Below are 144,179 nucleotides of genomic sequence, written 5' to 3'. Positions count from 1 at the left end.
TCTGTGCGCCTGTGTAGTGGTCTCACGAGCACCAGTGTGCTGGACCCAGCGCGGAGCCCCGCGGTCAGTGGGGCCAGGCTGCGCGGTGGGGGCGGCGCCGGCAGCGGCAGCCTGCTCCGTGGGACGCAGCCGCCTTCGTGACCTTCAGGTGTGAGGGCACGTAGAGCGGGGGGGTTCACCACCAGAAGAGGAGAGGGTCCTTAACACATGTACCTGAAATCACAAGTGACCGGTTCTTGTCAGGCTAACCAGGTTTGGTGTTTGGTGTTTTTTTTCTCCCAAAAATCCATAATCACATCTGGGTCTTCTGACCCATCCGCTTGTGAATTATTGCTAATATATTCCTTTTTTCATTTTTATACCTTTGGGTAGTTGAAGATGGATATCCTATGTCTTTAATCACTTTGCCAAGCTGGAAATATTTATATATTAAAAAAAAAAAAATCTACATTTTATATTTGTGACAAGATGCACGAGCATTACTGAGCAAGCAGCAACTGCCAGAACCCACAAATCTCTGTGTTGGTTTTACATCCACCAAGCAGGGACAATATATTTTATAGTGTGCATTAACAAGACGGTCATCTGGGACTACTCATTTAGATAACAAAATAGCCACCAAGTTACTGTTGCTTTTTTTATTCTTTTTTAATGTGTATTAACTATTGTTTTGAAAGATGCCTGAATACATAGCAGGAGTGGAGTAGGGAAAGGCAAGGAATCTATAGAAAGCTGCTCAGAGTCTGGTTGTAACAGGTAAAACAGAAGGTATTCCATTAAAGGACACTTTAAGATTTATGTAATATGGTTCTGACCTTTAGTAATTGATGACTTTGTAAAACTGTTTGATGTGACACTAAGCCTGGCTCCATCACAGGCTTGTCTATCCATGAAAGCTAATTTGACTGATGAAGACACAGATATAAATCACGACAGCTAGCTTGAGTTTTCCCATGTACAAATGGTCATCTTCGCTATTAAGGACATATTCCTACTTAGTTTAATCTAGGATATGACAAAAATTGAAGAACCTCTTCCACACTGCAAGCAACCCATGCAGAGGACACTGTGTGATTTTGCAAGGAGAGTTGACCTTTCATGTTAGCTGAATTTTCTGCAGGTTTCTCACAACTTCCCAGGCTTCACTTCCAGGTGATCAAGGCCTTTCTGCTTACAAGGTGCTGGTTGAGGGAGAGCACACCTGGATCTCAATAGTTTCTTCATCGGAGGAAGCCATTACAGATACCCATCATTTACTCAGTTACTGGTTAACTGGGGCAGGATGGATGCAGCCTGCCCCTATGTCCTGGTTTCTGCCTTATCCGCTGAAGAATGTTTGTCTTGCCACAGGTGACTGATGAATGAGGATGTGATGGATGTCGTGTTGTGCATAACACAAGCACCCAAATGTCAAAATGCTATATTTATCATGTGCCTTTCCTGGGTGAGAACATGTTTATTCTTCTGTGCAATTCTGAGGTTTCAGATCTCTTTCTACTCTGTGCCAGGACATCTGCCAGCCACTGAGAAAATGTTTTGAGGAAAAAATTGGACTCAAAAGTGTGTTCAGAGCAGTCTTGTGTTTAGACTCCTTGAACACTTACCTAGAAGTGCAGTTTCAAATCTTTGTTTGCCTGCTCCAGACTAGATCACAGGATCATTAAGGTTGGAAAAGACCTTTAAGATCATCAAGTCCAACTGTCAACCCAACACCACCATGCCCACTAAACCATGTCCCAAAGTGCAACGTCTACATGGTTTTTTGAACACTTCCAGTGATGGTGAATCCACCACCTCCCTGGGCAGCCTGTTCCAATGCTTGACCACTCCCTCAGTAAAGAAATTTTTCCCCATGTCCAATCTAAACCTCCTCTGGTGCAAAGTGAGGCCATTTCCTCTCATTCTATTGTTAGTTACTTGGGAGAAGAGACCAACTAGATATTTCATTCCAGGTAAGTATTGGAATTGGAGCGCTCTTACACAAACTTTTCTGGTTGCCATGAAGTGATGCTTTGTCAATTAAAATATAAATAACCAATTCCTTGTATATTATAATTAATTTCTTGTGTCTGGGAATAGGCTTTGTGTATGGTTAAGCCAGGTATTGTCTCTAGGTTCAATGCACTGCTTTCAGGAATGCTTATTTACTTGCCATATGCTGTTAGTTATTCTTAAATTCCATTCTCTTCTTTAAGTTGGTGGTTTGGTTTTTAATTTGCCTTAAACTGGTCCTGATTTTCCAGACAGTGCTCTCTGACAATAGAAAGCACCAAGTACAGGATCTCTGGGGCCCATTTACTTTGTTATTCCTAATGTTTTGGATAAAAGGATTTAGGCTGAAGCAGAGACAACCTAATTGTTGTACTGAGGAAGTAACTGTAGGCATGAAAAATGAATTGGCCCTTGAGTTTTTTACTTGCAGCCAATCCTTAGGTATACTCCATCATAAGACTGCAGGATTTATTCTTTCAAACACTTATTTTTCTCCAAATATATTTATTAAAAGGCCAAGTTCTGTCCAATTTGCACTGACCCCAGAGAATTTATCTCATTTGTTGTCTGTAAATATGGGGGTGCAGTTTACCCAGAGGCTGGGGGAGAGGGGTGGGCGGACAGTGTGATGAGAGGGCTCTCACTGCTGTAGCACCCCGTAAGTGAGGAGAAACACTTTAGCTGGGTGTCAAAAGCAGATCAGAGAAAGCAAGCCTTTCCCACTAATTGGTTTCTAAGCGTTATTCGTTCCTCTTGTCACCGGATTCACTCGCACCTCTGGGAGCAGAGCACGCCGCAGCACTCCTGAACGTGGCTTCGTCGAGTTTCTTCACGCGCTGTCATCATCTGCAGTGCCTGGCAGCTGCTGTAACCTTCGGAGCACCATACGCTGGTAATGCAGCTGCAGGAGGATGTGTGCCATGTCTGCAAGGGAACCACAGCTCCAGGGGAGAGTGGGGGGCTCGGGAGATGCTGAGCCTTGCACTCCTGCAGCAGAGAGTTGCTCAGGAGAAGCAGGGAGCCAAGCTGGGTCTTCCTGTCTGCTCCCAGCAGACAGCCTTCTGTCAAAGCTTGCCATTTCAGTTTTGGGTCCCTGACTATAAAAAGGACATTGAGTTAATGGAGCGTGTCCAGAGAAGGGTAACGAAACTGGTGAGGGGTCTGGAGAACAAGTCTTAGGAGGCATGGCTGAGGGAACTGGAGTGGTTTAGTCTGGAGAAGAGGAGGCTGAGGGGACACCTTGTCACTCTCTGCAACTACCTGAAAGGGGGTAGTGGTGAGGTGGGTGTTGGTCTCTTCTCACAAGTAACTAGTGATAGGATGAGAGGAAATGGCCTTGTGTTGCACCAGGGGAGGTTTAGACTAGATATTAGGAAAAATGTCTTTACCGAGTGGTCAAGCATTGGAACAGGCTGCCCAGTGAGGTGGTGGAGCCACCATCACTGGAAGTGTTCAAAAAAACGTGTAGACTTTACACTTTGGGACATGGTTTGGTGGGCATGGTGGTGTTGGGTTGACAGCTGGACTTGATGATCTTAAAGGTCTTTTCCAACCTTAATGATTCTATGATTTCTGGTACCTTCATCATCAGGAGAGATGGCCAGGGTGACTTGGGCTGTGCGTTCCCGGTCAGTGGCAGTGCCGCTGCAGTCACAGCGCGCAGGGCTGACCCCGCACCCTGCACTGGCGTGCTATTTCTCATGGGGGTGATGCAGTGGGTGAGGAACCCCATCCAGCTGAAAAACAACCTTGGGGACATGGTGGGAAATGGTTGTTTTAAAACCAAATCAGCTCCCCGACCTGGCCAACTGCACAGCCACAGAAACAGCTCTTACGGGCACTGCATGAGGCAGGAGGTGCAGAGTGGCCATGTAGCAGTCCCACTCACTTGCCTCCCGCCTGCCCAAGCGACAGCGCTAGCTCAGGAAAACTTCTTGAGCATCTTCCTCTCTGCATTCAGGAGCCAGACAGGCTGGTGTCCTCCCAGGAGGGGACGGGAGAGGGAGGGGAAGAGTGACAGATTAGCAAAAGAGGCATTATACCTCTGACAGCTTATGGATGTATGGGAAACAAGGTTGGCAAAAGGCAGCATTAGGTGTTCCTGCTGCCAGCTAATGGTGTCTAGTCATGTGAGTTAGTCTAACAAAGACAAATAGTAATGGATTAGCTGTACCAGAGCAAATGTTTTATTGGCAAGTAACCATTTACAGCCCACTGTGCTCTTCCACGCAGAATTTTCCCACTCGGTTTCCTGACAAACCGCTGTCCTAGCACCACCTAGTGTCCAGCCTGCCAACTCCGATGTCGCTAATGTGGGCACACAGCCAGTCGGGGGGGGGGGGAAGGAAAATAAAATTCAGGGGGGGGTCTTTTGGGTTTTTTTTAAGCTACCATAAGCTCCTACAACAGCTTCAGAAAAATCCACAGTTGCGACAGCTCAACTACTGCTTTTATTTCCAAATCCTGACATCTTCTTGGGAAGATCATCTTCTCTCAGATGTCTGAAATCTCTTTGTGTAGAAAAGGGTAGGAAGGAGGGCCCGCACTTTCTTGATAGGGGTGTTCAAATCCTCACTTTTGGTAGGAATATCTTGGCTGAATGAATGAGGAACACAGAGATACCAAGAAGAGACTTCATGAAAAATGCAGGTTCTTAAATGTCGGTGGCAAGGCAAGACAGCAATTAAAATTCTGCTGCTTAAGAGCGCTGGATTATTTCCAAGAGGATGGAGCAATGGAGAGCAGAGCGTGCCGCAAAGAATGGCAAAATGAGACCATGGTGTGCCTGGCAGTACAAGCTGGTGGGTAAAGCTACAGAAATTATTGTGAAGAAGTGTCCTATTTCTCATGAAGTCAGACACACAGCAGGAATGTTGGCACTCCTGAGTCCAGTCTCCAGGCAGCATCTATCTCGTAGCTTATTGCCAAACACCAAGTTTACTAGCATTATAGAGCCAGGAGTGTGCATTTGTATCCCTTCTGTCATATTACATCTATGGGGTTAAGTCTTGCAGTTTGTAAAGTGGGGCAGACTGGTTATCATACATAAGAAATTACTAAAGTCTGACAGTCACGTGTCTCCTGGGAAGGACAGCCCATGAAATAACAACCAGGGGAAAAAATTGCTGCGGGGAAAACTTTCCCAAATTTTTGGTAGTTGTCTGTGGTGTGCTTCCCCCTCGCATCTAACATTAGTCCCAGACAACAGAAATACTTTTGAACGATGCATCTCAACTTCCATTGCGTGTGTGTGGCTGTCAACACCAAAGCTGTCTGCTTATGTTTCTCAGCTGTGGGCAGCCCAGGCTGCTCACACAAAGGTTCATCAAAGCCACCAGTGTCCCCAGTTGGTGCTCTGGAGACACACTGTGTCTTCACTAGAGGGCTCTTTGGCAACATCCATCTTCACTTTTAAAGGGAAGCCCTGCTGGTTGCTGAAATCTGTTCACTCACACCAGTTTGCCCAGAGCTCACCATTCCCCAGTTCTTGTCCTGCAGTGAGAGGGGGATGTGACACAGGAGACACCAGCATGGTTTGCCAAACACTTGGAGGTCATGCTTTAAACAATTGCCACTTTAAAATGGAGGAGCAGAATAAATCATTAGAAGAAGCAGAATTAACTTCTGAAAGGACCCTTCTTTGGCAATGATATACATTGGAGAGGAAGGGTCACATGAATAATGTATATGTGCCCCTTATGAAGAAATGGGCTTTCTGACGTGGGGTTGCCTGAACCCTCAGCAGCTGCTGAGTGCCCCTGTGTGAGCTGACGTGAAGGCACTCCATCTGAAGTTTGTCACTTCACAAGCAAGATGATTGTTAAGATTTCAGGTAGGGATTTTTCCTAGCAGATGTTTTTCTTTACTTACCATTTGTTTTAATTATTCCTGATGTTTTGCCTATCAAATTGCAGACTTCTTCAAAGTAAAAGGAATAAGCAGTTGTCATAACAACAAAGCTCTTCATTACCACAGGAACCTTTGACAGCTTTATTTAAAACATTAAAAAAAAATTAAAAGAAAAATCCCACCAATTATTTTTATCAGTCTGATTCATGTTCTTAAACAGATTACAGTGTGTTCTCTAGCAGTTACACTGTGAAGGGAGTATGGTATGGATATTTATTATAATGTAAACTTCAACAGAAAAATTAAAAAGTGAGTTTGTTGTCTTCATGAGCTTCCTGTGGCAATACCTCGCCTTGACTTTTAATAAGAGTATATGACGTGAAATTTAAAGATGGAATTTTTCTTTTTTTCTAATGTATGTGAAGCAAAATTTTCATTTTATGAAATAAAAATGCTGAGATAGTCATTCATATGCTCTAGACAATTGTCTTCCATTATTCAAGCCAAAAAGAGGATATTCGTGTCCTGAAGATAGAGGATGAGTGATGTGTTTGCTAAGAGGGTAAGGCCCTTTGCAAAGTTTAGAACTGACTCCTGGTTTTAATTTTCAGTTCTCTGAAGCTGAAGGAGAAGAGGGAAAAGATGATCAGCTATTGCTGTGCCACCTTACAGAAGAGAAAGCCGCAGGGAGGTGTTGCTTATTGCTTCCCCAGGCTCTCAAGAAGTAACCAGTTAACTGGGAAGTGCGACCTGCTGGGGCAGGAGGAGGAGGAGGCTGATCCGTGGGCAGAGCGCTGCCTGGCCAAAGGAGGGCCAAAGCTTCCGTGTATTTTTCACACAAAAGAGGTAAATAGCTCCCACTACCTCCTGTTTAACTTGCACACTCGAATTTGAAAGATGCTTTTCTTGATTTCACATTCTAATTTTTTGTATGAAATAAAGGCTAAATGCCTTTCATCTGTTCTAGGCATTTATAGTATCCTTAGCAAAAGGATTTTTTACAGCAAAGTGAAGGATAATACTGGAATTGTAAAACTCATATCCCTTAAAATAAGTTACATTTGTCCTCAGTTTGAGCAGAGATGTTTCTTGCTGGGTGTAATCAACAACTTAATTCTCTCCCTAAGCCAAGGAAAGAATGAATATCTGCAGAGACCTATCATTTTGTCTTCCATCCATAAAGGAATATAAAAAGCAGCTGTTGCATTTATCTTAAGAAGATGATAGCTGTAAATTGCTTTGTCTCACAGGCACTTCTCCTGCAGATGTCCATAATTCCTCTGTCACAACGATGACCATGAAAAAGCAAGGAAAATCCAAAATATATAAGGCCAGACTCTTTTCCCACAGGAACAGATTACTTAACCTCAGGGATGAGAATACATTACATAACCTCCGAGATGTGTTGGGACCCTAGTATCCGACAGTTTTTGGGCAGAGATGTTTTTATTTACTTTTTAAAAAGGACTAGCCACATACAAAGACCTTGTTTTATTTCTGAGAGGAGGTGATGGGGTGCTTTGTGTATTAGTTTCCTTACAGCCTACTTCATCTACCCACAAGCTGGGTTTGACGGCTTCACTCTGATGGGAAATATAGCTGTGGCTCTCCTGTTACATGAGATGGTGTAGGGAATTATTATTTAATTATGACAACTACACACATACAAGACATTGCATTAGGAAACACACATACACCATCTGCTAGATACCGTGATTTAGCTGTAGGCGTACAAGAGCAGAGTCTTATGAGCATTAACTTTATTCTAGGAGGCTATAAATGCAGGTCTCCTTGCACAGCACTGCCAAGGGAGGCATTCAGGGGAAGAACATTCCTCGATGATATAGCCATTACTGTTTCAGCAAGACGTTAATTTTTACAATAAATAAGCTTAATCCTTTTATGCAGATCGTTTTAGAAAATAAACAGGCCATTTTTATGAGCTACTTACAACTGAGGCTGGGGATGGGATTTGCGGTAAGATCCTGCATATGCTACAAATTGTAAGCGATTTTTAATTCCTGGGGAACTATTGCAGATCATTATTTGTTGTTGTTTTTTAAATAACTTATAAATGCAGCATTTTTGTGTGTTTCCAAGCATTTAGAAAGCAGAAACATTGCCTGGTGGAACTAAACTGCTGATTACTAAAGAAAGACGGCGAGTGTAATCCATGCTCTGAGCTCGTAGTTTTAATGTACCGCCTTTCTTTGATGGCTTCCGGAGAACTTGTATGGAAAACAGGGAGTGTGGGAGCTGGCAGGGGAGAGCCTGACCGCTGGCCTTGGAAGTGTGAAACCCCTTGGGCTTCAGGCTGGTCTCCTCTGCTAGCCACCTTTGTAACTCCAGCAGAGGTTAGCACACAGCAGGCAGTTCAATTCTGGTATCTTTAACCACTGACCTGGCTTGTAGAAAGAAAGTAATAATACACCTTTGGACTCCTGAGACTACGACGATCCTGCCTTACATTGGCTGTGAATAATCAATATAATGAATGTATGATTCTGATGTGAACTGTCAATTAGTGTTTGCTGGAGAAATAATGTGGCTGTTATCTAGAGGATAATAGAGACGTTGTCTTTTTGATGAAGTATTAAAGAAAGAAACAATATTACTAGCCATAGTTAGTCGTTTAATGTCTTAGGAGCAAACCTTGAGGGGTTACTGATTTTGCCTTCTGGCCAGCCCTGAGATGAATGCATTTACACATGACAGTCTCTGTTTTGACACTGGGTATGATATCATGGCCTGCCCAGGAGGTTTCAGAGGTTTGGTGAGGTTCCGTGAAGGAGCTGCACCATTCCAGCCCAAACCAGTCTGGCTTTCAGAAGGCAAATGTGGCCTGTGGTTTGGGCGGCTGCTGCTGGCCTCGCGCGACGTGAGCTCGGTTCGCCGATCTGCCCTGCCTTTGCCTGTGAGCCTGGACAAGGCTGCATAGCCTGAGCCTCCGTTCCTCTCTCGTAAACAAGCTAATCTCATTTTCTGAGTCAATCATCTAATCTAATTTTCTCTTTGACTGCAAAAATGACACTCAGGCAGTGTGGAAAAGCAGATCGCTTCACTAGGTTCATTCTGGCTGCGTGCAGCCACGCAGTTGTGTTGCTCCATCCCAGAAGCATCCTCATTTCAACAGCTACAAGTTTGTGTAAAATACTTCCATTCCCCATGGCACAAAAGTTTCAGTAGGATCGTATTCCTTTTCTTGCTCTCTACTGAGCCAAACAGTTGTGTCTCGCAATTACAGAAAGAAAAAAATAATATCAAGTCTGGCTTTATTAGTGGGGCCTAAGGGAACTGCTGTGGCTTCTGAGCCCCACCTTTCCCCTCCATCTCATACTCCTCCTGCAGGATGCGGGATCCTGCGTTACATCAGGCAGCAGCCCTGGCTGGCCTGTCTGGCTCTCCATACAACACCTAACACAAACACGAACATCAGCTGAGGAGCCGTGCTAACAACCCAAGCCACGAAACCAGGGCTTGAATAAACTGGCAGCAAACTGAAGCAGTTTTCATGCCTACTAACCCCAGGGATGTAGCCGGTACGTGCTGAAGGAGCAACACTCCCTCCACAGCCTTGTGCAGAGTGACCCAGGCTTCTTTAAACTCTGCAGTTCTCCAAAACTTACTTATTTTAAAATGTTTCAGTTTAAACAAATCAAATTCCAGGCAAAAGAACAAGCACATGAAAACATCAGTTAGTTTTGTTTGGTAAGGTAGGTAGAAGGTTTCTGTATTGTTTTTTTTTAAAGAGTGTGTTATAAGTATAACCTGGGTGAGAAAGAGAAAAAATGTTTTCATCATGAAAGCGACTGTAATTCCCAATTAAATGGTGCCTAATAAATGTTGGTATTGTTCAGTCGCCGTGGAGGCCACCACTAACATCACACAGTGTGGAGGCCCCCAAAGCTCTTGTTTGTTTCTAAAGCTATCAGGTCACACCACTCAGTTCCCCCCAATTTATTTAAACCTGTTACTTTATTTCAAGTGCTAATTATCTCTCACAACAAACAGAGCCTTGTCAGCTGCAATTACTGGCATTACAATAGATTATCAACAAAAAAGTGTGTCTTGAAGCAAGAAGTGTTGCCTTGGTTACCAACCCAAAATACTCCTGGATTGCATCTGTAACCACAATTTCCTGATTATACCTGAAATATTTAATGAATGAGGCCCCTCTTTTCCTCCTAAATTAATACAGGGAATCATGAGCCAAATTTTACCCTACAGAATTGTGATTTAAATCAACGGATGGTCCAAGTTTGGAGCTGGTGGTAGATTCCTAAAGGCAAAAGACAGGGTTTACATTTTGCATGAATAAAGGGGGTATGTACTGTGCTCTTGGAGACAGCGTGTACAGGAACAATTCCTCCGTCTTCACAAGTGTTATGCCTGACTCGTAAACGAGAATAGGCTCTTGTCCAGTAAACCAAAGCAGGTGTGTTTCATAAGGCCGTTCTCCTTCCTACCAAACCCTCTGAAGCATACGAAGAGCTGGCACCAGCTAGGGAGCCTTGGACTGGTTGTAAATGCGCTTTTCAGGATAGTTGTGAGAGAGGGTTTTGATTTGACTTGGCAGAAGGATAAATGTCAGCCGCGAAGGAAGCGTGAGTTCAGGCGAGAAGTTGGGAGGTTGGGTATGACTCCCATCCTGTGTCACACAGCCAAAAGTTAAATGCCTCTGCCTAAGAACCGTGTGCCTGTCTTTCATTCCACGTACGGTTGCTTAAAATAGGAGGGAATCAAAGCCAGGAGAGATGCAGTGCCGAAACCTAGTGACCTCGTCAGCTGAACAAGGTTTCAGGAGTGCTCAGGGAGGTGTATCGGCCTCTAAAAGGGAAGCTAGAAAAAGGACCAGGGTGCCTAAGTGGTACTGCCATTAAATGTAGTCAGGTATATCCTAAACTGCAGTCCTACAAAGCATCGTTTATTTGGACCCCCAGCTTGTGCCTCATAACCTTGTACAGGCGGTTTTGTCCTTACAGGCTTCCCAAAAACCTCACAACCCACTCCAGTGCAGAGAGGGCAGCTTCCTAGTCTTGAAATGGTTGAACAGCTCATTTCCTATCTTTGTGCCTAAGCCTGATCAAGATCTTCAAACAATATATTCGTACATTTGCTTCTCCCAGAGGAGTCTGAAAACTCTGGGAATGCTGACCAGATTGGGTGAAATGTGCTGGAAGCCTCTGCTTTCATTTAAGTTCTGTCTTAAACTGGAGCTTTTCTGATCCTGTACTGTGGCTCGGTGTTAGGAAGTTTGGCCAGAAAGGAGGGGTCCTGAGTGGGCTACCTCCCCTTCCTCTCATCTTCCTCTGCGCGCCCGCGTTGCCAGGATGGAGCTGCGTTTTCCAGCCTCCCCGTGGGAGCCGTGCCACGGCGCAGGAGAGACTCAGCAGTGGCTTGGGCGGGAGGGAGGAAGGGAGAGAGACCATAACCACCTGTGTGGTTACAACATTTAGTTTAAAAGAGGTAGTCCCGAGTTCCAGTCCCAGCTCTTTCTGCATTTTATCCGTGTAAAATCCATATAATGTAAAATAGATCACTTTTCTAGGAGCGTGCACTGGGACCAAAGACTCCTGCTCTCAGAGGAAAGCTCTCAATAATAATAATAATCTGGAGAGTCGTGGTCCCTCTTGCTTAGGCACACTCTTTCTCCTCTCTCTCTGGCCCAATTAGTGCCGAAGCTCTTCGGCTTTTCAGCAGAGCCGCCACACGCGGGCTCCCGCCGCCGCTCAGGGCCACGTTACGGCACGCGGGCGCGCGGCCCCGCGCCCCCGTAGGCACGGTGCCGGGGCCAGGCTCTTGCCTGGCGGTGAGGGTCTGGCATGTGGATCTGAGCCCCCCTACCCCGCGAAAAGACCTGTGCCGGGACGTGCTGGACCTCGGTTAAGCGCTGCAAGGCTGCCAAACCTGCAGGCGGTGGCGGTGAGGGAGGATCGGCCCCGCCGGCCTCTTCGGGGGGCGAAGCAGAGCTCGGGCGCGCGCTGCGCCGAGGGCAGCGCTCCCCCTTACCGCGGGCCCTCGGCCGCCCAGCTCTTGGTCAGCCGCTCCTCTGGGGCACCGCTGGGTTTTTTGTGGAGGGTGCTTTGGTACCCGCCGCTCCCCCGGCCGTCCGGCAGGGAGGACAGGCACGTAGGTGTCGGGCAGCTGGGGACCCGCGCCACAGCGCCTGTCAGACCCCGCGTACAGCTGCTTGCTTGCACAGGAGCCACGCGAGCCGGGGAACCTAGTCCCGTTTTGCCCAAATCGATTTTTGCGTATGAACCTAAAATTGTTAACGCAGGACTGGCACCGCCTTACAGAGCTGCTTCATTCTGTGCTTATCAGTAAGGTCTCACCTGCCGAAATGGGCATTGAAAAATAACCTTACGTGTTCGTACTCCACGCAGTTCTGCGGTGCCAACACGACGCGAAGAGCGTGAGCATCGTTCAGCGTGTGCCGTCCGCAGAAGCCCTTTGGGATGCTCCGAGTGCGTTGTGCTTGGAGCCATTGGTGGGAGCCGGGATGGCTGGCTGGGCTCCGGTGGTCACACGGACACCCGGCACTGGGACTGGGAAGGCAAAGCTCAGCTGCCGGTCCAAGCCAGGTGAGGAGCTGTGGTCACCGTGGGGGTGTTTTTTGGCTCTGGCTGGCGTTACAGAGAGTATCCATGCTACCTGGCACTTTCCTTGGTAGTATCAGCAGAAATCAGAGGCTACACAGAGGGCAAGGGATGCCGTTTCACAGGGCCATCTGGGTCTCTTTTCTCAAGCTCCACAGAGTTTGGGGGGCTCTGAGAAGGAGTGTGATTTCTCAGGAGGGCTGGATCAGTGGGACTGCTGAGAATAGTAAATCATCACTGATGGAAATATCACCTTTGAACCAATCAAAAACTACTTTGAGGAACACGTTTTTCTTTCAGCTTTGGAATCAGTAGCTAGGAATAAGTAACAGGGTTCGGGGGAGTCCTGCAGATTACTGGGGACCATATTCCAGAGTCCCCTCTTTGTTCATTCTTTTCATCCCCCAATTTTTACAGCGTGAGCACTGATCTGTACTCATGGCATGAGTAACTGGTTTCTGTTTATCCAAAAGCGAATGTAAATATCTCCATAAAGATAAAATTTTAATGTAGTGCTTTATGACAAAGGCTGTTATTTCCAGGCTGCCATTAACAAATCCATGCTGCTGTGGTTTAAATGGAAAATTTTAGAGATGATTATAAAATGTTGAAATCAGACACAGCTATGAAGACCTGATAATACCTGAACTGGAGAGAGAAGATCCTGTCAGGGACAAAAGAGCAGAGTGAAGCACTGGAAACCAAACATAAAAGTGCACAGCCGGTGTCAAGCACGGCAGCACCACCAGAACATCCTTACTGGCAGCGTAACGAGGCTTTCCCCCAGTATACCTTTCTTTGGGTTAGCCCAGGAAATGAATGGTCCTGTGATACAGCTCCTTCACAGATACGTTCTGGCTCCTTCAAAATTTAATTCTAAATAAACAGAAGTTTAAATAAAAGTAGACTGCCCAGGGAGGTGGTGGAGTCGCCATCCCTGGAAGTGTTCAAAAAACGTGTGGATGTGGCGCTTCAGGACATGGTTTAGGGGACATGGTGGTTCTGGATTAATGGTTGGACTTGATGATCTTAAAGGTCCTTTCCAACCTAGTGATTCTGTGATTCTGTGATTCTGTGAATAGGAATTAACTAGGACGGAGGGGGAGTGCTGGGGAGGAACAGTAGCACTGAGAGAAATCTGGGCATCCAGAGAGGGACAGGTTTAAGCTTAGTTCATTATGCTCTTACTAAAATTAGATTCTTCCCATTTTTTTCCTAACTTGGGCTTTTGCATTGTTTTTGATACACACCGCCCCCCCCGATATCCTAAATACATGCTTAGGAAGTAATATAAATTAATTTCTACCAGCTGTTGATAGGTTCTGTGCCTGGCAGTGCTCCACACCGCAGAGGGGGAGGATAGCTGACCTCTGCGTGTGGTTTACAGGACTGCTCGCCGATGAAGTGAGCATAAGCAGGTTTGTGTGGTTGTTTAGATGTGGTGTTTGAGTGGCCTCTAATGCATTTTGTCTGCACGGAGCCAGCCCTGGAAAATGTCTAAAAGGCTCCCCTACTAGAGTGCAACAGGTTTTGACAGCCACCAGTGCTTGAAGGAAGAGCAAATGTGTGATTTAGACCATTGTCAGGGACTTTTTTTTTCACAAAGAGAGTTGTCACATTGCAAAATTGTGAAGCTGCATGGAATAGGATGCTGATGGCAAGACATGTTACAGTCATGCTCTCCTATTATTTAACAAGTAACTGTAGCTATTTACCAATCCTAGATTGCCAAACCAGAGAGGAGCAAAACTACATGAAAAACTTAGCATGTCTAAACCAAAAATTTGTTCTGTCTGAGGTTGTGTTACAGTATTTTAAAATTTTATTAAAAAATAAGTTTATTGTGCATTGTTTGCCGTAGAGGTGAGTGGTTCTGAAACTCTGTTTCTTGTTTCCACGTAACCATGCTTCAGTGAATTTTGAAGTTTTAACAGGAGTTAGGGGTCAGTTTCCTTAGGCAAGGTGAAGAAATTACTTCTGATGATTTAGTAGCAGCAGTGTCATCGTCTTGTCATCATACACCTAGCACCTAGAATGAGGTGGGGAAATTAATCTGTGCTGCACCTTTAAAATAGATGGATAAATAAACGCCCAAGAAACGAAAAGGAAACCACAACTTTAGGCTGATTCTAGAACTGCTTTTGTTTTCTGCCAACAATGGAAGTTTAAATGAAGAAGAGAGCGAGCAAGAGACACCGGAAAAGTAAAAAAGAAACTATTTCAATGGACAGTTTTCCTGTCATAGACTAAAATTAACAACATGGCACTGTACAAGCACAGAACAGAGCTACTTTGCCCCATAGCCTCTGCAATAAGAAAAATGCAATTAAAAAATGCAGCTGGGTCCTTTGATTTTCTTATTTTACTACCCTTCTCTGAATGTCCTTTATTTGTAATTCTTGCCTCTGCATTCCTTACAGCCCCCAGATTCCTCAGCTTCAGGATTTGGGGGCACATGAGAGCTGTCAGATCAGGCCTTCGCTCTACTTCCTATGGAATATGCTCCCTCCTCAGATGGGGAGCTTCTCCAGAATAGAAATAACTAATGATAGTGTGACTACTTGAAAGTCACATCGAGCGAGGGAGGAAAGAGATGCTATTCACTTCGGCAGCACAAATAAAAGTGAGAGCTTTCTTTCTACAGGCATGTGTGGGAAGGGCAACAACAGAGCAATTACATGGTGGGTGGGAAAGGGGATTTTGTCACTTTGGCAGTGCTGACAGACAGAAATAAACTGCTTCCAGGGGGATAGTAGGGTAAGAACTTGCACATCAAGAGCATAAGCAGAATTAAAATGGGCCCTTAAGGGGATTTATTGAGGGCTCTTTTTTTTTTTTTTAACGTGCCAAAGGCCCCTACTATTTCATTGTGTGCAAGCCAAGAATCAGGAGCCGGGAGAGGGAGCGAGCAAGTTGCATCCAAACTAATAAGAAACAGTCTGACTGCGAGAATATGATTACAACCCTTATGCAGCTGTTACAGATGTGGGGGAATGGCACGTTCAGTGAGTCAGGCTGGTGAGGGAAGGAGTCGTGGTCAAGAAGGCAGCATGGAAGAAACCCTCTCTCTTTTTCAAACTAATAATTGAGTCCCTTTCCTCTTTTCCGTGTGTAAAACAACGCCGCGTATTGGCCATGGTGTCCAGAGAGGTATAATACTGCCTTAGGGCACATGACACAGGATGAGGCAGTAAATGATTTGAACCAGTCTGAATTTAAATACATGGGCACTTGAATTCCCTCTATCTGTGACAGATCTTTTCAGCGGGTGTGACTCTGCTACTCTCAATTTTTCTTGGTTTCCCTGGAACTCCATATTACTCACATGAAGGCAGAAGGCGAAGTCTGCCCCAGTTCGACTGGAGGAGGGGAACAAAAGCATAGCTGTTCTGTACCCACAACTGCAGGGTGCTGTTGGCCTTCTGCAGGAAATAAGTAATATTACTGACATGGATTAAAATAACAATGGATTGTTGATATACACATTCTGTTCATGGAGCTGGTTTTGCTTCTTTTTCATGGTTTTTCCTCTCAAAAAAAACCCCCACCTCAGCTAGCAATACCCACCAATGTAGATTGACGTGGACAGTTGCAATGCAATCATTCTGAATTGGAAATAGCAGATTGCTGCAAAAGAAATGCAAGAAATACGATTTATGGAATACACAGGGATATGTTCACACACCACAGGTTCATTCCACCCATCTCTATCCCTTACGCCCATCTCAGGGGGAGCCCTCTGATATACGAATCCAGCAACTTCCCCCTCCCTTTCCTTTCCAGAAGAAGTGATGAAGGGGATGTCAACCTTCTGAGTGCTGTGAAGGGCTGGGTAGTGGAGCTTCCCTTCACACATAAAACATGTACCGCTCTTTCACGGAGCCTAGGTTTCACCTGAGATGCCCACAACCAAATCTGAGTGGCTCATCGTTTAGTGGTGCCAAGACCAGGCAACTCATTACGCTCATTTGGTGCAACGTTGCTTGTAACAGCAGGCTGGGCTGCCGTGCAGTGCGCTACAGCTGAAGGAGAATAAGCCTGCTTTCAGCAAGACAGCCTAGAGATTTTTTAGATGGCAGATGACTGGTGATGTCACATAAAATTGACAGCTCTTCAGACAAAAGGAAGACTCTTGACTTAATGAGTGCTATAGGTGGGTGTATAAGCAAAGAATTTTCTAAGAATTATCATTAACTGGGAAAGGCAATTTTCAGCTGAATTGACATTCCAGTAATTAAGGGCCAACGTAGAGAATCTTGGTCATTATAACTATTTAAATTTCCAAATTGCTTAGTTTAGAATTGCTTATGGTTGAACTGCTACTGACAGCTCCATCACTTTCTATTCGCAGCCGGTTTGATTGGCAAATTGATGAGATCTGTACTACGCAGCCACGGTTCCATCTTGGTGCCAAAAATCACTAGAACAATGAGTAGCACCTATGGTCAGATCAAATCACAATAAATTCAAGTTTTACTTTCACTTCTTGATAGTGTATATGCATGTTAAAGTGGTCACTGGGTGGCAGATTCTTGAAAAGCATGGTGTAGGATGTCATTGTATTCTAGTTATTTAAATTTACCTTATCGGTATATGCTTTTTAGCACACTAGCTGGAATCCACATTGCTGGCCTAATACTTAATATTTTTTCTGGCTTTTTTCCTCTGTGTCGAAAGCTTCAGGTGGAGAATGCTTTTCAAATGGCGAACGCTATTTTGTGGTCATAGGAACTTTTTTCAGAGATGAGTAAAAGAAACATCTGGACCTTCTGAGGAGATTGTATTATGTCTTGAAGCAGCTTTCCAAATTTTGAAAGTGAACCATTATATGTTCCATCTGGCAGTTGTTTTAATTCTCTTGTCATACCGAAGTCAAAGAGACTGTCAGAGAGAAACCATATTTTAATTTTAACAATTTAGAAGACTTTGTGCATTATTCCACAAGAATGGAGGCACTGAATCTCTTCTAGCTTTAGCATGTTGGTCTCTTTTTCCCCCTTGTAAAAATGTATTAACTTACCATGTACTTTGTTCTACTGACTTAGAGAGTGAATTTTTTTTTTTAGTCCCTCTTCCTCTGTACTGTCACTTTTGATTCACAGTTGCTAAGCGTTGCAAAAGCTCACCAGAGGGACACTCTCATAGTGTGATTTGCAAACTTTGAAATAACACCCACCAGCAGAAGCACCATATGCTACGAAGTTGCACAGTAAACTGACAGCAGTATTTCATTTATAATTTGAATTTCCAAAAATGTCAGCATTTTTCACATCAAATGCCTCTCAGCTTGCAGTGCATGACTCTATCCTTTGAGTGGACATTAAATTATGTTAACTCTGCTTAAATTTCTACAGACTTTATTAATGATAGCCACATTAAAATAAATTCATTTTAATTATGGTAACCTGTGGCATTGAGACGAAATATATCTGTGAATTTTCTGAATGCGTAGTTAAGTCATTGGCCTTATGTACTATACAAATGCGTGTCTAGTTTATGGCATGTGGACTTTGTGGCTCTCTGTAACATTGATAATCCAGTGCACCCTTTTTGGTAGTAAAATAAAGTACCAAGGAATATTTTTTTAATCAATCAAAGGCAAACTTCTCATAAAACACAAGCTGTTCCCTTTGTGGTTAATTTTCATCCAGCTGCACTTAAGTACAACAGAGCCAGCAGAGAAAACTACTTGGCAACACTTCCTAATTAGGGGACGTTAATTACAGCTAAATACTATACAATTTCTATGTTATAAGAGTTCATCTAAATCAATGTTATTATGGTACTAAAGGAATTAATAATGATTTCATACTTAGAAGCTGTTGCCAAACTACCCATTAGTTCAGAGTTTAAAATGACTTTACAATGAAATCTCTGAATCTGCGTTACATAAAGCACTGGAGCCTTCACAGACAGTCACACACGGCACTTCTATTGTGAGTTAATAACTGCGCCTGGTAGCATCCCCTTTTCGTGCTGGAGCGCCGATGGGCTGGGTGAGAGAGAGGGAGGAGAAGGCCCCCGGGACAAGGCGTCCCACATCCTCACAAACTGCGAAAGCCAGACCTCTCTCCGAGAACGGAGATAGGTCTCTCCGCTGGGAGATTTGACGCCGACTTTGCGGCGGGAGCGACCGGCAGACCCGTTAACAAAACCAAAACCATGGGTACTTCGCACACCAGCAGTTCGGATTCTAATGCCGAAATACCAAACCGGGGGGTGCGTAGGGTTTTGTGGTGGGATCACAGCCCCTCGGTTCATTGAGGAATGTGGCTGGCTCCCAGGCCACTGTTTCAGACGTGCCCCTCCACTTAGGGTGGAGAACTTGTTACGGAGCTGATACACATGCTAAAATGTCCTTCACCGCATCGACTCATATTCTTGTTTCAAATACAACTTTTTGTTGCGTCTCGCATTTCTAGCAGCATCCGCCTTGTTAAAATTATGGTTTGGCATTTCTAAATCAATCCAGATTAGAAAGAAAGGAGGAATATTAACCTACTATGCAGATGGAGAATTTCTCTCAGGTTATTTTTTATCAAATAGGGACCCGCAGGTGCCTATTACTGTCATAGCAGCCGCTGCTCCGCAGCCCTGGCAGGGACACAGGAAGAGATCAAGACCGGACTAGCTGCCCAGAGCAAGCTAACACCTGGGCTCTACAGAGCCGGGGAAGCTGCTGAGCTACCAGCCTCCAGTGCCCCAGCACGGGCTTCGCAGGGGGGAAGCCTGAATGGCTTAAAGCCCTCTCTGCGCTCGCTCGATTCGGGGCACCTCCGGTCCCTCCAGCTCCCCCGAGCACAGTTGGTACCGCCTGGAGTACTCTGCCTCTGCTGCCAGGGCTCGTTGGGCTTCTCCCCCAGCCAGAGCTGTTGCTACCCCAGGAAACACTTCGCTGCACCCTCCACCTCCAGGGCCGTGGGGAACTTCTCCCTCAGTGTCCAGCTCTTTTTTATCTCATTCTGCCCCTTTTGTTCAGCGTGGTGGACGAGGTCTGGTACATGCAAAGAGATACTTGCAGGGGTGAGGGGGATGTCCTGCTTTACAACTTCAATGGTGTATTTCTGAGAAATGGACAGAGAAAGATTAGTGTTGTTGCAGGGAAAAGCTGCTCAATTCATATGTTTTAAAGCAAATCAGGATCAAAGGAGGTTATTGATTTATTAATGACATGTAATTAACTGGCAATCAGGGAACTATACATCCAGGCTCAGTATCAGCGGCACAACAGATTAAACCACAGCACAAGATGCCTGCAAAATGTAAACAAACGCTTGCAAATTCAAGAAAGGCCTTCCGTAAGCAATCCCCAAAAGTTTTAACCCCACGCCCTCCCACCACGTCCGCCCCACCTAAGGGTGAGGGGGGACCCCACAAGGCCACATACGCCCGCCTGCGGTGCAGCTCCCCACGCGTTGTGCCCTGTACCGTCCCTGCGCTCACAGCATCCCCGGGCAGGACGCACTGCCTAGCCTTGATGCAGGTGGGGGTGTGAATGGGTCTAAGTGAGTGTGGGCCCCCCCAAAAGGGTGAAAACTTGCAGGACTTTAAAGCCCAGTAAAGGAAAAGTCACGCTCAGCAAACACAGGCAGAGTTTTATAAGACAACTCCCGAGCTGCTGGCTCTGAAGAGCAGACCTCGAACCAAGTTATAAAAGTTGTTTTGCTGTGCGGCTCCAGGATGGGAACATCAGAACGATCAGTGGACAGATGCAAAATTAACCCTTTCTAAGAAGTCCGCTGCAGGAACATGCGGAGGAAATATTTTTAGATCGATACAGGCATCCACAATCACCTAAAGAAGACAGGCAGCACTGGGAGGTGTGTAAGCCTTTAACGCAACCAGTCGCCCATGCAGACTATATTTTTTAAAGTTTTATTCCGGAAGGAATAAATGATCAGACAGGCTTGCTAATCCAAATGTACCCGAACCCCCTGGCCCTGCTGGGTGCATGTGCGTGGCACCCCGGGCGGGACACCCCAGTGCCGCCCCAGGAGAACACGGGGCAGGCTCGTGTCCGTGACCCAAGGTATCCCTGGCTCGGGGCAGGATTAGCCGTCGTGCCCGTATCTTGGTTATAGAAGAAAAGCCAGGCTTTCACTCACATCGGCTCTGCTACCCTTTAGCCAGGCGAGAGGGTACTCTGCCTGCAAACCACAATCTTTTGCCATTCAGTTTATAGTGAAAGCGCTTGTTGTTTAAGGAAAGTATTAGTACTAAAACTGTATTTTAGTGAAACATTTAGTAATATTTATGCTAGAAGTACACTGACAGATAGTGCTGTGTCTCTCTACGTATGGAGCAAAGGGTTGACTTGCAACAGACTGCTATTTTGATATGAATACCTTCTGCTTAGGAACTATTCTTAAGTTTATTTTTCAAGCGTTATTCCAAATCCATGTTATAAAATGTTTATACGTGCACTTAGGAGCATGGTTATGGCATAGCTGTAAAAGAAAAAAAAAAACCCACCACCACCCCACAACTGGTCTTTTCGCATACTTAGAATGTCAGAACGGATCCGCAGTTCTCTCACCCTCGGGCCATGCAAAGCTAACCCTCACAGCTGGGGAGGTGCTGCTAAAATACCCATATGCCCCCCGTCACCCAGCGCACTCCCGTGGTGCTCGCCTCTGCACCACGCGCGGTCGCAGGGTGGCCCCAGAAATCCGGAGGGAAGCGGAGTGGGTCTGTCACCTTAAGGATGTGAAAGGAGACATTCGCGTGACAATAAAAGCATTCGTAAGTGCAGCTCCAATCATAAATAATTTTAAAAATTGCTCCTGGCTTTTTAATTTCTTTCATTTGGAGGATTTATAGTGCACTGATGTGCCCGAATGTTTATTCCGTGGGCTGCCCGTCACGTGGTGCCCCATTGGCAAGGCACCAGGCTCCCGTCCGCGTTAATCTAAACCTCTGCGATTGATCATCCGCGGTTTCCAATAAATGACTGACAGCTCTGTGTGTAACTCTTGCGGTGATTAAAGTTAACATCGGTACAGAGTGCAGGCTGTTTCAGCCGTTTTTTGACGGCTATTTGCCATTCTTCCTTTTTAGTATTGCCATCACTGAAACAAAAAGCTTCTTGTTTGAAAATTATTTATGGAGTGTTGCAGAGCTTTATAAGATTTTCATACACCACTCCGCGAGCTGGTATCCTTTTGGATCAGAGCGTACTCTCAATTTTAGTCCATGGATGAGAATGACTTGATTTCTTTTCATAGTTTGCAGCTCCAGAAATGTCCATGAATATGTATTGCATCTTTTGACACTCCTTTGTGCTCACTTTTGGGGAAGGCTGTGCAGAATCAGGGAAGTTAAAGACAGAGTGGACCCATTAGACCATCCAGCCCATCTGCCTCCCCACGCAGGCTTGCACTTTTGGAACGTAGCTATCTCGTATTCGGTCGGGTCCCAGCTGAGGGGCTTCTGCTGCTTCCCCGGTGGGCTGCCAAACAGCCTCACCTAACTACTTACAGAAAGACTTGTTGGTTCTCACCCTAGATTTTCCACTTTTTTTTTTTTTTTCCCAGTGCACCTGATGTAATCCCAGTATTTCATATCAAACCATTCTCCTCCATTGCTGGAATTCACATTTACCTCCATCAACATGCTATTGCCTGTTTGCATTAGTGACACGTAAGGGCACTAGCCAGGAACCAAGCCAGCACAATACATTGCAGCAAGCGCTGTACGGAAACAGAACAAAAAAATCAATCCCTGCCTCAATGAGTTAATTGCTCAGATGAATTAAATTTACCACTTGCACGACAAGAAACAAGGGATAAACACTGAGGTCTGGAGGGCGAAGCATTTCAAAGTTACAACACACTAAGTACTAAGGTTGCCCATGCCACCTCGTCTCAACCTTTGTAAATGCTGCTTTCAGGGACAATGTTGTTCCCTGGTCCATCTGTCTGTCTCTCTTCCAACCATTCCCAAAATTAAATTTGTGGACGGGCGATTAGGTCTGTGAACCATTTTCTTTTGGTCTCAGTTTTCCTCCTCTCCTGATGAGGCACTGTGTTTCTGGCAGGTTCTCTCCCACTCTTCTTGTCCGGATCACCTCGCTCTTGCTGTGCCACTGCCAGTTCTTGCTTCTGGTCTTCTGAGGCATCTCCCCCACCCGCCTGCCCTTCCACTTTCCCTGCTCACACTGGCATCGCCATTTCCTTTATTTCTCTAACCCATGCCAGCGTCTTTCTCTCCCTCTAATCCAGCTTTTGCCTGCCAACTCTTCCTGTTGGCAACACGCGCCGTACCAACACCACGAAAGGCAGGTGCCAAGGATCGGGACCATTCTCGCCCTTGCCACAGGTTCATGTTCTGAAATGTGGGAATGTCACAGAGCTCACTTGCCAAAGTTTCTAGGTGTGGGCTGAAAATCACCAGCCCACTCCATATTTTTATTCAGCTTTATTTTCTGACTCTTTTTTAGAAGAAAGTTCAGCCAAGAAAGACGTCTACATAGAAGATTTCAGTCCAAGCAATTAACTCGCCAACGCCACAATTGGAGCATAATGGAGAATATAACATTTATGACTCTCATAAGTGTTACGAGACTTTAACTTCTGCCTAGAATAAGTTTCTAAGGAAAGATTTAAAGCTCTACTTGTGCTTTGCTCATGCACTTCACTACTCTTCTCTGGAAACATACCCTATTGACCAATTACGCTGTGTTCAAACACACAAGCAGCAATTAACTTAGTTACTCATCTGCCTCACCTGTCACACGTGTATTTAAAATTCTGTCTGAGCATCTCAGCATTTCTTAATCTCGTCAGCAAAACCCAAAGCACTGATGTATTCTGAGGCGCTGCACTTTTTTTTTTTTCTCTCTCCGCGTGTTGCACCAGTTTTACACTCCATTGAGTTCAGGAGAGGTATACAGCAGGAAATTAGGCCCAAATTACATATAGAGGTTTAAATCCGTGTCTGAAACACTGTAACACACTGCTCTGCAGCCCTCTAATGGAGAAAATGGCAGACACGTTCAGCAGAAGCAAATGGAGTTAACGCTTAACAAAGAGATTTCCCCTGGAGGAGGCAGCTCTGAAAACACGTACTCGATTAAGAGTGGACAGATATTTTCCTGCAGTTGAAGTGACTTTTATTTATGCATGTATTTGTTTTTTCAGAGCAGAAGGCGATGAGTCCTCTTTTTAGTGAGAGGCAAGGGGCGAGGGGGAGAATGAAACCAGATTAGCGGGAAGAGCGCGGGTGAAACCAGCTGGAGCCCTCAGCCTCCTCCCCTTCGCTACTGGGGACGTCCCCGCTGCCCCGCTGCCCCTCCGAGGGGCCGCCCGTGGCAGCCCAGCACGTGCGTCCAGCGAGCGGCCGTGAACACCGAGCCGTCCTCTCCGAAAACCTTACACGTCGCTAACACCGTCTCATCCGACTGTAGTCCAAGGCAACAGCTTTAAGAAGCAGTGTGCTCTCCCGCGCTGCTGACGTTCCCATTTCACCCTGACTGGCTGGCTGGAGTTGCTTCGGGCTGCGTCTGCTCCTTCCTCTCTGGCAAATCCTAGGCCAGCGTAATGCCAAGATGCTCCGGCTCATCAGCGGCTCTCCTTAGGAGGACTCGGCGGTGGGGTCTTACCTGGTGTTTTCAGCACAAGCTTAAGAAAAGTTTCGGAAATCGTGAAGCAGCTTTGCCTTCAGTCTGCTGGGGATGTCTTTTAGGATGCCTTTTACTTCTGCCTCAGCTGCCCCCTCCTTAGCATAAGTGTCTTAAAGACATAGGACTTGTGGGAATTCACTCAAGACAATGGTAGGGAAAAGTGGATATTTTTCTCAAACACTGCAGGAATATACCTGCTCTGGATCCCATCAAGTTGCCCGAGTACGTTGGACACTCACGCTGTAATGGTAGCCAAAGATATCTGTCATTTCTGACTCTTCCTGTAAGCTGAGGCATTAGTCACAGAGCTCTGTCTTTTTTTTTAAAACCTGCATCCCGTACTCAGGAATAAAGGAGAAAACCACATAAAGATTATCCTCATTTCGTTAGCGAAGCTGAACAAGCCAAACAACCCCTGCTAGCTCTCCAAGAAATGCTCTCATTTCTCCAAGAAATGCTTTCTCATTTCTCCAAGAAATGCTTTCTCATTTGTCCAAGGAATGCTTTCTCATTTCAAGTCCAGCCTCAGCACATCTTCAAGGTATTTATTTAAAGCTCCTTGAGCGTTAAACAGGTGCAGGGCAGGCCACTTGTCAGACCATGAATCCTTAGGAGACATTCTGAAGCACGTTTAACAGAAGAGACCCAGGATTTACAGAGTGGCACCGGTATTTTTGTGAGTACTTGCCATCTCCGAGGATGGGTGTGGTCTGGCTGCCACGTGGGGAAAAATATATGTTTGTGTAGCTGTTCTCCGCTCCGCTGTCGTCAAACACCGAAATAGCCCGTTTCTGAAGCGCTGAAGAAACTAGAATGAAGTCCCTGGTGCCTGGGTCTATAGTTAGAGGGGCATTACTGGATGACAAGATCCTACCAGATTGCAGGGTTTTTTTACAACATTAGAGGACTCGTCAACCCTGAAGGGACTAAGGGAGGGAGGATGGAGAGGATGAAACCACCTGCATGTGCAGCGCTGCTGGCTTAAAGCTCCACGTCCCAGGGCTCGGCGCACACAGTGCATCTGTTTAACGTCCTTGCTGCTTCTGGGCTTCGCCCTGAGGATTGCGCCAGCACCACGCGCCGCAGAGCACCCCCCTGCGCTCGCATTAGGCTTCTCTTAGCGTTGAGGGAAATAACAAAAGTTCCCCTTTTCCTTTACAGCTCTTTCACTTTCTGCCTAATGAAGGTGGAATATAAAATGTTGAAGGAAAAAGCATTTTTTCCCCTACAGTAGAATTTCCTTTTCAGTTATTTTTAATCTGACATCTGTTTTAACATGCGCTCACACACTACATTTATTTAAATTTTTTCCCTCCCTTGTGTTTTATTATTTACCTCCTGTTCCAAAGAGATCACAAAAGATTACGCTTCTGTGAAGCAGTAACAGCGGTGGCGATGATGTCTCTTACTTCTCACAACTTCCCTTTTTACCCCTCTGTTTCTCCTTTATCTACATCTTCCTGTCACTGCCCTCCCAGAGGCCTCGTTACCGTCGCTATCAGATGGGGTGATGGCATCCACAGGGCTTTTTTTGGAATTGAACAGATTTGTGCTAACTAGAACACAAAGCACTTCTTGTTCAGAGCCCGGATAGTCGTTTTTCGCCCTGGTTCCATTCAGGCCTTTAAACAAGCTAGAGCAAGAAACCACGCTCTGGGTCAGATGGTGCCTGTACTTTGAAGAAAGCGACTCTCCTGAAGGCAGCGGAAAGCAGCCGACGCTGAGACGTGCCAGCCTTCAGCCTCTGACACGATGCAAATGTTTCATTTCCCCTGGAAATGAAGATAACGTCCTTAATCAACTTACGTGTAATTAAATTAAATCACGGAGAATACTCATTCTCCAGCTTCTCCTCGGAAGCTCAGGTCCAAGCATCAGGGTGGAAAAAACCAAAAGTTCTCAACGGACCAGTAATCACTAGTTTTAGCACCTTCCACCCCCGGGGGAGCCTGGCAGGCAGTGAGAGCATGGGCTGGTTCGTGCTCCTCCATCAGCCACTTGCTCTCTGGGCTGTGACAGCGATGGGAACCCCTAACCCGTGGGATTACCAAACCAGCCTTGTCACTGGCCTGGGCCAAGACCTAGGAAGTGAACTGGCCGGCTGGTTTCCTTCTTCGCTTGTTTGTTACGACTAGTAAATAGGTGAGAACTCATGTCAGTCTGTGAATAAAAACGGAGCTCGTGCTATTACTGAAATGGAAGAATCAGCTTATAAAGCTTTCCCTTGTTTTTCCAGGCAAACCATCATCCATTTTGTTTTTTTTTTAATACGACACTGTACTGTACAGAGATGATGCTAATTTCCACTAGCTGAGCCTGCAAAGCTCCTTCCTCTACTCCTCCCATAGAGAAAGCAAGACTTGAAAAAACAAGTGTAGTCAACTCCAGTATCGCGTCCCCAGTTTGTTAACTTTCTTTAAAAAATCCTTTGTTTTCATCTCAGCTAAGGAAGCAATTCTACACTGATGCTTTTACAATTCAGTGTTTTCAAACACTCCCTGTGATGTCAGAGATCTGAAACTGTTATGCCTCGAGAAAGCTTTGCTTCTAGACGACCAAATTTTCTGCAATTTCGAAGAATTAGTAATCCACAAGATGTCCCCAGTGCTCAAAACAGAGCCATTTAAAATCACTAGACTCATTAGGAATGGCTAGAGCGTCTTGTTGGCACTCCTTCGTTGCATCAATGTTAAATTTCATTAAAGGATATTAAAACAACTTTGTCACATCTTATCTTGGTAAGTGGTTACCGTCGGTCCTCACAGAAGGTGAAGGATTTGTAAATTGTCTAGAACAGAGGAAGGGTCACAGAATCACAGAATCACAGAATCACTAAGGTTGGAAAGGACCTTCAAGATCATCAAGTCCAACTGTTAACCCAACACCACCATGCCCACTAAACCATGTCCTGAAGTGCCACATCCACACGTTTTTTGAACACTTCCAGAGATGGTGACTCCACCACCTCCCTGGGCAGCCTGTTCCAATGCTTGACCACCCTCTCAGTGAAGAAATTTTTCCTAATAGCCAATCTAAATCTCCCCTGGTGCAACTTGAGGCCATTTCCTCTTGTCCTATCACAAGTTACTTGGGAGAAGAGACCAACACCCACATCGCCACAACCCCCTTTCAGGTAGTTGTAGAGAGCGATAAGATGTCCCCTCAGCCTCCTCTTCTCCAGACTGAACAAGCCCAGTTCCCTCAGCCGCTCCTGGGTCTCTACAATATAGATGGGTGGGACCTGATAGTCACCCATCACTTGCTTACTCTTGCTTTTAGGGAGTGCAAGGACTACAACCTTTCTTGACGCTTCTTTCTAAGTCTTACTGCCTCTTAATTTAGCACAGTTCTGGCTTTCTGGGATTTTAATAAAAATGGTCAATCAGTAATTTTACCTATGGTATCTTTGCATATTAAGAATACTTTTATCCTTGGTTGTCCTATTAAATAAGGACTGACCAGATGGACAATTATCTGTATATCTCTCCTGGGCAGGTTACATCTAATTAAAAGCAGTTTCCTCCTCCTACTCCTACTGCACACTATACATATCATCCAGATGTCAGCACTGGTAATTTCAGCAAAGGCTCACCAAGATTTGGATAAAACTTGCTGTTGTTGTTTTGTGGTTTTTTCCCCCCAGGGGAGGCAGGAGCCAAAGTTCCAACTGAGCAAAATAAAATTAAAAGTAGATCTTTTTTTTCTGTCTCAGTAGCACGTGCTATGGTATATAATGTATGTTCCTTGCTTCACAAAGGAAATGAAGGTATGAACTTCTAGGACTGATGAAATAAAGATATCAAAGTATTACTTGCCCCAGCTGATATGTACACTTCACATATAATTACTATTTAATATCTTTGATTCCTACAAACTAGGAAAAAAGCTTACCCTCTCTCCCAATTCCCTCTTCTTGTAAATAAGCTGATGCAGAATCTTCTAGATTTGCAGTTTTCACTTGTCTTTCTTCTCGAATTTATTCTCTTCTTTGCAAAGTAATGTGGTCTACAAAATGAAGCTATTTAAAATCCTAAATGAATAAGTGTTATAAAAATAATAAATTAGTATACAAGACTGACTTGCACAAAACATATGTTATACTCTGAAATCTATTTAGACAGGAGCGCATAATTGCCTGTTCCTTTTCTAATGGCCTGAAGCACGGCACTAAATCTGAACTTTTCCCAAACTCTATGCAGCCACGGAGTGACGTCCCCTCCCTGGTTCCCAACAGAGTTCAGGTCCTCATTGCCTTTCACGTGCTGTCAGCAGGAGCGACGACCGGCTGCAGCAGCCTCGATAAATCTCAGTCGACCCTGACCACGGGAACTAAATAGCAGCAAACGGCCGGCAGCGATGGAAAAGATGGCAGTGGAGGTGCCGGTTGGGGCAAAGGGCAGCAAGCCCAGGAGACCATACTGTGAGTGCTGCCAGTTCCCCATGGCGGGGAACATAGGTCCTGCCACGCCACCCTCCGACCTGAGCTCAAAATGTGTGTTAGTCCCTGTATCCCCTGCGTTTGGCTTCCTCGGGAGCTCAGTACTGGAGTAAGCCCAGGGACACTTCTGGCCATGCCCAGCCTCCCCCCACCTGCAGCAGGGGCCCAGAAGCCCCACGTGCCCCACGTCAGCTCAGCCCATGGCCCTCAGCACCTCCCTGAGCTACGCTGCGGGAGAGTCGGTCTCCAGTCCTGCCTCCGCCTCCGGGATGGACCTCAGAGCTGGGCTGTTGGCAGCTGTCTCCTGGATGGGTCCCTTGGACATGCCTTGTCCTGTGTCTCCAGCCCAGTCCTCTGCTGCTCCTGATGGGACGCCCAGCCCGGGCTCATCCCCTCGCATCGCCTAGGGCTGTCAACAGACCAATTCCTGGTTGGTACCAGCAGCTGTCGTAGGAGGAGTGAGAGACGAGGCTGTGGGTCATGCTGGGGGTCCACAACCACAGGCAATAGGAATACAACTCACCTGAGTCACAGAGAAGTTGACAAAGACGACCAGTCACTCTGCAACACTGAGCCTTCTGCTTATTCCTCAAAAAAACCCCACTCCAAACCCAGAATCATCTCTATTTGAATGTGTTTACAGATTCTGTTACTTTTATATTTTTTCTTTTTTTTTCCCCCCCAAAATTACAGGTTTCAACAGAAAAAAATGCTTAAATTACTTTCCAATCCAGTTTCTCCCAAAACACTGGCTGCCTTGGAGTTGCACAGTATTTCACATCAGCGTGTTTGTAATGTTCATAGAAAAGGGAAGTGGCTGTCTTCAACTTTTCAGGAGGCCGAACCTCTCCCTCACCAAACGGAGCCTGTTCCCTCTGAAGCAAAGTAACCAGCAGCAGCCCATGTGCACATCAAAATGAAGGGGCATGTCAACAGAAATACAAACAATTCTTCCTGGAAAGTTCATTAATCGACACGTAGCTCCCTCAAACAGTGAGGTTGTTCTCAGAGGTACTCGCATTAAACAGTAAGGTGGACCTAACCTAGGTTGGCTGGACCTTCATTAATTTTAAGGAACTACGCAGAGTCCTTCATCTAGAAACTAAAGCACCTCCAAAACCCAGCTTCTATCTTCACCCTAAATGTCCAAAAGACAACTAACAACAAAAAAAGTGTACTTTGCAAGTGAGGTGAACCTTTCTGTTACGAAAGTATTGAAGCACACTCTTAACATTTGTACGGCTAATGCTAAACAGCGGCGAAATACGGAGTGCGGCTGCTGGGAGGGCATGGCCGAGGGTCCGCCTGGCAAGCGCCTGCTGGGAGCTGACTTCATATAGCAGGCTCTGTATTTCTGAAAGCTCAGCCAATAAATACACAAACAGGCACTGGATTTTTCCTTCGAGAAACTGGCAGTGAAATCAGAAGGAAAACTCATGGCAAAAAAGGCCACTTTCCAGGAAAACAAACGTGTGAAAGTATAGTCACGTCAGCCTCATTTTCTGTGTTGAGACCTAAACCAGAAAAAGGCTGAGAGCCTTGGATAAACTACATCCTAGGAAATTAAGGCCTATTTTTAGTACTGAGCACTGCATATAGGATTTTGCTTTCTGTATACGTTGTTTCTCCAGTATTTTTTTTTCCTACTCAGCTCTCCTATCCGTCCAAGGTGTTTTGTAGAGCACTAGTGATTCAGGTGGTTTAACCAGATAAATGAACTGAGTTATTATCTTTACGAAGCACAGATCTCTTTGTAATAAATGTACCTTGTAGCTTGATTTACAGCAAAATCCTCCTCCTCTTACTTCCCTGATGAGACCTACTTAAGTCAGTGAGACTAGTCATGACGATAAGATAATTAAGTTTTTAGTACAACTCTGGTTAGTGAGCAGAATGCAGTTCTGAAATAATGAATCTAGTAGCTCCAGTCTGATATTCAAAAGGTGTTGATGATTTCAGTATTATTCTTAATGTGCTCTAAGAAAAGTACTTTTCACATTAAAGCTGTAAACCCTGTATAGGACACAAGTCAAATCACCATTTAGATTAAAGAATTGTTTTTAGAATGGCAAAGTTGAAGTTCAGGCAGCACAGCAGTGATGCCTGCAAACTGACAGTCAACCCCCTCTACGTTAAAATGGAAAGATTTGCATGAATGTGTTTTAAAATGACAGGAGACAGGAATGGGAGCTTCTAAGCAAGTTAGACTAAAATTTTAAGACTGACATGCCTAAAAATAGGCCCCTGAATGCATAGTTAGGCACCTATATAGAGGCTGCTTGATTTTCAGTTGTTCTGATCACCCAGAGCTCCCATTAACTTCAGGAGCAACTGTGGATACTCAGCTGTTCTAGAAATCAAGCCACCTTTATTCAAGGGTCTAAATATGGATGTCTGTGCCCAAGTTTGGGGGAAAAAATACAAAAAAAAAAGGGTTTTTTTGCTACAGAGACATTTTATAAAAGAAAGTAATAGCCAAGTTTCATTTTCTGAGGTTACAATGCTGGAAACTGAATCAACATAACAATTAATAGTACAACACATCTGTGGAAGAAGATTTTGTCTGAGGTGAAGGGAAAGCTATTCCAAGATCTGTAGCTTTTAATTAGCAATCTGAAACATTCCACAGATATTTAATATGCTGTGACTGCAAAGAGTTACCAGGCCACCTAAATCTTTTTCATGGTATTTCAGTGTTGCCATTAATAAGCTTTTCAGGCTGGTCTGAGGAAGACTTGGCAAGATTAACTTTGCAAATCTGTAAGTATTAACTATTTAACTATTTCAGAATTACCATTTTTTCTGCTTTTGGATCAAGTACAACCAGCAGACTTGAGCATATTTTTAAATACTATAAAATATGAAGAAGGGAGAATTAGGCCTTTAATTCCATCATATGTGCTTGGTTGTCAGAAGACTTCTGAATGCTGTTTGCTTAAAGATCTCTTTTGTAAAAGTAATCCTGAGTTGATTTTTTTTCTAAGCCATTGCCAGGTCATGCTGAAGTGCATAAGAGCCAGTCACATGATAGAAAATCTGCAAGGAAAAAGAAAATTTATGATGGAATTATATATGACTATAAATCTGAAAACGTCAAGGAAGTAACAAATTAAAGCATGCCAGATGAAGATGATGAATATTTGTTTGTGTGTGTGTGTGTGTGTGCATAAATTATGATGTAATATACCTTTATATACTTGCTTATCGGATCTGAACTAAGGGCTTTTGCTGCTTTGCTTGGAAAAAAAGAAAAAAAGACTCTTGTTGCTTTTAACTGAGCTTTCAAAAAGAGCCAGGTAGAAGAAAATGCTTTACTCTCACTGTAATCTGATTTTGATGATTTCAGTGTTATTTGTTAATATTCAAAGTACCCAGAATTGCTTATGGTTTTATATGACTCATTTCAAACTATTCTTTTAACTGTACTGTCTTGGGGATGGGGGATTGTTCTCCCCATTTTCCATGTTTGATTCTTTCTTTTTAAATACCTGTTTGTTTTATTGAATATAACAGTTGGGACATTTTATCTCACATGTTTTTCGACGGCACAGTATAGCAGAGTTTTGCTCATGACTGGGACCCTTGTGCAATCCCTCGCAGATAAAAGGATGCCAGCCTTAAGAAATGGGAACAAATCATGCCACACAATCACTGGCTGTGTTGTGAGACTCAGCAGTGATGGCAGTGGCAACAAGAAATCTCAAGTTGCTTTATCATAACCAGTGACATGATTTTAGGTCAAGAGTGAGGCAGAGGCAGTCTGGCAGTGAAGCAAGCCAATATTATTCTCATTGCAGGAGGGAGCCAGGGGTTTTCAACAGTCATGACTATTCACCCGACATCTCTCAGCTGTTCTGTATTTCATCTTATGTTCTCAGCAGCAACAGCACAAGGACTCTCAAACTTTTTTCTTGGTTAAGGCTAATGTCACCTCATCTCCTGGGTTTAATGAACCCGGGAGTGAAGCTCAGCAGCCCTAATGGTTTAGTAGTTCCTGTGACACTACACCGTTCTCAACTCTGCTGTATCCTTTGGGGTTGCTCCCCTGCACCAGTGAGGTAGGTTGTGGGTAGATAGGTCAGAACCCTTCTTCCCACCAGGAATACACATTGCCACTGAACCTCACACACTATTTGTCTGCCAGGAAACACAGTGACCAGCCTGCACAAAAATAAAAGCAATTAGAAAAAGGAGGCTTTGTAGGAGGTAATTGCTTTTCTTCCCCAGGAAGTAATCAATATGTAAAAACTTCTCTATCAGCAGTACCAGATGCAGGATGAAACACGCCTTTCTCCACAGCATGGAAATATATCGTGAACAGTTGCGGCACAGTGACACAAGGGGTCTGTGAGGGTCAAGTGAACTGGCAACAGATAAGAGTGCAGGGGAGTGGACTACCATGCATTTGCAAAAGACCCTCTATACGTACAGCCTGAGCCGGTTTGCTCACTGGGTTGCAAACCTGGCCCAGGCAATTGCCAGCTGATGGAATACCAGAGTTCCAGATGCCTGTAATGACAGGCCAAATTTAAAGGAATACTAGGCTGGAATTGAACCTGTTGTTAATAATGAATCAGATGTATGTTCTGTTATCTTTTAAACAGCATCAAAAAGCATATTCTGCAGAATCAGTAAGTCAGCCATTTAGAAAGTTAATTTTTTCTCCCCACCGAGCCGACAACTGTTAATAACGAACCTGTTTCTCAATGTCTTCCAACAAACTACTGGCACCCAGGCGGAAGAGCTCTGGTGTTAGCCATTCCACTCCCAGTTCCTCCTTCACCAGCATAAGCCAAGTAATAGCTTCTCTTGCTGTCCGAATGCCCCCGGCAGGTTTAAATCCAACCTTTATATAGAAAAAGAAGCGCAATACACATTTCCATCCATCAGCAACCCTAGAAGAGCAATCAGCATTAGCACACCTGCAGTCTCAAAGTGCCTGTGGTGTATGGAACAATCTACTCTGGTTCGTACCTGACTGCAAACAGTATAAACTCTGGGCTAGTGCTGAGAGCTGTCAAACCTCAGGCATCACTGCAAAAGACATTTTCATCCTGAGGGACAGCAAGTGAGGGAGTGATACTTTTGACAGCAGTGCACTTTCTCAGGAGCTGGGTTTGAGGTCCAGCAGGAGTTCTGCCCTTAGTACATATTAGGCCAAGGGATTTAGGCAGGCCTGGGATACCTGCATAACACCTATTGCTCCTGACACAATCTAATTCCAAATACCTAACAAAAAATACACATGCGATAACACAACAGCAAAGATGCTGAAATAAAGCACATGATGCATCTGACTCGTGGAGACCAATGAGAGATGGCTGTGCTTTATAAAAGCCTGTGCACCACAGTTATACATGATGGGGCTGAACATTCAAACCTATCAGAGGTTTACTTTTCACTAAAGTTTTCCAAATGGGAGTTAAATTAGGCCTGTCGTTACCAAAAATTGGAAACGCTGTGCTTCACAGGAACCACAAAACTTCTCTCTCAACACATGCTGGATATGCTTTCAGTCACTTGATGTGAGATATGTGTCATATTTGGTCGGGTAAACTGCCAAGTCTGTAGAGGCACACACATCAGGAAAAACCTACCTTTGAGGTAAAGCATGTCTTGAATTCCATGATCAACCTGCAGTGCAGAGCCAGGACTGAGGTGACTTGGCATGCACCCCCAGTGCCAGTCTTTCATTTATGTGCCATTTAAACGCATCTTATTCTGAGATAGAGTTTGGGACACACAGCTATCAAATCCCTCATCAAAAATTTTGTCACCTGCATTAGCCAAAACGTTGGCCAGCAGCAGCTTACTAAATTAAAAAACAAGGAGAATTAGGAAAACCTGTTTCTGCATTTAAAAAAAAAATCGGAACAATCTGTACAGCGATTCTTCTACATTTCCCTCTGCCATAAACCTTTACCTTGGGTACTCCTTCCCATCAGCCTCCTTCGGAAAGAATTACCGTTCTGATTTCTGTATATACGTTCCTGAACCCTCACTGCATTTAAGGATTTCTGCATTATGGATATAATAGTGGAATCAAAAATATCTGTTTTGAAATGTTTGGTAATTTTTTTTAGAGAGATTTCAGGACTAACAAACACAGAATAAATCCTTCTGCCACACTGAAGCATTCTGATAACAGCATATTTCCAGTAAGATTATAAAGAACAATAACAGGAAAAAGCTTGATAAATCCAAAACACGAAGACTGTGTTTTTGTGGATGGATGGATGGATGGATGAATGAGCGTATGCATACATCTGTTAACATTAGATTTCCAAAAGGAATTTAAACTAGAGCAACTGGAAAACCATCTTCTAGACAATACATTAAAATAATGAGAATGTGTTTTCCCTCAGGAAGAGAAATTCTAATCAAATTAAAATTTAGATTTCTTCCTAGAAATATTATAACTCTGAGAAAATCTGTGTCAAAACCAAATAAAATTTAGTTAATTTTAATAAAGTTAATAACAGAATTAAAAACACCATGCAGAATTCCTTGTTCTTTTAGCAAATTCTGAAAGCTCTTCTCTTTGCAAAAAAAGCTAACAAAGCCAAGCCTGTCCTCTCCTCCATTTACCAGCTTTCAGAATGGCACATCTGACTGCCATAAAAACAGAAAAGGGGCGGGAGGGTTAAATCAAGAGCATTACAAAGTCCAGCTACCACTTTCCTGCTATTTCACAGCATTTCATTATTTTGCTTAATAAGTTCATCTCCTCGAGAATTTTCTCTTCACCTTATATTATTAAAAGTAATAAGTTTTTCTGGATTGGGAGTTTTCCCAACAGAAAAACCAATTTATGTATGTCCTTCAATAATGACAGGAGAAGATTATTTCCCATTATATTGCACACTTTTCATATCACCACCACAGCTTATCATTCAATAAATGTTACTCTGCAACTTGTTCCTTTCCTCGAAGAAGTTTAATTTCTGTATTAACCTGTTTTTCCCAGCCAACGCCTTGCTAGAAAGCATCCCTACAGCAGCAAAATTAGTTTGTTAAAGAAACCATTTAGAAATCTCTTGTCACTGATAATATTGTCTTCAGTTAAGAAAAGCACATAGACAGTTTACATCTAATTCACTGACACACACACGCACACAGACATAGGCACTCATTCTTAATAACACATTTTATATCAAGAATGCATCCTCTTAAAGCAAAAGGTGAATTCAACGTTTATATCCAATTATTGGTACAAAGCTGCGTTAATGCAACAGAGCCCAAGCTCTGGCACGCGGCTCATGCAAGCAGCACCGGTGCTGAGGTGAGTGACCTGGCCCCAGGGATCTGCTCCAGGGTGGCAGCAGCGAGGTTGCTGCCGCAGAAGCACGGCTGTTGGAGCTGCTAGAGTTGTTGCGTGGCAGAGGGAGACGCAGGCTGGGGAAGGGAGAAGTGAGGACAGCCCAAGGATCCACGCTGGCCTCGTCTAGATGACTATGGAGAGCAGACAGACACATGTCTAACCTGCTGTCATGCGCTCCTCAAGCTCCAACAGCCACTGAAGCCATCTCAGCCCCTATCCCACTGCTCGCCCCGTGTCCTAACATCACACTTCAAAAGGCCACCTGCAGAAGGGACAAAAGTGAGCTGGAGAGGATGGAAAGGTGACCCAGAAACAGGGAGAGAGTCTTAGCTAAAGACACAGGCTCCCTGAGGCTGCAGGTGAGGACAAAACACACTGCCAAACACCAGCACCAGATCTAACTGGCAGCACCCGCTTGCCTGTGGCTAAAGGAGGCAAGAGGTGGTTTAAGCCTTCCTGGATAACCTCCTCCGTTCTCACTGCTCCAGTGCAAGGATGAACGCACAGAGAGTTCATCACTGGCTCTGTCATATGCTCCCTACTGCTCTTCGCCTCCACTGACCTCACTTGACAGTGACTTGACAGATAAATAGTGTGTCCCAGGATGTAGCGTTCTCCTGGGCCCTGTCCCTCCCTCCCTCCATCCCAGACAACAGGATCCAACTGGATCTGCCTTCTTGTCCCCTTGGTAAGTCCCCCTGGCACGGGAGGAAAGAGCAGAATTTATCCCTTGGGTTGCCAGAACAAAGTCAAAAAATACAGGTGTGTACACTGGATAAACTCTCAATGGCTATAAAGTTGTGTAGCTCCACCAAGGTTTATGGGAGTATTCCAGTCACTGTCAGCTTGAGATTTGCCCAGCTATTAACTGAGATGACCATTTAAATACCTTAAATGGTGAAACAAAACTCAAAACCAAATGCAGCAGGGGAGGCAAGATCACATGAGCTTGTAGGGAATGAAGTGACAGTTATTCAAGGGATGAAAGTAAAAAATGTTTGCTTTTTTTTTGTGGTTGTTGTTGTTTGTATTTTTATGTATACAATTATTAGCAAATCAAGCAAGGAGTACAAGAGAGAAGTTCCGTTACCTATTGCTCATATAGCCACAGAAGCTAATGTATGTGGATTTATATGTTCTGCATTTTGGAACTATTACAGTCTTATTTCTTTCTGAGTGATCCTGTTTGGTTAATTTTTATAAAGGTAATGAGAATTACCTTGTTGCCAGTTTGCCAGTAGAACTCTCTAATGGCTCGCATCATGACTACTCCGACCGGAAAGGTTGCGTTTTCCACTTCCTTTCCTGTAGACGTCTTTATAAAATCAGAACCTGAAAGGAAGTAAAAAGCTTTACGGTAGTTTTAGAAGAAGAGACACTCTGCACATATATAGTTCGTGCCCTCCAAGGATGCCTTCATGCTTCATAGCAATTATGAAGCATTCCTTTACACGTATGTCCCCGTGGTGTTGGTGCTGACCTTCCTCTGGTCAAGGCTAGAGCAGGAGGGTGAGATACCCATCCGGTTTCAGAGCAAGTCAGACATCCCAGGAGCTAAATGAACACCCCAGCTCTTAATTCTTTGCTCTAGCTATCAGACCAACAATCTCCTCTGGAGAGTCCAATATATGTTCCTGTATGGACACTCAATATATGTGTATAAATACATTAATAGGAATGTGTCTATCTACAAAATATCTACAAAATATCTACAAAACCAGCTGTGTAATACTCTAACCAGGGGAAAAACTCCCTTCTTACGCATTTTGCAATTGTAACATTGCAAATTATTATACTTAAAGCCATGGTCTGATACAATGCAGTATCAAGCTCAAAACATCTGTGTTATTTAAAGAAAGAGAGTTAGCCTTGGCTTATTTTTTTCTGGTTTCTCACTTGTAAATAATATTCTTCACCGCCTATCCTGAATACTTGCGGAGTGTTCTTGCGCATTCTTGCTCTTCTGGGTTCACTTAAAACGAATCCCGCAGCACAATATAACAAAAAGCTAAGAAACTAACCAAAAAATTTGCCTTGCAGTGTCTGATCCTGCATTAACACCATACAATGACAAAACTTACTTAATTGCATTAGGGCACACTTCATCCCTGGGAACCTACTTCTTAGAAAAGGTGTACTGTGGGATCATTAATTATCAAACGTAATTGGGAGAAGAAGAGGGATAATTCAAACATCGTGTAATAGTGCATCATCCACTTAAGTCAATTGGAACTGCATCTGCTTCCACTTCAAATTTGGCTTAGGGTCCATTTTGTCTCTCACTTGAATGATGATGCCTCTACAACATCCCCTAGAGCAAGCAAGGGAAGTTTCACCACTGGCTCAAACTAAAGAGTTGCCTAGACTACATTTTGACGGTGTGCTGCGGCACACTCCAGAGACCCGCCTTCCTGATGAAGGTTGGCACACAGCTAGGTCTCAGCCTGAAGGGAAGTTAAGACAAAGCCAGGCATGTTTCTGCATCCTGTAATTTAAACATAATCGAACGGTATCACTAACACTGTGCCTTCTAAGACCACAGCTTTCTCTGTAGGCTTCCTGTCCAGGCACTAACTGAGCCCATTTGTGATTAAATTGCATCATCCTATGACAATTCCCATTCTAAATAGAAACACTTATTCAGGCAAAAAAGTTCCAACTCCAGAGAAGGTGCAATGTGAAAAAGAGGCAATTAATAGTTGATTGAGCTTTGCAAAGAATGGAGTACATATACGAGACAATTGAGTTACATATTTCAGAGCTACTCCCTTCCAGAGAGACACTATGGACATCCGATAGTCACATTAAAACAAATAGCAGCGGAAGTGAAACTTCAACATTGCCAAATTATATTTTTAATTTCCCTTTTGAAATGCAGCACTTAAAGTCCTTCAGCGCAACACTTCTCATTTTTTCTAGTATAAGGTAAGTCAAAGCTTTTATAAGTCTTATAATTACAAGTCTCTATGGTACAGTTTCATTAAAAACTTTCATTAAACAACAGCTGCCCTTGTATATGGTCTTCTAATCAATTTGGTCAAACAGAATGACTTCTAATCAGCTGTTGATAAAAATAGAAGATGAAATTTTAATTCTAATAGATTAACCACAAACTCAAGATAGTCTTCAAAATCCATCTAGCTCTATTCTCCAGTGGATTTAACGACTATTCAGCAACTCATTACTAAATAGAACAAGATGAACATTTTCCAGTTCATTAAAGAAATGTACTATGTATTTTTGCATTGTCCTCATGATTCGTTACAGGGAGTCTTAATTACAAGATAATGGATAATGGTTATTAAATGCAGACTCCAGTAATGAAGCTCTATTCATTTGTGAGCCTCAGAGACTGCAAAGAGGGGAAAATAAAATTACTAGCTTCAAAAGATTAACGGATCAAATTATTATTCAATTTTGAAAATCTCATTCAGACTTCATAGAAACAAGAAGAGATTAAAAACTAGTATTAGTACAAAAGTAGTGCATTTATATATTTATTTTTAAATAATATCTTAAGGCTATTACCAGAATAATCAGCTTTAGATGTGATTATTAGACAAACATACAGCCAATTTAGTAGCATCCTCTAACAATAAAAACAATACATTTTTATTTCCTGAACAAATTCTATTTATGACACAAGAGCTTGCTAGCAGGATTGCATGCAGCCTCCCGCCGAAGAAGAAGATGCACGCTAGCAGAGAGCACCACAATGGAAGGTACTATTAACGTTTGGATTTCAGGAATGAAAAGGGAGATTTAAAAATCAAGCGCTGCCATAAAAAGCACCTCATTAAGTAGACTTTATGCCAACCTTGTAATAAGAAGGGAGTTTCACCAAGTCTATTTCTTATTTACTTTTTGAAAATCAAGTCTAAGAAATTAAGTTCAGCAGGAGTATAATCTGGAAATTTAGGTGATGATTTAGAAACTTAGATATACCATCCATAGTCCCATCTTCTTATGAACGTATACACTCCAAAAAATCGGGGCTAGTGTTGAATACATCCTGGGTGGCTTTCCCCTTCCTTAGGGTAGGTTACACAATTCAATGAAACATTAAGTCAAACACTTAAAAAAATGAGTTTGTCAGGGTAGATGCCTAGGCCCAGTGAGCCTGAAAAAGGCCACACTACTCTTTTCCGACGTGTAACCACAACGGTACCTTGCCTTTCAAGGCAGCGAGTCATGGAAGACTCACTGAGTCAGTACAGAGTGGAGACACCACAGACTTTTTGAAAGACAGCAGCATTAGAAGCCTCTTTCAGGTGGGCTTGCTGCCAGCCTAGTCACCCGCCAAGGCCTAGCAAGCACAAACTGCATCATCTTACTTCAAACAGAGGTGGAAAGCTGAATAAACCCTAAGAAATGTGAACAGTGCCGCAGCCCGTCGAGAGCAAACGCGCCCTCGGCGCCGCTGGGAGCCAGAGCGCTGGGGCCGCAGCCACACGCCTTGCGCAATCAGGAGGAGTATTTTAAGAGACTAAATCCCCCTTCCCTTGGTCTCTCGCCCCCCATACACACACAGCCGCAGCCACTGCGCCACACCAAGGACGACTCGAAGTAAGCCAGCTGAATGTGCACATGCTAAAAAGAAAAGCGGCGTCTTCATAGCGTGTTGCCCGAGTCCATACCTAGAAGTTAAGATCAAGTCCATTAAATTACTTCCTTTCTAGATACTCACGCAGCCCTATTTACTGCGGCGCCTGAGCAGAGGTGTAGAGCTGAGGCACGCAGAAGCCGAGTGACTTGCCCAAAGGCTCAGCAAGCATTTAGCAGGGCAGGAACTGAATGTTCTGGTCTCCTGAAGGGCAGAAGAGCTGCCATGACTGGCCCACCCTATTGTTTTCCCCCACATCATCTCGAAACGCTACAAAGCTTCCCAGTCCATTTAACATCAAAGCAGCACATGAGAACTGTGATGATAGCATCCAGGAAACACACTCTGGTTCCATAATTAAGTAATAAGGAATAATAATCAGTATAGCAACCGTGGAGTAATCACAACCTTTTGGTAGCGAACTGCTTCAAATGCCCTTGGGGAATGATCATCTCCTGATAACTACAGACTCTGTTGTTGCCTTACTCTTAATAAAGAACAAAGGTGCATCTGGCAGTTTTAAGAATAGTTTAGAGAGAGATGCTTGCAGAGGGACGATTACCCCGTGCTACTTTGTAAGTACTTGCAATGAGCACAAATATATCTTGGTTGCTGCAAGTCAGATATAACAATATGTGGCAACACAGGGCGAATACATACCCTTACAAGACTTCTAGGACTGGTGGCAAAAAAAGGCACGCTGCTGAGGGGACCTGCATAAGCCCCTGCTGTTTGTGCTCACAAGGTAGCAATGATAAAATAGTATATTATCAAATGTGCACAAAGTTCCATGAGCAAGTCATCTTTCTATTTTATGAGTACCTAAAATAAGGGTCTTAAGATGCACATACAATTAGTCTGACTAGGGGTGGCCAGGCCATCAACCCTCTGAAAATGAGAGGCGCGGCAAGATCATAGAATCATAGAATACCAGGTTGGAAGGGACCTCAAGGATCATCTGGTCCAACCTTTCTTGGCAAAAGCACGCTCTAGACAAGATGGCCCAGCACCCTGTCCCTGTCTTAAAAGTGTCCAGCGTTGGGGAATCCACCACTTCCCTGGGGAGATTATTCCATTGGCTGATTGTTCTCATTATGAACAATTTTCCTCTTGTGTCCAGCTGGAATCTCCCCAGGGGTAGCTTGTATCCATTATCCCTCGTCTTTTCCATGTGACTGCTTGTAAAAAGGGAGTCTCCATCTTCTTTGTAGCCACCCTTTAAATACTGGAACATGGTGATAAGGTCTTGTGTAAGCCTTCTTTTCTCAAGGCTGAACAAACCCAGTTCTCTCAGCCTTTCCTCATACGGCAGGCTTCCCAGTCCTTTGATCGTCTTTGGGCCTTTCTCTGGATCCCCTCCAGCCTGTCCACAACTGTTTTGCATAGCGGGGACCAAAACTGAACACAGTATTCCAGGTGTGGCTTGACAAGTGCTGAGTAGAGTGGGGTAACAACTTCTTTATCTCTGCTGGTGATGTATTTGTTGATGCAACCCAGCATCATGTTGGCTTTCTTTGCTGCAGCAGCTCACTGTTCACTTATATTGAGCTTGTTGTCCACCAGGACGCCCAGGTCCTTTTCCACAGAGCTGCTCCCCGGACGGTTTGATCCCAGCCTGTGTTGCACTCCTGGATTATGTTTTCCCAGGTGCAAGACCCTACACTTAGGCGTAAGGTTCTTTTGAGCCCACTCTTCCAGCCTATCCAGGTCTTCCTGCAGGGTGGCTCTGTCTTCCGAAGTGCCCACTTCCCCACTCAGTTTGGTATCACCAGCAAACTTTCCCAGGGACTGAAGTAAGACTGATGGGCCTATAATTTCCTGGATCCTCCCTTAAGCCCTTTTTGTAGAGGGGGGTGACATTAGCCTTCTTCTAGTATTCTGGGACATCCCGCAATCTCCATGACTTCTCAAAGATTATGGACAGCAGCCTTGCAATAATGTCAGACAGCTCTCTTAACACCCTCGAGTGGATAACATGAGGGCCCATCAATTTGATGTAACAGTTCACATACCAATTTCTCCTTCACTGATGGTAGGTTTGTGTTTGCATCAACCCGGATTTTTGTTCCCAAGGCCTGGGGCCCAACAGTGCTGGTAAAGACAGAGGTAAAGAAAGTATTGAGAAACTCTGCCTGTTCAGTGTTGTTGGTGACTATTTCACCTCTCCTGTTTAACAGTGGGACAATATTTTCCTTCTGTTTCTGCTTGTTGTTTATGTACCTGAAGAACCCTTTCTTGTAGTTTTTGGCATCTCTGGACAACTTCAATTCAAGCTGAGCTTTTGCTTTTCTAACTGCATCTCTGCGTACCCTGGCAATGCCCTTGTAGTTCTCAATGGGTATTCGTCCGCTTTTCCATCTCTAGTATGCTTCTCTTTTGGTTTTGAGCAGATTCAGATGCTTGCAGTTAAGCCAAGGGGAATCTCTTGCTCTGCCTACTTCCCTTATCTTTAAAGGGGAGGAACTGTTTTTGTGCTTTGAGGAGAGTGTTCTTGAAAATCTTCCAGCACTTGCTAGCTCCTTTATCCTCCATTGAAGCTTCCCATGGAATCCCTCCCAACTGAGCTCCGAGTGACTTGAAGTCTGGTCTTCTAAAATCTACAACCCTTGACATAGTACTAACCTTCACCGTGCTCAGCAGGATCCCACACTCCACAATATTGTGATCATTGCAGCCAAGGCCATCACTAACTAAGATATTACAAAGCAGGTTTTCTTGGTTTGTGAGTAGCAAGTCCGGCAGTGCCTCGTTCCTGGTTGGCACATCTAACACTTGTATGAGGAAGCAGTCCTCTATGCATTCCAGGAACTTGATGGATGACACATGAGCTGCTGTATTGTTCTTCCAACAAATGTCTCGCTAATGTAGTAGCTAATTCTTGCCAGTTGAATCATCGTAACTGTCCACTTACATGTCCTTAACCTACTCCAGTTGCAAGATAAAATATATTTCCTGAAATTTAAATTTACAATAGAGAAGGAGAAAAGAATATGCAGCTGTGACAACTCACTTTAGCAATAGCTCACTGAGCTGCTTTAACTCCATCCCACATGGCTATGCTGCCAGACCACTTGGTTATGTGCCTATGCATGTCTTCATACACCTGTGTCTGTCTGAAAAACACTGACTTATAACTTTGTCTTTTGTGATCTGCCTATTTTTTGCAATTCTTTCCAGAAAAGTGCCTGCATGGAGGAAAAAAAATAACTACATCATAAGGCTCCATGTTTACTGTCTTACAAATAAGACAACCTTTCTTGTTGTCTTATAGGTCTTAATAAGACCCATCCTATCATCTCAGCTTGGTTTTCAAGACTCAAAATGGATGCTTCCTCTCTTGTACACCATCTCCAGTAATAGGCGTTCTGCGGGCCAAATGATGCCCTTAGGAACACTTATGCATGCACATGAAGGGACAAATTATTAAGTTCATACTTATGCAAAATTCCCCATAGATGATGTTTGAAAGAATTCAGCATTGCTGAATTATGCATAGCTCGCTAATGCACTATTATGTGTGTCTACCACAGGTCTCCACAGGATACTATTACCTAATTAGTATTAGTTTCTTGTGTGTTCATTTAAAATGTGTTTCTTGAGAAGGTTCAGCAGAAAGATCCAAATCACCTTTTGTTTCTCTCCTCTATAGCATGGGCTCTTGCTATTTTTGGAGCATTCTTTCCAATCCAATCCCTATTTGGTATGGTGAAAGACAAGATAAATAATTGACACATGCTCCAGGCTCAAAGGCCACATCTGTAATCCCTGTCAATGGTGGCTCTTGGCTTTAGGCTTCAAACCACACTGAAGTGCAGGAGGAAACATGCTGCCAGTCCCCTCCCGTATTGCCAAGCAGAAGCAGTGTTGGGAGATGCATGGGTGCAGGAGCAGTTCAGGCAATTACGTGCTCCTGGAACAGCCGTTCCTCTTCCTCTTTGAAGAGGAGGCAGCAGCATATTCTCCCTTGTGGGAGGACCACAAGGAAGCTTAAGGAATCTGTGTATTGTTACCTGCTTGTTAAATTTCATGTTTCTTTACCGAGATCTCATTTTTCTTCTTTAAAACTGTGTACCATGTATTACACTCAAGGGCTTTACAGTGTATGACCTATATTAACCTTATTTAATTTTGCAGATGGCATTACTGAAACTGGTTAAGTAGTTTGCCTAATGACACATGACAAGCCAAAGGTAGAAAAAAGAAATAAATCAATGCATCCCAACACCTAATACTAACCTTACTATAATCACTGAGAAAAAAATACACCTTTTCTCTCAGCTTATCCATTCACAATGCTGTTTTTCCTTTACAGACTGTTCTGCGGGCTACTTTTTGCCACTCTCCTCTTGATTTTGAGCAAGATACAAAATACAAGAGACATCAGTGCAAATCTCTTCTCTACTCTAGCACAGACTCAGTTTGAGAGCACACCCCAGCGCACCCAGGGCAGGAGGCAATGCTGGTGGCACGGCTCTGGCCCCAGGTGCCGGAACCCATGGCCTCCTCCAGCACAACACCCATGACAAAACAGAAGCAGGCAGCTGTGGTGCATTTTATCCAGTAGAGAGAAGAGTGAACAGGGTCAAAGGAGTAGCAGAAGCGGTACATGGAGATAGAAGTGTGTCAGTTATTAGCTTTAAGATGGGGCTGTTCCATCAGCTACCAAAATACCTGAAGAGTAAGGGGGAAGGGAGTAGAAGAACCTCAGACAACTGAAAAAAACATGAATAGTGTGCTAGTGGTAAGAATAGCCACAGCACCTGCATAAAATCTAGTGGAAGTGCTCCACAGCATGCATGGATGCACAGAGCAGCAGACCTGCTTCCTCTGGTCACCACCACCACCATCTCCACAATTACAGAGCGGTTACCTACAGAAAAGGCAGTCACATCTTTCAACACCTCGTTCCCACTCTTTGCTGCAAAGATAGTGATGGCTGAACTCTGCAGATTGCCCTAATGTCCAAAAGTCATCATTTGCATAAAAAAAGCTAAAGGTTACAAAATAACACATTGTCTCTGTACAGGGATATGGAAGTGGCCAGGGGCTAAGAGTGGGATGGTGACTTTCCCTGCTTTGGCAGAGTGTTAGTGTGCAACATACAGCAGCTAAAGGCATGCTGGGTGTTTGAGAAGGAACCACAACACCCATTCTTGTCTTTCTTACTTTACCAGTAACACACAGGTTGCTGCTAAAACATGTTGTTGCTCCTTTATGGAGCAACATAAAGGTTGGCCTCTCCTTTCAGAGTAGATGCAGGAACTCAGGTTCTCAGCACTGAGCCATGTGCTCCTGCTGGGCTGGGTGAAAAAGCAAAAAGCTGTGGGACAAACTAGACTTGATTTGAAAATCTCACCCATTAAGCTTCCTTTCCAAATACTGAATTGCATTGCGTCATTTACTTGTTCACACTTAAACTAATCTAAGCAATGATAAACTATCCTAAATTGCAATATTATTAAAACAGCACTGATCTAGGTCAGGCTTTTTCCCTCTTGGCATTCTTGGTTTTGGATCAATACATCTCAGTCTCTCAAAATGTTGTCCAGCACATGACATATTACAGACTGAGGCTAAAACCCTGACATATCTACCAGTAATAGCACTGCAGTTTGGAAGAAAATAATAAATATACATGGCTGCTTAGAATCACAGCACTACATGACATATTGCATACCATGTTTTAGCAACCACATACAGCTTTGTGCTTTTTAATGTTGATAGCAACTTTGAAACAAATACGTTAACATTAAAACTGAGGTATGCCTACGTATTGTCTATTAGCTTGTAACAAAATTACTCAGACTGAAGAAATAGCTGTTTAAAATCCATTTGGAAATACTCCACACTGAACAAAGCAAGTAGAAAATCAGTCTTACTTTATCAGGAAGGTGCTATGAATTTTAAAGATTTTTTTTTTTTAAAACATACATAATACAGCCAAAATCATGACACTTCAATGTCATTTTGAGTGTTTTTCAACACCTCATGATAAAAGCAGTTTAAAATTCTGTTCTGACTCTAACCCAGAGAAAAGCAGGATTGATTTTTGAGATTTAAAACTCATGTCTTAATGCCACAGCCAGAACCTGCCCAGCATCCAGCCTCTTTGTCATGCAGAGGACAACCAGCCAGCATCAGCCCCTCTTCCACACTGTTCCCTACACACGAAAAGGCACAGGGGGAGGCTTCAGCACAGGGGGGATTTCCAGTATCAAAGGCATTTCCCAAAAGCACTTCATGGCCAATGTCAAGCTTTTGGCTTTGCCTGAAAAAAAAAAATATATAAGGTGCTAGATCTCACCAGACTCATCTGTGATGTGTTTGTTTCCTTCTGGCTTTTAGAAATTAGGTAGAACAGGTTATTTAGGGGCTTGCACAGAGGGCTGAATATTCCACTTCCAGTAATCATGCAATGACTAGGAACATGTGAAGCACTTTTACTTTAATTTTTATGATACTTGAAAGTGTTCAGTACAATCAGCTTGCAAACACATAGATTCTATCATGGACTTCCTGGGTGCAGGTGTTGGGCATTCTCCTGACACAACAAATATCCAAAGGGTAGCACCCTGGAAGGCCTCACCTACACATAAGGCAGCACAGTAAAATGGCAAGCTATGGTTGCTTTTAAAAGGTACTGGTCTTACTTCCCAGAGGTTTTTGCCTCTCAGAGCGTTCCCTCCTTCCTTCCCCACCTTGATGACACCTAGCAAAACTGCACAAGCCCACGTGTGCAGGCTGCAGTGGGGGTGAGAACTTCCAGGTACTGACAGATGTTTTCACCCCTGTCAGTAGGGTTGTTTTACAAGGTTTCTAGCTCTTCAGGTAGCCTGAATACCAAAAAGCCTTCCAGCCCCCTCCAATAAAAAAAAAAAAAACCAAACCAAAAGCCCTGACTGTGCAGCCACACTCTGAGCAGGAGGCACCTCTCTGCTGGGGGTCAGGGAAAGACATACTTCTGGGGGGTTTTTTAATCTTTTTCCCCCTGCTCTATTATTGATGGCGCTTACATGGCAAAACTAACAATTTTATTTCAAAGGGATGCTTTACAAAGACAGGATGCTGATAAATTCAGCCAGACTTTTCTGGCATAACAATCTACTGAGCACTACTTTAAAAAATGAAGGAAATCAAAAAGAACCTAAAGTCCCATCAGAAACAGGCAGCAACTCATAAAAAAGTATATAATATGCCGGGGCATTGTTTCTCCACCTCCATCTGTCAACAGCCTGTGTGCTGATCTGGTCACAGACTGCAACCATGGTGAGCACCTCAAACCAAAAGTACCAACAATCTGATTAAACAACTGCTTGGTTTTTAGTTAAAAATAATTGAAACTGATACAGAAATGCACATTTCGTTAGTCCGCTGGCAAAATGAAGGTGATATAGCAATCTTCAAATCTACATTTTATATATAGGTTTTACATTTTTGAAAACCTACACTAAATATAAATTATCATTTTGCATTTTGGCATTTCACTCTTTTTACTGAAATACCATGAATGAAAGAATTTGAGTATTAAACTCTCTTTGTTTTAGATGTATATATCCTCAGAGGTATTTAGTGGCAAGTTATTAAATATCACTGTTCATTGAGACAGTGCTTTTTATGTCTTTCTTACAGGAAAAAAACCCCAATTCTGTCTAAAGTTTGTAGCTTTGCATAGCAATATTTCAAAGCCTGACTTTGATATCAACGGCTTCTTCATCCACACTTACAGACTGAGAAATAGAAGTGGTCAAGCAAAACATTGCCCGTGTTTTAGTGAGTTGTCTCTTGGCAAACTGCAGCGGCAGTGATGGTGTCAACATCACACCTGGAAGCACAACTGCCTGGTCTACACCTTCTCTTCTGTCATTCTAAGCTTCTGACTTAAAGAGCAAAAAGTTGCAGTACTGTCTCTCCGTTTGAGTTTGGTCCAAAGTTTGGGTCATACAGAGCATAAGCAAAGATACTCAAGGCTGCACTCCAAAGAAACAGATATGTGATGTGAACAGACTGGCACTAAACTGATAAAAGTAAAGCCTTGCAGGATCATTCTTTCAGCTATGACTTCTAACGATATCTAAATTGGTATTAATATTTTCTGTAGTCAATCAAATTATTCAGGAGTCGGATCATGAGACATACTACCATGTTTTGTGTTTCATACAGAATCTGAAAGAAAACTATGAAAATTTAAACATGATCTGTGGTTGTGGTTTTTTTTAATAGCAGTCCCTTTTAATTAAGTAAATCCTGACCATGCCATGAGACTAAAAACCAGTAAGTTTAAAAACCTGTCACTTGGTTTTTCTCCCCCTGATCCCGAAAGAGATGCACACTGCTTTTAATAAAGCAGCTGCTTTTCACAGATACTGAATCACAGCTTGAAGTCATGGGGAATTATGTGTTCAGCATTTCTCTACAACAAATTGCATACATAGATATCTAACAATTATTTACATGGGAAAACACTGGTCTGAAGGTGAGTACAGTAGTGTTGCATATCCCTTATCTATCAACTAGCACAGTATTCACTTTGCTACTCATCTTCTGTAGAGTGTTTTAAGGTCCCCAGACATCAGCCCAAAGCAAGACCTCATTGTCTCCATTTAATTACCTATCTTTTCAAACTTAAAGTGATCAAAATGACTGAGTTAAACAAAATGGTTACTAGTAACAGTTGCTAACCAGCAAGCTAAGGCAGGTGTATGTGCATAGAGTTCAGAAGAAAGATGCCACTACATGCGGTTTGCTTCTCCAATATGAATTTATAAAAGGGAGTGAAAGTGCAATATCAACTGAATTAGCCAGAATTAAAAGGATTGAAAACCCAGGACCCAATGAAGTCAAAGACAAATGGAAAATGGATTCAGCCCTAAAAAGATAAAATTATTTAACAACTTATTAATACAGTTCATCATCGTAATTAAAATCCAAGTGCCTGAAAAAAGTGGCACAAGAAAGGTAATTATTTATAAGGAGACTTTAAAAAGCCATTTATTGTGAATTTGGGAGAGAATCAGTCTGAAAAAGTTAGTAGTAAAAAGAAATTGTTTGTTTATTCACAAAATTAATTTTGGTATAGCATACCACTAAGAATCCCCGACATCTGCTCAGGGCAGCTGTAAGTAAAATTATATATCAGCCAATTATATATCTTTCCTTTTTATTGAAAAATAAACAGGTCTTTTTAAATTATTTGCTAGTAAATTAACATAAAAATCAGTGCTGTAGCAACTCACAATTTGTGGAAAGGCATCTGCAAGCTTTGCATGATCATGATGATGTAAACTTTTCTACGTTTCACTGACTACTTTAGTCTTCATGTGATGTTCCACCTAATTTAGCAAATGAAAACGTAGAAAACCTACAAGCCATACTGGAGTCACAGCCATGAATAATACAGAGTGCATCACTGATACCTCAAATGTCATATTAGTTGCCTCCTTCCAACTTGAACAAATTCTGTTCTTACCTTCCCTTTGCCTTCTGCCGTTTAAAAATTCCAAATAATCTCAGCTCCTCTCTTGCTTCTGTCTTTCAAGAACCAGACATTAGACAATAACCTCAACTGCAGAACCCTTCTCTGAATTATTTCTGAGTAAGAAAATGCAGTGGCATTAGTAACTAATCATTATTTGTTCTCATCTGCAGCTTTTTCATACCTAGATTGCAAAGTGCTCTTCATGTTCCTGTGTTTCGCTCCAAAATTTTGTTCTTAAGACAGTAAAAAAGGCACAGGAACCCTTCAAATCTAAAGGCTTCTCATTACCCCTCACTTAACACTTTTTTTTTTACTTAATCTCTTCTTCCTAGGTTTCTCTCCTGCCTTCAGTTCTTACTTCCTACTACAAGCAAGTCCCTGCAAACGAAATCTCCAGGAAGTTCTTCAAAGGCATGGTGTAGCTCTATCTATTTTACTAGGATTTCTTTGTTTTACTTCCAAGCAACAAACCAGCATTTCTGCAGTACACTCTGAAGACAGTTAGTTTAAAGCTAAATGAGCTGTAATTCCAAACCAGGCGCTGGAAATCGCTGGAAATGGCATCGCTACAACAGCACGGCGTCCATCCACATGAAGTTCCCGGAGGAGCCTGCCTTGAAGCTGCAACCGTGCTGCAACTGGCAACCAAGCAAACTGCTGTGAAGCTAAATTTGCTGACATCCAGAAGAGCTGCAAACACAGTACCTGATACATCATAAATGTAACCAGTTAGCTATCAACAGCATGTATATACTATCTTGTTATCAGGGCACCACCTGAAAATGCTACCCCTCCTTTCACTGGGGACCAGAAGTCATGAGAAATGTGGCATCTCCGTCCATCACACCCCACCCACTAAGCTGCTTTCTCATCCTGGGGCTTGGGTTCATTTCATTTCACATTCCATTTATGTGTAAGGCTTTGTGTTTCCTTTGAGCTCTCTACACGTCTATTTTCCAGGACCAGTGGGAAGGAGGCATTTGAAGATATATGATTCGTAATTTTGCATTGCATAATTTAAGTTTAACGTGCTGCACAGAATATGGAACATTGTCATCTGATTCCTTTTTGGTCCATTAGAGATAAATTAACAAATCTTCTTGATAAACTACAAGACTTCACCTCTTAGATGTTTGGGATATGCTGGTAAGTTGGACATTGAATTGGCAGTGTAACTGCACAGGTGATTGAAGGAAGAATTTTTGCTTAAGAAAAAGTCCTGCCATCAGCAAGGAGGAAGTTTTTCTACATCTTAGATTTAGGGAGAACTCAACTTGAGAAATCAGCTGCAGTTGTACACTGCAGGGACATCACTTTATAGCACAAATGCTAGAGGGGAAGAAACATCAAAGGTGCAAATGACAATTAGATGTCAGATCCCTGTTGACTTGCCATGAAGACTACGGACTTTGCTGTCATCTTTGTCTTTGAAAAAATCCTCTCAGAAGCAGGACTATTAAAGGCAGCTCTGGGAAAGCTATTGTCTCTGGCAACTATAAAGTAAGCATAGTCAGAAACTAGAAATTGTCTTATCTGAGAGATGCTGAAATTAATTTCAGAAAATGAATTTAAAAATATATAAATCAGGAGCATTTCCCAGGAGTTGAAATTCCAAAATAGAGTATCAAAGAAGGGAACATCGTCCATTCTTTTCAACATCTTCCCAACACGGTTTTGCACTTTGGCAACACTAATCAAAGGAGTGCAGAAAGCCTGGAAGATGAGCTCCAAGTAACCCAGGTACCTACCAAGGAAGTTCAAGTGCAACTCCCCAAAAATACTGCAAGCAACCACAGAGGCAAGCTGGAAAAAGCCATGGAGCTCTCCTCCCAACCACCACTGAAATGTGTACATTCCTGAAGAATATTGCTGTATCCTATGGTAATATTCTGATAGAAATATTTTCCTTTGAGAAAAGATTGATAAAATCTATTAGGAAGATCTTTTAAATTCTGATGAAAACCTTACATTTATAAGGAAGGAAAAACGTTAAACACAAGTTTAAATGTTTGCATTTGAGCAATCAGTCCTGTTTCTCCCCGCTTAATGAAGTAACACTTTGAAATACAGCATCAGCACCATTAGGATATGAGCTGTTAGAAGCTAGTGGATGTCTTTATATTGATCTCTCTGTGTTTTAAGATTCAGTTTATTGGCAAGAAAATTATCCATAACCTCCTTATGACTAACTTTTTGTTTCATATGACCAATTTTTGTCCCACCTTTATGTCTCAATACGTATTTCACTTATGTTTGTGTCCATCTCTTGTTATGCTTCTTTGTAGGAATCCATTGCATTCCTGTTCCTTATGATTAAATGGGTTTATTCAAATGAGTGCCCACAGTGTTCCAAAATAACCTATTGATGTTCAAGATCACATATTCCTAGTGTATTTTTCTATTTAACATCTTTCTCTTTAGAAGTCTAATTTCACGTTTCTGCTGTCATGAGCATATACTTTCAAATTAGATAGGCATGATCACTAGGCTTTGCCACCTTAAAAAGCAACAAAACAATCCCAGGAGCTACAACCCTAAAATCATGCTTAGTTTATCTTCACATCTATATTAAGTTTCTGTTAAGGGATTGGATTTTATAACTAGTGTTCCTACTTGCACTCTCTTAAAAGATACTTTAATATTTCATAAGCCAATTTTGTATAATTGATAGATATAGTAAATTAAATATTTAGTTCTATTTTTCACTGGTTTAGTAGAATTTAACACCTGCTGCTAACACAATAAAAAAACAACCTGAAATAGCAGAGAAATAAATAGCACCCTGTACATCTATTGATTTTACATAATATTTCCATGTTTTAAAATTGCATTCTCTCAAACTATTACCTTCAATACCACAGTTTCACAGATGCAAAGTTTTTTGCTATGAAGCTGTGTTATTTTGATGGCATGTTTGACTAGAACTATTCACTGTGCAACAATTTCTGAGTCTGAGTTGATATGAAACTTCGGAAGTTTTAACTCAAATTCTAACAAATTATTTAACATAGAAACAAGGTTTCATTCATGGGGAAAATTAACGCAACAAGGGTGCTTTCTCACCTCTCTGCATCAGTTGTTATAAATTGAAAGTATACCATTTAGATATTCCTTAATTAACATGCTTTCCAAAGATCTTGAATACCAGCAAAAGAAAAATGCTATTCAGGCATTTAGGATAGTTTGTCAATAGAAGGTTGACTCCTCTCAACAGTATGTTATACTGTCAGTACGTGCCTACTCACTGTAACCTACTATTTCACAACCAGTTGCAAAGGTTGAAGCATAAAGAATAACCACTTTCTTACAGGTCAAGAGGCAGAAATTTGTAGATCCAGGTTCAAACCCTCCTCTGAGATCCAACAACAAGCCCTGGAATTTCTGGGTTTATCAAGCTCCTGTTCCTCCACAGTTTCTTGTAGGGGCATACTGCTCATTCCGTTTTGCTCAGCGCAGGGAGAACACCAAAGCACAGCGTACAGGAGGCACGGCAAAACTCATTTAAAAGAACATTTTGGGTGGAGTACTATGAAAACAGCTGAAGGGAAGTGAGTTCGCTGCTGCTATGGGCATTGCTGGTCAATCGTGCAGTGCACACCTTCATCCTAGAGTACCACAGCAAGCTGTGCCAGCACCCCCCGCCACTGTTGCTCCCAGGCTTGGTTGTACTAGTGAATCAGAGTCAGCAGCTCCCACCAGAAGATTTCCAGACTTTCTCTTGCTCCGGTTCCCAATTTCAGCTGTGACCGAGGGTGTTCCATATTCATGCACAGGCATGGAAAATTTCTGCCTTCTAATGAGAGGAACATATTTCTGCTTATACCTTAATTTACTAGACCTCACAGAGGTCCTATAAAATGTGCAATGCTAATTTTACATATAGAAAAACAGAGAAGCTAACAGAGTTGTCAAATGTGGTGACAGGTTAGGAGTCATTCTGCTACCTCAAACAATCCTACCAATCTTCTGTACTCCTGACTTGACTTGGTATGCTGGTAAGAAGTGCTTGGAAATAGCACTGTTTCTATTTGTAAATGGGGATGCTGGAGGTAGAAAGTCAAGAGGCGCTGTGGATAACACAAAATCAAACAGGTACAGAGCTGACAAATGTCATCTGTTTTACACTGGTATTTCTTCTTTGACTTCAGTAGAGGTTCTATATTACTATTTTCTGATTACAGTAGAAAACCATTCATAGAATAGACCTTTCACAAACTCAGCAAACCGAGTTGCCAGGCATACTGGTATGACAAATATGAATGGCCCCAGATAACCATCTCCCCCCAGACATGGCTGTATAGGCCAGCACACAGTTCAGTAAGCGCATAAATAAAGCATAACAAAACGCAGCATCGCCTGCACGTCTGGGTTTCTAGCTTAACAAACTGCAAACAAATAAGGTTTTACTGTACGCACTCTGACTCTGTTCTCCCTTCACAGACTCCTTGTATCTTTTCTCCCCCTCTCAACATCTCTGTTTCTCTCACATATTACTTCTGTTTTCTACTTACCCATACAGGGTTCTGTTGCTCTTTTGACTCTACTGAAAAGACTGTTCATTAGAGCCTGCCCGAGTGTTTCTCAACCATTTTCTGTCCTTCACTTCTGATTCCCTATACACACATTATTGAGTTCCAGGCAGATTTTTAAGTCTCATTTTGCATTCCTTCAAGTTGTGCTTTACTCAAGCTCAACTTTTTTTTTTTTTGTGTTACTAGTCTTTGTATGGACTCCTATCAGTAATTCGAACCTGAGGATATTGTGACTGCATTGTTAAAACTTTTCAACTCCAAGCTTATCTATCACATCTACATTATTTCTAGTGATTAGCTACAGTATCCCTGTTAAGCTTGTAGACAATTACATCATTTAAGTGAGCAACCTTACACTGCCTTACTGAACATGCATCTATCTGCATTTTTATACTACTGTCTTTTTCATTTCCCCCCACTCTGTACCAGAATAAATGAAGTCATTTGTTCCTGTAGGGACCCAATTGTGTTTAAAGACCATCCATCTTTTGATCTAACGCCTAACTAGAAAACTTTTTTAGTCTGTAATATCATTAAAAATTTTGAGACAGACTGTGTCACCCTGACCTGCTCTGTATCTTGGTTTTCCACAGCATGTTTTGTGCTCATTCATGCACTAAACTTTCAGCAGTGTTAACCAGAGCTCTGAACAGGCAGAACAACCGCAGACTATGCAGAATGCAGGACATCTGCTGGAGCAAACAGACAGGAAAGTTATCAACCACTAATACAATTCCATAGCATTCATTACTGTTCGGATGAGCCTCTTACAGCATCTAACTGCAACCACTTCTACATATTCAAGACAGTAACCAAGGCTATGTTCCTAAAATGACATACAACACTGCATCTGCAGGATGCAAAGTGCTGAAGTAGTACAAACTCTGCAAGTTCAAATTTATACAAACATTCTGAAGGAATGGGCAGATCTTTGGGCAAATGAGGTATTGTCTGCATGCATGCAGACAGAAGAGAGCTGACATAAACATCATTTTATATGCTCCCAGTAAACTGACAGAAATTCAGAAATGTGCTCATGCCCACGCTAGATCTAATCTGTACTGCCAGAAGATCACAGCCAAAGAAAACTGGGATTATTCTCCACTGTTTGACAACACAGGTGGAAGAAGTCTATGCACTGCGCTTTGTTCTCTGAAGACAAGCAATCAGAGGCAAGAATATGCTGCATTTCAACATCCACCTTCCCCAGCCAGTGAGCACAGCTCAGCCAAGCTGGAAGAGCAAGCAATCCCCATCACACCTTGGACTCACTCTGACTCCTGCTTGGTTGGAGGGAGAGAGGAAACGGACACCAGATTGTGACCGAGAAAGCCTTAGCCACCAGCCAGGTGGTAAGTCCTCTTCCCACATGTTCAGAAGAGTAAGGACTAACTAGTTTGTCCCCAGCCCTATACTGGACCTCCAGACCAGAGCTTAACATCACCTGTCACACCGGACAGCACTCAGAGACAGAGACAGTGCACATCTGTAGAAGCTGCCAATTTTGACCTGGACTGCTTTTAGAAGATGACAGCCACACATTTCCCCTGATTTCTGACAGACCTTTTAGAGGGCAAAGTGTACCCTTTACAGATACACTGTAAACTCAATCTAGTTGTTAGCATTTCAGATGCATAAAATGAGACACAAATTGAAATCTTGTTTTATATGTGTTACCAAGCCTCTTCCCTTGGTTTGCCTTTCATTTGGAAATGCTCTGGGCTCTGATAACTGACTTAGTAACAAATTACAGCTGAAGTTGTAGACACATAATTAAATAAATATATAAAACAACTCACATGCTGTTGAAGGGACCCTCAACTTCTGGGTTGAGAGTGGGATTTAAAGCCAGGAACTCACAACTGATCTCAGCTTTGAGATCTTTGACTTGTCTGTTATTATCTTTGTCTCATACCTCACAGGGTGACTGTAAGATTTCTTCTGCTAACGTCAGTGTGTGCTTTGAAGATGGGAAGTGCTAAGTGCCAAGTACTATTACTTATTCAGTAGCCTTGTTTCCTATGTTGGTCGCATTTGTGCAAGGCATGCTTAGCTTTTCCATCAGATTTTGCTTGTTTGGTTTTCTTTCTTCTCTTTCATTTTCATGAAGCATTTGCTTGGTAGAAGTTTTGGATCATGGCAGTCCACACTCTGCAGTAGGAAAGTTACCCCTTCCACTTAGACAGCTGCATGTTTACAGCCACACCACCTAACCCTGCTCAAAAGAAATCTTTGCAAGACAGTGCTCAAAACAACAACAGCTATAGAACAACAACAGCAGCCTTGGAATTTGTCTTCCCATTATTCATACTAAAAATGGATCTGCACCAATACTAACTACCATATAAAAACCTTACTTACAGCTGAGGTGAAAGTTTTGTGTAGCCAGGCATTATTTTGCGATGTTCCAAACCACATTTCTTGGACTCTCTCCTTATAATCGTTACACTGTCATATCTTTTCTTAATTCAGCACTAGGCTTTCGTGCAGTGGGATGTTCCAGTCTTGAGGATTTCTGAGGAGACCTCTTCATGCAGTACTGCCGTGTCCTCAGTTTTCTTTGAGGGATCCTTGTGGCACTGTTGTCTGCTTTTAGAGACAAAGACTGGATACTGCAGCCATCAGCCAGTCTCTCTCTGGATCCAGCACAAGGCCAGCCTATTTTGCCTTTAAGTTTTGGCAAGGTTTGCTGTGAAAATGGTAAGCGTGTATTAACTGGAACCACTCCTGTGAAGCAGGATGAAGCCTGGAAGGATTGATAGTGGGCTCCCCTGAGAAGTGTAAGACACAGCTTTTCTTCACTGTTTGGCTATGTTATTTCTGTTCACTTTGGAATGAACAGTATCAAAGCATCTAAAAAATTTTTTTCTTCTCATACATTTGATGTGTTTTAATTTTCTTCTTCTAGACTATCAGCATCAGAGACCTTATTGCCTCAGCCATCTTCTGCTACTTTTTGCAGGTTTTTTTGTGCTAGAGACTTTAGAAGTTAGCTTGTTTTAGTACTAACTCATTCCCTTTCTAAATTAAATTTTTACATTAGTCAGTATCTCAACTTACAATTCATTTGACTAACTGATTAATGACATACGAAAACATTGTTTTAAACCCATACATTTACCAGAGCTGCAGAAGGACATACATCACTCCTTCCTGATCTTTCCACAGGTACTTGCTTAGATATATATAATGACAACAAGTATCTTTCACATGTCACTGCTGTGTTTCCTTTACCTTCCCAAAGTGTGGCGTAAAAGGAGCTATACTATCAAGGCCACCTTTCCCAGTCAAAATGAGACAAGACGAAGTTTTCACTTTTAAAGTAAAGTACATTTACTTAATGACTTCCTCCACCTCTCCCCCAGTCTGCATATCTTAATTAATATGAACTGTTACCCAGAACAATAAAGATTTTGTAATTAGGTGAAATGGTTAAAATGTGATTTTCCAAATTAAAAACCTTACATACGACTGAAATATGCAATTAAGTCACCCACACTTTACTGAAGCATTCCTTTCCCACTGCAAGTTCATCATCCTTCCTTTCCTTGTCTGGCTGCTTTGGCAGCTTCTGAGGTTTGTGTCAAAAAATAAAGGTTTAAAAATGGCCTACCTCTCGTAAGAGAACTGTGTACAAGACCTGTATTTTTTAAAGACACCACAATGAAGAAACATAGAATAGCTACCACTGGTGTGGGGGAGTCTGGCACTCCCATTTGTGCTACTTAGGAGTGTTTATTCCAGTAAGCTATGAAGCCACAGATTTGAGTGTCTCATGTAGAAATGGATGTGACTCACACAAGTATACACCAGACAGTGAAAACCACTACTTAGTTTGCTCTACTCATTGTCTGGAAGCTGTCTGGTAGAGTCAATGTTGTAGTCAGTTCCCCTTGAGGAGCTCATGTACTGAAACCACCACCAAGACTTCAAGAAGCTCAAGAAATGGCTGTGGACTTTATATACCAATGACCAAAAATTCCCTGATTCAATGCTGAGATTTTCTCTTGGTCAGCTTTCTGAAAACAATGTGCTCCTTTGGTAGTGACACAGAGCCACTGATGTGCAATCCTACCTGCCATCATGTCCTCCTTAGTAGCACTGCAAAGATTATTCTTGCCAGGTGAGTCACTGTCCTTAGAGGGCTGACAGCCTCTTTCACTCAGAAATAGGTTCTTAAATATTCCAGAAGCATTTATTGCATGTCAGTCAAGTCTGTAAAGGTATGGTTAAAAGAATTTAAGAGAACTGGGTGCCTGCTCCCACTCTGATGTCTTTCCCCTTAGGTACTGTGCTAGAGAAGGAAGAAAGAGCCGTCATGGTACTTTGGAGATACGATTTCAGCCACAGGAGGAGGCAAGAACAACTGCTTCAAATAGAGCCATATTATTCACATACCTCACGGTGAAGCAACACTTCTTCCCAAGTTCTTGCAGGTGCAAGCATTAACATCTCGTACACAGGCATGTTGTGCGAAGCACCATTTCTACAGCTGGCTGCTACCTCCAGCGCACTGCTGGGATCTGCACACCTTACTGGGCTCAGCCTCACTTGCTGGCGTACAGTGAGTCCTGCAAGGGCTGTGATTCAGAGTACAGATGTTTGCCTACAGAAGCGGCCAACGCAATCTGCTTTGCATATAAAAGTGCACAGGCACACCACCCCAGCCTGAGCACGGCCCTTACTGTTCTATTAAGGTCCCTGTCCATGCAGAGGTGCACATTTTTTGGCCTTTTACCACCCCTTTTCAAGTCAGCGATCTGTGCAGCTGGCCTCACATCCAGTGGCTGAGTCCCCACCTGACAGCTGAATCAGACTAAGTGTAGCATGCTGTGGTTCCCAGCATACACCAGTAATTCCTCAAGCCAGCACAAGGAAGACTATACGTTTGGAAAGTTATTTGGGAGAGGAGACATCTGGGTTCTATTCCCTGCTCGCTTAACCGCTTTGTGTAAAAGCAGAGCAACTTCACCGGGAGGGACTGAGATCCTTAATGGGAAATACACAGTAAAATTGACCCTTGTGTGGGAGAAGAACCTCAGTCAGAGAGACCAAATCCCAGACACCTCAAGCAAGCTTTTTAACCACGGAGCTACTGAGAGTAACACAACAGCATTGTGTTACTCTCTCAACCTTCTGAGTCTCACAAATGAGACACACGGGAAATAATACATGTATTTCATATGCATGTTGCAACATGCCTAGTGGTTCGGTGCTTCAGGACCGAGGTCAAATGTGTGAATGCTCAGCAATGGCAACGGAAACATCTGTAAGACCAGGATTTTGTGCTCCCTACATAACAGGCTTACAACATGCACTGTGAAGTGAAAACAGTTTAAGAACTGCACACCGTGTCCTCAGTTGCACTGACAGCATCACATGCAAGGCGGGGCTGTAAACCAGATTGCTGAAGTGGTGACCACTTAAAAAAATATTGCCAACCAATCAAAAAAAAACCAAACAACCAAACCCATAACAAACTAGTTACTCCTTTTCTTGAGTAATTGTCAACTGCATTACTTTGAAAATTCAGTTTAGGATGCAGCATGATGAGCACTTCTAATAGCACAGCTGAAGGAGCAGCGAATGTTTGTGTAAAGAACAGGAGCAATCGGCCAGCAGCAGCAAAGACTTCTAAAGCCAGTTTTGCAGTTCAATTCAATACACTGTGTAACTAATCTCCCCGTACAAAGCTAGAGCTTGACCAGAGTCAAGTTTAATCAGAGCTGTTGCTTTTTAATCTTCAAATAAAAGTTGCCAGGGCCTGCCATACCCAGAGGATCATCTGGGTTTTTTTCTTTCTTTCTTTTAAATCATGGCACCAGTTGAAAAAATATATGGATACTAAAGCTAAAATTTAAACCTCCTGTGGCAAATTACTTTCTCCTCACAATGCTACAGATATGCAGATCAACCAAAATTCAACTGGAATTTGAGGTTCTCAGCATTTCTGACAAGTCAGAGTCTGAAAATCTGGCCCTCAATACTTGTACATAGGGCACCAATAAATTTTTATTTTTACACCTACCCACAAAGAAAAAGCAAGAGACTGAAATAAGGAAATTGCTGGACACATTCAGATGGATAAGTATCTTGTAAAATGAATAACTATGCAAGGAAAATCATTAACAATAGAGCCATCTGCTGTATTTCAAAAAAACTACAGCAGCAAAAACTCTGAAAATGTTAAAATGCTTTACAACCTGAATTTTTCACTTCTCCATGTTACAAATAGTGATCATAATGATTCGTACATCAGTTTAAATGACAAGAAATGTGTATTTCTTACATCTCTTCTAATTAAAACCAGTATTTACTGGCATAATACTAATCCTCTGCATCTAATGACACTAATTGGCATTGTAACTGAGCATGTAAAAAGCCTGAAATGCTTCCCATTCTATTTGAAGTAGATAAGCAGTGTTTTGTAAGGAGACAATGAGGTCAGCAGCAAGCTGAATATTTATTTAAATACTAACAAGACACTTGGATTACTTTTTGCTTGCTCTAAAATAAGAAGAAATTTCAAGTCTGAAGAGCTTATAGGAGAAAAAAATCAACACAAAAATGGGGGAAAGTTTAGAAGACAAACTCAAGTGGTTCTTCTTTCTATCAATACACTTGAAGAGCCCTCTTTCAAGCATGGTGGAAGAAGCAGGTGGCTAGAACAGAGTTCAAAAAATATAACCTTTTTGCATCTTAAAGATGGTATTAAATTGCAGCCCTAAAATCTTGGTTAAAATAGGGAAAATTGTACCAGAGCAGGCCCAAAGCTGCAGAGAGAACACACTGCTGTAAGTCTGGTCTCAAATGGGTGCTTTGTTACATTTAGGGTCTGCAATGGCTATAGCTATGCAAAAAAATAATACCTACAAACTATACGCAGCCCCTAAAAACCCTACTCATGGGAATGCGTTTCTTAGCTGAAAGGTTCGGAACAAAAGACAGACAGACTCCTAAACATCAGGTCAGATGTAATCGAGCTTTCAAAGACAGGGAAGACCAAACTCCTTTTGAAGTACCCATTAATTGCTGGTAGTGAGTGCCATTGCTTTCGGGTATGCCAATTAAAGCCAGTTATAACCCACCCCACCCCAGCGCCTGCTGGAGCGCACGGTGCTCTTCCCCTTCCTGCATTTCCAATACAGTTGGTTTCCTAAATCGCGCTCTCATACAGATAGTTAGAAGAAGTGATTGCAAACCAGAAACAAGAGCTGTCAGCATGAATCTTCACAGGGAAGTTCCCCCTGCATTTAAAATAGGCTTAGGAGCCATCTACCTACACGACATCTGTAGCTCATCGCAATTGCCTGGATAATGTGTACCTGACCCAAACGTATCTGGTCCTTCTTACATATACCAAGGAGTAGATGTTTGACAAAAATATTATTTGTTCCTGCAAATTTTGTCATTTAGCAGTTTTAAGTGTTATTTAACATGCCACATTGCTTTTGGAGGTTATACAAAACAAGTGACAGCATTACTACGCCTGCAACTTCAGTAACTGCTGCGTAACAGTTTTTGCCTATTATTGGTGAAACAACTTTTGCAACTAGAATTTTTTAGGCTTCATAAATAATATAGCAAAGACATTCTTAGCTGAAAAAGAAAACCATGTATATTTACCTGCCATCATAGCTATCATACTGGCTTTGTAGACATTAGCAAGGGACCCCAGTTCACCCGTTGCCAAGATTGTTTTCATATGAGCTTCTCCACAGGCCTCACGGCACTGACGGATCTCCTTGTAGAGACCTGTGGATAAAAGCATGTAAAAATGATCAAAGTTGCCTGAGAGACATTTTCAAGTATGGCTGTAATTTCCACTTCTGGATTAACTTCCAATCTTACAATTAGTCATAGCACTCAAGAACTTAAGTTTTGTAAGTTCAATAAATTACATGACTGGAGGTAATTAACAATGCCACACAGTTTCAGACGTAATAGCTATTAATGTTAGTTCTCTCAAAACTAAGAATGTGCACAGTATACCAAACACTCAAGAATACATCAGGAGTAAAAAATGCTATGACAAGATTGATTTTACAGCAGCTTTTTCAGCAATAAATATGGTAGTACATTGAATCAGTACCCAGGAACAGTTGTTTTCCTGTCCACACCACGTCATCACCCTCTCTGTCCCCTTTAGCCTGCCTGTGGAATGATTGCTGGGGGTGGCTTAGAAATCAACCTTATATTCACGCTCTAAGAGCAGCACTGAAGCAGGGTGGAATGCAGCTAATGTGCGACGAGTCTGTACCATGGCAATTCCCTAGGCAACCCCAGAGGTTGGCAACATCAGGGGAACTTGGTGTGCTGACTCTTAGAGAAATTGCCTGGAGGGCGGAGCGGAGTGGAGACACCGCGGCCATGCTGTGATAACGAGGGAATCTAAAGGTAGACGGTATAAATCAATAAGCTGGACATTTGATGCCCTGGGACAACAGTCTGTCAACTTTTGACGAAATGCTGCACTCAGAGTGAACTTTGCCTATTATGATCTCATTATAATACCAAAACACACCTCCATCCCAAAAGTTACCCGCCTCCCAAGGTGCCACCACCCCTCAATGAACTTGCGCAACTGAGTTTTTCCTACTCTGTGCCTTTAAATGCGAAGCGAGAGAATTTTGGACCAATCTTGATAAAAGGAAGTAAAACTATAAAACAGTTTGAGAGGGGGTGGATGTCAGGGAAGATACCATCGATGCCAGGGAAGATACCATCGCAGGAACGACCCCGTTCTCCTGACCTTTAGGATCCGCCGACAGGCTGACCCTCTCTTCTCCCCATTGGGATGCCTTTGGGTAAGATTCGAACACTCGGCTATCCCGAGTGAATCCCCGGGAATCTCAGGAATCTCTTAGAGTTGCTTTGTTACCGCACGCACGTGTAACCCGGCTGTAGTTAATCTATTTGCACGTGCTTTGCAGACAGTGAATTTATCACCGGCAATCTACGAGAATTTGTGCATCTGTTGCTTCAATCAATCGCACTATTGATTGACTCAGCCACGTGTGCTGTCCCCGAATGTGATCGTACCTTTGAGTGTGGCCGTGCTAGTTCAGGTGGTACCCGGCTGAGCAGGTAGTGTGATGTTAGTAGTGCATCCGGACCCACGGTAGTCCAATGGAGGTGTTGGGTGCGACCAGACTACTAACGCTGACTTGGGCATCACTCAGAAACTAAGGCCAGCCGCCCTCAGTCCCTCTGATACCTGAGGATCGCAAGGGGGTTCAGTTTCTGCCAAATTGCTCTGCCTCTTAATGCAACAGAAAAATTGGTGTAACTGACAGGACTGTCATGGATAAACTGCTGCAAAAATATAACTGTGCCCCTTCCAAGGCTGGGAAGGAGTGGGCCCAACAATTTTGGAAGGATGAAGAAAAAGTGATAGAGTGCACTGAGCAGTGTCAAGCTGCACAAAAGGGTAGAGTGAGAAAAAGCAAAGGTGCCATCTGTGCGGTTTCAGGAGCTTGTTTATCTTGTGCTCAAGAAGAAGCTAAGGAAGCCCTTGCTCCCACGCCAGTTTCTAATGTGGAATGTACAACTCCGAAATCAGAAAATGAGGTGTTGAAGTCGTCATTAGCTTTTGAAAGGGAGACAGGAGAAAAATTAGGACTCCAAGTTGATAAACTTTTGAGTGAAAAGGATAGGCTTTTGAGAGAAAAGGGTAAACTTATAAAGGAACATGAAGACCCTGTGTGCCAAAATAGAAATCTTAATCAGCTATTAGACAAGGTGTGTCAGCTGTTAGATAAAATACCATCTTTTGCTCCAGTTACACAGATTCGCAGGTTAATGCTTAAATCAGACCCTGAGACTGGAAGCAGATCTGTGTGATTTTGTAGTAGTGATGAGGACACTAGAGAAACCTCTGATTCCGACTCTCAACTGGTTCCCTTACGACCCTTGCTTAAAACTGAGACTATTGTTGATGACGATGATGAGGTCCGCATTACTGTGCGTACAATTCCATGGTCACCAGCAGAGTCAATAAAAATACAGGAAAAATTCTCAAGGTGACCAGGAGAGCCAGAGGTTGAGTATTTGTGGTGAGTTTCTCTTGAGGGAGGAGACCGGATTATGTTGAATGAGGAAGAAGCAGGAGGCTTTTGGGAGTCAAGAGTGTTTTTAACCACCAACCCAAGGAAGCATAGACATTCCTTGACCTCCCAGGTTGCGTTTTGGGCAGGTGGCATAGATCCCCAGCTGGGGGGAGAACCAATGGAAATTAAAGTCACAGGCTATTCTGATCTAGCCGAGGCAGTACAGAAAGCAGCCTGCATACAAGCGACGTATGACAGGAATCAGTTTTTTAAATCACCAATGTTGGCCCCAGTGGACCCAGCGCGATTAACCCTTCTCATTCATGGTCTCCCCAATTGTCTCAAGATGTGTGTAGCAAACACCCAGGATCATATACAAACCACTATCAATGATGCTGGTCGCAGTCCAGTCGAACCGGGGTCGAATTGCTAATGTACACACCTGGAGCGACTTTGGACAAGACCTAGATAAATACGGACGCTGAATGGGTTGGATCGGATCGTCCGGTGGAAAGCCCCCAGAATATGCCTGGTGAGTTCACCAAGTACACACCCCCAAACATAAATCAGATTGGAAGTTTAAACCTGACAGGCAACGGGGTGAATTGTGGCGTAAAGCCCTGGATTTGGGGGTATTCCGATTTTTTTGCGTGGTGCCTCTACAGAGGATCTCCGTACATTAATCCAATCTCTGGGCAAAAAGAATGAATTGGCTGTGGAAAATCCTACAGCTCAGTCACCCCCAACCCACAAGGGAAGTGTGCCTTCTGCACCAGAATGTGATCCAACTGGTACGGCAGAAGTCCAGCAAAAAAACTTCTACCCCCGGGGAGGGCAGTGAGCCACCCAGCTCTGCGGGTATTAGCAATTCAGTGGCTCTCCGTTAAAAACTCTGAACGTACCATTGCCATCCCCGTGGGACCCCAGAAAATACTGGTAAATTTTCTCACTGATACCGGGGCCCAGACGTCAGTAGTCACCCAAGAAAGAGCTCAAACCCTGGGCATCAGCCCCGGTCGACACAGGGTTAAATTTAGAGGAACAGACAGTGTGGTAAAGGAGGGTCCCACCGCCAAGGTTTCCCTCTGCTTGCCCGGGGAACAGAGGTGAACCAGGGCGGAGGTACTGGCAGGTGCTGCACACACTGACATCCTAGCATTTGACATGCTGCGCGAGCGTATGTGGAAACTCCCGGATGGGGCTGTGTGGAGTTTTGCAGGAACGGAAAAGGAATTCGGCACCATGAGACTGAGTCTGTTGGACACATCTATTCCCTTACCCCTCTCTAAAGTCACCGATGTTCGGCAATACCTGCTGCCAGCAGCAGCGCTGGCGGGGATTGACGGGGTGGTAACAGAATTGGAAAAAAGGAGATGTCATTAAGAGGACTCATTCGCCTTACAATTCGCCAGTGTGACCAGTAAAGAAACCAGCCGGGCAGTGGAGTTTTACAGTAGGGTGACGCTGCACCCCTAACTGCCGCCGTTCCAGACATCGCAGAGATAGTGACTCTGATACAGGGAGCCGCTCACCCCTGGGTGGCTGCTTTAGATGTTAAAGATATGTTTTTCATGATTCCCCTCCTGGAGCAGGATAAAGAACAATTTGCTTTCACATGGAAAGGGACCCAGTATACCTTTAACCGGCTTCCGCAGGGATATAACCACTCCCCCACTATAGCTCATAATGCTTTGGCTAAGGTCCTAGCAGGAGTTTCTGTTTCATCTGGCTGTACGGTTTATCAGTATATCGATGATATCCTGGTAGGAAGAGAAAGTCAAGAGAGTGTAAATAACACCACGGAAACTATCCGGGGAACTTTACTTGAATTAGGACTGGAAATTCCAGACTCAAAGTGTCGGTGACCAGCACAGGAAGTTAAATTCCTGGGAGTCTGGTGGATTAAAGGAGCAGCTTCAGTTCCTCAGGACACCCTGGAAAAAATAGAACAGGGACAAAATCCATCAAGTGCAAAGGAATTACAGCAAATTCTGGGAGCCTTAGGTTATTGGCATAAACATATTCCTGTTTTTTCCATTATTGCTTATCCCTTATATAACTTGCTCAGAAAGCGAAAATCATGGGAATGGACTGAGGAGCATACAAATGCCTTACAATTGTTGAAAAAAGAGCTGAGAGTATTCCAACAGCTTGGTCCTATACATCCAACTGATCCTATCCATGTAGAATGTGGGTTCAGTGAACACGGTTCTCATTGCAACTTATGGCAAAGGGGGCCAGAGGGCCCAGAGAGACCACTGGAATTTAGCTCCCACTCTTTCAACAATACCAAGAGCAGGTATTCAGATCGTGAGAAGGGTCTGCTATCCCTAGAACGGGCAGTGAAACAAGCTGAACAAATAAGGAGAGAACATAGTGTGATCATTAGGGGACCTTTCTGTCTCCTAGACATAGTCCTTAAAGGAACAGCACCACTCACCGGTATCGCCCAGAAACCCGCGGTTCGTAAGTGGTATGCCTACCTGGAGGACATTAACGAAAGTATGCCAGTTACTGAGGGGAGTATCAAGACATCTAAACTACAGAAGGATATAGAAGGTACCCTGTTGTTCCAACCTGTACCTAACAAACCTTCTCCAATTCAAGAGGCACCCCCTCTGAAGGAAGACAGTGATCTTACCAGAGTGTGCTTTACTGATGCATCATCTCACAGGGAGAATAGTAAGTGGAAATACAAAGCTGTAGCACTGGAAGTGGAAACTGGAGAAAGAGTGATGGAAACAGGTGAAGGTAATGCACAGGCAGAAGAACTTAGAGCAGTCCTTTTAGCTGCACAACATGGTGCTAGCCATATCTACACTGATTCATATGCTGCTAAAAACATGAGTGGATTGGTCATCGGGCAGCTAATGGGTGGCAGGTGAACAGGGTCTCAGCCTGGCCAACCGATAGTTGGAAACAACTGCTGGAGATAGGAACACAAAGGGTGTTACACATTGGTTGGGTGAAAGGACATGACCATTCAAATTCTATCACTGCTCAGTTCAACCAACAGGTAGACAGACTGACCTGGCTGCAACAAATTGAGGTTGTGAATGAGGACCAGCAAAGGGAACACCTACTCGAATGGTTACACCACAAGCGTGGTCACACCGGACGGGCAGATTTGTATTGAGAAGGCATAGCCTGAGGATGGCCTGTGTCACTTAAGCTATGGGAGCAAGTAGTGACTGCCTGTTCACAATGTCATTCACAACTTAACAGAGACCACCCGAGTAAGGCGCCTCCCCTGCACATTCGGGACAAAAAGACATTGTGGAAATCCTGGCAGATTGTATCAGTCCATTGCAACCATCAGAAGTGAAAAAATATATTCTGGTGGGAGTGGAAGTTATATCTGGCCTCACCTTAGCTGCTGACTTTACATCAGCTACTGGGAAAAACACATTGAAGGGCGTTAAAAGATGGTTCAGCACACTTCCCATTCCAGAAGAAATTCAGAGTGATAATGCTTCACACTTTTCTGCTACAGTGGTACAAGACTGGGCCAAAGAAGAAGGGATTCGGCGGGTGTTCCACACTCCCTACTATCCTCAGGCTAATGGCATTGTTGAACACACCAATGGACTGGTTAAGCATTTTGCCAAAACTCATGAACGACGGTGGCACTTGCGATTATACAATGTCATCTACCAACTGAATAACAGATGGAGTGGCAATAGCTGCCCCAAAATAAAAGCCTTCTGCACAACTGCCAATACAATTGCCCCAAAGGTTCATGTCAAATTCGAAGAACATTCTACAGGATTCTACACTGGACAACCTGTATTGGTGAAAATGCCTCAAATTGGACCAGTATGAATGGTACTGACCACCCCCAAAAACCCCTATGCATGGGAAGCCAAAGATTGTTCAGGAAAAGTACACCGGATCAGCACTCGGTGGACTTCACCCTCTTTTTAACCCTGCCGGTTAAGTAAGACCGAGTATATTTTCTTTCTTTTGTGTTCACAGGAATTCTGAATGAACAACATGGGACCCTAACCCAACGGACGGAATTAGTGATGTGGCATCTTGCCTTAATTTTAATACAATTTCTCTTAACTTGTAGTTCGAAAGACCCGAAATGGCCATGGTCCCAAGCTTATGTCAAGTATAATGAAATTGTGGGAACACAGATCATCCAGGAAAACTTAACTTTAGCTACTGTAGTCACGCATGGGGCCAAGGTGTTTCAAAAACATGAGTGGAGCCAGGGCAGAGAACTCCCATCCCGGAGGGGAAAAACAGGAGAGGAAATCCAAGTAGGGTGCAGAATGATCAATGGATCCACACATGAAAAGGGCACCTGTATCTTTTCAACCTCCTCAAACCCAACAACCACAGGGTATTGTGCCACCACCAAATGGGATTGTTGGCACAACTTCACTCCGGTTAAACCTGTTATCGTGGTTTGTTTCTGGTGGCAGCACAATATGGGACTGAACCTGACCCCACCACACCAGCCAACCTAGTTCTATATACTCTACCTGAATCACTTGTCAGTGACCCCACAGAAAACACTTTATTATATGGAGTTAGGGACATATCTGGTGATAATCCCTGAGACCACGCCTTGTTAAGAAACACTTCAAGCACTGGAACACCACAAAACAAAAAGGATTTAGATCTCTCTATCGTAGTTATACATGATGATGAAACATACTTGAGAGAAGAATGGGGTTGGAATAACTCCCTCCAGATGGCTATACTCCAAGCCACTCCAGGACAATAAATACAGATTGGCTGCCAAGTGATTACTGGGTCTATTTACCATAGGCCAACCGAAATTAAAGCATATCATACTGACTCTACTAGATCACAGAACTGTAACACTGAGTGTTACAAAATAACTGAACCAAATTCAGACTGTTGGTACAACTTTACCTTTACCAAACCTGTAATTGTGTACTGTATATATGGGGTTACAGAGGTACAAACTTGTTGTTTGAATTTATGATTGATAAAACATCTGTGCCAATTGAATGGACATGAAACCTCTGCCCATATCAGATCTGGAAAATGTAACACCTCGACCTCCTATTAGCCTAACTCCCTACATCTTCAACATTGGTCCTTACATAATTAAAAACACAGGTCAATAACAAGTGTTGTTTAATCCATCATATTCCCTCAAGCGGGTGGAATTATCAATGCAAACAAGTATCTCCACAATTAAACCTACCTGCTCACCATTCTTGAGTCCATCTTACGCAGGATAGTCAGTATGGTTATGTGGACGGACTCTCGTTTCTCCAAGACGATCAAAGAGAGATGCAACTGGTATCTTGGGAACGGGATTAGGTGTCTTAAACAGTATAGATGCTGAGGTACTTGCCAATAAATTGACTGCAGTAACCAGTGATTTAAACAAATTGAAACACCCCTTACAATCTTCTTTTTGAACCCTGGGAGGTAACCAATGGCTTCTGTCAAATCTGTTGCCTCAGTGGGGAAAAGTGAATGAGAAGGACCACCAGTCGATTGTGGATGCACTTGATCAAACCCAAAGTAATATTCTCTAGCCCTTAGTTGCATCCAAGCTCAGCTGTGGATGCAATCAATGGCAGCTGCAATTAACGGCAGCTGCAATTATACGAGAAGGTGAAGAAAGCATCTTGCCCGCCGAAATTCAGAAAGTAATTTGGGACAACGCTACTGAATTCAAGAAAGAATTCCAGTCCTGGTGGTACCTAGTTAACTTCACCTACAGCCCTACCGACAACAAAGCCACAGCTTTTGTGCTGACAATATGCAATGCTTTGGTATATACCATATACCCGATCATCGTGCTGGAAATCGACCTTATATTCACATTCTAAGAGCAGCACTGAAGCAGGGTGGAATGCAGCTAATGTGCAACGAGTCTGTACCATGGCAATTCCCTAGGCAACCCCAGAGGTTGGCAACATCAGGGGAACTTGGTGTGCTGACTGGACCCTTGCTTCTGGTGCCCATGCTCACTGAGGAAGCCGGCTTGGAGTTCAGGAAGGAGGTTTGTCATGAGCCACTGTTAGATACACAGGCACTGCCGCTCACACTGCCACACACAGCAGGACCGACCTACATAAAGCCTTTTAGAAGGGAGATAAAGCAGAACGTTATCTCTGTATCTTCACACCACTGGGAAAACAAAAAGCAAACCTTGCCCTGGAGTTGCCCCCTCCTCCCAACAGAGAAGTCCACTGCCTTTGGAGGGCCTCTTGCTATCAGTCTGTCTTCTGACCTACAGCTCTCCTTAGCTCTCATCTCCAAGCAGTCAGCGTGTCCCCAAAGACAAACCAGCACACATCCCACCTGCTGACTGCTTCTCAGTGAACTGCCACTCAACCAGCCGGCCACCAGCTGCAGTCAGGGAGAAGCAAGGACAAGGAGGACAGGCCAGCATCTGGCTGCTCGTGGACATTGTCCAGAGCAGAACAGCCCCTCACAAACTCCTGCTTTTGGATTTATGACGTGTCATGGCCAGAGGCATGCTTAACATTCTAACAGTTTTATATTTTCAGACTCAGTAAGGACTGGAATAAATTTGGACATAACCGACTGTAGAAAGGCTAGAACTTGTGGACCTGGTCAGGTAACACAACATGGGGAGCACAGGAAAATCCTCCCACCCTTTTTGGTAAAATTCAGCAGTCCTCCCACAAAATTTTAAACTTAGGGAGACTAAAAGAGCTATAAATTATCAAAACATAGCTGTTAGAAGCTGGCCACTTGGGGATATTTAAGACTCCTCCAGTGTGGAGAGAAAAGCAGCTCTTACAGTGTACAGCCACCATTTCTGGAATTTGAATTTAAAAAAAAAAAGACACAAAATAAGCAAAGAGGATCCTTTGCAAGAGAGTCCTTTTCACAAATTGTACTCAATTTTCAAACACATAATCGAAAAGTTCTTTTATGGAAGGCTAAAATACAGCTTTTAACTGATCTTTCTTGCTAAAAAAGTTCAGGATATGTCTATGAAGACTAAATTTTTTCAGCAATACTAGCTTTCTTTTCCCCTCAGCCCTCAAGCGAGACCTGGAAACATACAGTAGAGTTTGCCAGCTGCTGTACAGCTGGACCTCCTTTCCACCCGCGATGCCGCCACATTCTATTGATGCCATCGGCACACCAGGCGAGGGGGGCTGCGATCGCTGGGGTGGTCCTCTGAGATGTGCTACACACATTAGTTGATAACTGGCTAATGCACTTAGCAAGTCCCTTTTATAGACACCAGGCTTCACCTTGTTTCTTACTGTGTACCAAAGATGTGAATTAATCAGTACTAGCATGCAGCCTAACATGTTTTATTGATCAATTGATGATACTCCAGAAACCTACATCAAATTGAGACTCAAAAAGGAAATACAAAGAACCTGTGCTATCTTCTTGTGCATTTGATAACACTGCTCATGTTACATCCAAACACAGTCTCTTTTTGTGGAGTGACTCTTTCCTGAAGCTTTTGGAAAGCCAGAGAAAGCAGCTTTCATGTTCTTCTAGTTTCGGTAACAAGAAGAAAAGACTCGAGTTTCCTCTGCCTTTAGGATATGCCACCAAAAATGTCAAAATAAAATCAACAAAATGTACATTTAGGTCGGATTCCATGAAAAGAAATTATATGTTCATAGCTGTTGTTCACTGGAGTTAGTAGCACAGCTACAGCATCCTCCCTATTGTTGGAAGGTACTTTTATATGCAATTAGTGCCAAAATCATTTGAACAGCCTCACTGTCTGACAGCACGCATCAACCCACGGACAGGAACAACTGAGCATCTTCAATGATCGTGCCTGTCAGGTTAGCTGAGGTGGTGGAAAAATGGGCATACTTTAATGGGGCAGGTGTGTAGGTAATAAATACCGCTCTTTATTCAGAGACAAATTATTGCAGACAATAGCTGGCATTCATAGGACATTCTCAACTCTACAGTAAAAGCACAAATAGAAATGCAACTACCCCTGGGACAGGGAAAATTAACCAGAGCACTCCAGTCCCAGTGCAAGAAGGGACTGCTTTGATACAGAACAAGTGCAAAAACTCCTACTCCTTTCAAAAACAAAAAAGAAGTTTCAGTCGGATTTAAATCAAGGCACAAATAACTCGATTGTCCTGAAACTTCCTGGCAAATGGCTAAAGTATGGGTGGAGTTAATCACACTTGAAAATGCACTCAGTGTTTCAGGGGCCCTGGGCTGCTTCTGGGACAGCCTGTGTTGCCAAAAAGCCCATCGCTTAACTACTCAGTTCTACCAAGCCGATCAGTAGCAGGAGCAGAGCTGGAAGCTGTGGTTCTGGAAATATCTGTAACCTGTGCAGAACACCAGTAACTGACACAGCAGGCAGAGCTTCTCTGGCTAGCAGGAGTGGCACAAAGATTTTGGGAAAATCTTCTATCACAGAAAACCCTGCAGGTGTATTTTCAACTGTGAGCTAAGACCACCATGAGGAGGTTGCAAAAGACTCTCCTTCTGACTGCTAAAAACAAGGAAAAGAAAATCAAGAGCTCTCAAAGGAAAGAGCCAGTACTGTGTAGCATCTTGAACACAGCACCAAGAGTATCCATTCTAAAAGAAGTCGGAGGGAAAAAAAGAAAAAAAAAAACACCAAAAAAAACCCCAAAGCAAGTCAATCTATATAGAATATATTTGGAGCCAGATGTTCACTGATATCATCTGTATTAGCTCCACTGACTTAGCTGTTAAAATGATGTGACATAAGAAGTCTTCTGCTTTGCACCCACTTCAGATACCCTATTGCTTTCATGTACTTTAGATCTGCTTTTATTGGATGCATTTATAGAAGTCAGAAAAATTTGGATTTTATAGGAAAAAAAAAACCTTTCATAGCTGTAGTTTTAATTTCACTGTTGTAAAAGACAAGTGCTGGACAGTGTCTTTTTTTGTAGTTTTCCTAAAATTCTAACTATTCACTACATTACATTGGATTTTTAGCAGCTATTAAATACACCAAAGAAAATGTTCCTCCCTCTACACATTTCTCAAGCAAACATCGCTGACAATTACTGCTGGCTATAATCCTCCCTAGATTGTCTAGATGATCTTTTGCTTTGGTCTAATACATTTGTCCTGAAAATCATAAAATAAAAGGGATAATCCATATCTCCTACACAGGAAATGAAAATATTAAGGGGAAAAAAACACAGTTTAAATTTTTATGAAACAGCTCTTCTCCAAAAATGTGGTGATAAAAACACTTTTTCTTCTTTTTTTTTTTTTTTTAAATTCAGCTTATTTGTTGTTTTTATCCAATCAGTCACATTGACTGATGTTAAGGGTAGAAACTGAGACAAGGAGGGAAGATGTTTCAATTTCTGTTAGACCAAAAGATCAAGGTAATCATGATGGGAAACTGGAAAATGAGCTGGAATCCCTTCTGTCTTGCACATTAATGGCAGTTTGTTAACAAAATGACATGCACAAGGCTATCAGCACAACGCAACTGTTTCAGTTCTGCTCTAGCCACATATGTGCAACTCCAGGCTCCACTGATTCACACGAAACTCAAAACAGAGCTTGGCTTCAGGAGTCTGAGCTGCTGCTGACAATATAAGACAGAAATTGTGCAACTAGACTTTGAGATCCTAAGTAAGCTCGCAAATCTAGAAAATGATAAATCCAATTACAATATTTCTGAACAACATGCGGAGTCTTTTCCAAGCCTCTGGAGTGGGGATTGTATTTTCTCTGCGCTGTTTTGTATGTAGCACAAAAGGGGGCCCCAATCCCTGAACAAAGTCTCTAAACTCACAGTTGAATATTTGTTAACAGAATCGAAAGGCAGCTTTCATAATGAGGTTATACCTAATGTATTTCATGGATGCAGCCATATTCAAGCTTCTTGGGGCATACTTGTTTTTTTTGCTTTTCTTGTAGGAAAATTCAACTGACATAGAGATATTGTTAACTCATCGTCTGCTCTGAAGCCGCTGACAGTGTAGTATATCCAGGTGTCTGCTAAAAGCTGTGGAATGAGAAGTAACATTACAACACCCCAAACAGCTTCAGAAGGTATAGCATCTCCAACATATTCATTGATAACAGGAAAGAAAAAAAAAGAAAAATAAATCAATCCAGTTTCTTTCAACAATTTGTTGGTCAACTTCATCACTTTCTACATATAGGCTCCACATTCTGTGCCTAAAGACAGTATCTAAATTGTGATTTTTAAGCTTAATCCATACTTTGTCAAGTGATACAAGACAATGGTTAAGTAAACTATTGTAAAGTAGTCTTGCTTTAAAAGCCAATAGGTTGTAAAAGGTATATGAGTTCATAAACTGAAGTCTCATTTAATGTTATCTTCCAACGTAAATGAGCTGTCCAATAAAGCTGCTTTCATGTTCACTGCTATTAAAAAGATCTTAACAATTACATCATAAAGATCTAGAAAACATAGTCTGAGTGTCATAAAGAGCTCCAACAATATTTAAGAACTGCTTTAAAAGAACTTGACGTAATTGGACATACACTAAAATATTTAATAACCAAACAAGCCTTTGAAACAAATCACAAAGCAACACTATTCTATCATGGTGGTTGCAGTTATTGCACAGACTAGAAGCTAAAAATATATGAACGGTAAGAAAAAAGCACTCTACCACATACATATTTTTGTCAATAACTCCTGAAGTTATGAACACAGGCAGCATGAGAAAATAACGATAAAAATGTATTAGTGTTATAAGCATAAGCAGAGGTTCTGTCATAACTGCAAGGCAGCTTTAGTTGATGAAGCACCTTGAACACAGGCATAGTTACTGCACTAGACTTTTCAATTTCATGTAATATAGGGATCCATCCTAAATAAGACTTCATCCCTTCTTCTAGCTTCCTTAAACATACTTTGTACATTGTTGTGTATCGCATCTAATCATTAGATAGAGGTGGAAACCTGCCCGTTCACACAGGTAACACACATCTATTGAAAGCTGACTAGGAAGTCAGAACACTAGATTTTCACCAAAATATTCAGATCACCTATTGAAGTATTTTTTTTTTTAGTCAGGAAAGTTAAATATTATAATTTTTCACCCTGTAGCATCATTATCTGGATGGCAAGTAAATTCTGCTCCTGAGACCTTCAAGACCATGTAAATATGTGCCATACACAGATTCATGTTCATGAATAAACCTTCAGGAAATATTTGGAAATAATTTCAATTCTGCCCTCTGTAAAAAAAAAAGTAAACTAACCAGTTCCAAAAAAAGGATGGCTTTCAACCTTGTCATGACTTCATCTCTGGATAAAAGAATATGCATACCAAATCAAAAGTCATCCCTAATTTACTTATTTAGTAAACTGACAGCTTTATACTACATCCATCATTGCTGTGTCTGTGTGCTCCTCCCCTGTAACTTGTGATCACAAAATCCAATTCTTTTCCCATATAGAAAAACCTAACAATGTATGTCCAGTTCATTTCAATCACCGATACAAACTTTCTCTCTGAAACTATCCCTGTATTTCTCCTCTGAGTTCTCCTTCATGTAATCCCAGGCAACATAACCTCGAGCCTGCATTTGCAATTGCCTACATGCACTAACTTTCTGATCTCTGCTCTACGCAACTTGCACTTGACAGTGGCTTGTACCATGTAGTCTGACGCACAGTTGCCACAGTTATGTCAGAAATTGCTACAAGACAGACTCAATTTTCACAAGTTGCTGCTCAAGCCCAGTTTAGTGGTGTATTTTTAGTCTTAGTGACAGATCCCTGAGTCAGCTCACTTTGTATCCAAGACCAGTACATCTTCCCAGCAGAAGCACAGGTCCTGGAGGGGGTACCTGCTTTGTAGATCATAGTGTAGACCCTAACAAAGATACAGCATAGGAAGGTGTGCGTATAGTCTTGCTGCCTGCCTGGTATAGAACTTGATCCATCATTGAGCCTTATTTAAAACTCTCAATCTCCCAGTCTCCATGCATGTTCCAGCAATTTCTGAGGCCATACCTGAACTTAAAATAGACACTTTGAAAGAAACAAATGTCTGCAACAATTCCCATCCTCAACAAGTCAAACATTTGTAAAGCTGCATATATTTAAGAGCAAAAGGATGGAGATGGTAAATACTACAAAAGAGGCCAAGACGTTACAGCAAGTGGAAACCAGGATCTCAGTCCTGAAGACACAGATGCAGAAGCATGTGGGCTTCTGGTTCAATTCTAACTGCTAACTGAAGGAAGGCCAAAATCAGAAAATATGATCTATTACCATGATGATTGTTTTCCTTAACCAAACAAAGCAAACAGGCTATTATGGCATTGCATTATACAACTAAATGGAAAATTCATTCCAAGACAATGATGTGTTTACCTTCACACACAGATCAGTTATAGGAGCATTGTCAGCACTTAAGGCAAACCATTCACAGTACATTAAGGAGGCAATTAGAGCAAAAAAACATCTTCAGCATTATTGTTCTTACTAATTAGTAGTAGTCTACAGACACAACTTCATCAATAATAATATGAACAGTCAATTTGTACCCTCAACTTTCAGGAAAAAGAAAACAATTTAAAACACATATTTTTGTCAAGAATTGAAACATGTATATTTAACAAGGTATCATCTACATTAGCAACCCCTCGGGGCTTTTAACAAAACTGTTCAAATAATTAAGCATTCACTTCCATTTCACTTGCTACTTTCTTAATCCCATACACAAAATCCTCTAAAGGCAATGAAGGAATAGACCTGAACTTTCAAAACACAAAGTCATTTTGCATGCCCAGCCTGACAGGACTTGTAACAGCATTCTTTTCAAAAAATGCAACCATTTGTCATAAATTAGTTAGAATCATAGAATCACAGAGTCATCAAGGTTGGAAAAGACCTTCAAGATCATCAAGTCCAACCGTTAACCCAACGCCACCATGCCACTAAACCATGTCCTGAAGTGCCACATCCACACGTTCTTTGAACGCCTCCAGAGATGGTGACTCCACCACCTCCCTGGGCAGCCTGTTCCAATGCTTGACCACTCTCTCAGTAAATAAGTTTTTCCTAATATCCAATCTAAACCTACCCTGGCGCAACTTGAGGCCATTTCCTCTCGTTCTATCACTAGTTACTTGGGAGAAGAGACCAACACCCACCTCACCACAACCCCCTTTCAGGTGGTTGTAGAGAACGATGAGGTCTCCCCTCAGCCTCCTCTTCTCCAGACTAAACAACCCCAGTTCCCTCAGCCGCTCCTCATAAGACATGTGCTCCAGACCCCTCACCAGCTTCGTTGCTCTTCTCTGGACACGCTCCAGCACCTCAACATCCTTCTTGTAGTGAGGGGCCCAAAACTGAACACAGTATTCAAGGTGCGGCCTCACCAGTGCCGAGTACAGGGGCACGATCACTTCCCTGCTCCTGCTGGCCACACTATTTCTGACACAGGCCAGGATGCTGTTGGCTTTCTTGGCCACCTGGGCACACTGCTGGCTCATGTTCAGCCGGCTGTCAACCAGCACCCCCAGGTCCCTTTCCGCCGGGCAGCTCTCCAGCCACTCCTCCCCAAGCCTGTAATGTTGCATGGGGTTGTTGTGGCCGAAGTGCAGGACCCAACACTTGGCCGTATTAAACCTCATACAGTTGACTTCGGCCCATCGATCCAGCCTGTCCAGATCCCTCTGCAGAGCCCTCCTACCCTCAAGCAAATCAGTACTCTGGCCCAACTTGGTGTCATCTGCAAACTTACTGAGGGAGCACTCAATCTCCTCAACCAGATCATCAATGAAGTTATTGAATAAAACTGGCCCCAACACTGAGCCCTGGGGAACACCACTTGTGACTGGCCACCAACTGGATTTAACTCCGTTCACCACAATGCTCTGGGCTCGGCTGTCCAGGCAGTTTTTTACCCACTGAAGGGTACACCTGTGTAAGCCATGAGCTGCCAGCTTCTCTAGGAGGATGTTGTGGGAATAATTAAATAGTTAAATAGTTTTTATTTAGTTCAGTGCTCCAGATTATCAGTTTACTTTTAGGGAAGGGACGAAATTCTTCACAGACTGATGTGGAGACTTGGAGAAGAGAAAAAGACAGAGCATACACATGCATATACAGAGGTTTAGGTTCCTTGCCAAAGTGTGGGTACTTACCTTCCCACTGGCCAGTCAGCACCAGACTCCTGCTAATGACAATGTCAATCTCTCTGGCACCATATTCCACAGCTAGCTTTATTTCGGCCAGTTTGGTTTCTAGAGGAGTTTGTCCAGAAGGAAACCCAGCAGCCACTAGCAAGAAGGGGGATGCGGGTAGAGGGAAAAAAATGTTTTATAAATTGACCATAAAATTGCATATACCTCTAATACACCCAAGAGTTTGAAAGTTATTATTTTTTTATCCCTACCATGATGCAAAAAAATCTAAAGGTAACTCATCCTACCCTGTCTTCATCCACAAGAAGCATTAGATCTTCCCTCAAGAACCAATGTCCACCAAGATACTAAGTGCATCTTGTGAAAAGGTGTCTTTCACAGGACTTAAATTTTTCCAAAGCAGCCTACATAGGAAAGCACAATATCTATTGCTTCCACCACAATTGGGCAAAGAAGGAGTGAACTCATATATGAAGCAATAAACACACTTTTAATACTCCCCAGTTCTTTTAAGTAGTGTTTCAAGTGAAATCCTAGTAATATGTTTAACAGCTAAATCACAATATAGTAGAAATTGCTTTCAATGAGGTCTACTTAAGATTACATTTATGATGTTTAAGTACAAAGCCCAAAGATAATTTTTGAAATGGAAAAAATAATGTCTTTCTCAGAGATCCTTTTTCTCTCTGACATATAAATGCATTTATTATGTATTTTTTCCCCTACACAACAATGAAACAACAACAAAAAACAACAGAAAAATTGATCTTAGCATTAAACACCAGATCTAACTTCAAAGTTAGCCCCTGCTTTGAGCAGAAGGATGGACCAGATGACATCCAGAGCTCCCTTCCAACCTGCATAATTCTTTGATTCTCTCTGTTGCTTATTGTAGATTCAAGACTTGTCTCTCATGTGTGGTGACTGGAGAAGAGCTGGCACTATTAGACTTGTAAGTACAAGTCCTGAACCTGCAGGCTGCTCAGCAGGCAATAACCCTTCCCTCTGCACACAGCTTCGTTGAATTCAGCTTGTAGGATTATACATAAAAGCCAAAGAACTGATAGGGGAAAAAAAATTGTATTAGAACTCCTAAAGCTCATATTGCAGTATTATTATCATTATAATTATTATTATTGTTGTTGTTGCTGCTGCTGTTATCATTATTATCATTATCATCATCATCATCTACTTAGTGTCTACTGAAACTTTGTCCAGCACACTATCTAAATTTCTTCTATTCGGGTGAGGAAAACACTGATACATCTTAAGGACTTCTTTGAAGAGATTCCAGTAAAACAGACTTGGCATTCCTTATAAACTTGAAGTTGAAAGAAAACAAAAGATTATATCAGAAGGAAGTCCTCCCCTCCATTCCCTTCCTTTCACCTGCTACCTTTTCACCTTACTCTCTGAAATAAAAGCAATTCCAAACTTCTATATTTTTCTACATATTTCATAGCATCAAAATGTTTAATTAAATATTTTTGAATAAAGGTTACCTGAAGCTACTGGTATGTTACAACCAGCAGCCTTTAGGGCATTAACAGCATCGGTGACTCTTGCAGGATATACACAAACCGCTCCGACAGTAATACCTGCAAAAGCCACAGTTCACTTTTCCATATGTAGATTCCATATATAGATTTCCACCTTCTCGAGTGCAATCCATATTATGAGCATGTGTGCATTTTCTCACCTCCCACTTCTGCATTCTCACAAAGATCTTAAGCACCTACACTAGCAATGTCTGTTATATTGCTCAAACGGTTCAGGTAATTCTCCATACTGTTACCTCCCTCATGTTCCTTCACCTGAACCTGGGAGCAAGTTTGCATTAGCAGGAGCTAAAATGCCAAGATTTTTATTGACAGATTCACTGTTTAATGCCAACACGTACAGTTAAGACATGCTTAGTCAGCAAATTACTGCAAGACAAACCGCACTGCCAAGCTCTCTCCTTACTTGTTGAGCCAGACTGAGGCCAGCAGCAACTGAGCAGTCTTTATGTTAATGCAGTCCTACTGCATTTCTAGTCAAAATGCTATCCTCTCAAAGTCTCAGATAAATGACCACACATTCAATACTTTAACTGTCTGAAGAGTCCATAAATCTAAGTTTTAAAAAGATGACTAATTTTTGATATGTTATGTGTATGGCATAAAACCAGAGGCCTGATTCCCCTTCGGTTCTATATCATATGACTTCAATTAGTGGACGAATGCCTGTGTAAAACTGAAATATTTCAATAGTAAAAGCATGCCCCAAACGTCACTGGGATTTTCTTTTTATTAGATCATCATAAGGCCAACATGAGAGAACAAAAGTCAAATGGTATTCACTGACACATCAGTGATGTCATCTGGAAAAATTCAGAAACGCTGCTCAGATATAAAGAGGTTTTATTGATAGTTATATTGACAGTCTCAATTTGCTCTAAAGTTTTATTGTGTTCAGTCTTGCGTGTAACATTGGGACTTCAGACGGAGCCTGCTTGAGCCACGTCAATGAATGTATTACCACTAGTTCTTAAGGGCTGCCTTCCACCTCTTCAACTCTGTTGACTTAGCTAGGAATGCTGTGTGTGTGCGTGTGTGTGTATACGTCACATGTACCTAGCTGCATATACTCACTACAGGACTGATTCCTTAAAGTAGACTGGGCTGCAAAAAGATTTCCTGTCTTCCTGACTTCCATTTCCTATCTTAACTACTGAAACAAGCAGGTAACACATGTTTTCTGAAGGAAAAATAACATGCTTAGGACTGTGGAATGCATCTTTTCTGACAGGCAAAGTGGCAGGCTCGGTAGTTATATACAGAAACAGCAGCTAAGCATGAAATCCAAAGGAGTCACATGAACACTCCCCCCCTCTCCAATTTACTAAGGACATCAGCAGATTAACAGAATACTCAATTAGTTTCACCTTAGTGCACTGTTATTAAAAGACATATACTGATGTCACACACTTGTGGCTTCCACATCGAATTTGCTCACACGTATCATAACTTACAGTGTCGCCTGAGACCGTGGTTCACTTTAATTGCCAAACTGAGAATGGATTTTTTTCTCCCTGTGTTCTTATATTAACTCAAAGGAATAGGTATTTTGCAGTTAGAACTTAAGACAGTTGCTTTGAATACCACCATATAGGACCTAGTTTGTTCTCTCACAACTATTAGTTCTGCAGCACTGCCTACTATAGCTGCTTCCATTATAGAAAGAAGAGGCAATTTTTACACCTTTCTGAAAATTGAAAAAATAATGAGGAAATGTAGACATTTGCTCTACAAAATATGCACAACAAAAACTATCATACCTTTATCATGCATGTCCAAGGCTTTCAGCAGATCCTCTCTGATGGGATGCTTTGCTTTAAAACACAGTCTGTGAACATTTGAAGGAGTATCATCGCCTGAAAGAGTGGTAAGGTCTATGCAGGTGACAGCTTTCAGCAGCCAAGCAGCCTACAAAGGGAGTGAACCAAGGAATATAGTATTTCAGTTTACATTTCCAAAGCCAAAATGAGTTAGAAGATGCAGGAATGAGAAGCCTGGCTCTTACTCTAAGAATGAGGAAACGTATGGGATGTAACATAGAGGACATGCAAAGAGTGGTTTATGACAGACAGGGCTGGCAGATATTTGTTCACGTCTTGAGCAGTATATAATGGTACAGAAAGGATTTCAATCGAAAGTCCGCCCTCTCAGAATCAAAGGATCAAATTCCAATTTTAGGCACAAAAACTAACTACCAAATGGGACTCTGAAAGAATCGGACATTTTTACCTGGACAAAAAGTATCCTGTTTCAAATTTAATTCTGTAAGACAAAGATAAAAACATCACCTATGTGAGGCACATCGCTGTTATAATATGCTCCATTCTGTAGGGTATGTCTGTATGTTTAAGGCTTGTACGCACAAGAAATTATACGCATGCTTCAAGAGGAGCACAGGCTTGCGGTTGCCAGTAACCAGATGAGTCTACACATCAGCCATTTGCACACTTGCACATTTGCATGCTCCTCCTGCTGTGAGAGTGAAAGGTGGAATCAGTGGGGGGCAAGAACCTAGACTTCTTAAAACTTAGGGTCTAGACTCCAGATGTTTCCACTTTCTTTTGTGTGAATTGGGAATAAAAAACATCTGTAATTATTTGGTGCAAAAAACAAAAGCAAGAGCTAAGTGACAAGGCTAAAGCATTCTTTAGATGAAAATGCTACAGAATTTTAAGACTTATGAATCGGAGAATGGAACAGAAGCACAACTAAAAATTTTTTGAGCTTTTTTGTTGAGCAAAAATTGAGCTTAAGACATTATTTTGAAATATTTGTTGAATGTCTTCCAGCAAATTCTCATTTACAGAGATGGCTTCACTAAAAGATAACATCTCTTAGCGGGCACTTGTTCAACAAGGGGAGAGTTTGCAATGGCAACGTCCGTTTGAGTCCATAAAGTTCCCCTCTGACTGCTCTGTGACACTATTTGTCACTATAGGCAGCAAAACTTGTTGTTTCTGCATGGAGGTATTACTTTGCAAATCTTAAGTGGCGTGGCCAGCCTACAAACCTTTCACACTTCGCTGATGGGAGTCTCCTTTCTGAACTTGCAGTCAATGTTACACTGAAAGCTGCTTTGGGGTGACTGAACAGAGTAATGAACTGTTACTGGCCTCTGTTAGTCTAAGCTTGGCTGCTTGTTTCTAATTGATTTCTACTTTCACCCTATAATACTTCAAAAGGGCTTTTCACTTTAAGTGGGTTTAAGTTTCTTTTACTCGGAGCTTTTTATCCTTCGTTCGAGCGAATTTTTGTCTCATCTCTTACGACATGAATCATAAAGTCATCAAGATAGACGTAGTCAGGGAGTTCCAAGAACTGGTATGAACTTCACTTTTTTTGAAAGGATTTTTTGAATGTGTATTTTAGGAAACAGGCTTCAAAATTTGAATCTGTGGTGCTACATTCAAACATGTAAAGATTCAAAATCATCCTTGTGAAATAAACAGCACATGACTATCCTACAATGACAGTGTTCAAATCCAGGAGAGATGCTTCTGGCATTCTTCAAAGTAAAACCTCACTCAAGTAACTCAGTACAGCGTTATTATACACAAGACTGGAGAAGTGCTGATAAAAATTAAACATTCGTCCTACAGCCACATTGAAGGAATGACACTAAATCCCTTTCTTCCCAATGATTCTTTGTAATCAAAGCCTGTGACTCCTTTACTCCTTTGTTTTTTATATAGTAACTTCTGTCAAATCAGAAGACTTACTTTTTACATTACTGCACCTGCAGTATAGCCAAGGTGACGGAATACCCTCTGGATTTTCTCACCAACACTACTTCCCAACCCAGAGCCACTGGACTGCTAAACTTGGTATCAAGTGACTTTTTATGCGTAAGAAAGTCCTGATAAATGCTGAGCTGGTGTCTAACTTTCCTCAGATTATGTCCATTTTTTATTTAATCATAACATTCAAAGCACAAACTTTCAGGTTCACATAGCAGGCAGGAAGTTGGTTTCTATCACCTTCCAGTAGGATCTTACACAGTTACATCAAATTATCCCCAAACTGTCATCTGCAAGATCTGTGCTCATCATGAACGCAGCTTCAGCCACCCCAGAATGGCTGCCTGACATGCTAAGCTCAGGGTGCCAGCTATTTTTAACACTTTTTTTTAAGAATTAAGTATAATTGATTCTTGCTTTGTTCTGCTATGTTGCACTGTTAAGATTGAGCCTTCATTGTCTCCTTCCTCCCGCTTCCAGGTTTTCAGTTATTGTTACAAGTAAATTTCTAGTTTAGCGTGCAGAGGGGAGGAATCGCACGCATTGGCTTGCAGAACAGCCGTTTGGTGAGCGAAGAATCGATTTGTCCTTTGGACACCAGTTACAACCCCACGGCTGAGGGCTCACGAGGAGCTCCTGGTCTGCTCCACGGCATTTCTCAGACCTTGCCCTTGGCTGAGTGTCGGCAAAGCACTTGCGGCACCCTGCAGCCAGCTCTGCCTGCCGTTCCCCTCTCGGCGCTTCCCATCCTGCCGCCGCGGCGGCGGAAGACAGCACGTGGCCGTGCCTCACCTGCCCAGCTTTGCAGAACGTATTGGCTTACGCTGCTGACCTGACGGCTTTGCGTTACGACTCTCGCCTGCAAACTGGAGAAGCCAAAGCGTACACTGGGCCAGTATCTGCCAGTTCTGCCAGGGGGGCAATAACAGCAGAGGTTGAGGGTAACTGCTAAGACACTCTAAACATGTGTGTTCAATGAATACAAGTCAGCCTTGAAGGAAAGTTCATTTGTGCCACTGGCTTTAGCAGTGGCTTACGTGAACCTGTTTTATACCAAGATGGGCAATAACCAATCATTCATCTTACCTCAGAAGTTGAGAAATCAGTCCCCTTAACATTCGTGGGCTTGCTCTTTTTTTTTTTTAATTATTTTTTTTTATTTTTCCTTTCTGCCTTCCAGTCCCATAACCAGTCAGGATTTCTGAATTTTAGGTAAGAACTAGTTAAGCAAAGAAATCACACATGTTGGGGATGTTTAAGTAAAGAAAAATTATCCAGGTAGGTCAAACTTGACAGGGACCATGATCGTATCTTACAGCTTTAAAATTAAAAAATAAGAAGGCAGCGTGCAGAGAAGTCTGTCTGGGAAACAGAATAAATGTGGTGGGATAGTAATATACAATTTAATCCACTCATGAATAAAGATGACTTAAATTCATTTGCGGTTTTGCCACTCATGAGTTATAAGGTTTTTAACTTGTTTGGATAAATGCGTCACCTTATTCCATCCCATCATCATCAAATACAAATTATTAAAATAAGACACGGACAAGCACATCTTTTAAGTTTACATGCATCTTGAAAAAAATTCAATATTGCAGCCTGGAGAGGGAGAGTGACTGCTTTAAAAATACAGGAACAGAATGCATAAAAAGAGCACTTACTTGCCAATTACCTTTCACAGTTTTCCATTTTTTAATTCGTTCTGCATGCCTCACAACTGCGGGTCGATTCACATGCACTTTTGAGATCCAGCCAAGCTCTGGGGTGGGGAAAAAAAGAAATAAAGTCTCATCTATTTCAGTGTTCTTTTAATATATGGTGTGGGACTTCAGAAGAAAGTTGTAGCTTCGTTTGGGACCTCTGAAGAGCATCTTGTGCTTTTATGTCCTTTTAACGGCTTGCGTGTTTATCACCAGTACAAATTTTCGTAATAGCATGAACTTCTGTTAGGGTATTACCTGTGAACTGGATGTTTCACACAGCATGCTTTGTTTGCCATTACAACTGAATTCACTTACTGCTGATGAGAGACACTATGTTGCCAGTCCTGGAGTATGAAGTTTATTATACATGTAGCATATAAAAAAAAAACCCCAAAACACAAACCAGCCTTCTGCCATTGCTTGCTGATTTACTTCTTGATTCCAGAATATGGTAACATTTATTCAGTCTTTTGCTTGTCTGCTGGTACCCAGGATACAACACGATTGTTCCTGCGCGTGAACCTTTGTTTACAGGAACCATACCCCACACAGCCACCAAAACCTCCGGACAGACCCTTGCATAACAAAGCATTTGAGTTGTTATTGTCTAGAGCTAATTTTACTGATTTTGGTACCAGGGCTTGACTAACTGCAAGTTTCCAAAAGCACTGAATTCCTGGGCAACATATCTGCCTGGAAGCTGCTGAGATACATGCTTGCCTCAGAAGTGCTCACCTTGCCAAGCTCCCTGGAGGACTCAGGGCAACATCATCGACATGTGAACTCCTTCACATGCCTGCTGCAGACAGCCTGGCTCACAATTTCAATGAGTTTCAGTATCCACAAACAACAACCAGACCCAAAGAAAAGCAGATACACAACATTTACTAAAATAATGTAACTGTCTAAAAATGGAAGCACCAAAAATTGGACAGTTTTATGAAGGGTAACTGACTGATAAAGGAGAACTGAGGGTTCAGGCCCTTGAATCTTGAAATTTCTGCCTAGCATGATAAACCAAAAGTGTAATTTTGAATGTTAATAAACACAAACTGCTTAGAGAAGTACACAGGAAAAAGAAATCAGAACATCTTTAAAATCTCCATATCCCAAAACATAAATAATTCTTCTAAATACTAACCATATAAGCAATCCACGCAAATACTCTGAAGACAACATCAGCAATCATTAACTACCAATAATCATCAAATCAACATCTTCAATCATCAAATATCATTGTCAGTTAAGGTCAGTAAATGGACCCAGGCTCAGATACTATGAGATAATAATTCTGGGTGACTTAATTTATTAAGAGCATCTCTTCTCTACAAGTCATCTTCACTACTGTATTAAACTTGCATTTCCCCTGAGTACATTCATTAAAAAATTTAAAATTAAAAAAAAAAAAAGCCAATAACCAAAATCACTAATTTTGTACAGAAATCTTATCCTCAACTTTTTTCTTCCTACTTTTTAGATTTAATAGCAAAAAAACCCTGCAGAACTAACATATTAGCTATCGTATGTGTAAATACCACCTTGTTTTCCTAATTAGACTTACAAAAAGCTCTGGAGAAACCAATTTAGGGTAAAGATGATTCAGTGGAAATGTAGGACAAAGGCATGAAACACAGCTACACAGAATCTTGTTCTGAGCACAGTAAGCCACCTTGCTACCACTTTCCTATACCACATACAAGTAATTAAATGAGCAGTACCTGCAAGGTCAAAATGTTGGCCAAAAGCAACAAAACTTAAACCAAAGAAGGAGTTTCAAAGGAATCCTAAGCAATTTAAGGATTTCTTTAAGACTTTAGCATCAGTCTCACTGTATGGCAAAAAAGAAAAGGAGGAGCTTGCAAAGTTGCAAGCCAGCTGAACAACAAACCCTCGTTACTTCTCTCCACTTCCAAAGCCACAGGCTTATTCATTCTGCCCCAAAAGCAAGAAGCTCAACTGACATCTAGAAAGCAGGTGAGAAAAGTTACTGCTACAAAACCCACGGCAAGAATGTTCTTTCTTTTTGAATATCAATAAATGTAAACCATATAAGCACAGACAGCTGAAATATAAGCTAGTGAAACCTCTACATCCTCTGCAGTTGCTTTAAAGATGAGGCTCCTATGTGATCAGCAGAGAGCATACATCACTTCCCATGGGGCCATTATAGGCAATATTTGACAAAGTCCAAGGGGGAGGAAAATACAAACAAACAGCTAAATAAATAAATAAGTGAAACACAAACTCCACATTGTAACTCTCCTACTATATGCCAAGTGCTCAGGTGGAATCATTTAATCGTAGTCCAATTTATCAAGATAACTTTTGAACCCTACTGTGTGCATGTGACCTTTTGAGCCCCTTTGGAGAACGTGATAAAATCAAAGCAAACAGTTTACATGAAGTACTCCACTCTCTCTAATACGGATCCAGAAGCGTCAGTTACTCTACCCTAACCTACTCTTTCTACATTATGGAAAACAACCAAGAAATCCAACTAACTAACTAATTTATAAAAACTACCACCTTCTATAGAAAATTTAGGAAGACTGTGGAGACAGCATCCAGTTTGTCAAACATGGAAAATTTTTATCTTCTTGGCTTTTGGTGCATAAACTTGAATTTAAGTGAAAGAACCAAAATTTCTCCCATGAGTAGGTTAAGCCTTTGTTACTTATTACTTGGAGCAGATTCAGCCTGACTCATCTTCTGCTGGACTTTGGTAGGAACATACTGTTACTGTATCTGCCCCTACCTGACTTTTGAGCATAGCTACTCAGAAGGTCTGATTAATCTCTGCAGGAAACAGAGCACTGCACACTAGGTGAGCTTAAAAGAAATAGTCAAGTCTAATACCCTTTGTGGAGGAAGTGGAAAAAAGCTACTACTTTTGCTAACTCATCTTTGCCCAAAGTCACCTGTGAAAGTTACCATATTATCCGCAATACCCGATTGCATGTTCTTAGTTCTTTGCAAAAAGGATGAAATTCATTGGCTTAAGCCCTTTTCACTATGTAACACATTTTACCTTCTGTTTTAAATAACTCAAGACTAGTCATGAAGGTAGCTGACACATGACAACTCAATAAGGTGCAATATCTAACTTTTGTGCCTGAGACACAAGTTGACTTAAAAGACCATAAAATTTGGATCTCCAAGTATATTTTTGAATGTGGGATGTTGAAGCACTGTGCACAGCAAAGGCAGAAAACTTTAAAATAAATTAAAAATAATTAAAAAGAAATCAGAACTCCATCCTGTCTGTACAACTTAATGTGAGACATTATGCAGCTTACTAAAGGAAATAAAATGGTGTAATAAAAAAAACGCACGGCAAGGAAGGACAAAGGTTCTGGTGATACGCAGCAGCAGATGGAGACTTCTATCTAACACAGACCTTTTATTCAAGCCCACTTCTCCATTAATTAAAGCAGTGGGCAATTGAAAACAAGTATGTCTCAGCATAATTGTCTCTAAATAGACTTCCAAAGTTTGCCATGTGAGTTCTCACCAAATCTTTAAATGTAAGTGTCTCTATTCAGAAAAATCACTCACAATTCCAGCTTTTTTTTTTATTAAAAAGCAGAATAAAACCATTATTTGAAATAGAACTGAGTGCCTTTGGATTCTCCCCCTCCCCCACGCTTTATGATTTAGTATCTGGCTAAGTAAAACTATATTTAATTAGGCTCATTAACCTTGCAGTGTGAACACGTCTTTTTTTTTTTTTTAAATAAGTCATCTGCTAGTCATCTGCACAGTCATGTGGCTTCAGGGATAAAAGTAATTAAAGCAGTTACACTATAGCTAATTAGCCAATATTCTGTAATCACTCTTCAAGTTTACTCTTTCCTCTGAAGACATTTGAAAAAATCATATTCAAAATCTTAACAGGAAATTTATCTCCTCTTTTTGAAGAACATAAATCCAAAAATACCAAGCATCTCCTCAGAAAACAATAAATAAAACCACTTTGTCAGTATAATTACATAAATATCAAAGATACCTAACACATTCCTCATAAAACAGACTACGCTTTTCAGAAGATTTAAAAAAACGTGTAGATGGCATCCCTTCAGATGGTGAAACAGAAAGCTCAAGATATGCCTGAGGCTGTGGTTTCACAAGCATTTTAAGGCAGCACTGTCCCCAAAAGAAGCTGCCCCCCCAACTGGTTATTTTCTCCTCTGTGCCAGAAACAGCATGTGTGCTCCTGTTCTTACCATGAAGACATGATAAAGTGGATAAGGGAAGTGATGAAAGCTGTTATTTCTGGAGAAGCGAGTGAAATTGTGTACTGTACCTTTAGTGGAGAAATGAGGTATTCAGCTGGACACAGGCTGACCCCAGCTGGCCACGCACAGCCGAGCAAAGTCACTGAAGACAGAGAACAGGCTTCTGGATCACGTCTCTTTACAGTTATCATACCATGTAAGCTGTTTAGAGGTTTGGGGGTTATTCAGTTTCTTTGAGACAGAAGCTGTAGTTATTTTCCGATAGTGACTCTTGCTATGGACATATTTTATTTTCAGAGGAGTTCTCCTTATATGAGAGAAGTTCAGTGTCCAAGTTATCAGCGTTCAGATACTCAAAGCAGGACATCAAAGCATGAGCCCTGAAGTAGAAATCAGCTCTACTGTCTTGTGACATTAGTGAAATCACCCAACGTTGACCATGGATCTCATAAAATGGATTATGGTATCCTCCCGAGCACTTTGAAGATCACTGACAAGTCTTTCCTCAGAAAGCTGCAGAACAATGGGAGCTTCGTTTCCTGCAGGTCCAAGTCCCCTGCTGCTCCCTCGGGCTCCAGAGACCTCCCCTCAGCCCAGTAACCCAGTTGTCCAGTTATGGTCCTTACAACCATGGAGCAAAACAGGATGTTGTTACTTGCATTAAGCCACCAAAAAAGATGTAATAAAAAGTCATGTAATTGGTGAGCTGTGCCTGCCTTTCCCCCACCAGAGGGACTAATTTGGTCACCCCACCCAGTGACTTACTTATTTCTGAGACATCTACCTGTCCTTCAAATTTGATTAAAATTATCCAGCAGAGTCACAAGGTATTAGAAGGAACAGTGAAGAAACAGAGACACAGTACAGGCTAAAAGCAGCTATTAACATATTAGAACAGAATTACGCTGTCTTGAAAAGGGATGCAACACTTCATTATCTAAATGCCACTTACCAACAGGCTAGCTCTCACATGTAAATGGCACAGAAATACCAACTATAATTAAAAATACCAATTGAAGTATAATGAATGTATTTCTGGCCCTTCAACTAGAAGGGCTGAGCAACACAGATAGATTTTTTTTTTAGAATCCAAGAACATAATTTGCAAAACAACTGTCACTAATTATTCATTAGTCGATAAGACAAAGGGTACAGTTTTAAACTAAAGGAGGGTAAATTTAGACTAGATATAAGGAAGAATTTTTTTACAGTGAGGGTGGTAAAACCCTGGCATAGGTTGCCCAGAGAGGTGGTAGATGCCTCATCTCTGGAAACATTCAAAGTCAGGTTGGACGGGGCTCTGAGCAACCTGATCTAGTTGAAGATGTCCCTGCTCACTAGGGGGACTAGATAGCCTTGAAAGGTCCCTTCCAACCCAAACTATTCTATGATTCTATGATTCATCACTCAGAATACATACATATACATACATACATGCACAAACATACAAAAAACATATAGTCATAGAATAATTTGGGTTGGAAGGACTCTGAAGGTCTTTTGTCCAAACACCTGCACAAAGTAGGGTCAGCTCTGAGCTCAAACCAGGCTGCTGAGGGCTTTATCCAGCTGGGTCTTGAGAGGTCCCAAGGATGGAGACTGCACAGCCTCTGTGGACAACCTGTCCCACCATCTGACTGTCCTGGAGGAAGACATTTTTACTTATATCCAGTATGTACTTCTTTGTTTCAAGACCAGCCTGTTGTCTTCTTCATCCCATCGTGCAATGCTATGAAGAGCCTGGCTCTGCTTTCTTGATACAAACCCCATAGGAATGAGCAGGCTGCTGTTAGAACCCTCAAAGCCATCACTTCCCCAGGCTGAACCAGCCCAGCTCCCTCAGTGTCTCCTCACAGGGCAAGTACTCCAGCCCATCACCATCTTGGTGGTCCTCTGCTGCATTTGTGACAGTTTATCAACCTCTTCTATTGGGGGGCAACAAAACTGGACACAGTCTTCTGGACATGGTCTAACAAATGCTGATCCCTCTCTTCCCATGAGCTACTGGCCATGCCCCCACGGGTACGGCCCGGGCGGCCGCTGGCCGTCTCTGCTGCCAGGGCATTGCTGGCTCGTGCCCAGCTCGCTGCCCACCAGGCCCCGGGGCCTTTTGGCAGAGCTGCTCCCCGGGCAGGCAGGCCCCAGCCTGTGGCTGCCGGGGCTCGTCCTCCCCGGGGCAGGGCTCTGCCTTCGGCCCTGCTGAATGTCACTGGGCTCCTGCTGGCCCCCTCCTCTGGCCTGTCTGGGTCCCTCTGATCTGGCTAATTCAGTGTCATCTGCAAGCTTTATAAGCAAGGAGTCTATAGCCTCCTCCAGGACGTTGAAAAAAAAGCTAAGTAGGATGGGTCCCAAGCTAGACCCCTGCATTACTCTACTTGGTACCAGCTTCAAAGTCGAGTACTATCGACTGTCTTATGTGCTGGGTTTTAAATATCCTACTTGCCATTTTCTGGGTCTACCCAAGGTTACTGAATGCCTGTCTTTCTCCATGACTTCTGAAGTCGTTGCACCAAATCAATCTGCAGGGAGCAAAAAACCCATGTGGCAGATGTCTGCAACCCCACAGTTAAACCAAAGGAGTATGCTACTAGCTTAAACTACAAAACAGATGCTCATTGATGTGTTTCACTGTTTTGTTGTGACGTGGCATCTGATGCTTTTCTAAAAAGTGACAAAACATGAAGGACCTGGTCCATTATACTCCAGGGTCCTTGGGAGCAGAGCAGGAGAGACAGACTCCTTTCAGCCCCTGCAGTCACTCTGGTGAACCCAAGTACCCAAGAATGACTTCTGCAAACAATCCCTGTGGAATGACAAACTTGTAAAATTCTTATCCACCTTCCTTACAGGACTCTCTGATGGAAAATGTATCAGCGTATTACATTGGTGACCCTCATGCCAATCAGTGTCATCTTATCTGTGTTACACGTATCTGTTCTTTATTCCAAGTAAACACCTTGTTCTTCTACTAAGGAACAGTGATAAGAAGAAAGAAAGAAAGGAAGGAAGGATGAATTAAGGGCTTTTACAAAAAATTATTTATTAAAAAAAAAAAAAATCACATGGGAAAGCATTATATGCCATGATTTCAGAAGAGTTTGGCTTGTCATTGATAAACAAATAGATGCTCTCTAATGGCAGCATCAGAAATTTACGGATTAAATGATGACATTAGGTAGCAAGCACAGAAATAGCAGACACGGGGAAAAGGACTCAAACAATATATTTTTAAGCAAAAGGTATTTTACCACTAGGTGTCCCTATCAGCAAACTATAATTCTACAGAACGCTCTGTAAGATACAGGGCAAATAATTTGAATTACTGTTAAAACTGCTGGCACAAGCTGACAAAACCTTCAGAAGCCAAAGTGCCTAAGTCACAGAAACAGTGCCTATTGTTAGCAACCATGAAAGATAAAGACAAGGGTTTAATATGACCTTTTTTAGTACTGCTACCAGCTAAGATACAGCAACTTACTTAAACATAGCATTTACTGTATTTCAGACGTGTATTTACTGGGAGAGCGAATGGCAGGGAGATTTCAGTTCTCCCTTTAAAGCAGACAGTATAAGGCAGTTGTTAGAAACAGCCACAGCAGGTATGTTGCCAAATGTGGTCGTGGCCACACCATTCCCCTACTACGCCTGCCCTGCACATCTAACCCAGCTCATTTTGACAGCAACTGATTTATTAAACAAAGATCACTGGGAACTGATGGCAACAAGTACCTGTGGGTAAGCTGTGAGCAGTGGCCTTTCCAGGTGAATCAGTTGCAGACGGAAGAGGCCACATGGTGCAGCCCTGAAGACATCCATCCCTCTGTGCTCTCTGTTAATAATCTTGAGCATTAGTTGACTCTGCCTCTTGGGCAGGGGAGGGCGACTTAAGGGAAGAGAAAGAGTTAGAGAAAGTATTTGGATCATACTCAAAGATTGGTTTAGTGGGTGCAAAAAAACCCAACAACTATGTTGTGCTAGTCAGCTGCACACTGAATACTTTTCCCTTGACTATAGTTGTACAGCAACATCTGGCCAAATGTTGGTGAGGTCACCTGTCTCTTCCACTGATTTCCCACTCCCAGCATGGTCTTCCTTACATGTAAGCCTGTCTGTCAGAAGATGACTGTTTGATAGGAACTGAACTGACTTCACACTGAAGTTTCTGGACTCCCCACACATACCAACAATTAATTGTAATATTAAATCCACAGTAAGAAAAAGCACAACCAGCACCTAGTTTAAAGTAACCAGAGTGCATCTGTAAACTTCTGTGCTAGCTTTCTTCCTCACAGATACTGAAGTTTTGCCACTATATTATTAACATGTCTGTTGCAGCAAAAGATGATGTTCAGGTGGCTACAGTTGAAGATCACCTGTCCCTGCAAGCAGTCCATGGGTAAGCACATCGGAGGGCAGCTTGGCAGCTCACTTTTAGGAGTTACAACACATCAGTCATTTCAGAGAATGAAAACAGACTCACCTTTCAGATGTCCACAGGTTAATGATTTAAACTGCATGTTATCTCTGTGAAAATGCCCGTGCTTGTGCTAGAGACAGGAGCATAGCCACGTGACATCGTGCAGCGCGGCCTCCTGAACTCTGCTCATGCTAACTTTGAGACACCTTCCTGTTCCACACCAGCTGTCCTTTGGCTCCTGTCTAAAATGTATCATTTCCTTCACTTAACTATCCATCTGCTCGTATTGACCAAATTTTCATACCTTAGAGACAGACTGTAGGAAGGCTAATGACCTTAATTCATTCTACCGCTGCAGCTGGGGTTTGCTGGGCAGAGAAGTCAGAAAGCTGCAGTCATTTCTCCTTCCCCACACCCAGCAACTAGCAGAAGAGGAGCTCGAGCTGAGAAATGGCGGAGAAACCCTTTTCCTGGCAGCTCTCTGCCTTACCTCAGGCACAGCCAGCTTTCAGGCTTAGAGACCACCTACAAACACCTGGAAAAGCTTTATCAGTCTTCAGAGAGGAAGCAGCAAGGAGAACAGTTTAAGTCCCGAGTTTACAAATCAGAATGCCACTAATAAAATGTATTTTGAACCTCTTGGGGAAAAGCGGGGGGAGGTTTATTCAGTAAGAACCAGAAAGGTGTGGAAGAGGGGGCCAGGCCCCGCTTCGTGACAGGACTACCGCCCTGCGAGCTGTCACCCTGTTCGGAGGTATGGCCTCTCCAGCCGAGGCCATACCTGATGGGCAAACCTCAACTTCCGTTTAACCTGGAGTACCAACAGCAAAGTAAGCCGCCTACAGGCCTCCCGGTTGAAGAGGCAGCCCGAACACTATGTCACGAGTATGTGTTAAAGGATCTAAAGGAATCGTAAGGCTGTTTCTATTTCGGCTTTTCAGAAAAAGAAGGAGCTGCAGCAGCTTGGCTCGTCCGCGCTCAGGCGGGTCCGCCGGCGCTGGGGGGGAGGCGCAGCCGGGCGGGCGGGAAGCCGGACCGGACGGAGGCCGGACCCGCAGCCAGGAGCCGCCAGGAGCCAGCCGGCGTCTCAGCCGCCTGGCCGCTCGCAGGGCGGCCCTGCCCGAGCAGCGCTCCCCGGTTTGCCGCGTCGGGAACCCCGCATGCCACGGCTCCGCAGCTAACAGCTCTCGGCGGAGAGACGGGGGCCAGGCCCGCCTCCGCGGTCTCCCCTGCGGTGGGGGCGCCGCAGCGGGCGGGCGCCCCGGCTCCCCCCGCAGGCCGCCGCCCTTACCCAGCTCGGTGCCCGGGTTTCGTCCCGCCATGGCCCGCGCTGCCGGCGGCTCCGAGGACCCGGGCGGGGCGGGCAGGCTGCGGCCTTGCCGGGCCCGCCCCGCGCGGGCAGGAAGCGGTGGCGGGCGGGCTCGGCAGGTCGGCCCCAGCCAACGGGGCACCGCGTTCCCCCGCCGCCATCGAGTTGGTGCCGAGCCCACCGCACCGGAGCTGTAGGTAAGGAGGCAATCAAGGCCTACCGCCGCCCCTCAGCCTCCGCCGGGTAAGAGACGGCTGCCGTTCTGTGACAGGTATTACTCGAATATTCCGTTCCCCCAGCAGTAACTAACACCAACTTGCCGTCTTGATGATGGCGAGTACAGGCAACTCCCGATTTCTGCGAGCTGAACCTTCAGGCAGAAGCTGGTATCATACATACACAATGGGCTCTATGAAACTTGCCAACCATACAAAGCTTTCTAGTAAGACCTGCAAAATGAAAGCGTGGTAGGCAAACCCACAGACAACTTCATGGCCTTTACAGTTTTCCAGAGTTGTAATGACACAAATGACTTGCATGAAAAAAGTATTAAACATTGTTAATATTCTCATTTAGATAAAACATCTTGCAACTTTAGCCCTACTTGCTAAGAGCTAGCAAAGAAAGCACAAGCTCAGCAGCAAACTGTTGTAGCTCTGAAATCAGAGGCCACTGAAACTTCTCTACGAAACACTATGCAGCCTACGTGCCCTTGAATAGGGCACGGAGACCACAGTCTGCAGGAAGTTTCACCGTAAGGTGGGATGTGCGAGTTTCTTGTTTTAAACACATTCTTCAGCTTGTAAATGAACAGCTGCTAGGCTGAAGTACAAGATTTGGAGACCTCATGAGCCTTAACAGATTTAGTAAGAAGTCTGAAACCATTAGCTGTAAATCAGAGGGTTGCCAGTTACTTGTTTTTAGAGTGAAATTTGGGTAACTGTAGAAACTAAATTTTGGGATAGAGTCTGTGAAATAACATATCCCTAATATTACTATTGCACTACAAAACCCATGATTCATGGTACCATTCTTTGTTTTCCTTACTTCCCTCCCCCTGCCCCCCAAGAGCTGAAGCTGGAAGGGAGCTCTGTCAACCAGCTGAGCCCAAGCACCTGCTCAAGCAGGCTCAGCTACAGCAGGTTCCCCAAGGCCATGTCCAGTTGGGTTTTAAGTATCTTCAAGAACAGAGAGTTCACAACCTTGCCAGGGAACCTGCTCCAGTCTTTGATTGACCTTCACAAAGGAAAAGTATCTTCTTACATTCAGACAGAATTGTCTCGTTTTCAAACACTAAGCTTCAATTTTCCAAGATGATAGCATTACTATACTCCTGGGAAAAAATCCAAAAGAACAGTAAGGACAAGTGTGAATATGAAAAAACTAAAGAGGTGTATGAATAAATATACCTCTGTATAACTTTTCTCTTTTCCATACACAATACATTATGTAAACCTTTCAGCATAACATTAAAGGAAGTGACAAGTAGAAGAATGGCAATATTTTCTTTAATGAAGAAAATACGATTTGTAACCTTGAAAGAGTTACGTTTTTTTATCCAGTCTGGAGGACTAAACCCAAGCTTTATACAGATTCATAGCCAACCTCTGAGGTTTTCATGTACAACCAAATATTTCAGGCAGCATATTTAATTTAGGAGTTTTCACTATTTTTGATTTTCACGTTTACATTCAAACTTTAAAGAATAAAGACACAAAGCTTACAGACCAAAGAACTTACCACCCTCTGTACCAACACTAAAACATTCTTATTGCTGTCCCTCTGTATAGTACAAAACCAAGATGACAGAAAGGATTATGTAAACTTGGTTGCTTTTCCATTCCATGAACCCAACGCTCAACAGTAAGATACAACTTGAGAGGCATTTTATTTAGACAACTGAAAACAGTTAAACATTCAGAAGCAGCGTACAATGAAACAAAACCCAAACCAAATACTTTTAGTACATAATCCCTTCTTTTCAACTAAAGCCAAATTTTCCAACTTTCAAGAAAAAAAAAAAGGGTAAAAGCCATTTTATCTCTTCTCTGTAACAAGAAAACACACTACAATGAGTCTAACTGAAATTTGAGAGACTGGACCTTGGCTTGCACACTTCTTTGAAGAGACAGTAGGCAGTTATGCTAAAAAGATAGCAAAACTCTACTACTTGTCTTTTTTTTTTTTTTTGGATGCTCAGTTCTCTTACAAACAACACCTAGCCAGTTCCACTGCATTCTCATCAATTACTGCCCATCTTTGCCTTATGTAGAGCACGCACTCTGGAAGGCTGCTGTTCATCACTGTTCACTTGATTTAGTCTCGTATGTCCATATGCTGCATAACAGTTGCAATAATCAGGCCTTAACTTCAGGAGTTGAGCTGTACACTGAATCTGAGTTTTCAGTGGCAAGATCTTCTGCAATTAAATAAAAAGGATATTATTTAACTTCACCTTAGATACATCAATGAAAGAAACGTTGCAGGGATCGCTTAAAGACCAGTTCAGTCTGTTTTCCCATTTAACCTGATGCAGTTATTCAATGCCATCTGTTCAGTCTGCACACCTCTAGTCACTAGTCTGATACTTATCACATGGTCCTTTTCAGGAAAATGCATTCAAAGATCTTTTGAGAAAAGTGAAAAATACCAGAAGGTACCTGGGCAAAACTACCTCTTCCGTACTAAAGACTGCTACCATCTTGACTGATCTTTTAACACTTAGCTGAGTTGACGCTGGCAGTTCAGTACATTACCTATTTCCTCCTCTGCAGTTCCTGGAAGGGTGGTCCTTGCTTTTGCTGCTTCTGCATTCTCCTCTTCTGTAGAGAGGAAGAAGAAAAAACACAGTCAATACCTGCAGGTTCCCTTCTGCCCCCTTAACAAAAAAAAAAAAAATTTCCACTTAAGGTAGCATTGAGGAGAAAGAGTTGGGTAAGCAATCCCATTAATGGATACTCACTTGTAGTCTTCCAGGCATTGCTTCCCCCCCTACATTTACAGAACTGAAGTACAATATAAAATAAACCTATCATTCACACTTCTTTCTAGAGATTCTTATATCCTTAAGATTTGTAAAAGTGGTATTTCTTATTTCCCGCTCTGTAATATAAAAATACATCAGACTATTTGCTTAACTATCCAGAAAGTGTCTATATTCAATAAGCTTACAGGTTTGAAGTTAATTGCCTAAGTGACAGCTACGAAAGTACATACTTAAATCTAACGGCCTTGAGTGGATATAGACCCTAAAAAAGACAGTACAGTTACTGTATCAAATTCAGATGATGTTTACCACTTACAATAGATATTACTTGAAAAGTGCACATGAAGCAGTCAAGTTTCACCAAGAACAAGCGCATACTTACCAGGAACTACACACTTCCAAAGACCATAGGTTTTCCCTACTGTTGTCTGCCACAGCCTTAGTGTACCGTCCTCAGAGCCACTTGCATATAACTCTCCATCAGGGCTAAACCTCACACAGTGAATTGGACCAAAGTGTCCTTTGTAAGATTCTATAAGAGAACATATCAAGACCATTCATTTCAAATTTCAATCAACAACTGAAATTAATTATTAAAAACTGATCAGAAGATAGAAAAAAAAATACTGATGGAGGGCACTTTCTCTGCATCACTTCTGATGCAAAACAAAGTTTCTGTTGCTATCTTGGCAATCTCAAATTTAGGTCATATTAATTTTCTTAACTGCAAGAAAACAGGTGCTTATTTATTTGTTCAAGACAGAACTACAAAGCAAGCCAGTAGCATGGAGTACACAGACTCTGTTCCTTCAACCACTCACTCTACACACATAGAATTTTAAACAAGGACAGGATAAAGAGACAAACTTCGAAATACACTTCTAAAATATATTTGGCCAACATTAACAAGAACACAAACATATCACCTTTTTCACTTTTTTTATCTGCTTTTAGCAGATAGTTGCAACTCATTACACCTATCTAATTAACGCTATAGTATGACACTCAAGTTAACATACAGCTTGCTATTGCAGCAATACAGATGACAACTTTTTTTAAAAAAGGTGCAAAGTGCTGTTTAATGAAGGCTTTAATTAGTTCTAGAATTGGGTATACTGAAACAGGAAAAAATGCTTAACTGATAATATACCTTTTCATCCTCTTGCACAGCATGCTATGCTCAGGCCTTAGAGTACAACAGTTTCATTTATTAGTCATTATTTCATTAATCTAATACCCATTTCAGAACTCATTTTTATTACAGAAGACAGACATACCTAATTCTTCTCCTGTATTATAGTCATATTTATAGAGTTTAAAATCTTCACCACCTGCAACCAAACATTCTTTCGCAGGGTGAAGTGATGCAGAATTGATTGTAGCAGGTGCTTCAAATGATTTAATCTGTTCTAGACTGAGAGGGAAAAGTTTGTTAATAAAGTTCATTAAATAAACCAAAAAAAAAGATCCTCAGAGCAAAGAAACTGTGATTCTACTAATCACAGCTACTTTCAAGAAAACAAAACACACTCACACAGTTTCTGAACCAAGTTTTAATACTTGCAAGTCGTACTCATCAACTCAGAAATGAGTTCAGAATAAGCAAAACAGAAGGCTCGCACATTCAGAACTACTTTCTGGAATATGTTTAAGTGTGTAACTTGCTTTCTTAAAACATCAGAGAGATGTATAAATAATTAGTTCTCTGAAAAGCACTGAACTGAACCCCTGCTGAAACTTATTTAACCACAATTACAATTAGTGTGAAATATGAAAACGGCACTGAACCTTTACAGTCTAGCATCTTATACACAGTTAGGGCTCACCGTTTTAGAAAAGGGAAGTTGTTTCACACTATCTCGCAAAGCAAAGATGTCCACTAATGCCAGTTCGGACAACATGGTGATTTTGGCCTCAGACAGTCAGTTCTTACCCACAAACAAGCCCATTACTCAACCTGTGAAAATTTTGTGTTTTGTACTCACGTTTCTGCACTATGAAAAGCAATAGTCTTCCCATAGGTTATCACAAGTATCTGTCCTTCTGGAACATACTCCATGCTGCTCACTGACATTGCAACATTTAGTGCCTTCACTTCTGTCATGGTACTCCGGTCCCAGAGGCTTAAGAGGAAACAAAAAGGAAAAAAAAAACCCTGTAATTACTTCAGCAAATTAAACAATTTTCACCTCCCACCCATGGCAAGATTTGGACCAAAAAAGCCACCTAACAAAGAACCTGGTTTGATTTCACAGGTACTTCGATTTTCAGTGGCATCCTTATCTTAGAACTTTGCCTAGGTGAGAAAGAAGACATGCTTACCTCAAAATACTGCTACTTTTGAAGCTTAATGCAACACCATTAAACAGTACACATACCATTTAACTACTCACGGACTCTGTTAGCGATTAAAAACCTTGTAATAAGCCTCCTGAGCAACAGAGCTTTCTAGAAGCAAGGTTTAAAGTTTCCATTCTGTCTTTTCACCTCACAAGGCAATGAGGTGCTAATGCCAATTTATACAAAGACCAAAGATTCATTTAAGGTAATACAGTTTTCTGTCTAGGGGTGCAAGAGCTATCTAAACAGAAAAGAAATGAAATTGTTTTGCTATGACAGCTAAGAATCTTTGTTCACTAGCTGACTGCTGCATTTCCATTTCTACAATTCAGAGGCAAATAAACAAGATTATGCTCTTACCTATCTTGAACACTAGGAAACTGAAAAGAACTGGAGCTAAAAGGGAGACTACAGAGAAACTGCACCAGCGACTTCACCCTCCCATCCTTCCTTCCACAAAGTAGAAAAGACCGCTCTGTTTCTCTCTCCTTTGTGCCATAAATGTAAGAATGGTGAGACAGCTTAGGCATGAGATGACACTGGTCATATCAGCCAGAAAGCTGAGGAAGCAGTAAGGCACATTGCCCATCTTTTCTGGACAGCTTGGTTTGAGGAAGGGTCTTTGTCAATTCACCTTCCCAGCAGCTAGGTTTGTCTAGGTTTCAAGGACATCTCCTACCAATTGGGCGGAAAGTAAACAAAACACTGAACTGTAGCTGGATGAGCCATCTTATAAAACCACTAAAGCCTACTTAACTTATCGTCATGACAGAGAAAGAGGGCTATGTCTATCAACAGTGCACTGTTTCCACATATTCTTCCCAGTCTTTCATCCCAGTGCCTGGCTAGTCCATGCCTTGTCCATCTTTCAAGGCTGGATGGCAGAAGATAAGGCAGCAATACCTCAGCACAATATGTACCCACAAGACCTCATCTATAAACTCATCTTCTCTAGGATTCTGAAAGGCGCAAATTTATTCTGCTAAGCTGTTCTCAAAGACCAACTGTTCTTATCAGGGAGGACATGTTTATGGGGTATATTAGAATTATTACAAAATTTATGTCTCTAACAGCAGAAGGAAACTGTATTAGGCATGCAGTTATAATAATCTAAGATCAAATAATCTGTGCTACTTATATCCTTTATCAAAAAACATAACTGTCTTCTCACATAGGTTATGACAATAAATAAAAGTGAGCTGCTTAGAAAACTGAAAGTTATTTTTTCTTACCGGACAGTTTTATCATCAGCTGAAAGAATCTGTTTGTCATCACTGCTCCATAAAGCCTTTTTAATGCCAGAAGTATGTCCACTGACGACATCAGGTTCTTAAAATAAAGCCAAATATTTTAATATAGGTAAAAAAATTACATAATGTCATGCAGCAGTTTGGCAGCTTTCTTAAGCTATACAGATTTCCATTTACTAGAAACTGTAAAATTACTTCAAGCACTTAAGACTTTATTTGTAGATCTTATTCCAGGAGCAGGGTAAATGTAAACTGAGTATCTGATTGCCTAAACTTAAAAAGCTTCACTGGTTTAACATCAGAATTCTCTAGCTTCATATCAATCACTAGTAGTTCAGCATCAACATGAATCTAAACACACTTAAATATGTGGAGTCTTTTTTTCTTTCAGATGACTAAAATTTAATTAATTAGACCTATTCTTAGTGAGTCGGCATTGAACTGAAACATACTATCCTTGAAGTCCATTATAGATAAACTCTAATTCACTTATAAAAGCGTAAACTTAAAACATACAGATTATCTTAAAACATACATATAGCAAAAGGTTATAGACACCTCATTTGTAAAACAATCCTCAACTTTGTCTTTTGTGATTTGTAACAGAAAGTAGCTCTTAATTTCAGAACTTCTATTTAACTCCAGAAAACAAGAATCAGTTCTAAAAGCACACTCACCTGCTTCTGGCTTGCTCAAGTCATAGATACGCAACAGTTTATCTTGTCCACCTGTTAACAGATAATTGCTATCCTGAAACAGAAGTTATAAAGGGTCAACTCTATGTTGAATCAAAATACCGGCCTTCATCTGTGAGTCTTAAAATAACAGTTCTTTCTTTCGGACAGATTCTAACACACTTAATACGTTTAAGCTACAGTCTTAAAAACTAGAAGTGGTATGCTATATTACTTGCCTGTTAAGACACACACATAAAAAGCAGAAAAACAACTAACAGCAAAACATACTCAAGAGCTTACTTCCCTGGTGAATAAGTTATAAAGGTTTTTCATACCTGTGTAAAATCCACGCTTTTGACAATGTGTTTGTGAGCCAACGTGATTAGTTCATCACCTGACACAGCATCCCACACTTTGCTGTTGCAAGAGAAAACATTTATATTTTAGTAGCACCAGGACAAACCAACCTGGACAGTCAGATTAGTTTGTAAGCAATCTTTCCTGACACCACCAAACATTTTATCATAAATGCTACACTGTTACACAAGTTATAACCTAGGCAGTCAATGAGAATACTTTATATGTTTTTACTAAAGCTTTTTTTGTACTATCCCACCATTTTCCTTTATCCTCTTCTTCAAGACGATGCAGACTAATTAGCATTTTACTTTTAAGACAGTCTTTTCTGCAACTTCATTAATAGAGATTGCCCTCTACTAACAGGTTTCAACTTGCTAAATATTAATATATGCTGCAAAGAGCACAAACAACAACAACAACAAAAAACATCAAAGAAATAATTCACTAGAATTTTCACAAGATTTTTTTTGTGATAAAAAGAAGCTAACTGGTAGAAGCAAAATAAAAATCACTCTTTCAACTCTGTTATAACTACAGTGCCAGAGATTAGAGCCGCACAGAAACATTATTTGAGCAAACTGGTATGGTAATTAAGTATATTTATCAAGAAGCAATCATAGTTGTTCATTGCAACAGAATTAACTGTAGCTGCTTTCAAGAACCTAAAAGTCTAGGTTTTAATTTGGCTAGCCATAAATAAGCTAATAATTACTAGAGAAGCAAATGAATCAGTAATTTACTACAGCTATATGTCACCTAAGAGCACTATAGAATAAAATCAAAATACAGAGTTCTAAGGGAGTTAATCACTTACGCTGTAAAATCTGCTGCTGCTGTAGCTGCTTTAGTGGCATCTGTGTTCAAAGTGGCACCCCAAACAGCACCTTTATGACCTAGAAATGTGCCAATCCAGTCTCCTGTATCACCCTGACGCAGCATAGGCTTACCATCTTCACAAAAACAAAACCAATATTCAGGTAACATGATAAAACACGGAAGCTGCTTTAAAAAAAGATCCCCTTGGACCAGCATGATGAAATACCACATACTTTATGTAGCTATTCTTTGTAAAAGAGTTTAGCTTAAGAGCTTAGATATGCAGCTGTACTTGCTGCATGCATCTAAAATTGTACAGACATTAAAATTTTGCTCCAAATGAGAAAAGACTTTTATTTAGGTTTGTGCTAAGGTAGAAGGGAGATAGAAAGGAGTACTTTGTTTAGGTTTCATTTTTACTCAAGTTTTCCTCAGGCAGAAGAGGTTTGGTTTTTTACTTTAGAACAACATTTTCAGACTAATAGTACTCAGAAAAAAGTCTTGTGTTTGTAAGCAGATATGTTTAAAACACATATAAAGATGTTGTAAAAGCAAAACAGAAATAGAAAGCCTTTCCTGTGATGATTTTTTCTGTGAGGCTATCAAAAAGTTGTTCACATAAGAAGATGCACAGCTGAACTGAAGCGCTCCAAGGCAGAAAGGAAGGTCCGTTTAAACTTATGACTACATACAGAAGATTAACATATGCATGTATGAAGCACAAATACTATTCGCATAATGAGAAGAGAGTTCTTATGGGAAAGGAGGCGGACTCCATCATTCTATGCATGTCCAGCAAGGCAGCTGTCCTGGTTAAAGGAGAGCTCACTTTAAAAGCTACAGCCTATGGGCACAGACAGCAAAAAGAGGTAGTTTTAGAAATAAATCTTTTTGAAGCTCCTCCCTTACCCAGTTCGGATCCAAACTGGGCGAATGCGGCCTTTGAAAGCCCCCCCCAGGCTAACCCAGTAATTAAACACCACGAAAATGGGCCGTCAGCCCCCCTTTTCGTTCGGTAACACCGCCAGACGGCACCACCCTGCAAGTACCGGCGTTTCGCCGGGAGAACAGGGCACCTCGCCGCTCGTCCCCGCCCGCCACAGCAACCCCCCCTCAGGAAGGCGATGCGCGGCCCGCGAGCGGCGGGACGGAGGCGCGGCCCAGCCCCCGCTCCCCAGGCACACCCCACCCCGCGGGGGCGAGGGCGGCCCGCCCGGCCGGAGCAGAACAAAGGGGCCGGCAGCACGGCCGCCGCCGCCCCCGTCCCCGCTCACCCTTGCAAGCGCTGATGAGGAAGTAGCCGAAGGGGGTGACGCCGCTGAAGGCCAGATCCACCACGGGCCGCGTGTGCCCGGAGCACGTCAGAGGGGTCTGCCTCATGGCCATGGCGGCGGCCGCGGAGGAGGAAGAAGGGGAAGGGGGCGGCGGGGAGGAAGGGGGTGGCGGGGCTGGAGGGGACGCGGGGCGGCGTTGGGGGGAAGGGGGAGGAGGGCGCGCACGCGCGGACACGAGTCCCCTCCGGCCGGGCAGGAAACGGCGATCGCGGCGGCGGGGAAGGAAGTGACGGCACGGAAACGCTTGGAAGCGGAAGCTGCGTCAGCCGGCGGGTGCGCAACCGGAAGCGCTGCCAGGTGCAGGCGCAGGGCAGGGGTAGCGGGGGCCCTCGCGCGGCGGGGCCTTGAGGGGGCCCCTCAGCTCCCGCCCCGCTGCGGGGCTGAGCCTCTGCCCGGCCCGCGGGCCAGGCGGCGGGGCGCCCGGCGCTGGCCGTCCCCCCGAAGGGCGTAACGGCGCTCTCTCTCCCCTCGTCCCCGTTCCTGCAGGAGTGGTACTTCGATGACCCCAGGGCGGGGCCCAAGGCTCTCAGTGCTGCCTTGTTCCGGCCGGGCGCTCCTCTGCAGCGGTTCGCAGCACGCCCTGGCCTTGCACCTGCTTTTCAGTAGTTGGGGCTTCGCATGAATCGGTGCCCGTGCTGGCATGGCCCGTCTCAGCTCCGGCCCCCAGCCAGTTCTTTGTGTCCCCGCGGTGGCTGCCCTACTCCCCTCAGGCTCCTAAGCCGGCAGCGAATGAATACCCTGCCAAAAGGAATAAAGTTTTTTTCTGTAGGGCCTGCTGCCCGCGTGGCTCGCTGCAGGTCCGGCAGGCCTCTCTGAGCGGGGAGGCGGTGGGGAGGCAGCCTGAGAGGGACTTAGGGGTCTCGGGATAGTAAAAAAGCAGCAACCACCTGGGTTTGTGGAAAAGACAAGGGAGCCATGCTGATGGTAGTGTCTAGGCTTGCCCACAGAAGTATCTAAAGACGTTGTTTGAAGATGTGTCAACAGCCCTATGAAAAATTAGGGAAGTGGTGTTTCACTTCTTTGAACAGGCTAAAAGGTCAGAATGGTTGGCAGTTGCTCATCTCCTTTTTCAAGTCTTGGAACTAGAAAAAACATTTAAGTCATCAACAGATAATTTAAGGTAACTGCACTCTTCCACAGCTTCTCTTCAAAGCATAGGCACCATATTTCCTTTTCTAACCTTCTGGTGTTTCATCTATCATCCCAGAGTTCTCAAAAGTAACTCCTAATGGTTTTGTAATTTCATGACCAATTTTTGTGCATACTACCACTGTAGCTGATGCTTCCAGTTTTTCCACACACAGCCACAGACTACCACATAGACCATTTCAGTATCTTCAGTATTTTCTGGACTTTCTTCCTAACAGTGATACCAGCCTCTCACTGTGCTTTGCCATAGGCCTATAGCTGAATCTAGCAAGTCTCAGACTACAGATGATTACGGGGAATTTACACAGAATCACAGAATCACTAAGGTTGGAAAGGACCTTCAAGATCATGAAGTCCAACCATTAATCCAGCGCCACCATGCCCCCTAAACCATGTCCTGAAGCGACACATCCACACGTTTTTTGAACACTTCCAGAGATGGTGACTCCACCACCTCCCTGGGCAGCCTGTTCCAATGCTTGACCACCCTCTCGGTGAAGAAATTTTTCCTAATATCCAGTCTAAATCTCCCCTGACGTAACTTGAGGCCATTTCCTCTCGTCCTATCACTAGTTAGTTGGGAGAAGAGACCAACACCCACCTCACCACAACCTCCTTTCAGGTAGTTGTAGAGAGCGATAAGATCTCCCCTCAGCCTCCTCTTCTCCAGACTGAACAACCCCAGTTCCCTCAGCCACTCCTCATAAGATTTGTGCTCCAGACCCCTCACCAGGTTTGTTGCCCAAATGCATCTCTGAAAGCTTTTAGAGTAACATGAAAAGTCATACTTAAATAGAATGCCCAAAACGTGTGTTTCCCTTGATAAAACTGTTGGTGACTGAAGAATTTTCTGTATTTTATCCCATTCATAGGAATACTGTGAGAGCTTAATGCATAAAATATTTTTATTAGTGGCTAAAGCTTCAAAATGCAAAAGTCAAATGCAATTTTATTATACTTTATATGATAGCAGTGTTTCCAAGTGTTATGGTATATTAGTCTTAGTGTTCTAAAGCTTACACTGATGTTCTCTATTTGTTCTATTCCTTGTAATTTTTTTTCTTCATTCCTAACTGTATGTCTGGTTTTGTCCTCAGTAGAGCCGTTGCACACCAAAAGGTACGTTCATAGGAATGGGGCAGAGACTAGGTGAAAAGACAGATGGAGAGCCCTTATCTAAGTTTATATTTAAAATGGGACTATACAAAGGATTTATCACTTGTACATTTACTTTTTTTCAAAGCCTAATATAAATGTAGAGTTATGTCTTCTAGTTAGCAATGCTGCTTGGGTTTACATTTTAAAACCCTGTTCTGGTAACTGATTTTTTGAGTGAAAAAAAAACCCTAGGGGTCAGTAAAGAAAAAAAAATTAGCATTAAATTTAAGTTACTTACTTAAAATTCAGGAATGGAAAGAAAGAGAAGATTGTGTTTAGGGAAGTTTATTTTTAATGATTTCATAGCTTTTGATTGATTTTGTCTTCTATTAAATTGGAGCATGATTTTCCACCTGCACAAAGCAAGAATATGACATCCACTTAGGAAGACACAAAATCTATAATAGGCAGACAAAGGCAAAAATATTTCCAATTTGCCGGCAGGTAGTTGAAAATCAGAAAAAGGAGCAAAACCATGGTGATGTGAAACCTATAAAAACTAGACTATATTAAAAATCCCACTGGGCCCAGCAAAACTGTAGGGTAGTGTTATGAATTAAGGTTTTCAAATGCTGCATGAACATGAAAAGTCTAGTAAGGACCATGCTGGGTGTCACTAAAGCGAGATCCTTCAAAAGAGACTTTGATGCCTATTGTGAGACCTAGGCAGACATTAGGCATCGTGCTGCTAACTGCTGTGTTTCATCTCCTGAAGAAAATAATTGTACTTGCGTAGAAACCTGTGCATTGATTGTTATCAGCTACTGCCCAGTTTTATAAAAGTTAGATGGACTCAGTATAAGTATGTAGATGATTACATGAGCGCTGATCCCACGCGGTGAGTGTATCTGCTTCTAGCAGTAGGTACTGGAGCAGTTCCCAGTTAGAGCCTGGCACTTCCCCACTGGCCCCAGCCGCTGCCTCACTGGCCTCATCTCCCACCCACTAGCTCTCCTGTACTGTACCAGACAGCGGCTTCCAGAAACTAACTGATTTTTCCTTTCCACACTGAAGATGTTTCCGTTCCTACATGCAGTAATAGTACAGCCACGTGGCTGGACAAGAAGTACAGGAATTAGGCCTTTAGAGTCTAGATTTAACAATGACACAGAAGGATATGACTTCTTAAAATGGCAATTCTGCAAAGCAGGGGGGACCTTTATTATCTTTGGGGAACTTGATTAAAGACATACAGAAATCATACTGAATATAAAGCTATCTACATTTTTTCTTAAATCTTTAATACCAAGATAGAACGTAGTAACTGAGTCTCCGAAGTTTGTCCTAGGCCTAACTCGGGTTGTATCATGCATAATTCAGTCAGCCAGTTTGTTTAGCGGCAGCCTCAGACTTTTTTCCTTCTACATTCCAGGGTACATTCTGCATCTCTAGCCCAACTCCAACTAGAAGTATCTAATGCAGCATTTCTTAAACTGAGCTGGGAGTTCTTAAACTGGGGAGGGGAAATACTACCAGGAAGCACGTTTGTGGCTGGGGAGGATTTCTCCACTTTGCCGTGGAGCCACTACAAGTGGAACGAGAAGTGTGTTTCGGGAGGAACTGTTTCAAACAGAAGCAAGGGCAAGGATGAGAGGGGAAGGGGCCAAATACACACAGAGCGGGAGCAAAAGGAGGTGCTGAACTGGTCTAGCATTGTCAGCAAGCTCTTGCTGAGGAGCAACATCCTAATGCTGTCACTTCTATCAGGCGTGCTTCCTCTGCTTGTGTTCAGAGCTGTTGTTTTCTTCTGTTGCAGCCTGACAGCCTTTGGCCCTAGCTGCAACTCCTCCAGCATTTCCTCTCCCATTGCCCTCCTCTTAGCTCCCTAGTAGCATCGCCATTTAAATATGCTTATTCTTCCCAGTTTGAGAATCTTTGATTTAGAAAGACACTAATTCTGTGCACTGAGGCTAGACTACTTTTAATACAGAGATAGTCAGAGAAGCAGGGAACTGTGAAACAAGCCTCAGTTTTTCAAGAAGGTCTAGAGAAGGTATGAGAAAAAGGAGGAAAGATGGAAAAAACAGTTACTTACAAATGAAAGCCTATCAAACTGAAAATAAAAATACTGACTTTTTTCTTTTAGCCAAGGTGATTATATATCAGACTCCAATAACGTTACAAAGAAAAGAAGACATTTTTATTCAAAGTTTTGTATTTATCTATTTACTATCAAAATAACCGTCTTGTAGTGTTAAATAAATATTCGTCAACCCCAACTTGTCAGGAAGTAATCAGGGCCTTGTAATCATACAGAGTAATTCACCCTGTTGCTGCACAGAATGGCAAGTATGCCAATCATAGGTTATAAAGCACCTGGGCAAGACTCTCTTCTACTTAACATTTGTAATTAAGAGTGTCTGCTTGATTAAACAACATCTTTCTACACACAGTGATTGAATTTTCTCAGAAATTGTTGCTGAAGATGAATAAAGCTATCCTAGTGAAAGGTCATGATTCTAACGCTTTGATTAAAATAAATCAAGCAGAGATTGAATTAAGTAGAGTATGTTGAGTATACATATTTACATTTCCAAAGACTCCTTTCTTCTCGTGTTGTGTTAGATGTCATAGTTGGAAACACATTCTCTTGCCACTGAGTGGAGCTCCTTACGTATGTATTAGTACATTAACGATCTAGCTGAGAGCTTCGACTGTGAGATCGCTTACTGATGGTTATTTCAGCTTGTACCCGGCAGCTTTGTGGATGTAGTGCTCAGGAAGCTACCAGATGCTTAGTTCTCTAAAATGAGTTGGCTAAATAGGTAAATGGAAATCTCTGGTTGCTACAAGAGACAGCAGCAGGACAGACCCTTTGTTAGCGGACTTTAAATATAAGTTATTTTAATGTATTGCAGGTTTGAAACATTCAGGGTAATCTGTAGGCACTTTGATGCTCTTTACCACTGTTAAGTTTTTCATTGGAGCAATGTCCTCTGCTAATTTGTACAGCTAATTTAGAAAAAAAAAAAAAAGAAATAGCTGTTTGCTGAAGGATGATGTGTTACAGATACTGTGTGCAAATGTGTGGGAGCGACCGCAGAGCATGTTGCTGTGTTTTCACTGGGGGAATAATTACAACTGAGTGCCAGCCTCGAGCAGTCAATTATCACTAGTAACAAGATGAAAGATAAAAGGCAGATGTACTCATATTTCACAGATAATAGAACACTATGCTTCGAGTCAAGGAGTCCTTTCTAGATCAGCCTTTCATAGCAAGTGACCATATTTTTTTCTCGTTTCATGCAACTTCTTGTAATGTAGATCTAGGGAATGTGAGGGCTGGACCACAGGCACTCTTCAGCTGGGTGTGCATGGTGGTATAGTTTGTGTGTGTGAACAGAGGCCAAGGGGGTTAGACAAGGAAATGGGCTGTGGAGGAATCAGGAAGAGTGCGAAGAGGCGTTTGAGCCAGCAGCAAGGAAGGGAGGTGGTTTAGTGGGAGAAATGTAACACATGGAAGCTGGGTAATAGGGGAAATAGGAGGCTTACCTGAGACATCAACTGTGTGCTTCACAGTGGGATTTGTACCTTTTTTTCTCCATCTGTTCAGGTGTGATCAGACGTAAGATCACTTCTTTAATCACCATCTTAGTGCTAGGATCTCAAAAGGATTTCCTCTTCTGCGAAGAATGTTGTTCCTAATGTTTTCTGCATGCAAGTTAGACCATCAGGAGCCTTTCCATTTGTCTGGAGGGCAGGGATCAGGCACATTCAGAGCATGCACCAACCACAGAGCCCTGAAACCAGTAAGGAATATTAAAAATTGTTTAATCTTTGCTACAGTATCTTCTCTGTTGCTCAATCTTCAGGTCCCATTTTGTCTTTTGAAAGGCAAAAGTGGATAGTGCTGGCCACATAGAGAGGAGAGCCATTAAGAAAGAGAAATGGAAAACTTGAAGTAGCCAGTGTTTTCATGGAAAAGCTGAGCCACTGCAAAACCAAAGGGACAACAATTGAAGAAATTACTAAAATAAAAACAATTCCAAGAAAAGGAAGTGCTTCCCCAAATTCTAGCCAAATGTTCTCAAAATACAGAGTTGCTAAAGTTAACACTCAGAAAATAATGTAAAGTAAATGTATATGGATTCAAGGTTTAGGCTGAAGGATGTAAAGACATAGTTGGGGAAGCCCAGACAGGGTCAATATGGGGAACTCACCTAGAGAGGAAAGTATGGGGGGTGTGTGTGTTCCAAAATCCTGTACTAGGACTGTGCTCAGTCAATCCGTTTAACGGTATAGAATGTTGCAGTAAGCCAATGCATATGATATGCATTTATAGAAGGAACAAAGGTCAATGAACAGTGTTACAGCACCTCACACAAGGCTTGGTGGGACGGGTGATCTTGCAGTGTTTATAGGGGAGATGGGAAGGGGAAATGGAGAGAGAGAGATACACGAGTCTGTTTCAATGCTTCAGAGTTCTTGCAACCAAGACAAAGTGAAACAGCTAAGTTACGGGTATTACGGGTGCTAAATTCTGGCTGAAATAAGCCATTTCTGTATTTTCTATCTCAGTCAGCAGCTTTTCTCTCTAGAGCATTCAAAGCATGACTGTACTGTAAAGGAGGAGACATAGAAGTAACATAATATTCTTTTCCTATCTTTTTTCAAGCCTCATATTGGAACCACTTGATAATTCAGGCTAGCTAAATAAGTATTTACTGCTGCAAAAAGAATTTCAATTCATAATAAAAATGAATCAGATTGTAAAAGCTTTGCTAAAGGAGAATTAAAATTGTGTGGCAGTTCACTTGCTTTCCAGGAAACAATTCAGCAAAATTCTTATTCTCTAAGTATCATCACATCTGTAATACCTCTCTCTGAGCTTACTGTACTGTAAGAAACAGTAATACAAATTTTCAGGAACAAGCTTTAGCTGAGTTAATTCATAATTGTAGGCTGCTTTGATGTTTTCACTTGGAAGGTGTTCTTCACACTGCAAGATGCTTATACTTGCTGTTCTAAAAGGCTAAGGTAATTAAAACATCAGCCTCTGAAAATCAACCATAGCAGACAGCCTTAGTCCTGCTATCCTCACAGTACTTAAGCAGACTGGACATACACAAGTCCATGGGACCAGACAGAACCCTTCCAAGAGTGCCAAGGGAGCATGTTAATGCTGTTGCGTGGCTGCTGTCTCTCACCTTTAGAAGTCATGGGGATTGGGAGAGATTCTTCATAACTAGAAAAAGATAAACACACCCATCTTCAAGAAGGACAAGAGAAGGATCCTGGGAACTGCAGGCCAGTCAGCCTCATTATATGTTCCTGGGAAGGTTGAAGAGCCATTTCCAGACCAAGGACAAATTATGCCTGACCAACCATATTGCCTTCTGTAATGAGACAGCTGGTTGTGTGGGTGAGGGGAGAGCGATGGATGCTATGTACTTTGACTTTAGCAAGGCTTTCGATGCAGTCTCTTAGAGTATCCTTAGAACCAAAATTATAAGAACTGAGTAAGTGGATAGGTGGGTGGAAAATCGTCTGGAGTGCTGGACTCAAGGGATTGTGATCGGTGGTGCAAGTTGAGCTGGCAGCTGGTTACCAGCGGCATCCCTCAGTAATCATTTTTGTGGCCAGTAACATATAATGTCTTTGTTAAATATGTCGATGATGGGATAGAGTGCACTTTCAGCAAGTTTCAGCGAGACCATTTTGCAAATGATCTCAAATGAGTGATCCCAAGCGGGAGAGCAGGGCTGTTTAAGGCTGGAAGAAATGGGCTGAAAGGAACCTCATGAAGTTCAAGCAAAGGCAAGTGCAAAGTCCTGCACTTTGGGTACTGGGTACATCCAGGCGTAAGAAGATAAAGCAAAGGTGGAGGACCTTATTATTATCTATAAGTACCTATAAAAGGGTGTTAAGAAGACAGAGGCAGACTATTGTTAGAGTTGCACAGTGGAAGGATGAGTAGCAATGGACACAAGTTGGAACATTGGAAATTCGAAGTATATGTAAGCAAAAAAAAAAGATTCACCACAACAGTGATCAAATGCTGGAAGAGGGGCCCAGAGAGCTGGTGGGATCTCCTGTCTTGGAGATACTCAAAACTTGACTGTACAAGTCCCTGAGCAACCTGATCTACATTGTCCCTTCTTTGAGTAGAAGGTTGGATGAGGTTAACCCTGGAGTTTTCTTTCAGCCTATGTGATTTTATTTCCTTTCCTTTTTCATTTGAATGATGATTTTTTATGCCTTCACTACATGTATTTGCCCTCATTCTTTGAAAATGTGTCAGAATATCTTCCAAAATTGTTGTCTTGTTTAAGGCAAAACATTATGTCTTTAAAGGACTGACGGGAGTCACCTATACATACTTTATATTCAAGCATTGACCCAGTTCCTCAGAAGCACATCCTGCTCCACTACTAAATTTTGCAAGTCCTCACCTTCATCTCACAGGATGTCATCTAACATATGCTTCTTATGCATTATTGAATCTATATATCAGAGAGACAGTGCTGACTGATGCAGGATTGCTATAACTCAGTATCAAATTGGATCATTCAAAAGACACATATATCTGCTTCCTTCAGTCACACAACTGGACATGGCAGGGAGAAGATCAGTGATACTCCTTAAGTGACCTCCTTACACTGCAGTAATGCCAAGTTAGTGCAGCGAATGCTTCCAGCAATGAAAAGAGCTAGACCAAATGCAAAGAACACAGCGAAATTTATTTCTATAATCCATGGCAGCTATCAAGACCTCTACAGGGCAGCAGATAGAGGATTTAATTTATGTCAGCATGTACTGTATTTATTTCTCTTGTTTTCAGAGCTCTGCTGAGTTCAACAGTTTGAAAAAACAGAAGCTGAACTGAGTAACATCGGTCAGGCTTGTTGATAAGCCTTTTCTAATCACTTTTTGAACAATCATGCAGATTTTCTTTAGATGCTGGTTTTTAGCAGTCATTTACGATCCGGTTGTTATACCATTAATATTAGTGGTACAGGACCAGGATATAAAATGGTCTAATCTCTGATAAATAAAGTTTAATGTGTAACTTAATTGTAAGCCTCTTTTAATCAGGCAACATGACATTTGCTGTTTTATCAGAGCAAGTTGTGCATTGCAGAGAACTAGAACACAGCAATGTTGTTCTGCTACTACTTTTTAAATTAATTAGATTTTAAAAAATAGAATTTTTTTATTTAAATGGAAAGTACTATGTATTAGACTGTCTTTGCCTTTTAGGACACACCAGAAAAATAGGTGAACTTGAAAATAGGGGATAGTAAGAAAAATGTGAGAGAAATTACTCATATGCAACATATATTTAGAAAGGTTACTAGATACAATATCTTTGCATAGACAACAATTTCATATAATTATCTCTGCCCTAAGGGCATAAAACCCCCCAACTTCTAAACAAATATTATTGCTGTCTGGAGATTTGAAAGTATGTTCCATTTCAAAACAACTTAAAGCTACATTTGTCTCTGGACTGAATCCACCAATGTCATCAGTATTAGATCATGGATTAATTTGGCTCATGATATTATGCTTGGAATAACTACAGTTGTGGGGTTTTGTTTTTTTGCCAGGATCAAACTTTGGAAGAAATTAATAGCACTGATGGTAGAAGACAGTGACAGTGCTTTTACAAGTATGAGACATGACAGGGAAATTTGCAAACGTTTCCATTTTATTGAGATTTAGGGGAAGAGAGATTATTGTCCAAGGTGCATAATGATTATGTAACTCCAAGGAACTGAAAATATCTAACGATGGAGTGAGTCAGAAAGATAGGAATTACCATCATTATTCTTGAGTAGAACTTTGCTTGTAAGGCTTATCAAATATTTGGAAATTCATTAGTGCAATGAAGATACTTGCCCGTTGGGTTTCTGTGCGACTTGCATGTTTGGTGCCACACATCATATAATTGTGCCATGCAAAATACAGACTAGGATTCCAAAAAGTGTAATTTTTGTTTCTTTCTTTTTGTTTCTTGATGGTAACACAGGAACAGCTTGACAAGCTAGAGGGAGGCATTAGTTCATTCCACAGTCATGTCCAAACTAGTCTGTACTAGTAACCGATCATCTGCAATCACTACAGGATGCTAAAAGCAAGAATCTTACTTGCATGTGGATGTCGGTGTGAGCCAGGTTTTATATAACATTTAATGGGAATGTATGAATAGCTTTATATAAAAGAGCAGTTTAGATTTAGGCTAGAAGTCATCTTTAGACACCCATACCACTTGATTCCAAGTGAAACCGTCATCTTTGCTTACACAGGTTCATCAGCTGACTGAGCATGAACCAGGAAGAAATCACAAGTTCCCAAGATAGCTAGATCCCTTCAGACCCATCAAGAGCCTTTGAAGTTTAACAAGGCCTAACTCCAAGGGAATAAGTATAGAACCGTGTAAGGAAACATCACTAAGTAGTTGATCTTAGGCCTTATCTGGAAGGTACTCTCTCTCTATGGAAACTGAGTACTTGGCTCTGAACGACAGAGCATATCAGAGGAACTCATTGTAAGAGTATTGGAGCAAACAGAGGTATCCAGTTTTGTGTCAGCTAGAATAGCATTCTCTAGTTGTTCTACTTGTCAGTTTTCCCTCTTGTTTTACACCTAATCCTTTACCTCAACTTTTGTTCCCGTGTTTTATAGATTTGGATTGCCCCATCTTTATGGGGACAGTAAATCCAAAGGGAGCGGTGTGTTCAGGCATCTCAGAGACATTCCCTGAGATAGCTGGGGCACTCTTCATTTGCTAAAATGCAGAGGACCAGTGTGGGAATATTACCAAGTGCAGGCTTTTGGGAAGGAATTTTTCTGGCACACAAAAAAAAGTCATTTTACAGAACTAGTAACAATCTACAGCTCCTGCAAATCCCTTGAACGCTGTGACCACCTAAGAGTTGACAGCTGCAAACAGATTACAAAACCCCGTATCACACTAGCATATCTGGGGACTGCAGCTAGTCTATTTACATGAATAATAAAACAACACTAAAAATAATTCATGTGAATATAGTATTATAACCACTAATATGCATCTAGTGCCTCACCTATTCAAGGCACTGAAAATAACCATATGTAAAGTAAGAAATGGGAGCAGAATTTGGAAACTAGCAACTGGTAACCTACAGGAATGATATGAGTAATTTCACTTATCATGTTACATTGTAGTGTAACAGCCAAGAAAAAAAAAAATTCCATTAAAAATCTGCCCAGCACCTGGGAATGGGCTGTTACTACAGTTGGCAAGAGCTACAGAGATTTCCATCTGTGGATCATTAATCAAATCTGTGCCAACTTGAAAGAACAAAACCTGCTATCAGTTAGCTTGTCATCTTAAAAAAATCAGAAGTATCAGAAAGTCCTCTTGTTGACAGCATCACTTGAGAGGCCAAAGACAGTGTAATTGTATCATCTGAGCAACTTCCCTTCTTCTTGTGAGAGTTAAAATACATTGGTGGAAAAGTATAAAGTTATGTATTAGTACATTCATTTAATCCTACTGAAAAATCGATTTACTCTGCCTATTCCATTAAACAACTGTCAGATCACTATCTTATCTGTCAGATCACCAGCACTTATAGGCTATTGCTGACTGTAGCTGAGTGTGAATTGGTTGCTTGGAAGTGAAATATTTTGTTCACTGTGATAACTGAGGTAACCCTTCCTCTCTTGAGGCCTTTGGGCTTCTGCCCTGTGGCTCCTAACCAGGCTTTGATACCTATCTTTGCTTTTTCTGTTACCTGTCTCTTCTGCCTCATATCAGCTCCTCCATTAAACCCAGAGCTAATTTGCTGGACATTCTTATCTTTATTTCTTTACCATTGTTTTGCTAACTAAATTGATGTATACCCTTCACCCGTTTTCCACTGCAGAACTTGATGCCAATGCAGAAGACTCCTGATGAAAGCTGCTTTTGTGCAAACTTTCAATTCACTGAGTACGAGTCTCTTGGTCTCAGGAGTGCCGGCTGCTGGTTTGATTCCATTTACGAAACTCGGAATTGGAGTACTTGGAGGGATGTGAGGTTGAGGAGAAATGTAGTTACTGGATGTTTGTTCAGAGCTGTAATGTGAATGAGTGGATAAAAACGAACATACCACTTTCATATGCTCTTCATCTGACTGCAAGTACCATGGAAAACAGAAGCACAAAGGTTTCAGCAATAAAACATTATTAATTCCTTTGCTGAGAATCTTTATACTTCTAGGAAAAAACAATGCTATGCTTTTATCTCAATAGATGTTACTGAAAATAGCTCACATTCCAGAACCAGATACCACAAGGCTTGGCATTAAGCTTGTAATTATAACATTTTTTTACAATTAGGTCCCTACTTGTATAATACCTTAAACCAGAAGCCAAACTGCCAGCTCTAGTCTTTCAACTCTATATAAGGATTGTTTTCATAGAACAAGTTAAATGGGTCTAAATTACTTTTTAAATATTTTCCAGAAAACTAAATTTAACTTTTAAAAAAACATCTTCATTAGAAAATGTAGATAAAATATTTTTGCTTTGAGATCTGGGTTCATTGTACTCTCCCCACGTCCATGCATGAGCCAAAAAAACCCATGAAACAGCCGTTCACACAAACTCCTGAGAACCAAATCAGCTGACTCTGGCAGAGCACAAATGTTTTTAAACTCATTTCATCTTCTTTTATTAAGATAATCCAAGCAGTACCAACTTGCTCATTCCACAAGCATCTTTTCTGCTTCTCCCAGGACAAAATGATAACATAGGAGTCAAAGACTTGCAGCATCCCAGAGTCATGGGCTAGATTTTTTTTACTGTAGCAACAGAACTGCAGGAAAGCAAACATTTGTTTTATAATATGGAAAAGGATGTTGGAAAATAACAGAAGTCATCGCCTTTTTATCTAGCCACAGTATTTTAGAGAAGCCTGGAATGCCCTATCTCTAATGTAAATGTACAGTACTCCATTTAACAGACTTCTTTTATTTATTTTGTCTTAGTGATCAGCTGCTGCCTTTGAGAGGATAATAAAATTAGTTTTTATTCACACACAAACATGCACATACAATGTAATGTATTGTGTCTGATTTACTTTTTTTAGAGAAGCTAAAAAAGGAGAAATACACAAAGAGCACCCTTGTTTGAATAAATACTGGTTGGTCTGTATGGAATAACAATTATATGCTGAAGCTAGAGCAGATGTATGGGTGTGAATCACAAAAGGGTAGGTTGGGGAATTATAATCAGCCAAACAGACGAAGGAATCAATCAGCAGTGGAAATTTTTCTATTGTCAAACGGTGGACTTTTCTAACTATTATGGTAAAAGACAGGAAAAGTGACTTTCAGCCCATGTTTTGCTGCAAGTCTAGTGTGGAAGTTCCCAAAGTGTAGGACATGCATTTGTGGTACAGAAATGCAAAATGAAATGAGAGCTGGCACTGCCATTGGCAGCTACCATTAAGACTGCTGAAGAAAAGTTTGCAGACCCCTTATTTAGTGCCCTGCAAGAACAACAACTCTGTAGTTAAGTCTAGAGATGTGAATGCTATTTTTTCCTGGCTTTGCCATACACTCTGACCTAGGTCAGATTTGGACTGATTTGCACCACTACTGAGCATCCAGCTGTTACTGTAGTTAGTGGAAGGAGTCAATAAACGTCACCTTCTTTGAAGGATGAGGTCAGCTTCTGTGTTACAAAGCATGCCATATAACAGTATGTCTTCATTGACATTTGCCATGTTCCTTTAGATACTTTCATATACAGAGTAGTCCCAAAGCACTGTTTAAAACAAATATTGTTTGCCTACTTTTCTTCATCATTTCTGCATTATCATACAAAAAAATTCATTCACCGAGGTCATTCAGTGTCTTTCCTAGTAGTGTGTTTATTACCTGTTTACTCTCTTGCTTATAAAAACAGATTTACCTGAACCATCAGCATAGGCACACTCCGAAAGAGAGTTAACCAGGAAAAGTCGTGCCTCAAATTTTGTCTTCTATCACGTCCTTTCTTCTCTCCTTTTGTTTTGCATTTCACGTGGTGTCATGTATCTTGCATTAGAGGGCTGGCAATGAACAAAGGCATCTGTAAGCTAGGGGTTCTAAAGCATCCTCAAAAAAAGTGCCAGAAACATCTTTCATCAACTTCAAGTAGTAAACAAATGGGCTTGTTGAGGTCATTCCTGTTGTCAGCCTAAGGTACACCATAGCTGAAGAGAACAATGGCCAATTCGTAGTGATTACGTAACATTAACATTTGATGATTGGGTGGCATTTATTTAGTGAGTCAGCGGGGTTTTTTGCCCACCTCCCTAAGATGTCTGCTGATTAAGAAAAGTAATTTTAGCTAGGTGCTTTGTGGGCAGTCTCAGCTAAGAGTTAAGACATAAAGGCAAAGGAGCAGAACCAAAGTCATTGCTAAGGGCACTGCGGGGAACGCAGTCTTGCAGTCACTGCTTTTGCTGCTCTCATACCTGCTCTGGGTGAAGAGATGACAGTAATGTTTGTCATTTCATCTCAAATGTATTCATCTACCGAAGGTAAAGAGCTTATTTTATATTATACTCAGTTCAGAATTGAAGGAAATTTCTCTGCTATTATCCCCTTTAGAGAAATTTCATGTGCATTAGCTGCTTCCCAAAAAACGCGTAGCTGGTCCTGGCAGTTAAGTGTTTTCTAGTTGCTGTATTAAAATAATTCAAAATAATTTGGAAAACTTATTATATTCCAGATTTTTAAACAATTTATAAAAGAAATATGAGTATTTTCCAATAAGCTTGGATATGGTTATGGAACCAGTGACCAAAAAATCAAGCCTTTCTATTTCTGGTGATAAGTGAAATGTGTCCAGACTTGTTTCCAGTCAAGCCAGTGGGCGTTTGTACGACGATTTTAGTGAAAGTAGATTGGGCACTTAATTAATTTTCCACAATCTTTATTAGGTAGACTTAAATACTATGTAAAACTTAGTTAATTGAAGAAAAGATGGTGCATTAAAAGCAGAAAACAAACCTACTGATTTATCATTTTGCTTAAGGATGTAAGAAGATTGCCTGCCTAAATATGCCTGAAATTTGGTTTTGGTTTTGTTTTTTTCGAGATTGCAAGAAGCCACCATCAGAATATATACCGTTCCCTCTCTAGATCTTTTTTTGCAGAAACTAGAGATATTTTCTTCCAGAAGGCTGAGAAACTCATCTGGTAAATGTATATATATGGAAATAATTACAAAGTGGCACAGTAGCACACTAGGGAGAAGATGTATGGTAGTTGAATCAATGGTTGATACACAGAGCATTAAGACTATTGAAGAAGTTACAGTGGATTTATAGAACCATGGAGTGCATTTTCAGTTTGTGTCCAACTTTTCTTCTTTTGTTAGAAGAAATGGAAGACACAGTCACCTCTATTTCAAATAACAGTTTTTGCAAACCTAGGTCACCTAGTGACACTTCTCATTTAAGCAGATCTCCTAGCTTTTTATCCTGTTGTACTGACCGTGTAATCCAACCACAGCAGTGATGGTGGATTGGGATCTGGGATGACTGTCTATCCAATCTTACATGCAATATCAGCCAAGTAAGAGTGGCGCTCCCAGGGGAGAGGGGATTCCCACCACTTTGAGTTAGTTTCAGACATGCATATGAAGCGCTCACATTTGGGCTCCAAAAACTAGCAAAACTGGCCTGGCATGTCTTCTGACTGCTGAAGAAGCATATATTTGTTAATGAAAATTATGAGCTTCAGAGAACTAAAACCACCATAAATTTCATGAAAGCAGTAGGAGTGTCAGGATAACAATGGATACTGATAGCCTCCCCATTTATAGCACTATTTCATCCTCTTATTTTTCGACAAAAATCATTGTCAATAGGTAGTTAGGCTTGCAAATGTTCCTGCTGCGGGTTTAACTGGATATCAGCAAGATACAGAGAGGGTAGCAATAATGCAAAGAAAGGGCAAGACTTTCTTGTGGCACTGGATAGAATCTATATGTGAATATTCAGTATTTTGATGGCATTTTGATGGTATGTCTGACCATCAATGCAGAAAATCCTTTTACGTGACAAAGTGGAACAGAAAAAATGTACAATTTGGCCACTCAGTATTACATAGAAGTCAGTCATTCCCTATCAACAGCATTGTGAGATCAGTAAGGAGCAAGAAGTCCTTTTCTGCTAAGTTGTCCTAGACAGAAATCCTGCTTCAGTAGTTTTATGATACCACTTGGGAAAATGGAGTGATATCAATGATACATCAGGTATAATTGTTTGGATATATGGTTTTCCACAGAAGAATTCAGCATCAAAAATTCCACAGTATTTACTGCTTGAATGTGGAACCAGTTACTGAGATTAATGGTGTGCCATGCCAGAATAACAGTAGCTGCCTCCCAGCGCTGACCTACGTAGCTAGAATATATTTTCTTCCTTCCATCCAGATGTTAATGTGATCAGAAGCATCAGCCTGTTCATTAGCTCATTGGCAGCATGGCAAAAACTCATCCTTAAACTTGATCCCATCTCCCTGTCAGAAGAGATCCTGACTACAGTAGCCCATCAGTTACAGAGGTTGTCCAAAGGTAAAGACAAACGCCGGGGCTTCTGCTGCTGAAGAATGCAGCTGTCTAATTTTCAGGGGGATTAAGAGCTGCAGCTATTCTACTCTGCACTGATCTTTGTTAGCTTCAGGTCTGCTCCGGCTGCCAACTTGAGGGTCAGATCCCAATCTTCAAAGCCATCACCAACTTTTAATCTATTCCTATTGGCAGGGCATCGCTACCTGCACTACAGCTACAGAGCTGTATCCTTCTTAGAAAAGCAGCTCAGAGAGTCCAGGTCAAAGTACACTAAAGCTGAAGGCAGATATTTTTGGCAGAGGGTCTTCACTACTGAGTAATCTCCTCAAGGAGATCACACACTGAGAAGTCCTGAACCATAAAACCACTCCTCATATCCTTTCCAAAGTTACCTGTCTTCCCTGTAGAATGTTCCCCTCACTTCTGTGGTAATCATTTATTTTATATCAGAAATGTGGATCTGTAAACTAATATTACTGAGATTTATTTACAATCTAGAATGAACAAATGCACAATCATTTAAAAGTTACTTGCACAAAGAAAAAAATCGTGCTATTCATTTTGGGACCTTTGTAAAAGTCTGGATTCCAATTTTGGAGTGCCAATTGGAAGAACATGCTGTTAGTTCCCAGATTTGAGTAATTTTAGACACACCTCCAGACCTTTCTTGCAAAATACTTTTTTTCCACTAGAATTGAGTCGATTCAAAGTATACAGTAAATCTTTCCTAACAGAGAAGGGTTTATGTTACATAGTCAACTCCCTTCAGAAATAGCCTCTTCTGCCTTTCCATGTATCCTGATGGAGATAATCCCCTGCAGCTGCTGATTCATGCTGAGATTGCTCAAGCAATAGTTTTATGCAAGATTTACGTTTGCACCCGAGTGCCTATCATTGTGTGAGGGGACTCTTGCAGAAAACTAGATTTATCTTTCTTTTATACGCAATCAGCTGTGTTCCAGGTGGTGAGGCAATGCTAGGAATCAGGTAGCAGCTTGAAGATCACCTGATCCATACAATGGCCTGCAATTTGCTCCGTTTTATTAGTGAGTAGGAGGGAAAAAAGAGGAAGTATTAAGCAAAAACAAGTGACAACCAACCCCACAAGTCTCGATTCATTTATTTTGCTTTTATTCTTTTGCCTTGTCGTAGGCCAACAAGAGGACTCTGCCTGTTGATATTTGTATGGTAGTTTAAGAGAGAAAGCAAAGACTGCCTTTTCTTTTTCCAACAGTGCTTGCTTTCATACCCACCCTCCTTTTTAGTTAGCAACAGTGGAATAACACTACTGATTGCTGCAGCTTCATTTTCAAACTTCCAGTATTTCATGTTTTTCCTTGATACTTCAGATCTTGAAGAAGCTCAGAGTTCACTTCTATAAAGTTTTTAGCCCTCATGGAGAGAAAAACAATATGAACCCAAGTGCACCTAAGGGCTCAAGGTTAAAGGGAAACTAAAAATATCTTAATTTAATATTTCACAGCTAGACTGCATAATTTGCAATGTTTACAACTAGTAATTTTGCTGAAGATTCTGTTCTAGATATCAAATTTTTGTGGGATAATTTTTTGTAATTTAAGTATAAAATGGTCTACCCTCAAGGACATTTCAAAGATTCCAGTTTTGTGATTCACTTGTGAAGGGAGTTATTTTCAATCTTTCCCATGATCTCAGTGTCATGGGATTTTTATTCTCTGGGAGCCACAATGACACAAATAACATTAACAATAACAAATGCATTACCCATTTTTAATTTATGGTAAGAAACTCACGACTTCTGATAATTTGTTAGTGGGCAGCAGCTTTTGTTACCTGTCACCAATACAAACCCGGCTGTCATTCAGTTGTGGAAGGCTGCATAGGCTCAAATAGATGTCAGCAAAACTGCAGTTTATTTTCACCTTTTTCTTGTGTTTTCTGTGCAATTTGTCAAGTCACATACTCTCTCTGCCTCATATAGCATCTGTAAAATGGGATTTTTGGGTTTTCTTCTATTTGGTTATAAGCAGGTTGTTACAGTGGGACAGGTTCTGTCACCTTTGCTCTCGTAACAGAACACTTTGCAAAGGAAAATGATGTGAGTGAGAATGCATATTGAGTGGTTAGCAGAAGGGTTTTGAAGCCTGTGGGTATATTCATTTATCTGCATATAACAAATAAATCTATTAATAAAGTGATAAAAATTTCAAAAGGTGTGGAGGCTTCTCTCGTGTGCAAATTCTAGATAGTGCAAAACAGTTTTCTAGCATACTTGCTGGTAGTTTCTCAACGATTCAATGCATATAGAAAGAGAAATCCCTATCCCTTCAACACATTCCCTCACTCCAGGCAGGCCCTGTGTCCATTCTGTTTCTGTTTTGTGGTTCAGTTAAGGACATCAGTTTCTTGGAGCACCCCATACTAAACCGATACGGTAAAGTAAATAAGATTTGGAAAGAACCACAGGGGCGATATCAGTGTGCCTACAAATGTCCGTCCTCCTGTACTGTTGTTTTTCAGTGCCCTCCCAAACCCTGGGCTCGGTGTGCTCGGTCCAGCTGCTGTGAGGAGATGTTCTGGTGAAGCGTGCCGCGCGTGCCACAGCGTCGCAGGGAGCTGCAAGGTCACGTTGAACCTCTAGCTCCTTATTCTGCAACTAAAAATACCGCTTTTGTGTACAAGCTTCTGTTTCAACATTATCTCTTTGGAATTCGGAATCAAATGCCTCCGCCTGTTCCAGATAGGTCACACACCGTGTTTGGGAACCACTGGCTTGTGCTACGTTGGGTTAAGTTCTCACTGTATCTCATGAATGGCCGTCCTGTGTTGAAAGAGGAACAACTAGGAAAATGTGGCAATATATATTGATATTCTTACTATGTTTTGGCAAACAATGTTATGAATTAATAGAATTTAACCCCCAAATTTGTCACCTGAAATACAGACACGAGGCCAGATAGAAGTTTTGCACATGGTCTTTTAATTTCTTTTTACAGCGGGAATAAGTATTTAAAGAATGTCTGATATCTGTCTTTCTATTTCCTACAATGGAGTGGGACAGATAATTGCTGTCTCTTTCATTAGGTTCTGAATGTAGTTAAATGGTATTTGTAAGGCACTGTAAGGTATTATGTGAGAACAAAATAAGATTGGTTTCTTTTTTTAATTATTTTTTAATCTACATTTATGGCAAATCAATTTGATTTTTTCTAGTCAAGAGGACACAGCCATACCTTACCTATATAAGCTATTTTTGTTATTTTGAAACATTTTTTCTTGCTTCAAAATACGTCCAAATGAAGTTCTGATACTCTTGATGGGATCCTTGTTTTTCCAGAAACTTTTTAGACTTTTTGAACAATTCAATTTAAATAATATGGTCTAAGGTATCTCTAGATTGGATTTATGTTTTTATTTTGGAGACTGTTCTGGTTCATGCTCAAATGGTCCAGGATAATAAATACTGTTGCAAAAATGTGTGAAAATTCTGATATTGATAAGAATACATGTTTACACATTTATTTTTCAGGAGGGGTCTATTTCAAATCCTTGCAAATGAAGAGGAAAAGGGCAGATTTCTTCTACCATTGTTTTGTTTTGTTTTGTTTTCAGTCTCACAGAAATAGGATGTAAAACTGATACCGTCTCTCAGGCGTCTGTTGCTTTGCTGCCAAGGTCAGCTCTGCAAGCTAACTTCATATTTTTCACATGGCTGTTTTGCGCTTCAGCTATTTCTCTGGTGTATTAAAAACAAACAGGCTCTTCTCCAACATCAAATGTTTGTGTCTTTTGTTTATTCCTATGCCTCCTTTTTAACCCTTAGAACTGTTTAAGCCCTAGGAAGATGCACCCACCCCCTCACCTCACCCCATCCTTGAGCTGCCTCTTCTCCAGCTGCCTAACTGCTGTACTGAGCGAGAGCTGAAGGTCTGTCTGGGGACACAGGGGTTAGGCTGTACTAAGATGAAACCACTGATAAAGAGGAACAGTTGTGGATCCCAAAGTGGCAAAGACTAAGATCGAGGATGCGTAAAGATTTGTTCCCCTGAACAGCCATGTTGTTCTAGAATTGGGTTGAAGATGGTGGTGGCAGCTGTAGGAGGAGAGTGCTGGGTTTTGTTTTGTTCTGGAGCAAAAACAATAGTTTTTTTCCCTGTCTTAGGTGTAGGACCTAAATATTGAATATACATAGGAGGTTGTCCAAATGAACTGGGAGGCAAATGTACCAGACAGTTGCAAAACTCAAAGGTTCTGAACTCACTAGTTAAATCTTTAAATTTTGTTTACTTCATCCTTAGTGCTGTGCGGGATATAGTCTGGGCTGTGGTCGTGAGTGAGCTTGGGTTTTAAGTGTTCATACCTTTGAGAAACTGATCTAGTGATCAATGTCTGTATACTGATACCCACTGATAGCTCATATGAATGTCCCTCCTATAAAGTTCCATAAAGAACCAGCTGGAAAGAGCACTATCACTGAAATATGCCCATAATTTTTAAAATGGAAAAATAAATCTTGACTCATGAGAGCACAACGCTAGTGTCTGTGTTTTGTGCTTCTATGTCATATTATCAGGGCTCCCAACTGCATCGGATAGCATGTAAGCAGTCAGGAGATCTTTCTGACACTGAAAGGATGCTGCCGCGGAGGTGCTGCTCTTACTCTGGTCTCCTTGTTTAAAGAAGCCCAAAAGGCATGGAAAAGAAATTTCCCTGTCCAGGAGCTTAGGCAACCTCACAAGCCTCAGTATAGTGGCCATACAGGTGACTATACAGCACCTATACAGTATTGGAAGTGAAGAAGGTAGATTTGAAAGGTACAAAACAGCTGAGCTTCTGTGTATGAGATCATCCTCTGGACTGCTGAATGTCCATATTCCTCTACACTGCACTGTTGTGTGCTTTTAATGCCCTGGATGATATTTCAGTTTAGAAGCTCAATACTTTCTGGCTTTACTTTCTGTTTTACATCTCTCACGTAATGACAAACTTTCTATTGCAGGAAGTGCAGCTGTGACAACACGGGCCTGGAATCTGCAGGATGCTAGAACGACCCTTGGGCAGACAAAGTGTTGACTGTTGGTAGAAAGAAGAAGGTATCTGTGGATCTTCGTATGAGTCCAAAAGATGACTCAGTGGTAGAAAAGGCAATTCTAAATTAGCCCCTGTCGTGACCTATAAAAACATAGCTGACAGCCAACTTTTTCTGTTTCCAAGTGTCAATACAGGGCTCCAAACAAAACAAAACAAACTGGAACCCAAGAATGAGCCCCAACAAGGTAAAATAAAGCCTACTAAAATTTAGGCAACTTAATGAGAAATCAAGTGCAATTTCTTTGGCATATTCCCACAATTTAAGTTAACGCAAACAGTAATACTGTAAGTAGTTAGCTGTTGAAGTTTATTGCTCTCCTCCTGGGACCCAGGAGGAGACCTGTACCTCATTTTTATTACTATATCGTCAAAAATGCCTACAAGTGAGAAATAATTTAAAGTGCAGGTCATTAAAAAATCACATTCCTCTAGCATAAAATAATAAATTCTCTGAAGAGAAAAGTCTACTGCAATAACTCTCAAGATTTAATATCCTTAAATATCTTAAGGATAGAAATTGATGACTAGAACAAGGATAAGGTCAATATAACATTGTAAACTTAATGAAATATATCAATGAGGATGAAAAATGTAGCAAATCACTTGCTGACAAATGATGATGGGGGACTGAGCTATTTATTTCCAACGTATTGTGAGATCCACAGTCAAAAACTTCAATCTTGCCATCAATTAATCAAGTTCTGTCTCACTTTACTCCAACCCTTAGCCCATAAAGTCTTGTTCAATAGCAGCAATGAAATCTTCCTAATATGAAGATAAAACTTTATGAAAAGAGGGTTGATAAGAGGAAAGCCATTCTGTTGAAAAACAGGCCTACTACTAAAGACACCTTCATTCTGTTATAGCTGTTACTCAAAAAATTGAGTACATTTTCACTAGGATAAACATGCTTTGAACAATGCTCTGTTCCTGTGTTGGGCAGCAAAAGAATTTTATTCATACCCAGAGAATCAAGTTCATTCTAAACTATGCAATTAATTCTTTCATATTCCATAAAAAGACAGTAACACTACCATGCCTCCGCACAGCAGTCCTACATTACAATTATGCAGTCTGGCAACATTCCCTAACTTGTCAACATAAACTTTTGCGTTGAATGGGGATTTATGGTAAGCCAGATTTCATTACCAGCAGAGTTCAGAAATCTGGTGATTTGAAAAAGAAAAGAGATTTCAAGCCCTGAGATTTATTTTTGAATTGCAAAAGAAAGTTTGGGTCATAAAGTTGTTGGGGTATGAGGAGAGAGGTGTCTGGTGGGAATGGTGAGGGAGCAGGCCCCTCAAATCAGTGTTGGTGATCTTAAAAAGCAGCTTATGGATGAGGGAGAGAAAGGTTGGACATGGAAGTGAATTCACCATATTTGCATTTACATCACAATGCTAACTATATCTTGGATGCGTATTTTAAGTAAAGGAGAGAGATAGAAGAGCTGGAAGGATTACAGTTAAACGGTCACAGTAATCAGTGAAACCCAAGTCCAAAACAGCTTACATTGATATGAATCCTTTCAGCTCACAAAGATTTCTATGAACTGGTTTCTTACACTGCTGGGTTCTTTATTGAGATTAGAGGCTGACTATAATAATGATAGACCGTATAAGCAATAATCATAATGTATTATTAACAAGAATATATCATGTATTGTCTTTTTCTTGTTATTTTTCTTTTACTCACTCCCAGATTCTCCCACTCCCAGACATCACAATATTATTACTTTTATTATTTTGTAGAACAGAAATGCTTGAAAGCACTCAAACCGGGGTTATGCAGCAGCTAGACTGAAGCAATGGACACACATTGGCCCCACTCCAGGTAGCTTAAAATGAAATGCAATATGCAGCTGAATTTAATGTACAAACTCTTGAAAAATATGACCAAACATGAAACAACTTTAGGGCTATAGAGCTAGGGACAAAGCTGGGGACTCACTGGGACAGGGAGCAGCTTTGCCATAAAGGATTTGGGGGTCCTGGTGGACAGCCAGGTTTGAGCATGCATCAGCCGTGTGCCCCAGGGAAATGGAGTCTGAGCACATACTAGGCAGTCGTAACAAGAAGGTAGCTGCAGATCACGAGAAGTGATTCTGCTTCTCCAACAGTGCTTGTGAAGCCGTCTCTAAAGCAGTGTGTCTGGTTTTGGGCCCCAGAATACAAAAGCAATATGGACAAACTGAAGTGAGTGCAGTGAAAGATCACTAAGATGATGTATTTTGGGAGACGTGATGTACAAAGAGAGTCTGAGAAAGCTGTGTTTCTTCGGCCTTAAGAAGAGAAGGCGTAAGGGTGATGGTATTGCTGTCTATAACTACCTAAGAAAAGCGTGCTGAGGAGACAGGGTCGGATGTGGCTCAGAGGTGCACAAGGGAAGGATGAGAAGCAACGGGCACAGGTTGGAACATGGGAAATTCCAAGTAGATGAAAGTGAAGAAAAACACAGATAGGTTGTGGAATTTCTATTTCTTGGAGATACTCAAAACTCAGCTCTAGGAGTTTCTGAGCAACCTGAGCTAACTTAGAAGTTAGCCTTGCTTTGAGCAGAAGATTGTATTAGGTGACCTCTAGAGGTCCCTTCCAAACTGAATTATTATCTGAATCTGTCATTCTCTGGTTCTCATTTATATTAAAGCCTCTTTTACCCCAGCTCTTGCAGTTTTACAGGGCTTTCAAGTAAGTGCAAATAAATAAATAAATAATCCATATAAGTAAATGAAATGAAATGGTGAAACTGCAGTGCTGTAGCAGAGTAAACAAGACTCAGGCCCACCAAATCTCAGATTAGGCCATGAGTGGCCGTCAGCTGGAGTCACGGCACCGGGCAGACTGCTGTGTGGAGAAAACAACCCACAGCCTGAACTGGAGAAGTCTGTATCTGCTTGAAAGGGGAAAATCCATTCAGGCCACATCCTGGAGTGCATGCCAGTGCTGGTCACGTCGGTGTCCAATGGGAGTTAACCCCATATGGAGAAGATGCTCTCATAAACACAAAATTTTCCTTAAAACCTTCAGTCTTCTTGGCCAGCAGCTCCTCAAGGAAGCTGCACGGTGGGGTGGAGGAAACCTCCCGTGTCCCCGTCAGGACAACCTAAGCGATTGTGTGTGTTCAATCACCAGTGAATGGAGAGTGCTGACACAACTGGGTAACACAACATGTCTGTCTGTCTCTCCACTAAAGAAATAAGATGTCAAACTGTCTCTCCCCGCTCTTCCTGAGAGAAGTGCATTGAATGAAGCACACAAGAGAATTTTTCACTTACCACTAAGCTTTTGGATTCCTTCAAAACTGCCCTAGCACCTACTTCGTAAATGAGGAAAGTTAATTAAAAATTGCGCTCAGCACACAGAGCCTGACACTGGGGGAGTATTGTCTCTCCGTGCTGTAGTGATTTGATTGGGGCTGCTGTCAGATGTTATACATGTTATGTTCAACTCAGCACTGAAAAACAGTCGTTGCCATTTGCCCTGTTCTCACAGACAGGGAAGCTCAAGCCATTGTTTCCTGATCTGTTTTCGGTTGTTGCAGTCTTCGTGCTGATAATTTAACAGCCTATAACTTAGATGAAGATAACAAGAATATCTCTTTGGAATAATACAGAGCAAAGGCACATGAAAGGATAATTAATTCTAGTTTCATAGTACTGTGTGCATCCTGATATGTCTGTAGCAACAGTCATTTGCTCTGTGAAGTTCAGTAGTAATTTTGCAGTATGTATGGGCCTGCTCCCATGTCCTGTAAACTGAAAATATCCTTTTGGCTTCAGCAGACTTTGGATTCAGTTTTATCACAATTCTCATCTCAGGGTCTCAGAGTGTTTTGTAATTCTACCTGAATAGTTCTTCGCCGTGTCTCGCTCTCCTCCACATAACGGTTCACTTTCTCCAGAGGGCAGGGCAGAATTTGGAGGCAGACGAGAGAGGAACGCAAAGCTGGCGATAGTGCCTCGCTGAGGCAACGCAACGCCAGAGCCTGCCTCCTCACACGCCCTTGTGACGGACCTGCACTTTCTTTTAGGACTGTAAAAGTCTGTGTCGATTTAAAAAGAAGGGAAATCTGAGATACGCTTATTCTTACCCTTATTCCGTCTGGCTACGGCATGCGAATAATACACCTTAGAAAGAGAGCTTCTTTTTTTCTGCAGATTCAGCACCATTTCAAAGTGTCATGGAGCCTCTATTTTGAGGGAACATTAGGAGCAGTGTTACAACAAAATTATTGACATTTCCTGCAGCTTGTACAATGTGTGAATATGCTTAAAGAGAAGGGACCAAAATAATTTGTACAACCGTTATCAAAACAAATTCGGAATAAGTTTCACTTTGCAATAAAGACAAAGAGCAAAGGACCAGAAGTTTAAAGAAACAAGAGCACTTACGCATTTTAGTTTCAAAAGAGATTTGGGCTCTTTGGGTGAAAATTCAATCGACTATCTCATTTGTGTTGGATTTGCTTTTGTTTTCAGACTGAGAAGGAGGGTTGTTCCAGACATCCAAGCTTCATTTTCCTCACCTGCATTGTAAAAAATACATCCTCCAAGTTTTAAATGTAAGGAAAAAACAGTCACAAACCTGCTATTCTTTTTCAGATCCCACAAATCCACAAACACTTTGTGGGTTACAAATCCTTGAAATAGGTTTCTGTTAGATCAGGTAGGCTAGCAATGCCTTGCTGTGCACATTTCTGGCATGTATCACTGTCTTATGGTTGTAAATCTGAAAGCTCTTATGGTCCCTCCAGGGAGTCCTCCAGATTATCTATTCAGTTACTTCCAGTAAGTGTTTGTTTGTTTACTTTGGGATTAACTTAGTTCCTTCTCTTCTTATTTCTCTTATAGTCCAGAGATATCCGTATTCACGAGTGTGTTCCCCGTCCTTGGTTTGTTCGTTTCAGGGGTTAAGTCATCCGTGTCACATTATAAGAGTTTCAGTCCTTCTCAGTTTTTCTTTTTGTCACCATACAGCTGCACCAGGCCACAAGCATCGCCTGATCGAGACCATTCAACCCCCCTTTTTTAAATTCAACAGCAGTCCGGGTGTCTCTGCCCTTTGGAGCGGTGGATTCTGCTGGCTGACACCACTCCAGAGGAAGAAGAAATTCTTCTCTTGGCCAAGTGCTTGCTTATTCTTTTAACATAGGATTGTGTAAAGAGGAAGGACTGACATTAGTTTTGTTACTATTTTGCCTGTTTTGGCAGGATACAGAGTCCCTTCTCAGCATGGAGTGCTGGCCGTGCTAGGCACCGTATACATATATATGTGAGGACAAGTCCCAGCCTTGAAAATCTTACCCTTTCAAAAACTGAAACCACAAAGGATATGGGAAAATGTTTCTGTAAACAAACAGGGTGACTACCAATTTCTCCCTTCAGCTCATTGAAAAGCACCCCTGTGAAGGGCAGCTCAGGTTTTTCCCCACTTGTGGTGGTGGTCCGGTGTGGAGGCGGGGATGGACCATGATGCTAAGCTGCCGTGTGAGAGCCTTTCCGCTGATGTGCCTGTCACCTGCAGCTTGGCATGATGGCTCTTCCCCACCCTTCCCCTCGCACTCCCTTGTGTCTCTTGTATAGGGCCACGGAGGGCGGAGAGACCCCGGTGCTGCCTGGCATCATTGCGGGGTGGGGTGGGCCCGCTCTGCCAGTCTCATGCTCGTGGTGGGCCAGTGACGGGCATAGCGAGGCCGGGGTCTGTCGGTCTTGAAGAACCCGCCGCGGGTTTTTGGCCCTCTGGCACCAGAGGGGGCAGATGCCTGGCACCTTGCTGCCGCTAGAAAGGACAAAAACGCTTTTGGCCCATCGCTGTGTCAGTGGGTGTTGATGCGTGCCCTTACTTAGATAAAGGGGTGGGCAAAGTGACGGGCCATTGCGTAAAAAGGGGAGGAGGAAAGGGGAAAGAGGGGAGGAATGATGGAGAGGGCTTTACGTGCAAAATCTTGTTATTGACAAAGGGGGAACACACAAGCCAAGAATGTTTTTCTGTAATTAAAATCTTAACAGGCTAACAAATATACTACACACATATATTACATATATACATATAGAACTACACAATATATTACACAGCTAGTAGTAATACAATCCCAATACACAGATATTCACAGTCCAAATTATCTAATTAGTATAAATTAAGTCCTATTAATAAAATGTTTAAAAATTGTTATACGGGAACACCAGCCTCACAGATCTACCCCTCGTTCTCCGGCGTTACGCCCCTTTCCAGCACCCCTCTGCGTCCTGGGGGCGGTGGCACACATCTTCCTTACGAACAAAGCGGGCAGCAGGTTTGCAGCGAGACATCAGTGTCCCGTGCCTCATGGCCCTGGGAGCACCACCAGCCCTTGCTGTCCCTGCCCAGCCCATGGCCCAGGACCCCATTCCAGCCCCGCAGGGCCGTCAGTCCCTGCCCCAGAGAGGCCGCAAGCGGGGCCATTCTCCAGCTCCCACAGCCCTGCCGTGCCCAGCCATGGGTCCCCGCCGAGCCGGGTCTACCTGCGGCCCATGTCGCAGCCCGTGGCCCTGCCTGGCCACTCCAGGGCTCTGTCTGTCCCCGGTCAGTTCACCGCAAGGACATGGTTTATCGTCCTGACGTCTGTTACCATCGTGTGCCTGGACTTCTCTGGGCTGCCTCCCGTGTCCCCACTTTCGGAGGCTTCTGCTGTCCACCTACATAATTATGCTAGGGTTATAAATGTGTCATAATCCACAGACTATCCGCTCGTTAGTATTATCTGTATAAAATTTATGATGCCATACGGTTATGCCGTATGATTCTGCCATATGATTTTGCTCAACTCTAGAGCTAAGCAAAAGTTAAGCAAATTCGGCAATAGCCACCTGGACGTTAGAAAATTGCTGTTACGGCTAAACAAGATAAAACATCACGGGTGGCGGCCCGAAACAAGCCCAGACGTAGCCTGAGGTGTGCTGAGGTGTTGCTGGGTTGGTACAAAGCCCGCGGGCCGTCGCTGGCCCCGGCAGCACATGGCTGCCTGGGGTGGGAGGCTACCGTGAGGAGCACGGGGCTGGGCGGGGGGGACGCGCCTCTGGGGGAACAGAGGGGGAAGGGAGGTTTGGCAAGCAGCCACCCGGTGAAAGCAGAACATCCCCTGCCCGAAGGCAACCCGATGCCCCAGAGACACAGGGGTGGAGCGCGAAGTGGGATCCTGGTGTCGCTTCTCCAGTTACAGCTGAAAAAAGCTGAAGAAGCTGGTGGTCGCAGAGCCATTGCAGGGGTGCTTGCAAAGAGCCCTCCGCCATCCAGGTCCGCTGAGAGGCGGTGACATCCAGCCAGGAGTTTTCCTGAGTACTTTTTCCATGCCCCAGCCATTTTCTATTCGATACTTCGATGTGTCACACAGCTGGCGATGCTACCTCCCAACAGCTGCATCGATGAGAGAGAGGGTTCCAAACACTATGAATTTTCGTAAGCCCTTGGGTAAAAACCCACATCTTTGCCCTGTTTCTCCCTGGAAAAATATGCATATGGTGGACGTCCTCTGAAATCTCTCATCCCCTCTTTACCAGACAGGATTATTTTGGAGTACAAAAGGTCTTCCAGACCTCTGGAAGGACATCCTTCAGTACTGTCTGAAAACCACATACCAAGCCTTTGCTTATTTATTTAGTAAAAGGGGAAGATATTTGTTTCTGAATACATACATCTGCAGTGAACTTCCAAGGTGAGTAACCCTATGAGATTTTAATAAGCTAGTGGTGCAAAATAGCATTTAGAAGAATCATTTTTAAATTAAAATCTCCTCACATGGTGGAGGGAGAATGGCACACAAGAACAGCGATATGCTGTGAACTGTACAAGATGCTTCCCACTTTGTAGATATATATGCAGTATGTCCCATAGTGTTTGGGATGTTTTGGCGAGTTAGAGTGTGGAGTCACTGTCCTCAACGCCTTCAATTTACTTAAAGCTGTCTGAGAAGAAGAAACATCTCAGAAGAGGTCCATAGGTTTTTAAGACAAGATCCTAAACGAAGGTGATGAAATCAGGAGTGGGTCATGGGGTAAATGTATGAGGCAATTGAAATAGAGTATTATTCCAGGCAGCTATAATAAAGGTTCCAGGATTGCTTTACAGTGTGTGTTGACTGGCACATCATTTATGTTCTGTTCTCTCCATATCTCGCCTGTTGCTCTGCAGTGATTTCTGCAACATGCATGGAGTTTGGGCAAAAGTCAACCCAAGTAATTGCACCCTGCCTTTCTAAAGCATGTTTTTGTTTGGTTGTATTTACATTCTCACTTTGCCTTATACTATTGTGTAGTGTGCTAGTAAACTGTTACGAAGCCATTACAAATGGCATTACCTGCTGAGCTTTGTGAGGTCAATTGCTTTTTCTAAGCAGATTTTTATTCAACATCTGACAGTAGCCATCAAACTGCTTGCTCAGTGTCAGACTGCATCAGAGGGCCTTCAGTCAGATTTCTTTGTGCTCCAGGAGGGCTGTGTAAGGTCTTCTGCAGTAGGTGGCTTCTCCTTGCACTAGCATAACTGAGCTAACACTTGTGACCGCTTCAGTATGAAATCCACCACTGTCTGACTAATGAACATAATAAAGGTAGGATTTAGTCTCCCTTTTAATTATTATTATCATTCCCTGACTTGACTTGTTATAAACTCAGGGAAGGTCCTCTTTGATATGGTAGTATGTGTGCTTCAAATGCCGATATTACCACAGGGTTTGGGGTACCTTAAGGCAAAATCATAGCTTCGAGTAATGCAGCTGTAGATCTGCCACGTCTCTCATGGCCTTAAACAATTATGAACTTGGACATTACATATGTTGATCTGAAAACTGTATGGAAATGAAACTATAATCTCTCTCATGGGCACCTTCCTTAGGAAAGGAAAAGCTTGCTGAGTCCTGTTGTATCTTTGACTATGTACGCAGCCTTTCAATCATGTCATAACCTTCTCAGTCGTAACTCCCAGAACTGCACCTGTGGCTCTTTGTGAAATCAAACTCGGAGACATTGGCCCGTTTTTGTATAAGGAGCTGTAATGGTCAGAGCACCATGCTGGAAGCTTGAGTCCCTAAGTCCTACCATAGCCCAACTTCCATGCACAATGGATGCAACTTCTCAGCGTTACCAAGCCTCCTCATCTTTGCCAATGCAGTGTGACCAGAAATAACAAGTCATGTTCTTCCACCCAAAACTCATGGAATGCACCTAATATGTATTTAAAGCTATACATGTGTACACACACAGAGAGTTGTTTTATATGCATTTGTTGTTATTTTCATTTCTGGTCTCCTAGGGTCAGATGGTACCATCTTTTAAATTCTATGATTTTAGGCTTTAATAAAAATACAATTTATCCAAGTTTCAGGACATAACTGTGAGGTTTTTTCAGTACTAGCTGAGCCTTGGCCTCTCCTTCTGTACAATGAAGCTTGTCTTTCCAGATTTATTAATGCTGGTAGATGATTTTGAAGTCTGTGGCAAGAGCTATATAACCAAAAATTGTCATCAGCATTATTAATTACTTCCCTTAGCTAATGAAATAATTATGCAATCAGAGCTAAGCAAGTGTGTGCTGAAATGAAGGGGATTTTTTCCCACATATGCACATACAGAACTTCAGGCTGACCTACACATTCTCTAAACAGGTCAGAGAGCTGAACAGGACCCTTCTGTCCTTAAAAACAGGAACTGGGACTGCTGCTTTCAAAATTAAAATTCATTTCAATTAACAATAAAAATATAGTTTACAAAGTAATCCTGGCCAATCTAGCGATTTTGGTATTGTGCTAATGACATTTGATGTATTTCTTAAAAACTTAATTGGCTATAGTCTTGTGAATGCAACAAATCCTTGTCATTTGTTACAAGAAAAAAGTCTCTCCCTCTGACATTTCTGCTAGGAAATATGAAATACAGACCCCAAATGCAAATAAAAATGTCAGCATCTGTTTTATCAGCACTTCATGATTATTAAAGAAATGTCTTGATTTTAGATGCTTGACTTGACTCAAGGAATCTGAAGGCTTGGGATGAGCCATATGGTTAAGATTGTTCCCTCTCCTCCACCAGAGAAGTATAGTTCAAAACCCTACAAGGAAAAAGAAAAAAAAGAAACTTCTATAAATTCTGGCAAAATAGATGAAATTTTGTTTTCAGTTATATATTTCTCTTTCTGCCTGCCTTCTTCCTTGTCTCATGAATATGAGATACAAGGAAAATGAAATATCTGAGGTTTAATGCTCTACCTCTCTCCTATAAACATACAATTATAATAAAAAACATCTGTCATGCTTCCCTATAAAGAGCAGAGAGTAGATATAAAAAGATTGATTATCTGTGTCTTATTTCATTTTTGTCCCCGTAAGATAGGAATAGGGAGGCATCAAAAATGCATAACAGTGTTCAAGTTTGCTTTGTACCTGCAATTTATTTGCTTAAATTCAATTAGAGCCTCATCCATCAAACACAGTGTAGCTCTTGAGAGGGGACAGATCAAAATCTAGCAATAACGAACGTGCTGAGCTTTGCCCACATGATGTCAGTGGTTCCCATACGGCTTTTCTTATGCCTCAGGTTTCTTCCAGGACAGAGCCCTTGACTTCCAAAGTGTCAGCCAACCAGCTCTCAGTGCAGAGATTGAGTAATGCATAAATTAAGGATTTGGGTCTGATTCTATTCTTTCCGAAATAAATGGCAGCACTCCCCATGGCTCCAGTGGGAGAAAGGTCCTCTGCGTTACTTCGCTGGCTGATTGCGATCCACGTAGGAACCATGGAGAAAGAACTGCCAGATAATTCAAAATGTCACAGAGCCCTTGTCTTACTGGAAGGCTTTTTATCATCACGCATTCAACTTTAATCCCAGCCGTAAATTTACATGGCTTGTCATTGATGAATTAGTAACTGGAATGGCTGGATGGCAAGTTTGTAAGTCGTAGATGGCAGGAGCTTCAGGCTGAAGAGTTTGGGGCTCAGGATAGGCAGCTGGTTCATTTATCCTAGGCAGCTCACTCAAATAATCTCCCTCATGGGTATAAGAATAATTAAGAACAAGGAATAAAAATCTGATAACCCCTGGCAGCTAGATTAAGGAACACAGAGGGAAAACATATATTTACTGATGCAAGCTCCAAATTAAGCAAAACGGAGACCGGAACATCCAGGAGGTGTAACTCTACGTTCTCCGACTTGGAGATGCAGGTGCCACAAGGACCACGAGCAAATGATTGTGCCTTTTCTTTGTCTTAAGAGGCCAGACTTTTCTGCGGTACAGAGTGGTCCCTCGTGTAACCTGGGCGAAGCGATTGCCGACGGCTCTTTGAGGCTCTCATAGCTATCGCGGTCGCTGGGGGTCTCCGTGGAGGCCGGCGCCGTGACGGCGCCCTGACAGGCACCTTGTTCTCGCCTGATGTATTTCCTGCCATGTCCTCGAGCTCTTCTTCGAGAAGAAACATTTCTTGGGTGGAAATGAGGCTTCTGGGAATCCTTGGCGCTGCTTTGGCTCTGTACCTGGGATAAAGGGTATGAGTCAGCCAGGAGCCGTCTGGACTTTTGCCCTCTGGTTCAGAGCTGAGTCTGGAGTTTGGTTTCTGTGAGGCGAGGGTTACAGACACACTGGGTTCCTCCTTCCTTTTCGGGTTTAGATTGTGGGTAGCTCTCTGGTCTGCTTTACTTTGTTTGCCTGAACCAACCTTCCCTAGAAAGGTTATTAAAGAAAATGCAAGTAGCTTCTATAATTTTTGTATTAATCAACTAAGAACAAGCTCTCCAGTAAAGGAACTGACTAACTACTCCTTAATGTTCCAAAGCCTATGGGGAGAGAGGAGGCTTTTTAATAGCTTTATTTTATCTTATATTTAGGTTGGGTGGGGGGGAGGAGAGAAAAACAAAACCAAGCACATTAGAGGGTTTGCCCAAACCTAATTTTTTGATAGCAGACCCTAGGTTCCTAATTCATTTAGAAGTTTATAGAATCTCCCCAACATGTTTAAACCAAATCTATCTCACCAGTTTTGAGGCCACTATGTTATTTAATAGATTTACTGCTAAAATATTAAATCTGAGTTTAGAACAACTACACTCACTTAATTTCTAATGAAAATAGCCTGAACAAAAAATAAAAAACACCTTTTATGGCACAAAGGACACCCTAAAGAAACTCCCAGTCAGACTACAAGTGACATTGGGACTAGAAGAATCTCTATGCTTATTCTTCAGATCCTCTGGCCTGCATTGTCTTCTAGATAGGACCATGCTTAGCCTTTATGCAAAAATTTTTCTATAATTTTACCTAAGCAGCAAATAAATGGTTTCCCCATTTGGGATTTCTTTTTTTTTTGTTTTTCATGCTGTTTCAGTAGCATAAAGAATGGAGGAGCATGGACTGATAGCCAGTCTCTTTTGTTTCTCTCAGTTGCTGTGGATTATTTTTATGATCCTAAATCAGGAACAATTCTGCTGTTTCTTCACTGTAGCTGCACGTGCCTTGCAGTCAAGAGGAAAGTCAGGCTTGCTTTGTGTATTTTTCTCCCCAAAACTCTATGGATACGGTAGTGTCTATTTTCAATGAGAGTGGAAATTCCAGTATCAAGCAGTTAATCTTAAATCCCCAGGCTCGCTGCAGCCAGTACTGTGCACATTGAACGCTTGCCCAGCTATTTTCAATGGAGCCTAAACAACGGCTCTCCCCATGAACCTGCAGGTTTGTTCCCCGAGTGTGCCTTCCGTCGCGCGGACACCTGCAAAGGCGATTGCAACGGGCTGGGGCCGCGCTGTCTGGCCGAATTCCATGCAGGAAGGGGGGGTGTCAGCAAACTCTGCTGGGTCTGCCAGATGCTTGTGTAAGTCGTTCGTTGTGTGTTAAGTCATTCTGCAGGTTCCCAGCACGGAAAGTATCTTTAGGCTATTCTACAGCAGAAGGAAATTCTTTGGCGTATTTTGTCTTTTCCCCAAACAGAAAAACATTGATGAAATGTCTTCTTCATCCCCTGTGTTACGATGTTCTGGTTTCCTATCTGCAGCGATACTAGCTTCACAATCATATAAAATAATTTGATAAATGTCCGTACCTACTGTACAGATCCTGAAGAAAAAATAAAGACAGAAATAGTATTTGCTCTTCCCCAAGTCTTCCTCTCTCCCATTTATTCTTCTGGTTTCCCTTTTCTCATCCTCACGTCCCACTTTCTTTCCACATTCTTCTGTATTATCTCTGTTCCTTTAAAATATTTTCTTCCTAAATAAAAACAAAATATCAGCCCACAGTGGTCTTCTGCATTTGTCTTCTGTCCTTTGTTAAAGGGAATTGGAGCAGGGGGTGGCCTTGGGCTGTTATCCAGGAAAGAAGGGGGAAGAGAGGTACTGTTTATCCCTGCCAAGGACTGAAGCAGTCCCCAACTTTTTCTTTAACAGCACAGATGATACTCCTTTCCACCTCTCATGGGGTAAGCACTTTTATATATAAATTACTATTATTATTTACCTAGGGAGCATGTGTATGGCAATTGGCACAAATAGTTTAGAAACGTCAGTATAGATGTCAGTGTTCCTGTAAGCGTTCATTCACACAAATGACCTTGGTGACCTCTCCATAATCTGATTCTTTAAGGTTTGAAGGTTTGCTGGAAACAAATTTTCTGTTAACAAGATAAGTGTGTGGTATCTGCACATTTCATTGCTTGTTTAGGTGCATAAAAGTGGACTCAGCACCCCATCCCACCCCCCTTATTTCACAAGGGTTTTTTGCACTTTCTTGTTTTGTGGAGGAAAAAATGAAAAAGTAGAAAAAGTTCCTCTGCTACCAGAAAAAGTAGCAGACACAGAACCCTCAGAAGAAGATGCAGTGTGCCAAGGGGTTTTGCCAGCTCAGGGCCAGGAAGGGGAAGTTGCCTGAACTGTTTTTCTCTTTTTTTTTTTTTGAAGCAGGATTAAGGTGAACTCCTGAGTGATGGTGGGGTGAGGCCCCACCTCTCCCTGCCTGATCTGCAAGCTCGGGTTACTCTCTCCTGCCTGGTTCACAGGAGCCCGCAGTGAACTTCATCCCTGCCTGCTGCCTTCAGCTCTGAACCTGCCTAGGAGCCTGGCAAAATAACACAGTTTGCAGAGCTCAGACCTTATTCTTGGGCAGATTTGCTGGAAAACACCAGGTCAAGCATGGACTAGCATCACTTTAGAAGAGGTTCAGCAACCGAACCACTGCAAACAGTAGCTGAGCAGTATCTTCCTTTCTTCTTTTTTAAAAAGTGTTTGGGAAAATCTGTGTCCTTCCTGGAGAAGCCATCAGGGGCACGACTCTGTCAGTGACGGCTCTGACTTCACCTGCGTCTGCAAATGAGTCACAGAGTGTTATAAAAAGCAAGGACCTGCCAAGTCTCATTTCTTGGAACTGAGTGGAAATTTCAGCAAGCAGCTGCTCTTTCATTAGTTTATACTTTTTCTCTGCGGGTTTCTTGAAGAGGGCCTGGAATCACAGAAACTTTGTAGCATAAAGGACCTGTTGCTATGTTTGGATAACCGTGGCTCAGTCCTGGAAATGGCTATGTGTTTGGTCTAGAGCTGATTTTGATCTTCGTGAGGAATCTTGGTGAAGCCTGGACGGAGACTCGGGAACATAATTAAGCAGGTTTGTAAGCCAGGACTGGCAACTCAATCTTACAAAAAAATCAGGAACGCAACCTCAGAAATCAGATTATCTCTCCTATCTACTACCTGAAAGGCGGTTCTTTTCATCTATCTGATGCTGTTGAAAGATTTATGTTTTCTAGCTTCTCTCTGGAGTCACAAAAGACAAAACCTTATTTGAAAGTGAAATCAGTGAAAAACGAGATTCTCAGGGAACAGCCCGGTTTTAGGGGTGGAAGCGCCTCATAGAAATCATGACTGTGGCAAGAGCGTAGCGTCAGGACTTTGGCTACCTGTAAGCCTGCCAGTAGTGTCTGTGCATGGGACTATTCCCCTGCGCTGGGTGAAAGCCACGTGTAAGTTGTCAGGGTGAGGAGGAATGTGGTGCCAGATGGAAACAACATAAACAGCTGGGAGATTTCATCCGGGATTTTGGGTGAGGACGGGAGACTTTTGTTGTCGTAGCTGACTCGTTCCAAAGGCTGTTTAGATACACCTACTTCGGGGAAGGGTTTTGCTTTGGAGTCTTGGTAGGTTTTGTTTATTTGTTTTATTTTATTTTATTTTTTCGGTGAACGCTTACGATCGCTTTGAACAGCTCCGGTGTTTCAGCCCAGCTCCGCGGAGCTGCCCGTAGCACCTTTGCCTTTCGCGAGTGCCCCGCGAAGCGCAGCGGGGCGCGGCAGGAGAGGCGGCAGCGCGCAGAGCCCGCATGGCGCGGGGAGCTCTGCGGGGCTCCGCGCTGCCCCGCCGCGGGCTGGGGCTGTGGCGGCGGGCCGTGGCCGTGGCCGTGGCGGGGCGGCGGGCCGGCAGAGGGAGCTCCGCGCCGCTCCGCCGCTACTCCCGCTGACCGGAGCCCTCCCCGCCCTGCTCCGGCACTTTGTTGGCGGCGCGGAGCGGAGACCCCGCGCCCGCCCCTGCCCGGAGCCCGGCGGGGAGCCCCGGCCGCCCCGCACGGAGCCCCGCGGCCGCCAGCGCCGCTGCGTTCCCCGGCGCGGGAGCTGCCGGGCGCACCCGCGGGAGGAGGACGCCCGGGAAGGTAAGGGGCTGGCGGGGCGCGATTGTCCCCGGTTGCCGAGCCCCCCCCAACCCCCCGCTTTTGTTCCGCGTCCCTACAAGCCGCCCGGGCAACCGGCTGGCTTCGTAACGTGGCGAATTGCGGGGCATCAACTCCAGCCTTCCTCCGGCCCCGCCGACGCGGGCTGGGCGGGCGCCGCCGCCCTCCGCTGGGGCCGGGGCCGCCGCAGAACTCCCTCCCTGGCCCGCCGGGCTGTGCACGGCTCTGCCGCCGCGGCGGGGGCAGGCGCTTACTGCTGCAGGCTTTCCCCGCCGCCGTGGCTGTAGATCCGCGTAGCTCTCCGGGTGCGTGCCTATAGGTGTACGTATGGTTTCCTCCTGCCTTTCGGTAACGCGAGCCGCCGCCGCCGCCACACCTGCTCGCACCTCGCCCGCCGGGCTCCCACCGGCAGCGCGCCGCGGCCGCCCGGGCGCCGGGTGCCGATCCGTGCCGGTGCCCTCCTCCTCCTGCCTCACCTTCTACCGGGTGACTTGGCTTTCTGTCCTTACTGTGGCATTTTTTTCCCCGGCGGTTAAGCTGGCTTTTTCAAAGGTGGCATGTCCTGGTGGTAGCTGGCGAGGGGCAGCGTTCGGGTGGGATAATCCTGTGGCGTGCCCGTGTCTCTTTGGTGCTCTGCCCTGCTGTCTTCCCTCTCCTCCGCTGTTCAGCCCTTTACCTGCTAACTTTCCTGGCGTTCTTCCTCTTTCTGCCCCTCTCACCGCCATGACATGTGCTCCCTTGCGTGTCGCGCCAGCGCACGAAGGGCGACTTGGGCGCTCAGTGGAAAACAGGTTTGTGGCCAAAGGTGCTCCAGCCCCTGCCCCCTAACCTCAGCAGGTCTGCGTTGTGTCCATGAAAAAGGAGACATTGCAGCTGCCACTAAACCCTAGTTTCAAACCAGCTAGTGGCAGGCAATTGAAGACGGGTGGCACAAGTTTTTCTGAAGGATGTTGTTTGGGAACCAACCTTCCCACCCCAAAACAGTGCTTTGCCTTGGCTCGTGGGTCTTGTAGCCCCTCCAGAGTTATAGACACGCAGCAGTATGACCTTTGGTGGAGTCTGCTTTGTTTACTTAAAGTGAAGTACTGAAGATAAAAGTATTACTGCTCTGTGTTGCGTCTGCTGAAATATTAACCAATGGATGGATCCTGTGTGTCCTTGCAGCGTAGACTGTATTTTAACTGTGCCTCTCTTTCATAAAAAAAAATGTGGTCCTCCTCCCTTCCTATTGACCGTCTTTCTTCTAGTTTGTGATTGTGCAATGTCTATATGTCAGCTACAAAAAAATGCTTACACGGG

General features: G+C 42.6%; 2 protein-coding genes across 2 annotated transcripts; both read right to left on the bottom strand.

Annotated features, from left to right (window-relative positions):
- Positions 1–31,477: 31,477 nt before the first annotated feature.
- On the bottom strand, positions 31,478–95,548 carry DERA (deoxyribose-phosphate aldolase; the record flags this gene model as incomplete). The annotated part of the gene is made up of 9 exons (XM_082006742.1): positions 31,478–31,534; positions 33,195–33,344; positions 37,039–37,151; positions 62,056–62,184; positions 78,573–78,707; positions 80,075–80,170; positions 81,892–82,039; positions 85,533–85,630; positions 95,518–95,548. The coding sequence occupies 9 exons, from the start codon at positions 95,546–95,548 to the stop codon at positions 31,478–31,480; spliced, it is 957 nt and encodes a 318-aa protein (XP_081862868.1).
- A 1,478-nt stretch (positions 95,549–97,026) lies between these two features.
- On the bottom strand, positions 97,027–105,350 carry STRAP (serine/threonine kinase receptor associated protein; the record flags this gene model as incomplete). Its single annotated transcript, XM_082003793.1, has 10 exons — positions 97,027–97,954; positions 98,292–98,357; positions 98,904–99,053; positions 99,799–99,935; positions 100,507–100,644; positions 102,094–102,190; positions 102,789–102,861; positions 103,124–103,205; positions 103,963–104,098; positions 105,239–105,350. 10 exons carry the CDS (start codon positions 105,348–105,350, stop codon positions 97,893–97,895), a joined length of 1,053 nt encoding a protein of 350 aa, XP_081859919.1. The 3' UTR covers positions 97,027–97,892.
- Positions 105,351–144,179: the final 38,829 nt, after the last annotated feature.

This window comes from Phaethon aethereus (genome assembly GCF_964289735.1).
Source record: "Phaethon aethereus genome assembly, chromosome: 1".
Classification (NCBI taxonomy): Eukaryota; Metazoa; Chordata; class Aves; order Phaethontiformes; family Phaethontidae; genus Phaethon; species Phaethon aethereus.
This window is presented reverse-complemented; position numbering and strand designations above follow the sequence as displayed.